At 42.0% G+C, this 104,910-nt stretch overlaps 3 protein-coding genes across 8 annotated transcripts; 1 reads left to right on the forward strand and 2 right to left on the reverse strand.

Annotated features, from left to right (window-relative positions):
* The first annotated feature begins 2,657 nt into the window (after positions 1–2,657).
* On the forward strand, positions 2,658–19,502 carry nlk2 (nemo-like kinase, type 2). Its single transcript, XM_034115845.1, has 11 exons — positions 2,658–4,727; positions 7,883–8,012; positions 8,532–8,587; positions 9,352–9,458; positions 9,660–9,745; positions 13,080–13,289; positions 14,461–14,562; positions 15,864–15,950; positions 17,545–17,743; positions 17,858–17,951; positions 18,771–19,502. The coding sequence occupies exons 1-11, from the start codon at positions 4,237–4,239 to the stop codon at positions 18,823–18,825; spliced, it is 1,617 nt and encodes a 538-aa protein (XP_033971736.1). The 5' UTR covers positions 2,658–4,236; the 3' UTR covers positions 18,826–19,502.
* Positions 19,503–48,126: 28,624 nt separating this feature from the next.
* Positions 48,127–82,832, reverse strand: LOC117471134 (Na(+)/H(+) exchange regulatory cofactor NHE-RF4-like). The gene is made up of 11 exons (XM_034115934.1): positions 82,788–82,832; positions 74,285–74,312; positions 72,775–72,836; positions 72,471–72,682; positions 71,676–71,747; positions 69,814–69,946; positions 54,338–54,474; positions 54,040–54,247; positions 49,883–50,079; positions 49,608–49,781; positions 48,127–48,546 (listed from the first exon to the last, which is right to left on the reverse strand). Exons 1-11 carry the CDS (start codon positions 82,801–82,803, stop codon positions 48,514–48,516), a joined length of 1,272 nt encoding a protein of 423 aa, XP_033971825.1. The 5' UTR covers positions 82,804–82,832; the 3' UTR covers positions 48,127–48,513.
* Positions 82,833–83,273: 441 nt separating this feature from the next.
* nlrx1 (NLR family member X1) lies at positions 83,274–98,525 on the reverse strand. Of its 6 annotated transcripts, none has more exons than XM_034115856.1 (12): positions 98,336–98,525; positions 96,615–96,668; positions 95,114–95,226; positions 92,438–92,828; positions 91,939–92,170; positions 90,250–91,417; positions 89,904–90,087; positions 88,938–89,033; positions 88,063–88,149; positions 86,984–87,235; positions 86,689–86,893; positions 83,274–84,866 (listed from the first exon to the last, which is right to left on the reverse strand). In XM_034115856.1, exons 2-12 carry the CDS (start codon positions 96,629–96,631, stop codon positions 84,708–84,710), a joined length of 2,904 nt encoding a protein of 967 aa, XP_033971747.1. In that variant the 5' UTR covers positions 96,632–96,668; positions 98,336–98,525; the 3' UTR covers positions 83,274–84,707. The 6 variants fall into 6 exon arrangements, with proteins under 6 accessions (XP_033971747.1, XP_033971745.1, XP_033971744.1 ...); XM_034115854.1 differs by having other exon boundaries at positions 92,438–92,831; XM_034115853.1 differs by having other exon boundaries at positions 95,102–95,226.
* Between the last annotated feature and the right edge of the window lie 6,385 nt (positions 98,526–104,910).

Raw genomic sequence — 104,910 nt, forward strand, 5'->3', positions numbered from 1 at the left:
TCAAGTGCAACAAAAATGGACTGTGGATGAGAAAGAAAATAGGAAAAGTGATGTAATTAAAATAAAATAAAACCTGTGGGAAAGTCATGCTTCAAGATTATCAATATTCAAGTCCACTCAGAGCTCTGAGGAAATTACAAGCAAAACACACCCTCCAAAGTGCACAGAAAAATAAATATGAATAATTATTCCTGCAGTCCTCAATTGTTTAGCGCACGCAAGACAGATCTAGGGCCTCCCTGGCACAGCTGCAGGAAGTCTGCACATCAACTGACAGATGTTTTCAAACATTTTAAACTTGTCGCGCTCCAGTCTGTAGTCACACCTACATGGTGAAGTCCAAAAATACCAAAGCCAGTTTGAAAAACACGCAAAAGAAAAGGCCTGAAGGAGCTCTTATAGTGAAGAAAGTGTGATGAAGTGCACACTAAGGTGGCTTTTATGTGCCAGACCTTCTCCCTGCACTCTGGTGGTCCACCACAGGCAGCTGGGGCCTCTTTTATTTTTTACTGCCCCAGCCCCTCAGACTGCCTGAGTCCGCCCCTGTCCATAACCATCATCCAGTTGGCTGTGTAGAACAAGCCTGACAGCATACAGAGAGGAACTTTGCGCCCTGACATCTTGGTACCATGACAACAATTGAGAGAGAGCAAGCACATTTTGTGGCATCTGCAGGCAGTGGCAAGTACTTCCGGCATCTGCCACATATGCCACTACTCCGTGGCATCTGTGGCAGGTATTTCCGGCATCTGCCACAGATGCCACTACTTGCTTGCTAATATTTCGTAATGTTAATTATTTGGTCTTCTTTATCTGTTTATTCAAGCAAGACATTCATACAGTTATACAGTGTAATCCAAAAAAAGGACTATGAAACGTTCTGCAAAGAACTAGTTGATGTCAAGCATAACAAATTGTTCGCCAGTTTCGAAAAACAATAAAAGGGTTGGATAAAAAAACATGAATTGTGTCTTGCTTTTTTACTATACTGTCATGATTGTCTAAACGGGATAACATGGTTTGTTTAGATTCACTGATATCAATATCAAATAAGAATCATCTGAAGCATTGAGAAATGTTGCCATACATACAGCCTACTATTTTTGGATTTGGTTATTCTTAATTTCTTTCTCAAATAGTCAAAAACGTATGATTTTGAGACAAACCTGAGGGAAATAAATTGAAATTGTTGTTTGTGCCATACAGTTAGGATTTGAAATCTGAAATAAATATAAAGGCTGATGAAAAATCCCAGATTTAAACACATACAGTTCTTATACTGCCCCTCCCAAAAAAGTGTATTTGTGACGCAGATTAGCCAAACTGTAAGAGAGTATAGCCAATACAAAATTATGAGTATCCGCTATTAATGGATTTTATCATTTAAATAATTTAAATTAAATTGTTAATCAGAATTAAAATATTAAACAACAAAACAGATACAATGACATTGATCTGTTTATTAACAACGAAAATAATACAAATTAAGTACATATGCCTACATTTAAAATAACACATTTATACATGTGTACTATCAAATATAACTGTCCTTTGCCTCATTTATAAAGTATAAACCTTAGCATCTTACTAGCAGTGGCAACGGCAATCAGTTACAGCTGCCCTAAGTCTGTAGCCAAGTCTAATAACACCAGTGTACACGTTGCTGTGTCAATACAGATATGTATTTGTTAATTATTTGTCTTTACTAGTAATAATACACCTGGTTTATCATAGCAAGCAGTGGAAACTCCCCTCCAGACGCAACAATTGCCAAGGGCTTGCGTTGCAACCCTCACTCGCCAATATTTCTTTTTTATTACAATATATTTTTAGTAGCCTACTATCATAAATATAGCACGTTTGTTTATTTTAGCAAACCACGTTCTCCAAGTAAAATTGAATAGAAATGATAATTTATAATCTTTTTGAAAAATAGAGATCGCACATCAGTCCCGTGTACAGATCACATTTTACACGATAAATACGGGTTTAAACAGCAGCATTTGCACTCTGGCATCTTGTGCCAACCCCCGTTCAGCAGCGGCAGATGCCTCGGCAAGTAGTGGCATCTGTGGCAGATGCCGGAAGTACATGCCACAGATGCCACGGAGTAGTGGCATCTGTGACAGATGCCGGAAGTACTTGCCACTGCCTGCAGATGCCACGAAATGAGCCAGCAACAATTGACATCTCGTCGTAAGCCAAACAAAGCTAACTTTTTTACTGATACCAGTCTGTCAATGTACTATATTTCATATAATATATTCCATTTTATTTACTCAGTTTTACAGTTTTTTTCTTTCGTTCTTATTTGCACCATGTTGTAGTAGCCTTGTTGGAGGGAACCTGCAATACAATAATAGCGAAAAATGCCTCAATGTAAATCTTGGGCATAATGACAAATTGAGTATGCACTCATAGAAGTGCAATTGACAAATGTTTGAAACTGAATTCAGTTGGCGGATTGAAACTCTTTTGAGTGCAGTAATAATAATAATAATAATAATAATAATAATAATAATAATAATAATAATAATAATAGATTACATTTGTATAGCGCCTTTCAAGTCACTCTTGAGCAGTTTCAGTAAACTCTTGTGAATGTGTGAGTTTAGTTTCACCTGCATCGACTGACACATGAAGGAATACAAACCCATGTTCAGCCATTAACACACTATTTTAAGGCTACAATTCCCCCGAATTATATTGTAATCAATCTAACAAGGAAATCCCGTTTCCTTCTTTTAATACATACACTGTACTTGATTGGTTTATCGGTCTGTTTTGGGACTTGACGCCAGATATTTTCTTGAATTTAATTGAACAGTCAGTTAGTTATTCACTGTCTCTGTGAGGATAGCATTGGTTCCTCGGAGCAGCATTCACCACAGCCCGCAGACATCATTGGCTGCGCACGGTGTCAATCAGATGGATTACCATGATGTCATTGCGCTGCGGAAGGCGATTGGCTGGCAGTCCTGCGTAATCTCACCGCCGAGTCGCTAAGGGTTTGTTCACCATGTTGGATCAACTGCACATCATAGTTAGCCTTGTGACCAATAGTTTGATAATGTCAGTGTCAACGGAGTGGCGGGGGCCCGGAGTGTAGAGCTTCAGGCGGCGGGGGGTGCTTCCTCTTCTCCGGCGAACACACTCAGCGACACCGACTCAAACGGAAGTACAGTTTGTGTGATTTGGCGACACCGCTTTGCTAGCTCCGAGCTGTCAGGTTGAAGACTGTTTATCTCTAGTTTGGCAGCTGGATAATTTATCCTGCATTCAACGGATTCAACTTCCCCCCCTGCTACGATATCCCCTGGATATGTGACTATGAGCTGCGAGACGACAGTGTGACCAGGAACAAGGCGGTCGATGGGGAAAATAAGTTGCCTGCCAACCGTCTGCGAGGATTTCTCATCTCGTCTTTTGAGTCATGGTCTCAGCTTGGTAACTCTGTCAGAATGACGGGGGTTTCCTTCCAGATGCGCGCCTCGCTGGAGTGTATTAATATGTGAGTAGAGTAGAGTGGAGTGGAGGACCGAGGCCTGGCCCTGCCTGCGCTCTCCTGTTGTGGCCTGGGTTTGGATACAAGCTCCCGTGCACCGGATCAGCAGCGTTAATTACGGCTCGGAGATTACCCGTGTCTGGCCTGCGCACACACTGGGAGGAGGACTCAGTTTGGCGTTATAGATGCGAGCCGTGTGGAGCCCCTGTGGTGAAAAGAAGACCGGAGCCGAGGCAAACTTGGACACTTTGAAAAGATGAATGATCTGCTTCCCATGTGACAGGCTTTAGATCACACTGTTCTATCAACACGGGGAATCTCATCCGGAGGGAGGGGGCGCCACCTCTATCATGAGTGACATCTAGGGCCACCGACTTTTTATTTATTGAGGGGGGCGCGGGTTACTTTTTAGTCCAAACTTTTTATTCATCATTGTTGGCAGTGAAACTGTACATAATTTCAGACTTGGGTGGCCATTACTGTACTCTCATGACATGCTCTCCGATATTAGCCCCGGGCTACAGTAGCCTAATGGTGTGAAAGCAAGAAAACTCATTGAGAGGAAGTGGGTCAGATCCTTGTTGGCATTATGATGAGGAGGCACACCGCAATGGTTTCTCTACCCACACTTTTAAAGTAGCAGGTGTTGTTATTTCCACTGTTTTTAATAGTTCTATCAGTCGACAGATAGCTTGCATCACTTTTAGAGGCAGCTTCTGGCGGGTCATTGAATGGCTCTTTGCGGCACAACGGCTACAAATGTTCCAAAAATGATGGCTGCTTACAACGGTGGCTCCTCTACAGTAGCTGCCCATCACCCGCATCACCACCACCAACTCCAGCACCTTCCACCTCCCCACATGCATCACCACCACCACGCGGGCCAGCATCACTTGCAGCACCCGGGCTCCGCCGCCGCCGTGCACACGGTGCAGCAGCACGGCTCCACGGCTGCTGCTGCCGCTGCAGTGATGCTCAACCCCGGCCAGCAGCAGCCCTACTTCCCGTCTCCTGCTCTGGGACAGGCTCCCGGACCGGCAGCCGCTGCGGCTCCCGCCCAGGTCCAGGCGGCCGCTGCTGGGAAAGCTCACCACCACCAGCACCAGCAGCACCACCATCATCATCAGCAGCAGCAGCAGCAGCAGCACACGCTCCACCTGCAGCCGCAGCTGGACATAGAGTCTGACAGGCCCATCGGCTATGGAGCGTTCGGGGTTGTCTGGTAAGTGCATTGCAATACTTTTTTATTTATATTGTTATTCACTGACTGTACCAGTATTCATGTATACGGAATAGGATTAGGGCCACTTGTGAAAAATGTATTGAGTTCTGACCAAGTGTTTTTTTGATTTTGAGTTCTGTGATTAAAAGTCAAACATCTGAGAAAAATCGTTATTATCACTTTTTTTTCCGAATTCTAAATTAATTTTCAGCTAAATCTTAAAACCTTTCAACCAAAAAACATTTTTACTCAGAAATGAACAAATATTTCATATGTGGCCCTAATCCTCTTATGTACACGCCAAACCTCCAGGCAGCCACTGATTCCCATTAATTTCATTATAATATAATAATCGACTTGTAATAGAGGCATACTGAATGCCTTCTTATGTGAGTCAAATTGTAGCATTACTGTATGGACTAATATTGCAGTTCAGATATTTTAAACGTGTAGCCTAAATGGGCACCTACAATAAAGTAAATTGACAACAAGAAGTAATTTAATCCTGATGTTTGTTCGTTGTGATAATGTATCTAAATCAATGATTTTTGAAATCCCTGCTAGTTGATCTTAATACTGAGTGATATGAACAGAAACAGAACACACTAGCACCTGCTGTAAGTGGACTAAAGCATGTCGTTGGAATGTGCAAGTACTGTGACTAGATGTATTACCTAGTAGAATAACTAGGTGAATAACGTCAGTAATCTCAATGAAATGCTAACAAATGATTATTGGTTATCTACTTGTTTGTTTGGATGTTTGCCCATTTCAGGCGTTATCCTTGTCTACACTGCATTCTGTCAAATTTGAATGATAATATCCACGTCAACACCGTTAAGGTAAAGGCGGCTAATGTTTGGCGTAATGTCATTTAGTATTATAATTTAGCCACTTTAGCAAAAGCATTCTTTAAGACATGTAAAAGCACAAATGGGGTGTTTTATGTTGTAGAGCAAATTGGTACATTTCTGTTAACTACAGACCTTATAACAGGCATCTAACAAACAAAAAAACCCATTGACTTTAGGATTCGATTTGTTGAACCCAGTGTTTAGCAATGCTGCAAAGGCTTTATTGTTCAGCACTGGAGCGTGCCGCTTGGGTTCACTTAATAGATGGCTTTAGGGTTGAAAGAAATGATTGAGTCCGTCCTCTTCAGTTCTCCTGAGGAGACAAACTGATGTTTTACTTTGTTGAGTACCATAATAAAACTAAATATTTCCCGCAGATGATTTGCATTAAAAGCTGTGATGTATCACATTAAGCATTAAGATGTGATTTTTTTAATTTGTCAGCCGTCAACAGATTTTAAAAGTCAAAGTCCGGAAAATAATGCTAACGGAAAAAAACTGAGATTAACAGCAATCTAAAAGGGGCAAAGTGGAAAATGGAAGTGCATTCTGTTACAGAAGAACAAAGGGAGAGCAGCAAAGTGGCGAGTACGGAACAATTTGACTTTGTTTTGCTTATTGAATTAGTGCTGTGGAAATGTCACAGAACACTGATTTCATCAAGCCAACTGGTACACACAAAGGAAGAGTTGAGTTTAACAGCAAATCGGAAAACACTCAACTATGAACAAATTAACTTAAGGCTTGTAAGTAATAATTAATGATAAAATGAGCTTTTACGGTAATTTCAAGCAGCATGAGACCTTTCCATATAGCACTGTGGCTGTTGGTACTCAAGGGTTGAAAACATCGTTGAAGTATTTGTGAAAGACTGGATCTTAGTGCGCCGCCATCTGTTTGCTTTAACTGATCCTATTTGTAAAGGTCACTGAAGGGTGGTTGGAAAGGACTAGTGTGTAGAGTTCAAATACTCTTACTTACACTTGTTGTGTTCCTCACAAGGCTTTGATCTCTGCATTTCCTGCACTTTAGAGTGTTTTGAACTATCGCTAAATAAGGCCCAATCTAAACGTCCACACTAGGAATCTTGGACTTTGAGGCACGTTCCGGCTAAGAGCGTGAGGTCTAAGGGCTTTGCCACTGCCACATCAACAAGCCTATAAGGGCTCAATCGCAGATACGTTAAGCCCTTTATTCACACTTTGTGTAAGTCTGCATTTCTGCACGCTTTGCATGAGGGAATTACGTTTGTTACAGTAAATCGTAGGGTTACCAAGAGAAGCCTGGAAGCTTAAATAAAAGAGATACGTTATCCCCACATTTCAAAATCTTATGGAGGTAGAATCCCTACAATAACAAGGGAAAACATAACAAATCATTACAATTCACGCATTGGCAGTACATTATGCATCATTTCTTTGGAAACCATTTATTTGGACTTCTGCTGAATGATGCTACATTTGACAAAAAACATTTAATTTATTATTTGACGATTACCTGGAAAAGCCTGGAAGATGGTCAAATCAAACAATTAGCTTGTAAGTGCTTTGGCAGTGAGGAAAGAAAGAACGTACATAAAAGAAATCCCAAACCCACAAGGCAAAATCATAGACAACATGTTTGTCATTGACAAGGGAACTTAATATATTGACATAAAGTGTTTTATGTTTATGGTTTTCATGAGCCTTTGCAGCATCTAGCACTCAAGCACTTACCTCTGACGTCAGTTAAGTCCCTAAAGGGTTCAGGGCTTAGACCTTAGGGTGGAGATTAAGATTTGGCCTCACAAAGGTGCTCAACCAACAAACACTGGGGTGGGCAATAAAGTATTCTTTCTGCCCTTATCCCTTCATTCATTTACTTGTTACACTTTCCTAATCCAAGATCAGACAAATAATCAAGCTTGCATAAAAGATATCTCAGCTATTTGATTATTCTATTGACATTAACGGATCGAAAATGTCAGCAAAAACATTATGAACCATCCTCAGGGGACTATGAACATTCACAGAATATCTCATTTCATTTCACCAAATGGTTTCCACCATACTTGGATAGTTTTCTTCTCAATATTAAAACTCTCAGTTATGCAAAAGAAAAAGTCAAGGCGTCTAAAATATAATGAATAATCAGCCCCTGGGGACCCTGAATATTCTGAAAATCATGACCATACAGTCACTGAGAGAGAGATAGGCTTCCCAACTATGAATACAACATGATTACTCTATCAATCTAACATTAACAATATGAAATCCTCAAAAGATCCACTAAATCTTCTTCTTATTGGTTCTCTTCCCTCAGGTCAGTGACAGACCCCAGAGATGGAAAGCGAGTTGCCCTAAAAAAAATGCCGAATGTCTTCCAAAACCTTGTTTCTTGCAAGAGGGTGTTTCGGGAGCTGAAGATGCTATGCTTCTTTAAACATGAAAACGTAAGTACCAGCTGCAAACACACGTGTAGAACCCCTTTCTTTACCTGCAGGCCATTGTGAATGGCAGTCATGTGACCGACAAGTCTATCAACGCTAGCACTAGTCGCAAGCTTTTCCAATCAATGATTTCATTCTCATCATGGATGTTTAAAGAGAAATGGATAGAGCGTTGGAGGCATGGCCCCCTTTCATTCATATAAACATTTCTCAGTGGCATGCAAAGCCAAACTGGAGTACAAAAAGACCTGGATCATCTGGGGACCTGGGCCCATAGAGTTTGCACACTTGGAGCCCAGTGATGTCATGTTACTGACAAATCATTTAGTATACAGTCTTTTGGCGACTATGAACATTTGCTTCAACTCACAGCTAACTTTCAGGATTGATTCTCTTGATTAGTAACGTTAGCCTTGTTAGCATGACGACTGAAAAGCAGTCTATAGATGTCTTTGGATGTCTCGGTCTCACACCTGGTATCAACCTGAAAACAACATATCTTGGCTTTCCCTTTTTCTTCAGGTTCTCTCTGCTCTGGACATATTACAACCTCCTCACATTGACTACTTTGAAGAAATGTATCCTTCACCAATGATTCATTCAAAGAGGGTTCTGTGTTGATACCTGTTGCCAGACACCATGGGTTATCTTCGGGGAATTGGACAGCTCTGTAGTATCTCGTCAAACTTCTAACAATCATAAACATTACACAACATGTCCATTTCAATAGCAGTTTTCAGTTGTTATTGAAGTTGGACAATAACAAAACAAAGTGATGATTTTTAGTATTCTGTTTCTGGATGTTTCCCTCTAAAAGAAGACATGTTGTGTAAGCAAAATTGCCCAAACTCTAGTAAATTGACGAGTGCATTAAATATGAGTTAATTGATGACTTAAAGCAAAATTAATATAATATATAAATAAATAAAAAAGACATATTGTAATTTTTGGGTTGAACAGAGGACTGGTTTGTATTGTGGCAATATATTCTTATACCTTGTGGAGATCGAGAATGGCTTAAAATGTTAAATATTTGCCTCAAGTCAAGTACAATTGATATCCAAGATAGAAATATTCTAAGGGCAAGGAGGCCAAATCAGCTGTCACGAAAACACTAAACTGTTTATTTGATCTTGTTTATTTCTAAGATGCTACATATAAAACCCGTAAGGACAGGGCTGTCCTTAGGTATAGTTGGAAACAGGAGCCCTGCTGATTCTGAGGCTTAACTTGAACTTTAAGATATTGAGTATGGCTTTAGAACACAGAGGTTCTCAGTGAGATTTGCTGTTTGTGCTGTTGGATGTGTTTCTGTTTCCCCCCTTAATGTCCCACTGGTCAGCTATGTGGTGACTGAACTGATGCAAAGTGACCTCCATAAGATCATCGTATCACCACAGCCTCTGAGCTCGGACCACGCCAAAGTGTTTCTTTATCAGATTCTACGAGGTAGGTTCTCAGCTACTTTTCTTTGAAATCCTCTTTCCTGCCATTGTTCACTTTATTCAACTTCAGTGTTTTGGTTTCTTTCAAAGTAAGTTGGAAAAGATAAAAGCAACTGGTTGAAATTAAAAGTATTGCAAATCTATACCATGTCTGGTGTAATATTCTCTCCTGTTGTCTCTTCCTCCTGCACCGTACCATCACCAGGACTTAAATACCTTCATTCTGCTGGCATTCTACACCGAGACATCAAACCTGGCAACCTCCTGGTCAACAGCAACTGTGTGCTCAAGGTGCATGAAACAGGCTTTAATTGGCCATCCTTCTTTAGCCCTCCTATTGTCTTTGTTTTCCCCCACTTACTTTGGTGTTCGCGGTCAAATTTGACCGGTCCTGTTTTAACTGCTATTACATTAACACAAAAAACATTAATCATCACCAAATGTCATTTAACTTTCAAACTGTACATATTGTATCAGACTACTGGTATACATGAAAAACTGCAGTAAATATACAAAGAATAGACACTGAGGCCTAGGCTCCACGGGAACGAAAACGGGTTGAATCCGCATATTTCTCATGCGTATAGCCCTTTAAGCTCGACGACGCCGTAACGGAAACTTAGAAACAGACCCTGCAAACGACAACGGGTCCAAAGGTGGATAGATCTGGGAACGGAGCGCTCTGGGGGGTCCAACGGGGCCGCGGGGTCGCCTATACGGTCATCCGTTTCTGATAATGACGACGCAATAGCCCCGCCTCTCCCCGCCTCTGCTGCTCACCCCCGCAAAAGTACACTGCACACTGAATTCAGATTATTTATCTTTATCTCGATATGGACATAAACGCGAGTGAAGTCTAATCTGACAGGACGGAGACACGCAGCTCCTCCCGCTGTGATGCAGCGGGAGCAAAACACACACTTCAAGTCAGATCATCACCCTTAGCTATTTTAATTACCTCTCAAACTACCTAAACTAGTTATAAATATGTTTATTTTTACTGTCGGGTCACTCATTACAGGATCAGCTGCTGCATGAGACAGACACTGACGCTGTCAGAAGAGAGGAAAAAGAGACAGGCTCCGTGTATTTTATGATTATATATCATTATATCGTCGTTATTCATTTGTTTTAAAGCTCAATAAATAACAAAGAAGACCTTTGACCGGCACTTTTATAATTTTGTCCGGAAGATTTAAACTTTAACACACGTTGACCGGCGAAAAACTCTGCCCGGTTCCGTCGGCCCCCACCGCGGAGAATAAACAGAAGTGCAGCCATGACAACCATTCTTCTTCGCTGCTTTTGTGGAGGAAGTTACAGCGCCACGTACAGGCTCGGCATATGTACTGCAGCTTTTCCAGCGGTTGGATGTAAACGGAGCCGTCTCGTGGAGCTTGACACAATCCGGTGTATATTGCGTGTGGGTTTGCGTTACTCCGATGCGTTTTGCCGTATGCGTTCCCGTGGAGCCTGGGCCTGAACATGTGTGCCAGGCAGTGACGTGCGGTGAGGTTCATGGCTGGTGAGGCACTGACTCTTTCAGTCAGATTTACAAATATTATAGCCTATTTTGACCTTAATCGAAATATTCTGTTATTTTCAAAAGCTTTTTTAGTCTGATGCTATGATTAATTTTAAACAGACCGATCAACACAAGGATACCCAAAATCTAAATATTGGATTGTTCTTTCTAAGTAAGATCCCATTTTAATTACAGTTGTGGTCTTACCTTGACTTGAAGATGAATATAAGTCCATGCTATCCTTCTGGACAACAATCTCTATTACTGTTTTGTAAAAGTCCTCCTTATCTTCCTGTAGTTTCAAAAGTTTTGTTTGTTGTTTGCGGTAGAATAACAGTAGCAACAAGAACCTGTGGGCTCACGTGCGCCCCCTTCAGTGCGGCAGAGGTTATGGCTGCCTCCCCATGTAATTGTTTCATTGCCTTTGTATGATAAGACCAGCGAGCCTAAATATGATATACAGTATACGTGAAATAAGTTATTTAGAGACTATGGATGGCGAGGATAAATGTAATAAAGGGATCTACAAACATCACATTGGTGACCTACAGTGAGATGGTAACAGGCATGCGCTTAGGGCCCGCTTTCCAGCCAGTTTCTGTGGGGTGACACATTCTGAAGTGAGGCAGAGCTCATCTGTGCCTCCCCTCAGAATGTGTCACCCCACAGTAAATGGCTTGAGCGCGCTCACAAAATAAGTGGCCCCGCTAAATTAGTGCCCGCGCTCCAGCAAGTTACTGTGGGCTTACGTGAGGCAGTGCTCGTGCTTGCCTCACTTCTCATCGCTCCCCGTAGCGGAGCTCGGCAAATTTGCTGATTTGACTATAAAATGCGATTGGAATCATACAGAAATCACATTTACACAAGATCAGTGGAGACATTTTATTATTATTTAGTTTTTCTTTAATTGTTTTTCCGTTACATTGGAGTATGACCCTGCCTCCACTGACTGCACGTCGCTGGTGCCAGGTGTGGTGTGTGTGTGTGTGTGTGTGTGTGTGTGGTGTGTGTGTGTGTGTGGTGTGTGTGTGTGTGTGTGTGTGTGTGTGTGTGTGTGTGTGTGTGTGTGTGTGTGTGTGTGTGTGTGTGTGTGTTGTGTGTGTGTGTGTGTGTGTGTGTGTGTGTGTGTGTGTGGTGTGTGTGTGTGTGTGTGTGTGTGTGTGGGTGTGTGTTGTGTGTGTGTGTGTGTGTGTGTGTGTGTGTGTGTGTGTGTGTTGTGTGTGTGTGTGTGTGGTGTGTGTGTGTGTGTGTGTGTGTGTGTGTGTGTGTGTGTGTGTGTGTGTGTGTGTGTGTGTGTGTGTGTGTGTGTGTGTGTGTGTGTGTGTCACCGGGAACACCATGGGTGTTACAAAGTTGACTAAATCATCCAATATTCAATGAAAGTGGTGATCAGCAATTTGATATGTTCAAATGTCTACTGTGGAGGATATCATAAAGCCTTAATGCAATCGAATGTAAAACAAAAAAGTTATGATTGATGAAAGTAGTAAATCGGTCAGATTTGACCCGAAGACAACAGGAGGGTTAAGTCAACTGAACATGTCAGAGAGACTCACAATCAATCTCCAAACTGGGGACAATAAGACAGAAACTCGTCAGAGAGAGTTTTATTTCTGCTCCATTGTCATTTTACAAGCTGTTCTTGATAGTCTTATTACTGCATTGTATTTTGTTGTAACATTCATGGACACAATGCATCACAAAGTAATGTAATGAACAATAGTTGTATCTGTGTTAACTTCATCAACCAAAACTGTTGGCTGGTAAGTACAGTATGTACCTTGGGCTATAGGTCTGTACTTTGGGGCTATATGAAGAACATTGGAAACCTCTATAACTACAGAGTTTTTTCAATACCTTTGTCACAGTGTCAATAAGTTGTTAACTTTACAGGCTTTAGGAAGATTCAAGTTATTAAAGGACAATTTGACATGCATTGTACGTGTTCTTTTCTTCAAGGCCGATCTGGGGAAAACTCAGACAAAACAAATGGTTTTAAAATACATTGGTGAAATAATCAAATCTTCACAGACTAATGAATCAAGTGGAAAAAGTAAAATATGGGACAGGTGTAGTAACCTATGAACCACTGCTCTCCAGATCTGTGATTTTGGCCTGGCCCGGGTGGAGGAGTCGGACGAGTCCCGACACATGACTCAGGAAGTGGTGACGCAGTACTACCGGGCTCCTGAGATCCTCATGGGGAGCCGCCATTACTCCAACTCCATCGATATCTGGTCTGTGGGCTGCATCTTCGCTGAGCTGCTGGGGAGACGCATCCTCTTCCAAGCCCAGAGTCCCATCCAGCAGGTAACGGTTCATCATCCATCCATAGGGGTTTCTTTGATGCTTGATTTACATAGTGAATTTAATTCAATTTACTCTACAGCCCTTAAAAAAAAAAAGACTTACAATTACAGTTTCCAAAATCTAAGATGATATCCAGTCCAATCACAATATCAATATATTGCCCAGCCCTAAATTAAATACACACACAGTATTCATATACTATATACACATACATAATCGAATAAAATGTACACACAAAATAGGGTTTTACAATAGTCACGCTGTTGTTATCTGCATAGAGAACCAACCAGGCCTTTATTGTCAATTTCCAGTTTTATATTTCATCATATTTGAGTGAGAAACCTTTCTGGTAACTCAACACTCTCTCTATGGTTACTTTTGTTGTCTTGATACATTCAGGATAATGTACATTTCCACAACATCAATTATTTACTGATTGTTTCCAAGCTGCTTTTATTTTTGCACATTGTCCCCCGTCACTGTTAATCTGCCGCCTGTGAAACCAAACACTTCCTGCACACGTTTCACATTAAAAGCCTTTCGAGCTTAAGTAATGGTAATAAGGTAGATTGGAAGCTATAACTACGCATTGGTGAATTTAAAACAGTATTTGTGTTAAAAAGATGGTGTTTTCAGCATCGTGAACAGTGGTTCTGTGGTACAGACGGCTTGAGAGTTGTTCATGATACAAAAGCTTCATTGGGTGTCTCTAAATATTCTAGAAGAATCACAATCAATACTTTTATTTATCAATCTTCTGTTTGTGTGATACAGACAGGGAGATCATAATCAAATACAAATACATACATACACACCTGCACACCCCCATACAGTATATATACATATAGACATACATAATCAAACAAAGACACATTCAAAAAGCAAGTTGGGTTTTGTGCCCAACATCTTTGAATAAAATAAAATAAACAATACCATTTATTAAAATAGATTAATACTAAAATATTATAACATTATAAATTAAAAAAAAAAAATAATATATATTTTTTAAATAATTAGAATATATTCATATAAACAAAGGAGTACATTAAAATGTCTGAGGATGGTATTACTGGTGGGATTTAGTTACTTCTCGCTGGTATGAAATAAATTCCTCTGTTCTTAAAGAAAAGGATCCGGCATGCTGAACCATAACGTGTGTTTAACCGTGCAGCTGGATCTGATCACTGACCTGTTGGGGACTCCCTCTATGGAGGCCATGAGGACGGCGTGTGAAGGGGCCCGCACACACATCGTCAGAGGACCCCACAAACAGGTAGGCTGATGAAGAGATACCGGGGTTTCATCATTGTACAGTACAGACGCTGTAATGACACCAATCCATCCAATCAGAACACTCTGTTTATCCCGGGGGAAGTTGGGTTTTGTGATTTGTTATTCCATTTTGGAATCAAATAAATACATATTTAGAACGTTTAATACAAATATTTATATAAACAGAAGAAGTCAAAGATGTCAAATAAAAGATAATAGAACAAACATATTTAAATAAATTAAAAGTAAGAATGTAAAATAAAAAGATAAACAAATAAAATGTAACTATAGAATAGATAGATAGAATTGGAGGGATGAAACCCTCTTTAATGGTCACACATGCAGAGCTGCTTTTAACCCATCTTACTAGGAGCAGTGGGCAGCTATTGTACAGCGGGAGTGGGGGGGGTGGGGGGTTGTCCGGTGCACCATGGCAGGGCCCAGGAGGTGAACTGGGACCTCTCCAAGTAGCAGTCCATACTCCACATTTAGGTTGGTTCTGGGACTTGAACCGGCGACCCTACGGCTCACAGTCCAAGCCCCTACTGACTGAGCCACTGCCGGTAAAAGAAAAACTATAGGAGGTCAATGAAATGTCCAGTAAGAGGTATAGTAAAAGAATAATAGTCTATAAACATGTAACATTAATTTGTAACACTCACTTGATACACAATATAATTATTTAACATATATGAACAAGCAGTAAGTTATTTTTCAAAGAGGAGTAGGAGAATACAAAATGAAGGAACACTTATTCAATTTAAAATACCTGAACCCTGAAAATGCAGACCCTCTGCTGCCCCAGCACTGCCCTCAGTTGGAGCTGCTCCTTATTGCAGGGTGAAAGAGTGACATTTAACTCACTCAGGTCGCATGTATTTGAGTGGGTTACAAACTCAAGAAGTTCAAGTCAGAATGTGCAATACAAAAATAAAGAAATGTTTACAATCATTAAAAGCTGAAGTAAATTATCCAATAAAGAGGACATCAAATAGAAATATCTATAATCATAACAAGTTAAAGTAAAAATGTGCACATTGTAATACATAACAGCTGTTTTACAATATATACAGTGGTGTTTAAGTATGAATAAGTCTAAAATAGGTTTTTACCTTGGCAGTTCGTCACCAATATTTCCCCACATTCCCTGATGCGACCTTTTTGAATATTGAAGATTCAGAAACCATGCATCTATTGCTTGCAGTTTTCCTCCCCACATCCTGTTGGCACATTGAAAGCTATCATTGACGCACATGTTGTTAAAGTTGAGCAGAAGCTGAATGATGTTTCTTTGGTCCACAGCCATCACTTCCTGTTCTGTACACACTGTCAGGCCAAGCCACCCATGAAGCCGTGCACCTCCTCTGCAGGATGCTGGTGTTTGATCCGGTGAGTCAAACTGTTACACAGGCACATGGTTTTGCATTTTGTTTTGTTAATGAACCGAACCCCTTGAAGTGTTATTATAGATCAGGGTTCTTACGGTCATTAAAAACCTGGAAAAGTCATGGAAATTCAAAATGCTAATTCCAGGCCCTGGAAAAGTTATGGAAAACAATATTTTTCCCAAAGTTTTGGAAAAGTCATGGAAATGTAACAAAAATTGCATCAAATATAATTAATATTTTATCTAATCGCCAAAATAGTAATACTATAATGATAATAAACACTGTATCGTATAGTAATGAAACATAAAATGGCATTTAACTGACGAGGTGTTTTGCTGGTGAGAGATTTGAGTTGCTTTAGCCTGTAGAAGCTAGTAAGCCTACTATTGGATTTGTTTTAGATAGGCACAACATGTTTCATATGCAGACCTTATTTTCCTGTTCCATGTGGTACCGCTGAGAAAGAGTCATTTTTTTGGTCATGGAAAATTAGGTAAAGGTCATGGAAAAGTCATTGAAAATCATTGGTGAAAAAGTGTATGAACCCTGATAGATGTGTACTGTACAACGCAGTGTACACGGTGTGTGTGCCTGTCAGCAAGCAGCAAAGTAACACAGCAGGTCTACCTGGCCAGTGTGTGCACCTGTACGCTTTATTAAACCTGTTAGGTTTAATAAACTGGAAGGAGCCAGTTCTTCACATTGGTTGCAACATTTAGATAACTTTATTTATTCTGTGAATATTTTGGGGGCTTTGATAAGCTATTCACTTATCTGTGTCAGCTTCTTGGCCGTGCAACACACCGGAGTCGTGCACTTACTTATACATACTGTATGCCGAAGTGTTATTTAAAACAAAACATTAAGTTGACGAAACACTCAAATGTAATTCATGTCAGATGAACTTGTGTGTTGGATGGGGCAGTGATATCATAAACCTGTTCATTTACGCATTCAAACATTCGGTAGTTTTTCTTTTTCCAGCTGTTCTGTATTCACCTTGCAGCTACAACTATGTTGCTTTTATCCTGGATTAAGTGTTTAAGTCATGGATGTTTAAAGTTTAACTTCTTCATATTTGTCTAACTTTTCATTCATGAAGTATGACGCTGCGCTGTCAGTACGCTTGTCCATGTTTGTGATTGGTCAAATGTTGCTAACCCCGCCCCTTTCACGTGAACGCGCTCTCAGCTGGACGGAGAAACCCTGGCTTGATTTAGCGAGTTGATATCCAGCGTCGTAGGACCGCTTAGCGAGATCTTGTTTGTTAGGGTTAGTTAAGCCAGATAACTCAGAGATATTCAGAGTCTGTTGAACTGGCTTCGTCGTACAGGGCACAGGTTCCCTCGTTTTGAAGTTAATGTTTTTTTGAACGTGATCGTGCAGTGTGCGATGCAGAGGGAGTAGTTTTTTATTAAACTGCCTGAATTAAGATCTGTGGTTAACACATAATGTGTCAGTAAAAAACATGGATGTATAAAGTACCCATACCTGGGCCCAAAAATAAATGAACCTGAAACTATATTCTGAGGCTAAGAGTGATGTTAAATGTAGCCAATACTCACTCAACTGTAACTGGTGTGTTTGGTCTCCAGTCAAAGAGGATCTCAGCGAAGGACGCCCTGGCCCACCCGTACCTGGACGAGGGTCGCCTGCGCTACCACACCTGCATGTGCAAATGCTGCTACACCACCTCCACCGGACGCGTGTACACCAGCGACTTCGAGCCCGTCACTAATCCCAAGTTTGACGATGACTTTGAGAAGAATCTCAGCTCTGTGAGGCAGGTCAAAGGTACGTTTACCTGCTGTTATTCACTTACTGGTGTTGTGATGAAGGACATGACTATATATAACTTCATTTGGATAACATTGAGTAAGACATGCTGTCGGTGTTTCATCCTCTCAGAGATCATCCATCAGTTCATCCTGGAGCAGCAGAAGGGGAGTCGGGTGCCGCTCTGCATTAACCCTCAGTCAGCTGCTTTCAAGAGCTTCATCAGGTGGGAGGCTTTAACACACAGCAGGGGAACTGAAGAGAGAGAGAGAGAGAGTGTGTGTGTGTTCAAACAAAAGATACACAATGTAATCAGAAGGCTCTGGAGTTGTAGCAAGATGTATTTATTATCTTTTTAGGTGGCTCTAGGCTAGCAGTTTTCCTGCTTTATGCTAAGCTAGGCTTACAAATCACATTTGATTACATCTGAATCTAGCTGAGATGATTTATGACCCAATTCCTAACCTGTAAAAGTGTAATGATATTTGGCTTCAGCATCAAACATGTCAACGTTTGTTTGTTTGTTGATTAAGGTAATTTGATGATGATGATGATGTGTAGTGCAACTTTTTTTATCAAATCAGAATTTTCAATGAAAGACAAAATACAATATTGATTTATACAAACATATGAATACATATTTTTAAAAAACAAAAGTTTAAATAAAATGTAGAAAAAACATAATGTGTTAAAGGAATTAAAATAAAATGAAGAAATACAGATATTTATATCAATTAAAGACGTGAAAGGCCCAATAAAAGATGGAATAAAATAAAAATATTTATATAATCAAAACAAGTTGATATAAAATGTAAAAAAAGAATTAAAAAAAAGCAAACACAAGGAGTTAATATAAAAAGTGGAATAAAATATCAAATAAGATGGAATAAAAATCTTTATAAAAAGTGTACACTGTACTACAATATTTTTTTTAATTAGAGGAACACATCAAAGGTAACCGCTACACATGTAACTAAGCACCAAACGTCTCTGTTAGAATACACTGAACAGCTGATACTAACCTCCCTCTGCCCTCGCTCCCCAGCTCCACGGTGGCTCAGCCCTCTGAGATGCCCCCCTCCCCACTGGTGTGGGAGTAGCTGCTGCTGCGTCCTCATCTTTCCAACACGCTGCTAGGCCCGGGAACAGGAACGCCTCTCAACGTCTTCTATCGTCTGCGTAGCATTTCACTGGAGAGCAGGACTCGCAGGTCTGCTGAAACATGAAACAAATGAAGAGAATCCACTGATAACTGCTTTATAGGGGTTAAAGGAGCCCGGTATGCAAATGAATGCTCTGTAGACCAAATCAGAATGTTTTAAACAAACTCATCTGGTTACTTCCAGGTAGATTACAGTTATTGTACATTTGTTTAGCTATATATATATTAATATACATTTAAAAAAAGATGTCTATTTTAAGATTATTGTGATCACAAATGGATTCATTTCCCTACTCAATCAGGCCACTGAAAACTAAATCCAACTTCTTATTCAGACAATCGATTGTAATTGTTGGTAGGCTTAAGGTTTTTCCAACTGCAAGCTCCCCGTATTTTATAAAAACATGCACTTGTCACATTGATATTTTAACTTATTAAAGATGAATTATTACAGGCATGTAATCCCCCCTGTATCCCCGAGTGTCCCCCTGCACAGTTGGCCATAGTTTTTAACTTATCTCACGGTTAATTTGCCAAAGATCAGGAGCCTCATGTATAAATGCAACACAAAAGATGTGGGCAATGATAGGATTTATAAAATGATATCCGTGTGAACATTTTCTACGTTTCTACACCACGTGAGGAGTTCACAATCGTTCCAGGGTCTCACGGTCAAAAGAATCAGGTGCTATGTGTTTTTATAACCACATGTCCTTAACCTCAGTGAAACATGTCACGTGGTTAAAAGAAGGAGAATTCATCAGGATTTAGGGAAAAAAACACCGTACAACAACAGTGATAGCGTAACGTTCATAATATTGATTGAGTACTCGGTATATGTCAGAAGACACAGTAAGCTTGTGTCTTTTACTTTACCAATCACACCATAACACTTTGATATATTTATATAAAATATAATGGAAGTCAATTAATAGACTTAAACTAAATAGCAAACTAAGACATTTATTTCTGGTTTTTATACATCTCAATGAAGATGAGCGTATACTCAAATCCACACGTTTGGCATCCTAAAAAAAAGGTGTAATGTAATAATTGTTTAGATATATATGAAGTGTGTAATATACATGTTTAAGAACAAGGAAATGAAGACATGCTATTTTGCGCTAAATCTAAAGTTTATACATGAGGCCCCAAAACATTTCTAAATATTCTCTGTAATATGAAGTTGAACCTGTACTAATATATGTACATTTTTGTCAGTCAGTCATCATGAAGGGGGACAGGTTTATTTCCATTGGAAGTAATGAGTGTTCACAGTGCTCAGTAGATTAGATTTGATGCACAATTGTAATGATATTGTGTGGGCTTTTTAGATAAATAGTGTTTGTTTTTGTTGAAGTAGTTCAGTGTTGAAGGTGAGGGTTTAACGACTCATTTACATGAAGAACAATTGAACCTTTCCATGAATAGGAAATACTTTTAAAGGGACCACTCTAAAGGATGCCCTCATACTACTAATAAAAACACCTTTCCCATGGTACTTGTACTGCTAATACTTAGCTCAGTACTAGTGTATTAGTTTAGTTGCCAGCTCATAGAGTCCTATAGTGAACCTGGAAATGTTGAGTACACCAAAGTGTTATGATAGAAATGTATAGAACGGGTCCCCAGCACAAAGAAACTACTGGATGCTAACCTGCATTTGTTGGGCAATTTGCACATTTAGCATATATGCTTTAATTAGCATGAATTAGCATTGGGGACAATAGTTAAATAATGGCTTTGCAGATTTGGACAATTTTGGAGTGGTTTTGGGGGTTATAGAGGATGCTGAATCAATTGTAGACCTTTATCATATAAAAAATGGCAGTTTTACCCAGAAACTGCCAATATTTGTTCTCTCAATGGGCTGATTTTGATACATTTTGGGTCCGTTTGGAATATACTCTGGATCATTTGGATCGGACAGATTGCCTATTTATTAAAACAAAAAGAACAGTCCACAGTAGAGATAATAATTTTCATTTTGTGCTCTATATCCAATGTTCACAACACTACTCATGGTAGTCAAAATCAGCCCACCTAGAGTACAGATATTGCCACTTTCTGGTTAAACTGCCATTTTTGATCCTGAAAATGTCAGAAATGGATTCAGCATCCTGGATAACCCTCAAAACCACTCCAAAATTGTCCAAATCGGCCAAGCCATTTTCTTTATTATTGTTTACATAGCACATATGCTAATTGTGCAAATTGCCCAACATATGCAAGTTAGCATCCGGCAGTTTGTGCTGGGCACCCTACTATACATTTCTAACATAAACCTTTAGGTTACTCAACATTTCCAGTGTCACTATATTGCTAAACTGTCCTGTGAGCAAAACCTTTCTTTTTTTTATGAATGAAAGTGCTCCACCCTCTTGTGTGCCTCCTAACTTCACTGTTGTTCAGTAAGGCAACTATTAACCACTTTGCCAAACTGGGCTAACTTTACCCCAAAGAGTAGGAAGAGACAGACTCAGGAATAAAACCAGAGAGTCCGCACTGAGCTGAAACACGTTGGCCCTGTTCCCCATCACACTTGCTTAAATTGCTCCCTGTACAAACCACTCAAATAGAGAGGATTTAAAACTCCTGCAACCTGTGTGGTAGTTCGACCGTAAAGCTGCATTCACTTGATCCGCTGTACAACGTCCTGATTTGCCAATCTGTTTCTATGGAGAAGCGCTAAGGTGAAGCTCTACCCTCTGCGCTGCACACTGCTTGGAATGGTCGCAGAGCCCTTCGCTCACATTTACATTTTTTTCTTAGACCTCGTTATCACTGACCTTTCAACACGCAACCAATCCGATAACAGCTGTATGAAGCGGCACAAGCTATGACCTAACCATAGAACTAACCAGCTGCTGAGCTAAGAGAAACCAAGCTAAGAGACATTTGAGTATCATGTGAATCCAGCTTAACCCTAACCCTACTGTAGCCCATCCTTCCTGTTTATTGTCAAACTTGAGTTAACAGGTTGATTGTGGAGGAAACATTTTGCTGCTTTTATTTATAACTCCCATATCTGATACGTGCTGAGCAGAGGAGCTGGTTTGTGTCAGCAACAGTCCCAATCCAGGTCGTTTTGATCGGCACAATGGAAAAAAACAGAGTGGGATGAAATTCAGTTCATAACAGATCAACTGATAAGTGGATGAGGACTACATTCTCGTATTGTTGTGAAGGGTAAAGGTTGAGGAGGAAGAAGGCTAATGCTACGTGTATCAGATCCAGATTGTAGAGAACATATAGACTAGAGACTCTATGGTAGCTGAGACGGGACAGTCTTCCTCTGGACGTAGAACCCTGTGTTCTGGTTAAAGGACAAATGGGGAACAATCATTCTCTTGTGAACAAAATGTTCAAATGAAAAACGCATCAAGGTAAAGAAGCAGTTTAACCTCCAATACTATCAAAAGAGTTTTCCTTTTCTTCTAAATGAATATATCAAACATACTACTGAGCGACTCTTTCCTTATTGCTTTCAGCTGCTCACCATAGAAGTAGCAGGTATAAATGATGGCATGGTCTCATCTATATGGGGTTTTTCTAAATCCAGACCCTCCCCCCCCTCCTCATACATGTACACTGTCGCCCCCCCAAAAAGAGCTTTGAAGTAAATTATTTAATATATTTTTCAGAATTGTTTTCTATTCCTGTTCTTGTGTTTAACAGCATGCATTATTCCCCACACCTCAAAGTATGATTATGTATATATGGTAAATATAGAAACCTACACACAAACCTAAAAAACAAAACCACTGTATAGAAATGGTATTAGCCTGCACCTTCGGAGGGCTGTGAAGTTCCTTTTTATTTTTAAAACTTGCATACAAATGTATATATTTTCTTGATTTTTACCCTGCTACTAGAAGAATCCTGTAATGATTCCCAGAGTCATTTGATCTGTATCTTGTGTGTACAGCAGAGTTGTAGATATATCTAAGGAGAAGCCTTTTTTTGTTATTGTTGTTAATGATTTCACCACAGCAGCACTGTGTGAATATGTATATAAATGATTCACCGTGTTGGTCTCTACCTCTTGAGCTCAATATCTCGGCTTTGTTTACCTCCACACCTTTCTGATTTCACGTGGGGACGATTTGAAAACACTTGAATGTCCATTCAAGCTTTTATACTGAATTAATAATGACATGGACTGCTCTCCCTGCAGCCTTTACCGCACTATCCAAACACTCACCTGAAATGTTAGAAATCATCGTTTGTATTACAAAGTACCACCGATGGCCAAGGGGTCCCTGACTGTTAGTCTATTTTCACTCTTTGATAGATCAGGAGGGCAGGGAGAGGCTGCTCACCACCAAGGCTGTGTTCAAAGCTCACTGGCAACCATTCAAACATGACTTATTTTAGACTTTCAGATAACAAACTATCTTTTTCTTTTGGCTTATTTCATGCAAATGAGAATTGGACTAGTGTCTCTTTAGTTTATTGCAGGCTGTCCTATATATGTTTTTTTAACTAATTAGAAGCCAGTAGAGTACTCGCGTTTTAAATATGAATCCCTTGTTGAATTCAGTTTGAATTTGTCTTTCAAATTTCAAATCAATCACTCTAATTACGAATAACAAAAACACAACGTTTCTATTTGGATCTTATCTATTTTTTTAAAATATCGAAATGGGCGAATCTGGCCTGTGGTCCTTTTACCCGTGTCATCCCCTCTATCCCCCTCTATCCCCCCCTTTCAAATCTTTCTCACTGATAAAAGTTGAACTGGCCCAAAAATAATGTTTAAGAGATATAGAGACATGTGAAATGCTTTGCTAATAGAAATAAATGTGAAAAAAGAGACATTTGTGATTCCTGATATTTCGCAACCGAGAGCCGGGTTGGATATGAAACTCTAGTATGAGAAGCTCTACAAAATATATATGTGTTTCCATTTGTTCACAGAGCTTGGATTGACTGCAGGCTAGTTATTCCCCCATAACTGCACACTATTCTTCTGCTGTTTGGATCATATGTCTTCCTAGTGTTGGCAGAGATTGCGTCAACACAAAGTTTTAACCCTAGAAAACCAAACAAAAATAAACTTAGCACAAGGAAATTAAAAAGAACTCCTCATCGTTTCTCCAGGGCGGCATTTAGAAAAAAGGAAAATCCAGCAAACCAAGGCACAGCGTTGCCTGTTTGAAACCAAAAATTGAAGTGCTCTCTATGAAACTAAACAATAACAAGTCATGATCATGTAGAGATCCAACTGGAAATGTGCCCTTGGTAATAAATTAGCTTTCAGATTCAACTGCCAGGCTTGTTACAAATACACAGATTAAGGCCATGTTGAGTCATTTCACTCAGAAGTGGACGCAGCGTTGGAGTCGGACAAAATGCCCTGAGACCTCTGGGGTCTGGAACTATAGAGGATGCCCCATTTCATTTCCCTTAGGCCCCGCTCCCACTCAAACTTCTTGAATCCATTGATTAAAACTCTATTCAAGTGTTCATACTAGGTGGTTGACATACCTCTAAAAATCTACAGATTTACAGACTTTACAGTATTTCAGCCCAAATGACCTGGCTGACTTTAACGGAGGCTTGGTAATAATGCAGTCCTTAATATGTTTCTTTTTTTAAGTACTTACAAATCCCTTTTGCCAATCAACTGCATAGATTATACTACTCCCTCCGAGAATCCTGCACAAAGCCACCTGGATGTCTGGTGTTTCTTAATTACCTTGTGTTTTATATGACAGAAACATATTAAAGTGTTTACCTACATATTCATTTTTTCGAAGGTGTCAGTCATTAAACTCGCTTTAGCTCCCTTTTCAATTGTTTCCCTACAATAAGGTTCATCATTTGGTTTTTACCACATGGAAACAGCTTCACAAGGGATTTACCACCTCGAACCCTGCACATTGACATGTGTATTATTCATCGTTGAGGATTATCCCTTAACCATTCTGATACAGGTTACAGAAAAGAGACATGCCATGGGTGTCTATTGGAAAGTCGATGGGAATTTTCTCAGGAATGAACACAGCTAGCAGTGGTACAGTCCCTCTCCCTCCCCCAGCTCCTGTATGAACTATTTGTGTAGATATACTAGCTTCCTATATGTTTTATTTTGTGTTGGAATGAAGTACTTGAATCAAATGATGCTCATTTTGAAAAATTGTAGAGTAATAACTGACAAACGTGTGTTAGACTAACCCCAACTCAGCAACTACTAGACTCTTTGGATTCATAATTTGCTGTCTTATACAATGTTTGTATATTTGATGTTTTAATCAGATGCATTGTAATTTGAATAAAACTTGCAGTAAATACAGTACATAGATGTATCTAATAAACTCTGCGTTCAAGCACTGTAAATCAAACTTAATGACTAAATATTAGTTGTCATATGGGAAGTGTTAGGTACACCTTAAAGGTTCCATCGAAAAAATAATGGTGAAAACATTAAATGTGACATCTAAAGATTGCCAAACCTTGTTGTCCATTATTTCCCCTTAAAGCTAAAAAAAAAGGAGGCAACCTCCCAAAGCACAAGACCACACTTCATGATGAGTTTGATAAAGGGCTAATTCCAAACTGCCCCCTACACCCTACTCCTACCCCTCCGTTTGTGTGTTCGTCCGGAGGGTCCGCCACATTAAGTGCTGTTCCAAACCAACGACTGTGGAAGGGGAGTGGGTTACCAAGCCCTCCAACAGCGAGTCTGCATCACCTGACTTCACCTGCTGCACTTCCTGACCGACCGAACGCTGTGTGTCCGTCAGGACCAATAGGCGCGGTAGACCATTTGCTTGGCACTTCCGGGTATTTCTCCCTGTTAACAATACCGTGTAACTGTCACGTTTGAAGGGGATTAACATCGATTTAATACATTAATGTAGCCTTTGTTTCTGCTAAAAGAGGTGTCGACCAGCTAGGGCCACAAGAAAATCGGCGAAATCGAGTGTGACGATTCAAAATAAATTAAAAACATCTAATTTTGACAATAAAAACCGACCAATAGTCTTGGTAGAGCATTTGCTTGGCACTTCCGGGAATTTCTCCACTGGTTGGGCCATGTTAACAATACCGTGTAACTGTCACGTTTGAAGGGACGAAACCGTGACATATTCACGTCTCCCAGCATGGTAGATCGTCACATGTTCACGTCTTGCCGTGATACCGGGTTGAGATAGATAGTTGGACAGACAGATAGATAGACGGATAGATGGATGGATAGAGATAGATGGATGGATAGATATAGATAGATAGACAGACAGATAGATAGATAGATAGATAGATAGATAGACAGATAGATAGACAGATAGATGGATAGATAGACAGATCGATGGATAGACAGACAGATAGACAGACAGATAGACAGATATAGATAGATGGATAGACAGATAGATGGATATAGATGATGTGAAGTGCTTTGTAACTTTGACCCTTGTCTGAATACACAAAAAACAATGAAGAAAGAGTTATCTCTGGGCTGCTTCGCTGCCAGCTGCTCCCCCCAGGACCCGAAAGTGGCGTAGCCTGTACTTCAACATCAATGCATACGAATGTGCTCGATATATGCTGTATTGAACAAATAAACTAACACAAACTAACTGTATCACTATAACATGATGATGGTGATAAAGAATGCATCTAACGTTCCGCTGTTCATTATAATATAAAAACAGCGCATTAAACAAACCATCATGCTCTTACTTTGAAAACCATGCGGAAATGTCGTCATCAGCAGGCCATCACGTGGTTTCCGAAAATAACCGAGTGACACGAGTAGATTTTAGCCGAGACCGGCGGAAAGTTTGTCTCAAAACTCTGTGTGTGTACAAAGACGATCCACAAGCAGAGATTTGAGATCCACGAGCAGAGATTTGAGAACCACAAGCAGAAATGTGAGATCCACAAGCGCATTTTTGGTCGAAAAATACAAAATGGATTCACAAATGCCTGATCGAAAGATGTAAATGTTAAAGAGATATTCAAAGATCTTTTTTTTATTTGTGAAAATATTTTGCGTATTTGCAGATCCATTTAACATTTGCACATTTATTTGTGAGTTTGCAAATCTTTTAAATGCATTTGTGGATGGTGTTTTACATTTACAAATCACATTTTTACACACAAATTATTTTTATGTTCACACAAATAATTATGAGACATATCTAAGCCCATAGAAAAAGCACAGAAAAAGGATAGCATAGTGACATGGGCCCGAATCCCTCGATGTAAAACACAATATTGCTATATCTCCTCAGAAAATGATCAAATAGTGCTCAAACTTCACGTGTGCTAGCGGTCCAGCCCTGAAGACATCTACGTGTCAGTTTTGAGATTTCGCCGTTGCCATAGCAATGCATCCCTCACTATAAAACACGATGTTGCTGTAACTCCAATGGACACGGTCCGATCGTCCCCCAAACTTCACCTGTCCATGCCTCAACAGCTCCATGTCAAATCTGAGATCTCACCATATGCTGTTGCCATGGGAACGGAATGCTCGCCAAAAAACACGATGTTGTCATAGCTCAAAGGAAACTAGTCCAAACGGCACCAGACTTCAGACTGTCCTTAATGCTCCAGCCCTGAACAGCTCTATGTCAATTATGGGTTGTCCTCATATGCCGTTGACATGGGAACACAATGCTCGCCATAAAACATGATGTTGTCTTAACTCAAAGGAAAATCATCCAAATTGCCCATGACTTCAGATGACAGTTAATGGTCCGGCCCTCAACACCTCAATATGACAATAGTGAGTTTTCCTCAAAAGCTGTTGCAATGGCAACGCATCCCTCACTGTTAAAACACGATATTGCTATAACTCCTATGAAAATTGTCAAAAACTGGTCAAACTTCACATGTGCCAATGGTCCAGCCCTAATGACAACTACATGTCAGTTTTGAGATTTCGTCAAATCCTGTTGCCATGGCAGCATAATGCTCGTCATCAAACACGATGTTGTCATTACTCTAGTGAACGTGCTCCAAACGGCCCAAAACTTCACATGTTTGATAATGATGCAGACCTCAAGACATGAAAGCCTATCATGGGGTGTCATCATATGCCGTTGCCATGGCGAAAGATCACTCACCATGAAACACCATGTTTATGTCACCGCTGTAACTCCCATGTACGTTGTCCGATCGCCCCGAAAACTTCCCACGTTTGCCAACAGCCAAGTCAGGAAAGCATCTGTGTGACGTTGACGTGCAGGCACCAGACTTCAGACTATCATTAACACTGCGGCTTTAAACAGCTCTACGCCAATTATGAAGTGTCATCATATGCCGTTTCCATGGATGCGTATCCCTCACCATAAAAAGAAATGTTGTCAGAACTCCATGGAAAAGTGTCAAAACAGCACCAGACTTCAGATGATGGTTAATGTTCAGGCCCTCAACGTGTCTATGTGCCACTTGTGAGTTTTCCTGAAAAGCCATGGCAACGCATCCCTCGCCATAAAAAACGATATTGCTATAACTCCTGTCTAAATGGTAAAAAAGTGCTAAAAATCCACATGTGTGCTAACAGTCCATCCCTGAAGACATATACGTGTCAGTTTTGAGATTTTATAATATGCCTTTGCCATGGAAAGTCAATGCTCGCCATGAAACACGGTTTTCTTATAACTTCAGTGGAAATGCTCCAAACGGCTCAAAACTTCACAGGTTTGATAAAGATGCAGCCATGAACACACTTTAACCCCAATTATTGGGTGTCCTATGCCGTTTCCATGGCAACACAATGCTCGCCATGAAACACGGTTTTCTTATAACTTCAGTGGATATGCTCCAAACGGCCCAAAACTTCACATGTTTTATAACGATGGAGACCATAAGGCATCTAAGCCTATTATGGGGTGTCGTCATATGCCGTTGCCATGGAAACACAATGCTCGACATGAAACACGATGTTGTCATTACTCAAAAATATAATCCTAATGGCCCCAGATTTCACATGATGGTTAATGGTTTCGGCCCTCAACATGTCCATGACACACTTGTGAGTTTTCCTCAAAAGCCATTTCCATGGAAACACATACTCGCCATGAAACACGATCTTGCTATAACTCCTGTGTAAATGGTCATGAAGTGTGTGCTTCCAGCCCTGAAGACATATACGTGTCAAATTTGAGATTTCATAATATGCCTTTGCCATGGAAAGTCAATGCTCGCCATAAAACATGGTTCTCATAACTCCAGTGAACATGCTCCAAACCGCCCAAAACCTCACATGTTTGATAATGATGCATAACTCAATAAACCAAGGCCAATTGTGATGTGTCATCATATGCCGTTGTCGTGGCGAAATATCACTCGCCATGAAACACGATTTTGCTGTAACTCCTACAGACATTGTCCGATCATCCCAACGCACCGTACTTTAACAAACTCCTCCAAGAGATTTGATCAGATCAACTCCCAATTTGATCAGTAGCATCTGGGAGATAAAAAGTTATCAAAATTGTAATTTTTCACGCTTGCGTAATGTTAGGTGATCCCTCGCAATGGAACACGAAGATGTCATAACTCCAACTGATATGCTCCAAACAGCCACAAATGTCACATGATGGTTAACACTTTGGCCCTGAACAACCCATCGCCAAAAACTAGGCATCTTCATATACCATATCCATGTCAACAACATGCTAATTGTGAGTTTTCCTTGAAAGCTGTGGCCATGATGTCATCATATTAATTCCCATGAAGCAGGAAGTAATGATTGTAACTGTATTTTTTGGGTGTATGGGATGCTAAAAAAAAACTCAAACTTTGCACACTGATGTATGACAGCTGCTATCAATGTTATATGCAGTTTTAGATGCTTCTTCACCTTTATCAGTCAAAAAATAGTATGGTCTTTCATGTACATGCCAAAGAAACCAGCAGGACACCGCATGGAATCGAACCCCATCCCAGTAAACTGGGAGTACCAATTACCAGTGCCTTATGCTTTTCTAGGCTACATTGAAGGCCAAGCAAAACCTGCATTAGCAAGAGCATATGAGGGACACCCTCTGTCCGTGGACCCTCACATCGGACAAGGAAAGACTTCCAAGAAAACCCCACTTTTGATGGGGGAAAAAACGGAAGAAACCTTGGGGAGAGCAACAGAGGAGGGATCCCTCTCCCAGGATTGGACAGACGTGCAATGGATGTCGTGTGTAAATTGAAAAGATAATACATTTACAACATAGGTAGGCCAAACGCTAGAAAACATCATGTGTCTATTTAGAAGAAGATGAAGATCAATCCAGGTGGATGTCAACAATCCTCTGGCTGCCATCAAAAGTAGTAAGGTGAGCTTCAGGCAGTACCACAGCAACAGGGACAGCCACGACTCAAGATAAAGGCAACGACTCAAGATGAAGGCAACGCCTCAATGCTGACAGCTGACAACTGCCAAGTGACAGACACCAAACAAAAATTCAAGGAAGCTGGGTTAGTATCATACATATTTGGGACATAAGAGTATACAGGGAAAGAGAAAGAGAAGAAAGAAGTAAGATTACAAATATGATACCCTCTGTCCTTGGACCCTCACATCAGAGAAGAAAAAACTTCCAGCAGAACCCCACAGTTAATGGGGGGGAAACGGACAGTCCTCGGCGAGAGCCACGGAGGAGGGATCCCTCTCCCAGGACGGACAGACACGCAATAGATGTTGTCTGTAAATGAAAAAAACAATACATTTACAACATAGGTAGAAGATGGTAGAAGATAAAGATCGATCCAGGTGGATGTCAACAATCCTCTGGCTGCCATCAAAGAAGTAGTAAGGTGAGCGTCAGGCAGGACCACAGCAACAGGGACAGCCAGGACTCAAGATACAGGCGACGTCTTGAATGCTGACATTCTGCCAAGAAACAGAAATTCCAGGGAAGCTGGGTTAGACAAGGAAGTAGGACTCTTTAATACAGATAATTTATTTCAGACAGTTTGAAAATGAAACTACACCATCATCATTGATAAAGTTATCAGAAAAATACAACTACAACGCCTGTTGTTGTGATCCAAGGAACACAGCAACTGGCACAGCCACTAATTAGGCTGCTGGAGAACCTATTTAACCTACTCAACAACGCCAACAGTTGCTGCTGGGTCGTTGTGACCAATGTTATCGCCTCTTTAATAGAGAATAGATACCTACTCTATTAACAGAGTACGAAGAGCAGTAAAGATGCTCAAGGCGGAGAAAAGCCCACACCTATCATATAACTCTTAAATACAGATAATAGTGTAGTTTCATTTTCAAAGTTATGCAAAAAAATCTATTACCAAATTCTTATCCGGCGAAGGGGTCAGGGGTCACAGGCCGATAAGTCGCTGTACTTCTGGAGGTAGAGTCTGTTCAGAGGAGAAACACACAATGTAGGCTTTGAATTTATGCACTTCATTGACATGTTTTTTAAGGGACTTTATGGAACTCACTGGAATGTCAAATTCCTCAAACGTGTTCACATACTTGGCCAAAGCTCATTTTGATTTATTACAAATAAAAAATTCAACTTGTTGCAAAATATTCATACAGATTATTTGGTTTTGCTGCAAAATTATGTTTTTGATTGCTAAAAATAAATCTGCATTTTCTGTGTTTGTCAACCTGTTTTACTGTCAACAAATTCTTAATATTATTACGAATAATCTGGGCCTGGGCCCTGGCAGTAAACATGAACAAGACAAAGACAATGATCTTCCAAATAGATCCAGTTCAGGGAAACATAAATAACTTCACATTAGGAACTCTTAAAATAGAAAACTGTAAGGAATAAAACAATCTAGGCTTGAAATAAGTTCCACTGGGAATTTTAACCCAGCAATAAATGAACTGAGAGACAAAGCACAAAGGGCATTCTACGCAATGAAAATGTACATTCAAATCTGGTTTAAATGACTGGAATCCGTCCATAGGACCAATTATTCTTAATGGTAGTGAAGGGACGGGCCCTCTCCCAGTTGAAATTATTTGTCTTAGTGAAGGGTTGGGCCCTCTCCCAGTTGAAAGTTAAAGGGGACCTATATGCAAAATGCACTTTTGTACGTCTTTTATACATGAATATGTGTCCCCGGTGTTCCAGGGAACTCACCAAGTGTCAGAAAACACAACCCTCTCTATTTTCCTCCATACCCAAATCTCTAAAAACGGGGCTGCAACGAATCTGATAAAAACTGATCCAGATTTGAACACGTTACTGACGTCAGGACGGTGGCGCTACGGCTATATGGCCAACTCTCCACCTATCGGGAATGTGGGGTTGGGCCACGGCCGGTCATTGCCGCTCTAAAGCGCTGGAGACGCTGTAGTACATATGCCAGGCCTGTAAGTGGCGCTGTAGTCTGCCACAAAAGCAGGGAAGAAGACTTCCCACGCATGGTTGCCATGGTTGCCCTTCTGTTTATTCTCCGCTGTGGCTCTTTTTCTCCCTCCCCGAGGCAAGCGTTTGCTCCTGCTGCTGTAATTCAATGCAATCCCTCCCCGTCGAGGCAAGCACTGTAATTCTCTCCGGTTAGTCCACCAGCAGATGACAAACACCCACCTCTCCGCCTCTTCCAAGGAACGAGGGGACCGTGCGGCAGTTTCAGTTAGGTTTTTTTTCGCCGGTCAAGATGTCCGTTAAAGTTTAAAGGGCCCATGTCATGGCCATTTCCACTGATCATAATTACATTGTTGAGGTATACTAAAATAGATTTATACTGTGCAATTTTCCAAACTCACATTGGTTTCGCATACAGCATCTCTGTAAAGTATGTGTATTCAGCAGTATTCACTCTCTCCACTAAACGACTCGTTGGAGCTCTTGCCCCCCCCTCCCTGTGAGCCTAGTGTGCTCCGATTGGTCAGCTCGGCCACTCTGTTCTGATTAGTCAACCACCAGAGAGGCTCCGCCCGCTTTTTTCGGCTGCTCTCAGCGGAACATCAGTCTTATAATGGCGTCGGTACAGCTGTATATTTTATACGCTAACTAACCGAACTGTACCTACAACTGTTGTTATAGAAGAGTGTGACGGCCCCAGGGCCTTTGTGCAGGTGTGTTGCAGGTCTTACGATGGGGTGGAGCTGAAGAGGCTAATCAGCGCGATCACGGACACCTCCGGAGCCGAGGTGCTATTAAGCCCAGCTGCCCGGAGTCACACGGCGGCCCGTCTCTCTCCAAAGCGGCTCGGCGATCCTCTCGACCACCTATCTCTGCATTTACCACAATAAATGTGCCGTGGTTTTGTAAACTTGTGTATGTCTCCTTGTCTTTCCGTTGTGGCCTACGAGCCGGTCATAACAAAGAGTAAGTTATTTTTACCTGTAATAAACTACTACTGTTTGATGATAAATCAAATCATGGTTTGCTATATATGAATGATATGTTATAGGAGCAAATAATTCAGGGAAGAAAGGATAGGCCTACTAAGTATTTCCATTAAACTTTATTTTTAGAAATGTACAAAATGAACATAAATATACATATATATACACACGGTATATCATCCATTCCTCCCCGCATCTTGCCTGGGCGCAGCCGGTGCTTTTTAGGACGAGGCCTCAGTGTGGTAGTCCGGTCCCCGTCATGTATTGTCCGCCAGGATCTGGCTGGACGAAATCAAATGCAAATCACAAAATATTAGAGAAACTTAGTTGTTTTAGATTCGTAGTAGTTGTGGTAGGAGTGTGGATCTAATCTATCTAATGAACAGCTTGCCAGCTAATATGCTAACCTAGCTTTCTTGTTTACTTTGGTAGCTAACACGATATGAACGCTAGCTCGGAGGAACGGCAACTATAATGTAGTGTAATAAAACTACTATGAACAAAAGCTAGTGGTTCATATTAGGCTAGCAATAACGTGTTTATAATTGCAATCTTATACGGGTATTCTGCTACATTCGGTCATACATTGTAACTTGCATGAATACATTGTTTTGCGCTAGCATGTATAGCTAGCCTCGTTAGCTTTACATGCAGTATGTACATGTACTGTCACAATGTACGGTAAATCACCCGGTGTGTGTGACTGCAGACATTCTCCTGCCATGACAAACATGTAAGGCCATCTGCTGACATTGTAGTTGATTTTTAAACGCTAGCAACGTAGCAAACCCATGTCTAGCTCCGTTGGTTAGATCGGTAGCATACACGCTACGCCAGCTATAATGTAATTACGTTTCGCGACTGACCGCACGGCAAATCACCCGGAGTATACTGTCAATAGGTATTTTGTGTGTGAATGCAGACATTCTCCTGCTATGAGATACATGTATGCAAGGCCATCTGCTGATATTAGAGTTGATATATGGAAACGCTAGCAACTTAGTTAGCACAGTTAGTACTGTGTCAATGGCTTAGCAGTCCCACACAGTTTACACATTTAAACAGTCTTGTTTGATAAATACACAAATAACAATGCAAACTTACAGGTTGTGTACCCGAATCTTCCCCTGCTCCAAACGGTCCAAACAAACTAGGAATAGCATCGTCCTTCAGTTTCAAATGCTGTGCATATCCGGCCTCAAACTGGGCAATGTTTTGGAAGCTTTCGTCTGTGAAATGCCGGTTCTTCGAACCTCTGAAGGAACAGTGTTAAAAAGACATTTCAACCACTGACTTCGTCGTGGTTCTTCCGTCGGTAGGACAAACAGCTCAGATTTCTCCTCACATTTCAGGAAACAGGTCATTGGCAGTGGCATGACTGGATCGATTGTGAACTGAACCAGAGCTTGTTAGGCTGGCAGAGGGTGCGGCCAGCGCCGCTGGGTGTGGCCATAGCTCTTCGGGATTGGTCCATTTCGTTCCGGGTACCGCATGACATCATGCGGTACCCGGACGAATCAAATGGGCAGTGACGTATCTCCAACGAGGCGTTTTGGGGAGGTATTTTCTGTGTTAGAGTTTTACTCGCTACAGGGTGTACTTTGAGGGTTTTGACTCTGCACACCGTTTACATGCATAAAAACCTTCATAACACACAAGGGGACGGGTAATAACCGGAAAAGCATGACATGGGAGCTTTAAATCTTCCGGACAAAATTAGAAAAGTGCCGGTCAAAGGTCTTCTTTGTTATTTATTGAGCTTTAAAACAAATGAATAACGACTCTATATAATAATATAATAAAACACGGAGGACGGAGATCTCCCCCCTCTTCTGACAGCCCAGCAGCTGATCAGAGCACGCTCCCCTCTCCTGCAGGGGGGCGTGGTCAGCTGCAGCTCACAGAATCAGCCCCCTGCAAAAACAGTGCTGGAAAGAGCAAATGGAGCGAAATGAGGCATGGCTAAAATGCAGGATCTGTTTGGTATTTTGAAAAAAAAACGATATTTATATACTTTATATAGGTATGGCCCTACAATATATTGTTCAAATATAGCATGATAGGTGTCCTTTAACCAAATTATAAAACACCAGAAACAAAACTATATCCACAATTGAAACACACACACAAAAGCACAAAGCAAAATTCAGTGCTATCTGGCCCTAGAGAAACTCGACCGTGAACAAGTACAGACTCAGTGAGAACAGATTTAAAAACAAACATCCTGAATTTGACCAATTCCAAACACCCCAAAAGAAAAACACAAGCTTCTTCTTGAAGGGAACCCTTGCTAAGCTAACTTCCAATAACAAAAACCACAATATAATTTCACCACTCTGAGAAAACATCCAAATAGCAACTCACCTGCAGCCTCAGCTCAACAACCGAACCAAACATTTCCCTCTCATGTTCAACCCTAGGCCACGCCCCCTTTGGGGAGCAGCTCACCTGAGGCCTGTACTACGAAGCCGGATTTTCGCTTAGCGAGGTAACTTCAGGGTAAAATCTGGGTTTCCGGTCCTACGACGCTGGTTCTCTTCTTACCGGGGTAGATCTCCATGGTAACTTATGCTGAACGGCAAACCTGCTCCGGAGCAGGTTTGGTTCCAGGATAAGAGATCAACTCAGTGAAAGCACTGCCTGCTGACCAATCAGAGCTCAGTGTGCGGAGTTTAAAGCTATCAAGTCATATTACAGGATACAGAATACAGTTTAAACTGCGGTTACAGGAAAGACGGCCGGCAAAAATCACCGACTGTTTGAACGTGAAAATTAATAGAATATCACCTCCCATCTTCAGAGCAATCTGACTATTATAACATTAGCGTTAAGAAAGCTTACTTAAATATCTGCCACAACATAAGTAACCAGATCAAAGTAACATTACGTACAGTCCGCGGCACTGTGAGTGCAGACGTACGTCGATGTGTGTCCCATTATCATTCATATCACATCATATCACATCATAATGTATCATATATTTCCTTATCTGAGTCAGCTTCTCGAGCCGTATCTGGCCGTGCAACACTTACAGTGTCACATACTGTATGCAGTATTTTAAGCAACACATTAAGTTGACGAAACACTCGAGTCAAATGTAATTAAAGTCAGATCCACTCGTGTCTTAGACGGGGCAGTGATATCATAAACCTGTTAATGTACGCATTAAAACGCTTTTTCTTTTACCAGCTGTATTCACCTTGCAGGTGCAACTATGTGACTTTTATCCTGGATAAAGTGTTTAAGTCATGGATGTTTAAAGTTGAACGTCTTCATATTTGTCTAATAGCCTATTTGTCACGATCTGTCTGTGTTGTGTTTTGTCTTGTCTTTTTCTGGTTTCCTGTTTTGTTTTGAAATGTTTTCCTTGTGTCTTCTCTGTTCCTTCTTCCTGTGTTTGCCTTCCTGTCTTAGTTTCCCTGGTGTGTCTGATTGTTTGATTGTGTTCACCTGTTGCCCTTGTGTTTCTGCCTCCCTTACCCCAGCTGTGTCTCGTCTTGTGATTACCCCTCTCTGTATTTAGTCTTGTCTTCCCCTGTGTGCCTGGTCGGTTCATTGTTGGTTTTTCCTGTCTTCCTCCATGTCAGTCATGTTTGTTTCTCCTGTCTCCCACCATGTTGGTCACGGTCAGTTTCTGTAGAACCTATGTGTTTCATGCCATGCTATTGTGCAGCTTTTTAGAATAAAGCTCGTGTTTGTTTCTAGACCTTGTTACTTTGTTTTATAGTCTGCATTTGGGTCCTACCCTTTCCACGCATTCCTTACAGAATGAACCGACCAATTATGGACCCAGCGGATTATGTTTTTGATTTTGATGCTGAATTGCTTTCTCTGGATTACTCCCTTCGATGTCTTTATACTGTGTGGAGTGGAACCTCGACTAGCAGGGAGAAAGAGGCTGTCCTGAAAAGAGCACAAATGGAGGTGGATAATGTGCCATGGCTGTGGAGCTCTTTGCCTGAATTTCTCAGAGTTTTTACTAGCAGCCCTGAGTGCCAGCTTCAAGCCTCAAACCCCTTCTCGGGATCCCGCCTTGCCTTAGGAGGTCCACGGAGCCTCCAAAGGGTCTCTAGGAGACGCAAGGCCAGGATTCAAGCCGTGGCCCCAGCAGCCATGGTTCCAGCCCCAGCAGCCATGGTTCCAGCCACAGTTTTGGCCCCAGCAGCCATGGTTCCAGCCACAGTTTTGGCCCCAGCAGCCATGGTTCCGGCTCCAGAACCGGCCCACACAGCCATGGTTCCGGCTCCAGAACCGGCCCATACAGCCATGGTTCCAGCCCCAGTTCTGGCCCCAGCAGCCATGGTTCCGGCCTCTGTTCCGGTCCAGCACGCCATTTCCCATCAGGGAAATCTTCTGGGCCAACATGAGCAGATGATGCGAGCCTTAGTTGAAAGCCAGCAGTCCTTTGCTCGTCTCCTGTTGGCTCTACGGCCGACGCCTACCCTATGTCCTGTCCCGTTGGAGGTCCCGCCAACTACTCTTCTGCCGGGGGTCCTGCCAACCCTATGTCCTGTGCCGTTGGAGGTCCCGCCGACTACTCTTCTGCCGGGGGTCCTGCCAACCCTATGTCCTGTGCCGTTGGAGGTCCCGCCGACTACTCTCCTGCCGGGGGTCTTGCCAACTCCATGTCCTGTCCCATTGGGGGTCCCGCCGACTACTGCTCCGCCGGGTTTCCTGCCAACACCATATCCTGTCCTGTTGGGGGTCCCGCCGACACCTGCTCCGCCAGATTTCCTGCCAACACCATATCCTGTCCTGTTGGGGGTCCCGCCGACACCTGCTCCGCCAGATTTCCTGCCTACACCATGTCCTGTCCTGTTGGGGGTCCCGCCGACACCTGTCCCGCCGGGAGTCCTGCCAGCTCCATGTTCTGTTCTGTTGGGGGTCCCGCCGACACCTGTCCTGCCGGGGGTCCTGCCAACTCTGTGTCCTGTCCTGTTGGAGGTCCCGCCGACACCTGTTCCACCGGGGGTCCTGCCAACTCTGTGTCCTGTTCCGTTGGGGGTCCAGTCGACACCAGCCCTTGCTCCATCCGGGGTCCCATTGACACCAGCCCATGTCATGTTCAGGACCCCGTCTACGCCTGTCCCGTCGGCTCCGGTTCCTGTCCGGCCGATACTGGGTCCTGCTCGTCCTCCGGAGCTGTCCCGTCAGCGCCTTCTTGCCCGGCCTCCGGAGCTGTCCCGTCAGCGCCTTCCTGCCCGGCTTCCGGAGCTGTCCCGTCGGCGCCTTCCTGCCCGTCCTCCGGAGCTGTCTCGTCGCCGCCTTCTTGTTCGCCCTCGAGCCCGGCCCCCTGAGTGCCGCAGTCTTCGCCCTCGAGCCCGGCCTCCTGAGTTCCCCAGCCGCGGTCTTCGCCCTCGAGCCCGGCCCCCTGACTCTTCCAGCCGTGGCCTTCGCCCCTTTTTGGACTCTGCCTTGCCCCCGGGCCGTCCGCCCGGGACCCCTTTCGGGCCCGTCCTCCGGACCCCCTCCGCCCACCCTTTTGGAAGTGTTGGACTGTTTTTTGGGACGTCTGGGATCCGTCCCTTGAGGGGGGGGTTATGTCACGATCTGTCTGTGTTGTGTTTTGTCTTGTCTTTTTCTGGTTTCCTGTTTTGTTTTGAAATGTTTTCCTCGTGTCTTCTCTGTTCCTTCTTCCTGTGTTTGCCTTCCTGTCTTAGTTTCCCTGGTGTGTCTGATTGTTTGATTGTGTTCACCTGTTGCCCTTGTGTTTCTGCCTCCCTTACCCCAGCTGTGTCTCGTCTTGTGATTACCCCTCTCTGTATTTAGTCTTGTCTTCCCCTGTGTGCCTGGTCGGTTCATTGTTGGTTTTTCCTGTCTTCCTCCATGTCAGTCATGTTTGTTTCTCCTGTCTCCCACCATGTTGGTCACGGTCAGTTTCTGTAGAACCTATGTGTTTCATGCATGGGCGTAGGAAGCATCCTGAATGTGGGGGGGACATTTTTAACGGGGGTGTGGGGGCGAAAAAATATATAGATTTCCTGTATTCTGGTGCATTTTAACAGGTGGTTTGATACTTTTATGTGGCTATACTAGCATGAGGAAAATGATGGGTACATTTTGTAATTTCAGTAGTAAAGAAAGGAAACATATTTGATTATTAATTCAGAGCTGTCTTTGAATTAATAAAAAGCAGTTTAAATGCCCATTTTTTGTACATTTATATACAACAATAAATATTTGTGAGTGCATTGAGAGATATTGTTGTGGAGTCATTTATATATAAATCGCAAAATACATTTGTGAATCCTTCTGTGAGCATTTATTAATATTGAGACTGATCTGACTCCATACGGATGTTAAGTTCACCTAGGAATGGTATCATTGACTTAAATGTTCAAATAAATGTTGCTCTTCTGTCTATATTGGTCATATGATGCCCCTTGACTGAAATGTTTCCTGTTCAAGATCCCCACTGATTTCCTTAAAATCCTGGGATGAGAGTCCACATCACAATTTACTCTCAACAGTCATTTCCCTTTCATCACTCACCTCAGCAATGGACCTCTCTCCACTGTCCCTGTATTCTGCCTCTGACTCACTCTCAAGTGCCTAGATGTCAAGAGAGGTGGTGAAGTACATTTTTTTTGTACATATTTCTTTTACTTTTGCCGTTTTACTTTTAACATGGTTCGCAACATGCTAGCCGACCGCACCTACTCTGCCATACAATATAGCAGAGAGGAACTTTTCCAATTGCGAAACTTCGTGGACAATATTAACCCTCCGACAAACAATGGAGATTCACCATGGCTACCTGTTGCTGTTCTACCTGAGAGACGCAAGAAGAAGACAAAGCGGGGATGCCGGGCCGGGTTGCTGGTCAGACTGAGAAAACGAGAGAATCGGCCCCCTCTTCCGAGTATTCTTCTGGCTAATGTTCAATCCATTGAAAATAAGCTAGATGAACTCAGAAGCCGGATTGCTTTTCAACGGGACATTAAGAACTGTAACGTGTTAATTCTCACTGAGACTTGGCTCAACCCCGCTATCCCGGACTCCGCTATTGTCCCTGACGGATTCTCTATTTTTCGTCAGGACCGGACTGCTAACTCGGAAAAGTAAGGGAGGCGGTGTGTGTGTAATGACTAACAACTGGTGCTCAGATGTGAAGATTATTTCATCGGACTGTTCCGCACAGCTAGAGCACCTCATGATCTCATGTCGGGCCTTCCATCTGCCGAGGGAATTCACATCTGTTGTGATAACAGCAGTGTATATCCCGCCGCAGCCACTCTCGCCGACAACAACACGGCACTCGATCAGCTGTTTGGGTTTATTGATAAAACCGAGACTTCACGGCCAGATGCGGCGTTCGTTGTGGCCGGAGATTTCAACACCGCCAACATGAAGAAGGTTTTGCCAAAATATTACCAACACATCAACTTCCCGACACGCGGGGGAAACATACTGGACCATGTTTATTCCCCTTTCCGGAATGGATATAAGGCTCTCCCTCGCCCTCCCTTCGGCAAATCAGACCATATCTCACTACTGTTGTTGCCTGCGTACAAGCAGAAACTTAAAAGGGACAGACCGATAACAAGGACAGTACAACGATGGAGCGAGGAGTCAGATTCAGCACTGCAGGATTGCTTTGCATCTACGGATTGGAGTGTGTTTGAGGACAATAACATCAACACACACACGGACACTGTCATCTGCTACATTGGGAAATGCATCGATGACGTGGTACCGAAGGTTTCTGTACGGACATTCCCAAATCAAAAGCCCTGGGTAAACGGTGAGGTGCGCGGCAAACTGAAAGCGCGCACTCTCGCGCACACAGCGGGAGATTTGGAGGAGTACAGGAAGTCTAGGTACGATCTCCGGAGAGCAATTAAAAATGCAAAGAGACAGTACAAAGACAAGGTGGAATCTGACTTCAAAGGCTGTAACACTAGGAATATGTGGGCGGGACTAAGGACAATGACTGACTACAAAGGAGCAGCGGGGGGTGCTGCGGGAGTGTCTGCGTGCGCATCTCTCCCAGATGAGCTAAACAGTTTTTTGCACGCTTTGAGAGCAGCCAGGCTGTGGAGGTACAGAGGGACCAGGAGCTACACTGCCCTTTTGTTTTAAATAGGGCAGATGTGTGTAAATCCTTTAAAAGGGTTAACCCACACAAGGCTCCTGGACCTGATGGCATCCCTGGCCGTGTTCTCAGGGTGTGTGCAGTTCAGCTGGCAGAGGTGTTCACAGACATCTTCAACAGGTCCCTGCTGCAGTCTGTAGTCCCCACATGTCTTAAACACTCCACCATCATTCCTGTCCCCAAAAAGACAATCATCACCTGCCCCAACGACTACCGCCCAGTAGCACTCACCTCCATCATAATGAAGTGCTTTGAGCGGTTAGTCAAATTATTCATCACCTCCTCCCTCCCTGAATCTCTGGACCCCCTGCAGTTTGCCTACAGAGCAAACAGGTCCACAGACGACGCCATAGCCCTCACCCTCCACACTGCCCTCTCACACCTGGACCCGAAGAACAGGAACACATATGTGAGAATGCTGTTCATTGACTACAGTTCAGCATTCAACACCATTGTGCCCTCCAAGCTGGCCATCAAGCTCAGAGACCTCGGGCTCAACAGCGCCCTCTGTGACTGGATCCTGAACTTCCTGACGGGCAGACCCCAGGCAGTGCGGGTGGGAAATATCACATCCTCCACCCTGATTCTCAACACCGGTGCCCCTCAAGGCTGCGTGCTCAGCCCTCTCCTCTACTCCCTGTTCACCCACGACTGCGTGGCCACACACAGCTCCAACACCATCGTGAAGTTTGCTGATGACACGACCGTCATCGGCCAGATCACAGACGATGACGAGACGGCGTACAGAGAGGAGGTCGAAAACCTGACATCTTGGTGCCAGGAGAACAACCTCCATCTCAACATCAGCAAAACAAAGGAGCTGATTGTGGACTACAGGAAGCAGCAGGGAGAGGGACACGCCCCCATCGCCATCAATGGGACTACGGTGGAGAGAGTCAAAAGCTTCAGGTTCCTTGGGGTCCACATCACTGAGGACCTGACATGGTCTCTTCACACCACCACCATCACCAAGAAAGCTCGACAGCGGCTCTTCTTCCTCCGCAGGTTGAGGAGGTTCAAAATGGATTCCAGGATACTCTGCAACTTCTACAGGTGCACGATAGAGAGTATCCTGACTGGCAGCATGACGGCCTGGTACGGCAGCTGCACCGACCTCGATCGTAAGGCTTTACAGAGGGTGGTGAAAACTGCACAGCACATCACCAGGACGGAGCTGCCATCCATGGAGGACCTTTACTCCCAGCGGCTCAGGAAGAAATCACTACGGATTATCAAAGACCCCCATCACCCCAGCCACAAACTGTTCTTTCTGTTGCCGTCTGGCAGACGTTACCGCAGCATCCTGGCAAGGACAAGAAGATTCGGAGACAGTTTCTTCCCGCGGGCAGTGAGACTGTTAAAAAATTGAACTGTTGAAACAACTTCAAACATTCAACTGCTACTCAGTAGTATGTATCTAATACCTAATATATATATATATCATTCCAATAACTTGTATATAGACTCATACTGCACTATTCCACATCATAACTTTATTTCATTTTTATAACTATTATTATTTTTGTATTGCTCATGCTCTTATTGTTATTATGTTATGTTATTATGTTGCATTGTTGGAGAAGCCTGTGACATAAGATTTTCAACTGCATAATTACTCTGTAGCTATGTCAGATTGACAATAAAGAACCTTGAACCTTGAACCTTGAAGTGATAATAAATACTGATAAATACTAGTAACCTGGCATTTCGATGCCTTTTCTCATCTAAACTATTCAGTATTTGTATCTTTCTATCATGACATAAAGACGAAACTCCTCACCAGAAGTGAGACACCGCCATCACTGTTAACTGATTAACTGCTACCAGCTGATGACTTACTTTCCTCTTCTTTGAAAAAAATGTTCTTATGTCCATGTTGTCTGGGGGAGAAAACATATCAAACCAAGAGATCGTCAGCTTTGATTTTCGCTGTATTAACCATTTCCTGAACATTTGGTGTGTGTGCCTTACCTCCGCTACCGGCATCGCTTCATACAACAGATCTGAGCTGTCCAACTATGACATCACTCCTTGAACATGCGCGCGCTATGTGAGAATCTGCCTTGGTACAAAGTAGCAGTGAAAACATGGAACGGAGTTTCATTGATTTGGGCATTCTCTCAATAAGCAAGTGGAATGGATTTCATTTGATAGTGAAGCACTGACACAGCGCTCGACAAAGTGCAGCGAGTGGATAGACCGATTCACGGACTTTCCGCATAGTAAAAGTGGGGGGGTCTAAACTAATCATTTGAAAAAGTGGGGGGGACTTGTCCCACCCTCATATAATGGCTGCGACGCCCATGGTTTCATGCCATGCTATTGTGCAGCTTTTTGGAATAAAGCTCGTGTTTGTTTCTAGACCTTGTTACTTTGTTTTATAGTCTGCATTTGGGTCCTACCCTTTCCACGCATTCCTTACACTATTATAGTTGACTTTTCATTCAGAAAGTATGACGCTGCGCTGTCAGTACGCTTGTCCATGTTTGTGATTGGTCAAATGTTGCTAACCCGCCCCTTTCATGTGAACGCGCACTCAGCCGGACTGAGAAACCCTGGCTTGAGTTACCGAGTTGACTCATATCCAGGGTATGTTGAACTGGATTCGTAGTACAGGCCTCTGATCTAGTGGGAGGAGCCACGCCCCCCTTCTTCTTCTTTAATGGATTATTGGCGGCTCGCAAACAACTTAAAGGTTCATACCGCCACCTACTGTACCAGACTGGCATCATCATCATTTCAACGCCTGAAAAATCTTTTTTATCACTGTATGATGCCTGGTTTTCATATTCACATCAGTGTTATTTTATTAAAATGTTAAGTATAATATATGTTGTTCTCTAGATATAGATATATATATACATACATTTTTTAATTAATGTAGAAAAAGTGTATACATAACAAGAAATACAAAATATAGACATAGAAATATGAACAGGAATCTAGTTAATGTATAAACATAATGAGAAGTAATCAGTGGCGGCCGGTGGTCTTTTTTTTTGGTGGGGCTCTTGACGTACCGTAAGTGACCTACCCGGGGGGTTGCCCCCCGGAATTTTTTTTCGAGAAATGACCCCTTAAATGATGACTTCTGGTGATGTTAGAGGGGGGGGGAAAGGAGAAATCGAGGCTTAAAAATATGAGAAGACTGATCAATACCTCCATAATCTTCAGTGTGGAAAATATTATTTATCAACCTGAACATCTACTACTTTACCAGGAATTTGTGTTCTCAGAACTGGTCTGTTTTTTTCTTTCTTAAAACTGTTCATGTTTTATGAACCAACACCTTCACCAAGTAGCTTTACAGTGAACTGCATGTGAGATATAAAATTAATAGCATCTTTTCAGTAGCATTAATTATAAATATTTAAGTGGTTCAATACAAGTCACTACAGCATTTCAAACTGAACTGTGAATAAATGCAATTTAAAAAAAATAACCACAGCACAAAATGTCATAAATTGTGTTTTTTCTTTGTTTCTCTGAGGATTATTTACAAACAGGCTTATTTACATATAGCAATAACTCAGAAATGAAAAAGCTACATCGTCTAACACGAACAACCAGTTAGCATAATGATAATATATGTGTTATGTACAATGTAACTGGCAAGGCTAGAGCAAGAAAGAACATAAAGTTTGCAAAAGGTTTAAATAACTTCAAGTATCTGTCTTCAGATTACGTGGAGGTTTTAGTCCGATGGGAAGCAGATTTTAAGCGACACCGAAGATAAACCAAAAATGTGGTGGAGCTGCAAACCGTGTAGTGTTGCTGGGACAGAACAGGAGCTATAACCGTTGGAAAATACATCACAGACAATGCAACAAACGTGGAGACAGAACAATCACTTCTGTGATAAATGCCCACTTATTAATAAACTTCTAACAACCATGGGAAACCTCCTCTCTACATATAAAGTGATATCCAAGCATGGGAAACAAAAGACAGCGCCCCTAGCGCCCCTATGGACCGGCCGCCACTGGAAGTAATACATATATAAACTTATATTTATAGAAATATGGTTTCTGTAGCTGAAAGTATGTGCCACATGTGAGTTTTCCTCAAAAGCTGTTGCCGTGGCAACGCATCCCTCACCGTTAAACACGATATTGTTTATCATAACTTTTTTGTTTTACATTCGATTGCATTAAGGCTTTATGATATCCTCCACAGTAGACATTTGAACATATAAAATGGCTGATCACCACTTTCATTGAATTTTGGATGATTTAGTCAACTTTGTAACACTCATGGAGTTCCCGGTAAAAAATGACCGCCATAAAGAACTGGAATTAGTAACCATCCGGATCAGATCAAACACACACACACACACAATGTGTGTGTGTCCCCTTATGTGCCCAATCCCCCCATATGAATCACCTGGCACACACGAACACACACACACAGAACAATGACACATTTCCCGCTCTTATGTGCCCATCCCCCCACATGGATCACACCTGGCACACGCAATACATGTTCAGTGTCTATTCTTTGTATATTTACTGCAGTTTTTCATGTATACCAGTAGTCTGATACAATATTTACAGTTTGAAAGGGTGTTAAATCAAATTTGGTGATGATTAATGGTTTTTGTGTTAATGTAATAGCAGTTAAAACAGGTCAAATTTGACCGCGAACACCAAAGTAAGGGGGGGGAAACGAAGACAATAGGAGGGTTAAATGATTTGTTGGCTGACGGAATAGGCGGAACTAACGCTATTTGTCATTCTAGTCGGACCCATTATAGCAGTGGCTCTCAACTGGTGGGTCGCGTTTGAAGGCCCGATTTTCTAACGCTGTGCATGCAGTAGGCGTTGGACTGGAAGTACCGGGGAACATAAACGGTTTTGAAAACTTCTGTGTGTAGTGATCATCTTCTCAATAAAACATCTTTGCTGATGTTTTTTCGAGTCTTCTGGCCAATCAGAATCAAGATTGTTGCCGGAAGTCCCCACGGAGAATAACTTTGCGGTAGAACTTTTTATACATCCATGCGTACAACTTCAGATAAAAATGAACACATGAAATATGACCCCCGGTTTGATGATTGACAGGTCACAGAACAATGGGAGCTATCTACCCTTACCCACAATTTAAAGTAATTCACACAAACTATCTCCTCTTTACTCTTCTCTCTGTGAGGAGGAGCAAGTTCAGCTGTCAGAACAAAGTGAAACACAAACAATGGCATCAATATTATTAATATGTAGGGTAGTAATATATTTATTTATTTTCTTCTCAGAGTTTACCAGAATGCGTAGTTTAAATGTTAGTATTTCTAAAAATCTCCTGGAGGATAATCCCCCCAGACCCCCCTTCTGGGGTTGGGTTTTCAGCATGTCACATTTTTCATGTGTGATGAATTTGCAGGATTGGCTACAAGTCTGCCTTTTTATTGAGTACAATACAAGTGTGCCTCTTTATCTTATAGAGTTCGGCTTTGATTCTAGAAACTTGATTTCATCATCTCATTAAACCTTTTTTAAAAGCATACTTTAGTTCTGTGAAGGGATATAAGGGATATATGCACTGTACTTCACTTTAATTAATATTGTATGCTGAAAAGCGTATATATTACAGCACGATTTTTTGTTGGATAGATTTGAGTGGTTCAAAGTTTTGGGTCGCGATTTATTGACAAAGGAAAAAAGTGGGTCCCGAGGCCTGACCAGTTGAGAACCACTGCATTAGAGCGTAAAAACTGTAACTATAAGTATCTGAAATAAATATGTGTACTGAAACAAATACCAATAACTGTATTGCATTGTTTTCTTATGCGCAATTACTTAATACTCTCTTTGTCTTTTTCGTCCTGCATTTATTGTGCCCCTCTCAGAAAATAACTGGCCCCAGCCTGGCCCCCCCAGTCAAATTGGTCTAGAACCGCCACTGCCGGGTCCTTGTCACCTTTTTCATACCTGATGAGTTTGCATCTACTTTAAAATATATATTTGCTGAAAAGTCTAAACCTTAAAGATTTAATCCTGTATCTTTTGACTGTCCATCTGCAGAAATTCACACAAAGTCATATTTCTTTTTCCCCCCTTTTTTCAAAGATACAAAATAAAGAATAGGAATGCCAGCATACAGTTAATGGTAATTAGTGCATGCTTTCAGTGACATAATGTAAATATTGCATATTGTTTGACTTTTCATTGTGTACATTCTTCTCTCCTGATCCTCGTGTGGTTCCTTTACTTTACTATAGGATTATATGAGCGTAGCAACCATGATGCCTCAAAGTAATAATTGGAAAATAACAGTTTATAATAAAAAGCAAACATTTTTTTAGCCAACAATTATGTTTTCTGAGTTTTGTGCACATTTCTGTATTTTATCAAAAAGTGATCTTAATTTAAAGTTGTTAAATCACATTTACTTTACCCATATCGTGGTGCTGTTTCCTGAAAACGTTTTCTCAGCCCAAAACTTCAATGCCAACACAATACCCACATGTGCTGTTGCATGGAAATAAAAAAAATATCTACCTATCAAAGTCTCTCCATAGCGCCATCATAATCTTTTATTTTCTTCTTTCCAATGTTATATTTATTTAGTTCTCTACATGGGGCCACAAAATTAAACCTTTCCAGCACCATTACAGCAAATCATATAAAATAAAGACCTTGACAGACAAGTATTCAGCGATACACATATTTATTCATTAGCTTCTATATTGGCGGCCGTGGCTCAGGAGGTAGAGTGTCGAAGTGTCCTTGGGCCGACACTGAACCCAAACTGCTCCCTGAGAGTGTGTGTGTGTGTGTGTGTGTGTGTGTGTGTGTGTGTGTGTGTGTGTGTGTGTGTGTGTGTATGTGTGTGTGTGTGTGTGTGTGTGTGTGTGTGTGTGTGTGTGTGTGTGTGTGTGTGTGTGTGTGTGTGTGTGTGTGTGTGTTTGTGTGTGTGTGAATGGGTAAATGCTGGCTAGTGTTGTAAAGTGCTTTGAGTGGTCGTTTAATAAATGCCAGTCCATTTACCATATATCATGCTCATTATTTTAAAGACAGTTCACAGCTTATATCATGCAGTAGTCTTCACTCAAAAACATGACCATTGCTTATAATTAACAAAAGTATATAAATCAAAAAGTACATTTGGACTTCAGAGGATTAAGAAATCAATTCATACAATGTCATTATCACAAAAACATGGGCCCAACACCGGTCCCAGGAGAAAATTAGAACAATGTCGGAAGCTCTTCTTCCTGTCTCCTGAGGTCATAGTTGTTCCATGCATTCCAATCACAAGAAAACATCACTTGTTCTCTCTGGCAGCTGAAAAACACAAAAAAGAGGGACATTTATTCAGAATATCCCTTTAACCATCTATGACACTAATTACTATTCAAAAAACATCTGTTGTACATTTTATACAAAGTACATCTTTGTGTGTTTTGAAAAGCGATATACAATTAAATGTAATATTATTATTATACGTATTTTAAACTGAAATGCTTAAAAGGAAATTAAAGGGTTTCTAAGGAGAAGGGTTACGATGCCTTTAATGTTGCCGCAGAGAAATGTGTTCTGGCACTTATACATGTTTTGACTAAATTGCTAAGCTGGCTGCTGGGTGTTGAAATTAATCGTTTCTACGATGCATCGCGATGCGGACGTGGACGATTCTGCATCGATGCAGGGACCGAACATAATCGATTATAGCGTAGTAACGTTGCTTCCTGATTTTCCGGCCGCGGCTGTAAGTTGTATTTATTTATTTGTTTCTGTCACACAAATATCAAATCGGTCGGTGACGCAGAGATCAGGGAACAGAAGTGACAGCGGCACAGCGACTCCAAACACGGAGCAGCTTTATCCACCAACACAAGCAACACCAGTCCAGATCCAACAGCAGAGTGACCCGCTCTGAATCAGTCCAGAACCAACAGCAGAGTGACCCGCTCTGAATCAGTCCAGAACCAACAGCAGAGTGACCCGCTCTGAATCAGTCCAGAACCAACAGCAGAGTGACCCGCTCTGAATCAGTCCAGAACCAACAGCAGAGTGACCCGCTCTGAATCAGTCCAGAACCAACAGCAGAATGACCCGCTCTGAATCAGTCCAGAACCAACAGCAGAATGACCCGCTCTGAATCAGTCTGGAACCAACAGCAGAATGACCCGCTCTGAATCAGTCTGCTGTGGCTCAGAGACACACATGATTCTACAACCAGACAAATGCAATACAAATTTGACAATGTCCACTAATTTAGTTGTATAATATTATGGAAATGTAACAACGTTTCAGTCGTGAATCTACAGTTATATAGCCCCTTGTTGGGGATGGACACAGTATTCCTGCCAGAAGCACAGATGTAATAAGCTGTGAGATCATACCTGTGTGGGTAAAGTTCCTGACTGACCCGGGACACACTCTGTTGGATATGTTGGACTTCCATCTCCATGTTTCAGCTGGGTTTCACCCTGGTTCTTCGTGCAGTGTGAGACAGCCCGCTGCCTGTTATCCTTGACTGAACATTCGTCATAGAACAACAACGGAGAAATTCCTATCTGCGGGGAAACAAGAGAAAGCAGTGGAAGACACATTCTGATGCACAGTGTCTGTGCGATGAGTCCAATAGAAGTGAAAGTCCTGATATCATGGTGCTTACCTCTCTGTAGAAGTCTCTTCCTGGTATAGATATCGTGGTGAGGATGACTGCCTCCCCGCTCTGTCTAACCTCTTTGACGATGTCCTCATGCTCCATAGACTCGATAGGTTTCCCATTGACAGCCAGCAGGAGGTCTCCATCCTCCATCCCTGCCCCCTCAGCTGGACTCCCCACATCAATCTCCCTCAGCATGTGAACTGGGTCACAGCAGCAAAGGATAGGAATCAATAAAGGTTCAGAGAGAATTTAAATCACCTGATTATAACGGTTTATTAAATGGTCTTTAGAGTTTACAGCTTCAGTTGGTAACTTGATCAATAAGTATACATATACTGAAAACTGTTACAATATCCTGACCGTAGTGCATGAGAAGCATAACATGTCCAAAAAATGTATGTTACTCTACCTCCTCAAAGCGCCAATTTTGGCATTAGTAAGACTCAACTGACCCGAGGATAAACAACTTATCAGCTATTCTTTTTGACACTTGCAGTAAACAGTCAGCAGACGGCTGCTACCAATCCCATTTGACGTCTCTTGCTGATGTTGGCTACGTCTCCCTTACTGTATACATTTTCCATGTTTAGTCCTTTATTTGTTTCATTTATTATTATTTTAATTTATTGGCTGTTAAGAACAACGCAACAGTTCCTACCGACCATGTTTACAAAATATAGGTTGAATAAGCTACTTTAGGCGCGTTCACACCAAGTACTTTTCCCACAATAGTTCATGAGAACTCAGTTCATGAGAACTCTTTTAGTTCTGATGAACTAAAGCAGATCGCGTTCACACCGAAATGAGTTCTTGGGGGTGGATTAGGCAAATGAAGCCGCTGACGTCACTTCTTCTTCTTCTGCTTTGGGTTTACTGGCAGGCCGCAAACAACTTCACGGCGAGTACAGTAGGTGGCGGTATGCACCTTAAAGTTGCAATCCGCCAAAAAACCGAGAGAAGAAGAAGAAGAAAAACCTCCCGCGTATACTGCCACGCCCACCTGCTGTATATGAGGCGTCTGTTTACCTTCTGACCTCAGACATGAGCTTCGTCTGAGTTATTTAAGCAAACACAAATACAGATCGTCGACCAGTCAAATGCAATAGCAATGCTGATTCGGAAGCGAAGGCGGTTAAGAAGGATTGACAAAAGGATTGGACGACGAAATGCATGCGCTATGGATTGCGTAACCTGTGTGAAATGAATAAACTGTGCCAGGTGTGTCGTATGCACAGTAAATAGGCTCAGCAGTTAACACACCTTTATTATATATCCTCCTGAGAGCAACTGCATCCGTCTGCCATGAACCCTACAGAAACCTACGTGTTAGTTTTGGCACATAGTGGCCTCCATTTGTGTCGTGTAAAATGGGGGAAATAAAAAGTTAGCAAATCCCCATGTCCTTCTCAGAGGACATTCATAAAAACATTTAGTTTTAGGTCAAATAATCATTACACTGCTCTGAAACGCACTACACTAACTCCTAAGATGTTCCCTTACTATAATTAATTAAAAATATTGAACTGACAACCCTGGTAATTACAAACTTAACCATTTCTCTTTCTATAAATAAATAGTGCTTATGTTGATGGACGCCATTTTGAAATACAATGAAATTATCTTTTTCAAAGCCACATATTTGGGGTGGGACATAATAAATAAAGCTTCGCCAGTTTATAACCGATGAAACATGATGGTATAAGATGGTATAATCACTTACATGTGATGTATAGGATGCTACACAGGTCACTGTAAAGATAAAGTGTCAGAGGAGAAATAAGCAAGATACAGGACGCTGTCCCAGGTGTGTCGTATGCATGTAAATAGAAGTTCAAAGTTTTAATGTAAATAGAAGTTAACATTTTCAATATAAAAGAAAGTGTCAGTAGTATCAAAACAATATATATATATAATAACAATAATAGGTAGGCTCAGCAGCAGACACACAAAGTGAAGTGTCAGTATTAATAACAGTGGCATATATATATAATCACAATAATACAAAATTAACTGTCCCAGGTGTAGGCAATTTGGGGTGAAGTGTCTTGCCCAGGGACACAACGACATGCTGACTGCAGTGGGGTTTGAACCTGTGCTCCCCTGATCCGAACACCAACGCACCAGACCACTGCACCACACGCCTCCCAACAAGTCATTGTACAGTTTATCAACGACGACACGTTTTTCTTTATTTTTTTATTGAAGGCCTGTTGGATTTAATCAGCTCGCTTAGCACTGCCAGAAGCCCAGCCTGAAAGGTATTTTGTTGCTCCACCTGGTGCGCCGCCGAATCAGCATGGCGCGGCATCACCATGAGCAGCTGGTCGTCCGATTCCTGGGCCTTGTGTGAATGCAGCAGCCGTTCGTCGTGCATCTCCTTGGCACGCAGGTCCTCATTCTCCTTGCTGACCATGGCACGGCGGTCCTCCATCGCCATGATGGTGTCAAGGAAGCTGTCATCCCGGGCCCGCTTTCCTAAGAGGAGAAATAAGCAAGATACAAGATCAGTTTAATCGCCTAGTAGGTTGTCAACAGAGACAACATTGGACATGGTGCAGGCAGGGACAGTGTACAAAATGCAGGTGTAAAGTAGAAGATAAGATAGGATCAAATAATATCAAATAAAAAATAAATATCAAAGTGCCCTTATTTATTGTTTTGTGCTTAATGTATGCTTGAACTTTGTTTTATAGGGATTAGTGGACATCAGTTCGATGCGTAACCTTCTTTCAAGGCCAGAGTAGTTACAGTGTAAGTGGATTGACATCTAACATAACATGGCTGAGTAAAATTATAACCATCAATAAAAAAAAGGAAAAATAAATTGAATTTCAATTACATTTTTACTTAAATGTGCAAAATATTATATTAGAACATCAGTCTTTGTGGCATGCAGGTAATCAACTGTTTAAGCTTTTACCATTAACATGTAGAATGAATGTTGCAAATGACACATGAAATTATAGCAACTACCATGTAAGTTATTTTTTACCTCTATTCATTCAGTGTAGCCACAGAGGTAGCATTATGTCCAGCTAGCATGCTAATTGCTAACGTTATATTATCGCTTTATCCCGGAGGGGAAAGCTCACTAGTTTCCAATCCAGAGAGAAACACCTCGCCTGAAACACACGATTAGTGCCATGAGTTAGTGAAGCAAATTACAGAACATTGCACACTTATTCACAAGTCAAAACGTTTTCATAGCGGGCGCGTTGTTAGCCAGCTTGGAGCTATGATAGCCAGTTCAGCTAGCATGGCTAGCTCGATCTACTGAGCAAATAAAAGTACATCTGAGACCAGTATTGTGCAGATTAAAACTATGCAGTGCATGTAGTTTATTTTACCTTTGTCGTCGTCCCGGCATGGCTTTGCGCTGTGGACGGTTCCCAGGTCGGCTAACTTTGCTGAACAACGCTCCTACATTTTGCAGTAGAAGCTTCTGGATCGCGTCCTCCGAGTAAATCGCCAGAAGCGCCGACACATCCTCATCAATCCACCACTCCGATGATTTATTTAGTGTTGCTATAATAACTGCTTTCACAAAAGTAATCTCTTCGTTGGTGCGCTGCACTGAGTTTTTAATGCGAGCAAATACAATGGCGGCTACAAACACTTTTTCAGAGTTTTACGGGGCGTGGTTTGCATTCCGCACAGCCAATCAGACATATGAACCTTTTTCTCCCACGAAAGTCCCTGCTCTCTAGCAGGGACTGAAAAGCGGGTAAAAATGGTTCTGATGAACTAATTTAGTTCCTGGGGCTTTTTGGTGTGAACGCAAATATATCGTAGTTCTGATTAACTATTGTGGGAAAAGTACTCCGGTGTGAACGCACACTTTGCTAGCCGTACAGGTAAGTCAACAAGTCGCTGGTATCCTTCAAAGATGGCTGACTTACTTTTGATCACGTTGCATTGCCATTTCCTATAAACCGCTCAGTCGCACAAATTAGCTTTCTTTGCTAGTACTGCCACCGAGTGGAGTTCCAGACATATACATTTCATTCTTGGAGAAAATGTTCACAAAAGTACCTACATTTGGGTATACCATGCTTCATTACAAGTGTGTGTGTGTGTGTGTGTGTGTGTGTGTGTGTGTGTGTGTGTGTGTGTGTGTGTGTATTAGATTGTTTTCATGTGTCCTTCAGTGTATCTCTCACCTATCCGTCGTGCTCCCCCCAGCTTCTCTTGTCTCAGCAGGAAGCCGTATCCGTTTTGGTCTTTAACCAGATGCAAGGTTTTGGTGGTGTAGGGCAGGCCACAGCACTCTGCCGCCACAGGCAGGGTGGGCATCTTCCTCCGGACATTACAAGACTCGCTGTCAGGGTCTATCACCAGCACCGTCACTGAGTCCCCACTCTTCTTCAACTGAGAACCAACACACAGCATGAGTCACACACATCATCAGTCCAACAGAACACACACCATGAAGCTGAGTGGAGGAAACCTGAGTCTTACGGTTCTGTTGAGAGTGGAGTGTGTGAGTGTTGACACCCGGACCCCGTTGATCCACATCAGTCTGTCTCCATAGCAGACTCCCGCTCTCTCTGCTGGACCGCCAGTCACTGTGCTCACAGTATACTGGCCCTTTTGACCTGGTGACACACACGATTGATTTTCATAAACATAATTTAAGCGCTGTGGGAGGGCCAGGGAGGGCCAGGCCCTCCCATTTGACATTCCTGCCCTTCCCCAATAAACACGTTTCTATTTATTTATAACATTTAAAAAAAAAAAGTTTTATTTTTTAAATTATAAATAAACTGTGAACTTTAATGCTACGATGTATGTGATGTCAGATATTAATATAAGAGTAATAAATTAAAAACAGGTATGAAATACTATATGCCAGTAAAACAAGAATACAGTTTAAAGGGGAGTGATTAGTAAAATATCCATAAAGAAAAAGTAAATCTGTTTACAGTTCTGTTTCCTATGGGTGTTGAGAGATGTATCCATAGGTCTCTTCATTTTGCTCTCAAAGTGCACCAGATTGATGCTTTTAACTTCAATAATCTCCCAGGGGAGCATGCCCCCGGATCCCCCTAGAGGAGGTGAGGTCCGCCCCCCACTTAAAACAAATAGCACTTTACCCCTGCTTACACCTATATGCCGTGAGCTGATTATCGAGCCTTCATTGTAACAGTCGCGGGTGTACTGTGTATGTGCGTGTGGGGAGTGTTGCAGTAGAAAATTCCACTGTAGCGCCCGGTACCTTAATGGGAAACCCTACATGTTTGAGCACCCTCTATGAAACGTCAAGCTACCCCACAGCACCCCCAAAAGAAAATCACTGGCCGCGGCACATGACGGTTTTGTGTGCCTTCCCATGAAAATCATATGCCCTCTCTGTAGATTTGTTCTGGAGCCGGGTCTGCTTATTAGTACAGTGTGGAATAAAATAATTGTACTTTGTAACAAGATAAAGAAGAGAATACGGAGAACGTGTTCAGCTGTTTATAAATCATTAGGCAATGGGTTTTTCTGGAATAAAGTACCTGATTCATTTTGGAACAGTCCAACATTTTGGGAAGCTGCTAATTTCTGAGAGGGAGATTTTCAGATTGATTGAAATACATTGTATGTGTGTTAAAGTGAAGAGCTGGAGTCTGGCTGTGGTTAGTAGAAACGAGGGGTTACGTATTGTAACCCTAGTTATATAAGCACAGGCGGAGCCCTCTACTGGACTCTATGGGTACTACTCTCTATCATGCTGTGCGTGCATTCATTCATTCAGTTACGTAAGACGAGAAGGAGCCAGACATGTCCAAGAGATAAAACTTTATGAAGGGGCTTGGCGTAGACCAAGACACCGCCGTGCATATCTTCTACACTCACGCCGCTGAATAAGGCTGTTGACACAGCCACAGCCCGTGTAGAGTGTGCACGGACCCCAGTGGGGAGGGCTCTCCCCACCCGTCCATAGGCATGTGTAATGCACTAGCAGAGCCATCCTGTCAGGCGCTTCTTGGAGAGAGCTTTTCCAGCCACACCATCCCCAAAGCACACAAACAGCTGTTCAGTGCGCCTAATGGCAGCCGTGCGCTCCACATAACCAATTGTTGGCCGAAGTCAAGGCAAGTAGCAACACTGTCTTCCATGACAGTGCTTTCAGGGAGGAGAGCTCCAGAGGCTCAAATGGTTCTGTGACCAGAGCCTCGAGCACCAACGGCAGGTCCCATTGCGGGGAGGAGGCGTGCACCACTGGACGCTGCCTCCTGACCCCCTGCAAGAACCGCGACATAAGCGGCTGACTGAAGGCTGACCGGCCGCCAAATCCCTCATGGCAGGATGAAATGGCTGCTGCATACACCTTAATTGTGGAATGAGCCCACCCCCTGTCCACCAGTATCTGTAAGTAGGAAAGAATAGAGTCCAACGTACACGATAGAGGCTCTAGACTCCTTTCTTCACACCATCACTGGAATCCCGCCCACTTTGGCCTGTAACAGGCTGTGGTGGATCCTGCTCTTGCTGCTTGGATAGTCTGAATAACGTTGTCAGACAGCCCCCCCTGTCTCAGCCTGTCCCTCTCAGGAGCCAAGCCTGGAGAGGTTAGCCCAGAGTGGGTAACGCCCCTATTGCACCTGCTTCCTGAGACAGCGCCCCCCAGACCTGAGGAATCGTCCAGGGCTGCAGCCCTCTCCAGGAGGGGGGGGATGAGGTGCAGCGGTTGAAAGGCGTAAAGAAGCTTTCTTGGCCATGGCTCGTGTGCAAATGCGTCCACCCCCAAGGGCAGATTGTCCCACCGGGCCAGGGAGAACGACAGGGCACAGTGGCTGTTGCGCCGATTGGTGAACAGGTCCACCTCTGCTCTCCCGAACTGAGTCCAGACCTGCTTCACCACCTCCGGGTGAAGCCTCCACTCATCTGGCAGGGGCCCGCCTCTTGACATGAGGTCGTCCCCCCCGTTCTCCCGTCCCGGGATGTGCAGGGCCCTTAGAGACAACACATTCTGTGAAGCCCACAACCACAGGTTCTCCGCTGCGGTCAACAAGGCTACGGAGCGGACTCCGCCCTGCCTGTTGATGTACGCCACTGTGGTGCGGTTGTCGCTCCTCACTAGCACATGTTTGCCCTGTATTAAGGGTTTGAAGTTCTATAGGACCAACATCACTGCTTGCAGCTCCAGGAGGAGAAATGTTTTTTACTTGTAGTACTGATACCGTCCACTAGACTCCTAGTTACGTCGCGATCTGCGTACATGATTTCGTTCGTCAACCAAATAGCGCGAAATAATCTGTGACGCGTTTGTGTGTATTGTGTTTGTTTCCCGGGGAAACACATGACTTCATGTGTATGTCATCTTAATGGTTCATCTTAATGCACACACATTTTCCGTGCTTTCCAATAGTTTAAAATAGTTTTATTCCACTGTTAAATAACCTGTTCAATACAAACATGCCACTTGTAAAAATTAAATAACATTTCTGTGAACTGATATTTGTTTAGTCACACACTAACTAGAGGATGTTCCCTGAAAGATTGAAAAATGTCAATGAAGATGTCAAACTTAGTATATTTGTTAAAGGTCCCATGTCATGGCCATTTGTCATGTCATTTATACTGTGCATTTTTCCAAACTCACATTGGTTTCGCATACAGCATCTCTGTAAAGTATGTGTCTTCAGCAGTATTCACTCTCTCCACTAAACGGCTCGTTGCAGCTCTTGCCCCCCCCTCCCTGTGAGCCCAGTGTGCTCCGATTGGTCAGCTCGGCCACTCTGTTCTGATTAGTCAACCACCAGAGAGGCTCCGCCCATGTCTAACAGTGCTTTTTTCGGCTCGCTGAGCAGAACATCAGTCTTATAATGGCCTCAGTACAGCCGTATATTTTATACGCTAACTAACCGAACTGTACCTACAACTGTTGTTATAGAAGAGTAAGTTATTTTTACCTGAAATAAACTACTACTGTTTGATGAGAAATCAAATCATGGTTTGCTATATATGAATGATATGTTATAGGAGCAAATAATTCAGGGAAGAAAGGATACTAAGTATTTCCATCAAACTTTATTTTTAGAAATGTACAAAATGAACATGTGTAAATATACATATATACACTGTATACCATCCATTCCTCCCCTTATAGGCGTTTTCGGCATCTTGCCTATCGCAGCTTTGTAAGCGGCTGCCGGGGCTTTTTAGGACGAGGCATCAGAGTGGTCATCCCGTGTGTGTGTTGTTCGCCAGATACGCCAGGAGTTTCCTGATCTGGCTGGACGAAATCAAATGCAAATCACAAAATATTAGAGAAACTTAGTTGTTTTAGATTCGTTAGTAGTAGTTGTGGTAGGAGTGTGTATCTATCTAATCTATCTATCTAATCAACACAGTTAGCTTTCCAGCTAATATGCTAACCTACGTTTGCTAGTTGTTCAGTGTAATATGCCAATCTACTATGAACAACCAACCCAGTCTCACGGCATTTCGTGTTATTAATCACGAAATTAATTTAATCTATTGATTCGTGTTCACCAACACGATTTTCACCTTTTTTTCGTGTCACACAGAACGATTTTAAATGCAATGTATTTCTATTGGTAGTATGTTTCGTGCCTGCAACACGTCTTTTTGTCCGGTCGGGTCTTGGAAGACCAGAAGCTGTGTGGTTCATAAAAACATGTTCTTACTCAATATCTTACCCTAAGCCTAACCCTATCCCTTTTATTTTAAATTGTATAATGTCTGAGTTTTTTTGCCGTCAGTGAGGAAAAGAAATGGGGCTCAGAGCCTCAGAATACTGAAATCTGTATCCTTCTAATTTGTTATTATTTGGTGCTGTGGTGGCTCTACTCTTCAGCCACCTCCCTTGTGAGTGTGTGTTCCCTTTCCCTGTCTGTGTGGGCGTGGTGGCTGTCACTCCTGGCTCCCGGCTCAATCTCCACCTGCTGCAAATCTCCACCTGCTCCAATCAGCCTTACACACCTGATTCCCATTCAGCCATTTACTAATGGTATATCAGCGGAGGCTCCACAACATGTCAGCGCCAGATCGTTGTTTAAACCCCAGTGGTAACTCTCAGCCTTCTTAGCCGATTTAAGCTATTTCTCTGTACATGGAATACGTTTCTCACCTGTTTCTCTTATGCTCCAGGATCACTCTCCAGCCGCCTAGTTACCATCACCTGCAGCCACCAGTCATCATTCCAACCGGATTACTCTCCACGCTCCTCCACCTCACAATAAACCTTTTTCCAACACTCTGCCGTGTCCTGCGTTTGGGTCCTATCGGATATCGTAACAGAACGATCTGGCCAGTATGGACTCAGCGGACACAGGCCACCAGTCCAAGACTACGGACGAACTCAGCCAAGCCCTGGCCAATCAAGGTGCTCTTGTGGGGCATCACGACGTGGTTCTCCGTGAGGTTGTGGAGACTCTCCGGAACCTCTCCGCTAACGTGCAAAGGATCGGCACACAAGTGGAACTGCTCACCTCACAGTTTTCTCCCCCGCAGCCCGCTGCACAGCCGACAGCTCCTCCCCCCGCTCCTGCCGCACCTCTCCCTCAGCTACGAGAGGCTGTTATTCCTACACCGGAGCGATACGCTGGAGATTTGGGTATTTGTAGAGCCTTTTTGTTCCAGTGTTCGTTAGTTTTTGAGCAGCAGCCTAGTACTTATCATACAGATGGGGCTAGGGTAGCATATGTCATGAGTCTGTTGAGGGGGAGTGCTCTAGATTGGGCTACAGCCGTTAGGGAGAGCCAGCCACACATTTGCTTATCATTTGATACTTTCATTTCCGAAATGAAAAAAGTTTTTGATCACCCGGTACGGGGGAGGGACGCTTCTAGGCGCCTTCTTTCTCTCCGGCAGGGCTCCCGTAGTGTAGCCGAATTTTCAGTTGAGTTTAGAACAGTTGCTGCTGACTCAGGCTGGAATAACGAGTCATTGCAAGATGTTTTTCTTCAAGGGCTGAACGAAGCAATTAAAGACGAGCTAGCTGCTAGGGATGATCCAGTTAGCTTGGATAATTTAATTGCCACAGCTATCAAGATTGATAATCGCCTCAGAGAGAGACGCAGGGATAGGAATAGCCGTCACCCCAATCCCAGCTACTCCTCACTTGATCCCCGAATTGGCACTGCCACTGCCCCAATCTCCAGATCCTTTCCGACTCCTTTCTCGGTTTCACCCCCCGAAGATGAGCCCATGCAAGTGGGAAGGGCCCCGCCTCTCACCATCTGAGCGGGCTAGAAGGATCCAGGCTGGGGAATGTGTTTATTGCAGCCAAACCAGTCATCTAGTTTCCTCCTGTCCTAATCTGCCAAAAGGTCAGGCTCGTCAGTAGCTGTGGGGATTCTGGCGAGCCCTTCCTCCTCTCTCAACCCCCGACCCAGAACGCAGCTAGAAGCCGTTCTTTGCTGCAACCAACAGTCACTACCCCTGCTCGCCTTAGTGGACTCGGGGGCGGACGAGAATTTTTTGGACATTGACATTGCAGCTCAGGCAGGAATTCCCTGCGAAGTGTTAGATTCACCTCTTAATGCCAATGCTCTAAATGGACAATTCCTGGCCCAAGTCACTCACCGCACCAAGCCAGTAAACCTCATTCTGTCTGGAAACCATCGTGAGTTTATTCAGTTTCACCTTATTTCCTCACCTCATGCTCCCATAGTGTTGGGTCATCCCTGGTTAAGAACACACAACCCCCAGATTGATTGGATAACTGGCAAAATCATTAGTTGGAGTTGTTTTTGTTTATCCTCATGCCTGCAGTCTGCCCTGCCACCAGCAGAGGCCGCCGCTCCACCACCCAAGATCGAGCCGCCTGACCTGTTATCTGTCCCCATGGAATATCATAGCCTAGGAGAGGTGTTCAGTAAACAGCGAGCTCTTTCTCTTCCTCCTCATCGACCCTACGACTGTCCCATTGACCTCCTTCCCGGGGCCCCTCTGCCTTCCTCACGTCTGTTCAACCTGTCTCGCCCTGAGAGAAAATCCATGGAGAGTTACATCCATGACTCCCTGGCTGCTGGTGTCATCCGCCCATCCTCCTCCCCGGTCGGTGCTGGGTTCTTCTTCGTGTCCAAGAAGGACCGCTCACTGCGGCCCTGCATTGATTACAGGGGTCTCAATGCCATCACTATAAAAAACAAATATCCATTACCCCTCATTAACTCCGCCTTTGAACCCCTCCAGGAAGCCACCATCTTTTCCAAACTGGACCTCCGCAATGCCTACCACCTCGTCAGAATCCGTGAAGGGGACGAGTGGAAGACTGCCTTTAATACACCACTCGGTCACTTTGAGTATCTGGTGATGCCTTTTGGACTGACGAATGCCCCAGCAGTTTTTCAGTCAATGGTGAACGATGTGCTCCGTGACCTCCTCAACCGGTCAGTCTTTGTCTACTTGGATGACATTCTCATTTTCTCCCGTAACAAGGAGGAGCACATTATCCATGTCAGGCAGGTGCTGCAGAGACTCCTTGAAAACAGACTCTTTGTGAAGGCGGAGAAATGTGAATTCCATGTCAACACAGTCTCATTCCTGGGCTACATCGTTGAGGAAGGAAAGATTAGGACCGACCCTGAGAAGATCCAAGCGGTGGCGGGGTGGCCCAAACCAACCTCAGTTAAACTGCTTCAACAGTTTCTTGGTTTCGCCAATTTTTATCGGCGCTTCATCAGAGACTACAGCAGAGTGGCGGGCCCTTTAACCAGACTCACTTCCCCTACAACTGGTTTTTTCTGGACCCCAGAGTGCGATGCAGCCTTCTCGGAGCTAAAGAGACTTTTCACCACTGCCCCTGTGCTCATCCACCCTGATTCCTCTCGCCAGTTTGTGGTGGAGGTCGATGCCTCCAACACCGGGGTAGGGGCAGTTCTTTCCCAGCGCTCGGAACGAGACCAAAAATTACATCCTTGTGCATTTTTCTCTCGCCGCCTCACTCCAGCTGAGAAGAACTATGACGTGGGTAACGGAGAGCTGCTGGCTGTCAAACTTGCCCTAGAGGAGTGGAGGCACTGGCTGGAGGGAGCCGAGCTCCCTTTTATTGTATGGACAGACCACAAAAACTTGGCGTACATCCAATCTGCCAAGCGCCTTAACTCTCGTCAGGCTCGATGGGCCCTGTATTTCGGCCGCTTCTCATTCACCCTTACCTACCGTCCAGGGTCACGGAACCTCAAGCCGGACGCTCTCTCTCGCCAGTTCGCTTCCGAAGGACCAGCTGCCAATCCAGACACTATCCTGCCTGCCTCCTGCGTGGTGGCGGCTGTTACCTGGGAGATTGAGTCATTGGTTAAGGAGGCTCAGCGGGCGCAACCTAACCCAGGTAACTGCCCAGCTAATAGTCTTTTTGTGCCTACCCCTGTTCGCTCCAAGGTCCTGCAGTGGGCACACACCTCCCGTCTCTCCTGTCATCCTGGTGTCCATCGCACACTGTTTATTCTAAAACAACGGTTCTGGTGGCCTTCCATGGCTCAAGACACCAGGGCCTTTGTTGCTGCCTGTACAGTATGTGCCCGCGCCAAGTCCTCCCACCAATCTCCCTCTGGCCTGCTTCGCCCGCTGCCGGTACCTAGGCGTCCTTGGTCGCATGTGGCCTTGGATTTTGTCACTGGACTTCCACTGTCACAAGGAAATACCATCATCCTAACTATTGTGGACAGATTTTCCAAGATGGTACACTTTGTTGCTCTTCCCAAGCTTCCCACAGCCCGAGAGACTGCAGATCTTCTGGTCAATCATGTTGTTCGACTCCATGGGATTCCCACCGACATCGTCTCTGACCGGGGTCCCCAGTTCATTTCCCACGTTTGGAAAGCCTTCTGTCAGGCTCTGGGAGCATCAGTGAGCCTGTCATCTGGATATCATCCTCAGACGAATGGGCAAACGGAACGGGCCAACCAGGATCTGGGGGCGGCTCTTCGCTGTGTGGCTTTCAGGAACCCTTCGTCATGGTGCCCACATCTGCCATGGATCGAATATGCCCACAACTCCCTGTCAAATGCAGCCACAGGTATTTCACCCTTTCATTGTGCCATGGGTTTCCAACCACCCCTGTTTCCATCCCAGGAAGAGGAGGTTGCTGTTCCTTCCGTTCAGACCCACCTTCGTCGCTGTCATAAGGTGTGGAGGGACACCCGAGCCGCCCTGCTCCGCTCCGCTGCCCGCAACTGCCTCATCGCAGACCGCCACAGGACCCCGGCTCCCAACTACTTACCAGGTCAGAGTGTTTGGCTTTCCTCCAAAGATCTCCCACTCAAGACAGAGTCGAAGAAACTCACGCCACGTTATGTCGGCCCCTTCATCATCGACTCAGTTATCAACCCATCTGCAGTAAAACTCAAGCTTCCCCCACACATGAAGGTTCATCCGACATTTCATGTTTCTCTGTTGAAACCTGTTGCCAGCAGCCCCTTGTCTCCTCCAGTGAGTGTTCCCCCACCCCCCCGCATCATCAATGATCACCCAACCTACACCGTCAGGCGATTGTTGGACGTTCGTCGCCGTGGAAGGGGATTCCAATATTTTGTGGATTGGGAGGGCTATGGTCCAGAGGAGAGGTCTTGGGTTCCCCGGCGAAACATCGTGGGCGCGTCCCTGGTTCGGGACTTCCACCGTGATAACCCTGGTAGACCTGGTAGACCTGGTAGACCGCCTGGAGGCGTCCCTTAAGGGGGGGGTACTGTGGTGGCTCTACTCTTCAGCCACCTCCCTTGTGAGTGTGTGTTCCCTTTCCCTGTCTGTGTGGGCGTGGTGGCTGTCACTCCTGGCTCCCGGCTCAATCTCCACCTGCTGCAAATCTCCACCTGCTGCAAATCTCCACCTGCTGCAATCAGCCTTACACACCTGATTCCCATTCAGCCATTTACTAATGGTACATCAGCGGAGGCTCCACAACATGTCAGCGCCAGATCGTTGTTTAAACCCCAGTGGTAACTCTCAGCCTTCTTAGCCGATTTAAGCTATTTCTCTGTACATGGAATACGTTTCTCACCTGTTTCTCTTATGCTCCAGGATCACTCTCCAGCCGCCTAGTTACCATCACCTGCAGCCACCAGTCATCATTCCAACCGGATTACTCTCCACGCTCCTCCACCTGACAATAAACCTTTTTCCAACACTCTGCCGTGTCCTGCGTTTGGGTCCTATCGGATATCGTAACAGGTGCAGGCACGAAACATACTACCAATATAAATACATTGCTTCTAAAATCGTTCTGTGTCAGAATAGTTAAATCTGTATTTTTTTTAAATGTCTTTTTCCTTCTAATTTGTTATTATTTACATTGCTTTTAAAATCGTTCTGTGTGACACGAAAAAAATGGCGAAATCGTGTTGGTGAACACGAATCAATAGATTAATTTTGTGACTATAACACGAAATGCCGTGAGACTGTGTTGCAACAACAGCTAGTCTAGGCTAGCAAGAACATGTTTACAATTGCAATCTTATACGGGTAGTCTGCTACGTTCGGTCATTCATTGTAGCTGGCATGAAAACAATGTTTTCCCTAGCATGTCTAGCTCTAGGTAGCCTTCTTGTTTAGCTATGTAGCATACACGCTATGAACGGTAGCTCGGTAGCATACACGCCAGGAACGCCAACTATAATGTACTGACCGTACGGTAAATCACCCGGAGTATACTGTCTATGAGTATTTTGTGTGTGATTGCAGACATTCTCCAGCTATGAGATACATGTAAGGCCATCTGCTAACATTGGAGTTGATATATGGAAACGCTAGCAACTTAGTTAGCCCAGTTAGCAATGCTCGCACACACACAGACACACACACTGCTGGAGGAGTAGACAGGCTTGGCGATAAAGCTAGAACAAGCGAAACTCATCCTGAGCACACACAAACACTCACAGCCGAAGTAAAAACAATAAGTGTGGCTTGATATTGAGTAAGAAAAAGGTTTATAACGCTGTGAGCATGGGTCTGCGGAGAGCATTTCAACGTAATAGTCCGAAAAACGTTTACCCATTTAAACAGTCGTGGTAGATACCTTGTTTGTTTTAAACATCATAAATACACAAACAACAATGAATACTTACAGGTTGTGTACCCGAACTCCCGCTGGTCCAAACAAAGTAGGAACAGCATCGTTCTTCAGTGCCCTACGCTGTACATATCCGGCATGAATCCTGAAAGGTTTTGGGAAGCTTTGTTACGTGAAAGGCTGCAGAGGGTGCGGTCATAGCTCTGGGCGTGGCTACTGGCCATCCCTACGTCACGATACCCAGGAAGTAAACAATGGAAAATGAGAAATCTCCAACGAGGCGTTTTGGGGAGGTGTGTTAGAGTTTACTCGCTACAGGGTGTATTTTGAGGGTTTTTGACTCTGCAGACCGTTTACATGCATAAAAACCTTCATAACACACAAGGGGACGGGTAATAACCGGAAAAGCATGACATGGGACCTTTAATAATTACATACAATACATGGAATTTTTTTGTGTGTGTTCCAAGTGAATCTGCGGCCCCCTGGTGGCCAGTACATAAATGATGTGGCCCCCACCACCATCCAAGTTGCCCATCCCTGGTCTAGATAAAAGAACACCCTCATGCCATGGTCGCGCAGCGGCTGCAGAGCTGTGGCCACACATTTGCAGAACGTACGTGGGGATAGGGAGTAGCCGAACGACAGTCTGTTGTACTTGTAGGCTACCCCCTGGAAGGCGAAACGCAAATACTTTCTGTGCTTTGGAGCAATTTCGACATGAAAGTAAGCGTCCTTCAGGTCGATGGTTGTGAACCAATCGCCTGGCTGCACCAGTCCCAGTAACTGTTTTACATATGGAACTTTTTGCAGGCAATGTGCCGATTCAGGCTGCGAAGATCCAGAATGGGCCTGAATTCTCCTGTCTTCTTGGGAACCAGGAAGTACAGGGAATAGTGCCCTTTCTCTCTGTCTTGAGAGTGCACAACAGATACCGCCTGTTTCTGCAACAGGGCCTGAATCTCTGCCGAGAGGAAACCTGTCTCCTCTTGGGATGATAGATTTGCCTCTCTTATGCCCCTGAATGGAGGAGGGATGCTGCAAAACTGCAGTGAATAACCCAGTCTCAGCGTCCTGTCCATCCACTCTGTTAATACACAGCTGAGCTTCCATTCCCCATATCATTGCGTTAGGGGATGTGCAATCAGCTGTGGAGCCGCAGCTATGAAGCTGTGGTACTCTCTGGTGGCCCACTCCGCTGCCAAACCCTCCATAAAAGGAAGTTTGACCCATGGGGGGCTGACACAGAAAGGGCCGATTTTCCACTGAGGTCCTTGAACGCTCCCGTGGAAGAAAAAGAAAAATCTCCAACGAGGCATTCTGGAGCAGCATCGACAGGCCTTTTCTGTGTTAGAGTTTTACTCGCTACAGGGTGTACTTTGAGGGTTTGTGACTCTGCAGACCGTTTACATGCAGAAAAAGCTTCATAACACACAAGGGGACGGGTAATAACCAGACAAGCATGACATGGGACCTTTAATTGTTACTAAACAATTTGTGTTTGTTTTTGCCTATATGGGCATGTGTGGGTAGAGGAGGGAGGGAGTGGGGAGGATCGATACTTTTATACTTTTTTTCCCCCTGTGCAGAGTGCAGACGAACACAATTATGCGCTCTTTTCTTCTCTCTCCACTGCTGTCCTCCTCTCCTCGAGGCTCACACACACACACACACACACACACACACACACACACACACACACACACACACACACACACACACACACACACACACACTGGCCCTAAAATACTTGGTATCGGATCGAATCCAGATTTTGTGGTATCGCCCACCCCTAATGGCTAGGCCTCGTTAGGCCTTGTTAGGACTGGCTCACTTTATGGCGCATTTCCATTACAGTTTAGGAACTGGGGTAGTATCTATAGTAACGCAGTGTAGGCGGAGCCGTGACGTCATCTTCAATGAGAACCCCAGAAAAACAACATCAGCCGTTAGCTGTTAGCACTCAAGCTCACAGCTCCTCATATCTGTTCTGAAACTAGACAAAAGTTAAACAAGTACAAACCACAGACTGTCTGTGTCATGGCGAGTGCAGTCGCTGGTTTATTTATGTCTGTATAGGCCGTTGTTGTGAGTGTGGACGGTCGGAGCATATACACCGTTAGCTTAGCCGATCTCCATTTAGACAACACGCATTTTAAAAGGTTTTTCGCCTGCCGTCTGTCTGCAGACTCGTCAAAGCATTAATTCATGGTTTTTACTAACCGGTATCAGTATGTTGTTACTTCGGCATAATTTTGAAACGTGTATTACAATTAAATCATGGTCAAATATGTTCATCTTGTTGTAGTTGTAGCCCCCTTGCCAGCGATTCTCTCTCTAGTCCGACTCAGCCTGGTTGTTGGCCCGGAAAGAACCTCGATTTTATGGGGCCAGAAAAACTGTGAAATAGTACCCGCTAGCCGCCCGGTACTATGCTAAGTGGAAACGCAACCAAAAACGGGCCCCGCACGGCTCGGCACGCTTAAAGCGAGCTCCGCGCTGTAGTGGAAATGCGCCATAAGAGTACCAAAAATAAAAGTAGTCGTGCAGATTGGTCCATTTCAGAATAATACATATGATATGTTTTATAATTATTGATCATGAAAGTGTTCTCAAAGCTGGTAAAGGTGCAGCTAGTTTTAATGACTTTGTATACTGTAGGGTAGCTTGTGAATTTACTCCAGGTGTAACTAAAGTCTGATTTAAGACTTGATTATATTTCACATCATTAATCCACATCTGTAAAGTAACTAAAGGTATTAAATAAATGTAGTCGAGTAAAGTACAAGATTTACCTCTGAATTGTAGTCGGGTAGAAGTACAAGTAACATGGAAATACTCAAGTAAAGTACAAGTATCTCAACATTTTACTTAAGTACAGTACTTGAGTAAATCTACTTAGTTACTTCCCACCTCTGTCATAATGTCACCACAGTTATCAAGTTTGGTAGAGTTCAAAACCTGTGCCCGGCAAATGTGTGTTTGGGTGGATGGATGAATCTGAAATATTGGTATGGAGTGAGCAGAGTTGGGTGTAACGCGTGAAAAATGTAATATTATTACAGTAACGCGTTACATTTTTCGGTAACGGAGTAATGTAACGCGTTACTTTTATAAATTTAGTAATCACACTACAGTTACTAACATTGCCCGACACGCGTTACTGTTATTAATTCAGTAATCACACTACAGTTAGCCTACTAACATAAAGAATGACTAGATTCTCCCTTTGACAGACAAGAGGGATTTCCGCCGCAGGTTTATATTTACGTAACATTTGCGCGACTTGCGCGTCCACATGCAGTGCATAAACATCGCTGAGTCGTCATCATCATCAACAGCGATAACTTTCGAGGGGTGGAGTTATGCCCATTATTTTTAGTTTGTCCGAAGAAAGGACAGGAATGTGACGGTGAGGTGCAAACTGTGTCCAGGCCAGAAGCTTTAATCCACTGCTGCAAACACAACGTCAAACCTCCACAAGCACCTGCAAAGACAACATGCTAACGTGAAGCTAATAGCTAAGGACCTCCGAATCCAGAGTTTTCATTAGCCTTTAGGCTATTTAATGCTGATAGGCCTTTTTTTTTAGGCAATCAATATTTGTGTATATAGTGGTTTTATCAAGGCCAACCTCTTATTTTTGTTTTATACAGGCTATTTGTAAAGTATTTGTTTATTTTGCCAGTGTCACATTGATATGGCCCACTTGTTCTAAATACAATTTTTCTCTTGAAATGCTCTTTAGGTTTTCACCGACTGTTAGCTTGTGGCAGCCTATTTTATTAAAGAGCATAAAAAGAAAGACTTGTGTTATGTCTTCCTTATTGCAATATAATTGTTATATGTGCCAAAGTTTTAAGTTTTGGCTATAGGCTGTTGCTGAGTAACGCAAAAATAATGTAAAGAAACGAGTAAAGTAACGAGTTACTTTATGTAGAGAGTAACGAAGTAAAGTAATATATTACTTTTTTAAAAAGTAATAAGTAATAGAGTGGTGCAGTGACGCGTCCTAAAACCCGGAAGTAAGCTTCTTCCGGTTCCCTCGACAAAAAACCAATGCAATTTCTCCATAGGATTTTGGAAAATAGCTGGAAATAAGGTCTGTGGTTGACACACATTTAAGAGACGGATCACGTTTTGTTCAGTCGGATAATCTCCACATGTCTACCCTACTTTTATAATTTTCGAATCATAAATCTAATCGATAGATTTATGATTCGGAAGAAGCTTACTTCCGGGTTTTAGGACACGTCACTGCACCACTCTATATGTAATATATTACTTTTGAGTAACGACCCCATCTCTGGGAGTGAGGAATCCATCATTCCAGCTTGTAACTAAACACAGTATCATCTTTAACACAAATCCCTTTATATACCAGGCTTTATATATACACAGGACAGGGTGCTTTAAACTGCATTGCAGGGATGACGTGTTGTAGGTCGATCTGGAAGTCTGCATTGCAAGGGCTCCCTTGACAAAAAGCAATGTAATTCTTCCATTGGATTTTGGGAAATAAGATCTTGTGCTAAAAGAAGTTTGATACTTAAAGACCTTTTGTTCAGAAAGATAATATCCACATATCTACACCACTTGTATAATAATTGAAATGTAAATGCAACTGCCAGTAGTAGATAGATGTAATGCTATACGATCTACATGACAGTCACATGACTTGTGTTTAGCGTGATAACGTTTAATGTTCTCATTCAGAAACTTTTTAGCAAACTCAGAAGTGGAGCAGAAGGAGCCCAGAAGTGCTTTAATGCTAACTCATTTAGGGTTTTAGGACCCATTCTATAGAGCAAGGGTGGACTCATAGCAATCAGTGCAAGAAGTGAATCATCAATCTGACATTTTTGCTGATTAGCTTTCTTATGAAATAGTTAAAGCTCAGAGTACTGCTTTCAGAAAAGCTGTAAATGAGTTATTAACACTCTATCAAACAATAGCAGCAGTGTGTGGGTACCTTCCACTGAGACGATGGTCATTCCCAGGCCATAGTCCGGGTGTCTGCTGATGTGACACAGTCTGGTTCTGGACCAGCGCTCCCCTTTAGAGGCCCTCGCCAGCATCTGTAGGTCCCCACCCATAGACACCGCCTGTGGAGAGACATAAATAGGATTCAATAGATGGAGAAATACATCACTGTACAGTCTAGATAAATAAAAGGGTGGCTGTGGCTCAAGGGGTCAATGGTTTGATTGCCTTGGGCAAGGGGACTTAAACCCAATAGGCATGTCTATACAAAGAACTATGTAACCAATTTTTAAAGATTCAATGGCTGTATTTGTCACATGCATCACAATGTTGTTGGCAATGAAAATCTCAAGTCTCAGGCTCTTCCAATAATGCAACATACAATATACTCAACATTAAAAGAATACATTAAATTGTGAAATATGCATAATGGTGCAAGTAAGTTGTAAGAATAAGACACATATATACATCTAAGACAATGATATAAAACAAGTGTGCAACTGAGCATCAAAGATCACTCACAGGCAAATGTATTTGTTGTGTGTCAAACTCATAGACTGTAAAGGTCAAACTACAGCATGCCACCTTTCTTCCAATGACACCGGACACTCAGTGGCGACTGGTCATTAGGGGCACAGCCCCACCTAGTGTCAGCAGAAAGTAATTCAAATAATAATTCCAAAAAAATGCAAATAAATGCAAAGAAAATACATCTTAAAATATATTTTAAGATCATGTTTAATCATCTGATTCGTCTATAAATTGCTGTTTTAGTCTGTGCTCTTCTAATTAGTGTCTACAGTGTGCCTATTGAGCCGTTTTGAGTCAAGCCCATAGACTGTATATATAAAGGTTACTTTGTTACTAACTGTATATCTGTAGACTTGGTATGTCTTAAATGTCCGGTTAGTATGTATTAGAACGAAATCTAAAATGAAAATTGTAAATAAGCCATCTGTATGTAAAATACCACCTGTATGTAAATTGTAAATAAGCCATCTGTATGTCAAATATGTCTTATATGTCTTAAATGATATGATGAATTGGAAATGGGGGACCCTGATGTAAACAAGACGAAAGTCTTTCTCTGGTCTGCATCCCCTTAACAATTGTATGTTTTGAGCTGTACTGTACTGTACCCAATATACAAGCTGTTAATAAACTTTTCAATCAATCAATCAATCAATCAAGGTCAAGCCCCGATCTAGCCCCGATCTAGCCCTTCTCTCTCACTGTCAAAGTGAATGGGTGCTGTAAAAACTACACTGCGCATGCTCAGAGTATTTTTCTATTCAATGTGTGCGGCAAACAAATAATCACACCAAACGTCATCTCATAATTCAGAGAGCTGATTGGCTGTAAGTACGTGTGCCGCGAAAATAGTAGTTGTTTGTGAAGAGGAGACGAGAGAGAGCAGCGTATAGCGATTAAAACCAGTAAAACGGAAAGAAAATGAATGAAGTTGACCATCTACTGCAGCTTTGGTAAATTCATTTTATGTCATATCTTTTGTTGATCTTCTGTGTTTTGCCTATAGGCTATTGCTCTGCTGGATCGATTGATATTGTGACCTCGGTGATGAGTGTCTGTGTTTTCCTTATACCCCCCCCCCCCTCTCTCTATCGGAACCATGGATAGCCTACAGCTATTTGTTTACGTGTTTAAAAAAGCACCAGAAGCTTATATCCACATCTAAGTTGTTCGTGCCCCACCACTTTTGCACATTGTACGCCACTGCAGACACTTCTCCACAAACCAGTCTGTCTGCTGCGAGATCAGCCTATTTTAACCCCCAAGTGTTATGGAAGGTAGTAATGAGTTTTTTGTTTCATGGTAGTTCTCGTACAGTACCTGTTCGTACTCTTCCCTCCTCAACACCAGGAGGAACAGGTGGAAGCCGCATGACTGGATCTTCCTCACAATCTGTCAGGAAAGTCAGAGGGATACAAATAATAACCGGGTAATAATACACTCACTTAATCCGTAATGCCTATGAGGACTGTTTCTCAAACATTAGCGCCATCCCAAACTACACAAACACAAACTTTTGTGAATAATTGATATTGAAACTGAAGGGGAATGTAAGCAGATCCTAATCGCTGCTTTTCTTTGACCTCTCAAGTCTTAATGATTAATCTCAGGTTAAGATAGAGAAAAAAGAAAACATTCAGGCCAAAACCTTTAGATCAATCTGTTTACTCTGAACTAAATAGTAAATGGTGTTTTTCAATTGGATATTGGAATACTGCAGAAAATAAAATCTGTTGAGTATGTTTCCTACACAAGAAGTGCGAAAATGCAAACTAATTTCCGGATTTCTGCACCAATCTACCATTTTTTGTGTGGCATTATAATACTTAAAGAATTCAACTGAATATTGTTTACATTATAGACGATCTGCAATACTTGTAGGAAACTGAATGTGAAGTCCCCATCCAAATCCACAATATCAAACTGTTAAAACAATAATTACTTTAATTTAGCACAAAATGAAGGATTGCTATAAACATCACTTTGCTCATTCAACATCAAGACAAATGAGAACCATATATATTCACATTTCATATGAACAGGTACAGGCCATGTTGCAATAGGTTGCTCTCTTTAATATATCTGAGGACTGTCTACCAAATTCTTGACACTAACCCTGGAGAAGTCCGTGTTGTCCACATATTCCTCGTTGACCTCCAGCACTCGGTCTCCATCCTTGAGGCCACTATGCCCTGCAGGACTCCAGGGGTCCACGTCTCTGATCTCAAAGCTCCGGCTGCTCTTGTCCGTCCGCAGGTAGAAGCCGAAGCTTTGCCCCTCCAGGCGCTTCAGCTGGCAGAGTGTGGGCACCGGGCTCGGATCAGGCTCTGCACACATCGTTAGTAAAGATCAACTCTGGGGGATTTTAGGAGGGGTTTTTAAGGGTTGTGTATGTCAAGAAATGTTTTTCAAACCTCACCAGGATCATCACTGATGACCAGAGCTGGATTATCAATCCCTTCCTTCGGATTGAAGGTAAAACTGATATGAGGAGGAATGGAAAATGGACAGTGAGTAATCAGTGTAGCACAGCAGGGAAAGTTGAGATTCATGAATTCAATACGCCTAAAACACCAATACAAATTCCTCGTATGTGTTAACCTACTTGGCAATAAACCTGTTTCTGATTCTGATATTACTTTAGAACTTCACTCACAGGCGGATGTGAAATGATGATATTTGACCAACTGTCATACTTGTTTTAAACACCAGAGAGGACATGATTATGTTTATAATAGTTATTCTATGCACCTACTTAGCACAGGAGCTACAAGCAGTGTGATTGCTTATACAGTAGCAGGAGCCAATGAATGATGACGCAGCTAACAAATATAAGAAGTTACTAGGCTACAGAAAAAGATTGAAGGATTATTCCATTACACAATTCAAATGGCAGGTTACGCAAACAGAACGAATTACATACATTTAGAAAGAAGAAAAATATAAGACAACTAGTGCAAACAACAACCATACTCTAGTCTAAATACTCTTGATGTGACCTTTAACAATGGTATTTCATAACCATCAACCGTTACTGTGTAGACCGTTTAAAAAGTTTAAAATGTTGCGTACACTATAGTCAGGGCCGGGGTAATGAAGGCTTTAGAAAGATAAGCCTTACCCAAATGATTCGTTCCTATACTTCTGTGCACTATATATAAAGAATGTTGGTAGACTATTAGGAACTATTTCAGTTGGTATTGGTAAAAAACAACTCCTAATAACATGGCACTATCATAGGGCTAACTATGTTTTGAATTCTGTCAGAATAAACTGAGGGAGGCTCGTAGAAAACTGCTTTAATGTGTATATACGTAATCCAGAAAATTAGCAGCAAACAACCTTTTTCTATGTAAAGATAGCTTAAAGTAATGGGTTTTGCTCAAACTTCAAGGTGTTAAGGGAATGCCGCTTTCAGAATACATGATGCGACACAGCTGGGATTGGAGAGAACTCTTTTGTTGTTTTTCTTAAACCCACCATCTAACCCTAACCCTGACAGTACCATGGCTGCATGTGCCATTAGAAATACATCATTTAAAGAACATTAAAAAACGTTTCAACTAAATGTTGGTACATTGCAGGATTGTTAAATATCAACAGTCTTGTCTGCTGATAGGCGCGGTAAAATAGAAAAAAACATATTGTGAATAGAGATGTTAGGAAGCTCACAGTTCAGCCTTTATCTGTTTCTGTGTTATCACAGTGATGTCATAACAACATGGCAATAACACAACACACTTTCAATAATTAATTTATATCTGCATGAAAATAAATATTTTTTCTACTGTGACATGTTTTATAAACTGCCATCAATGTGAGGTATATACTGTAGGATTTGTAGGCAATCGTCCAAAACAGGGACAAAGCAGTTTTCTGTTTATTAGGACCTATCAGTACTAAAACAGTGCGTCTAAAGTTACACTTACCGGGGAAATTCCATCGCATCCTGGCAACCTGTGGAAGCGAAAGTCACAAAATCAGATACTTGTACTCAGTGGCGGCCGGTCCATAGGGGCGCTAGGGGCGCCGCCCCACCTCTTCCCATATTGAAAAAAATAAAAATAAATAATAATTAAAATTAAAATTAAAAAAAAAAAAAATGTTTAAAAAAATATATATATTTTTATTTTATTTTAATGAACAAGGTAAATATTATATAATTGGTATCAGTAAAATGTATAATCTACAATAAAATCTCGTTTAAAATTGTGTTACGATGTCTAAAGTTACTGATAAGTCACATGTTTCCTGCCTGGCCTTGCCCATGCACCTTCTCTCGTCTGGGCGCTAAGAGAGGAGCCTTCAACCAGTGCAGCAGCAGCCACCAGCAGCTGACTGTTGCTATCTGTAATGTGTAAACTATGCCGCGAAAATATAATTTCAGCCAATCAGCGTCGTCAAAGATGACGGTCACCGGGCGCCAATGTCAGCGCCCAGTGCAGTCTGTGAGTAGTTTGGACAGTGACTCGTATCCGGTTGACGCAGTAGTTGATGAGGATGGCTTCGTGTGCAGGTGGAGTCTCCGGACCTCGGTCCCCACCTAATTCTGTTCAAGAGCTAATCTCCAATCCTTTCGAAAGGAGAAGTTTGGCAGATAAATTGTTGCTTAAAGACCTTGCACCGGACCAACCCGATTTGAATATATCGCAGCAATCTCGTGAAAAAGACAAAATGTATACACGAGGCTTCACAAGTAGCTGGTACACAAGAAAGGCTTGGCTAGCTGGATGCAAACAGGTAAATGCTGTCTTTTGTTTCCCATGCTTGGATATCACTTTATATGTAGAGAGGAGGTTTCCCATGGTTGTTAGAAGTTTATTAATAAGTGGGCATTTATCACAGAAGTGATTGTTCTGTCTCCACGTTTGTTGCATTGTCTGTGATGTATTTTCCAACGGTTATAGCTCCTGTTCTGTCCCAGCAACACTACACGGTTTGCAGCTCCACCACATTTTTGGTTTATCTTCGGTGTCGCTTAAAATCTGCTTCCCATCGGACTAAAACCTCCACGTAATCTGAAGACAGATACTTGAAGTTATTTAAACCTTTTGCAAACTTTATGTTCTTTCTTGCTCTAGCCTTGCCAGTTACATTGTACATAACACATATATTATCATTATGCTAACTGGTTGTTCGTGTTAGACGATGTAGCTTTTTCATTTCTGAGTTATTGCTATATGTAAATAAGCCTGTTTGTAAATAATCCTCAGAGAAACAAAGAAAAAAACACAATTTATGACATTTTGTGCTGTGGTTATTTTTTTTAAATTGCATTTATTCACAGTTCAGTTTGAAATGCTGTAGTGACTTGTATTGAACCACTTAAATATTTATAATTAATGCTACTGAAAAGATGCTATTAATTTTATATCTCACATGCAGTTCACTGTAAAGCTACTTGGTGAAGGTGTTGGTTCATAAAACATGAACAGTTTTAAGAAAGAAAAAAACAGACCAGTTCTGAGAACACAAATTCCTGGTAAAGTAGTAGATGTTCAGGTTGATAAATAATATTTTCCACACTGAAGATTATGGAGGTATTGATCAGTCTTCTCATATTTTTAAGCCTCGATTTCTCCTTTCCCCCCCCCCTCTAACATCACCAGAAGTCATCATTTAAGGGGTCATTTCTCGAAAAAAAATTCCGGGGGGAAACCCCCCGGACCCCCCGGGTAGGTCACTTACGGTACGTCAAGAGCCCCACCAAAAAAAAAGACCACCGGCCGCCACTGCTTGTACTCATTGATATATTGTATAACAGCAGTTCAGTCAGAACTCAGGCCAACTGCCCACCATCTTAGCTGGGTATTGTTATACCTGTGAGCAGCTCCTTTATCAACTAAAATGATAAAAAGTTATTGAACTAGGTAACTTTACCATTAGTTACTGCTTATCTTTCTTAGCATCCCCCAGCTCTCTCTACTCTCCGCTCACCCTTTCACCCTCGCCCTCCCCCCTGGAGTTCGATGACCGCATGAAGGCGATACGCAGGGTTGGCAGCATGTCCTTTACCCCCGCCCCTCAACGACGCCCACCAAAATCACCGAAGACAAGACGCGCACCATCTCCCCCCTCTTCATCACTATGCCTACCACAATCATCCAAACCAAAACAATACAAGGAAGAAGCAGATTTCCAAACCCCCCTTCCTACAGTGTAGCCCTCACCCTGCCCTCCTATGATGAGAGGAGCAGGGTGGTGGGTCCTCCCTCCCCTTCAAAGCCTGATAGGGATGTGTGTGTACAAAACGCTGCAAACTGATATTTGCTGGGTCCAGGCTCAAGGGCGTATGGCACTCTCAACTTTTCCAAGGACATGCCGGGGCCCTGCCTGCCAGTAGCTTTGCCGATATCTGTGTTGATAGGTAATAGATTAAGAGCAGTGAATCATCTTAGATACAGGAAGCGCTCAAATGTTTTTGTGAGTTTATCAAATTTAGCAGTGATTCCATGTCAGCCACAGCTTGTTACAAAAAACCTGACTGATAGTGTGTTTAACGAACTTAAACTAGCTTTATTAAATGTCAGGTCTTTGGCAGGAAAAACATTTTTAATCAATGATTTTATCACTGAGCACAATCTCGATTTTATGTTCTTAACAGAAACTTGGATTGAACAAAATAACAGTGCAGCTTTTTTGATGATTTTACCGAGTTGCTGTCTATAGTGTGTATTGACTTTGACCGTCTAGTCATTGTTGGTGATTTTAACATCCATGTTGACAACCCCCAGGACAGAGGGGCTAAAGAACTGTTTTGTGTTCTTGATAACTATGGACTGACTCAGCATGTGACGGACCCCACGCACAATAAGGGGCACACTCTGGACTTAATTATCTCAAAGGGTCTGAATATCTCTAAGGTTGTGGTGACTGATGTTGCACTCTCTGACCATTCCTGTGTTTTCTTTGAGAGCTCTATTTCTGTTCACAAAAATGTTCAGAAAGAGGTAACCACAAAGCGATATTTAACTGAAAATACTAGGGAAATGTTTACTCAGAATTTTTCTTCCACACTTGCCCCTGCTAGCATCTCAGTAAATGAGCTAGTAGATCATTTTAATTAAAAAATTAAAAATATTATAGATGCCATTGCTCCAACTAAGGTAAAGGAAGTGTCTGGCAAAAAAATATCTCCATGGAGAAAGGCCATGACCGTAAAAACAGAAAGAAGAGAATGTCGAAAAGCTGAACGCAGGTGGCAAAAAACAAATCTCCAGGTTCACTTTGAAATCTATAAAGAGAGACTTGGCCTTTATAATTTGGAATTGAAAAACGCACGACAGTCTTTCTTCTCTGATATCATTACCAAAAACAAAAACAACGCACGTGCCTTGTTTGCTACCGTCGACAGACTAACTAACCCCCCAGTGTCAGTAGCATCTGAATTTCTATCCACCAGGGCGTGCAATGATTTTGCCTCCTTCTTCACTGACAAAATTCAGAAAATTAGACAAGCAGTCAGTGCCTCTGTATCAAGTACAGCAAATGTGTTGTCACTATGTCCACCTAATATCAATTCAGACATCATGACACAATTCCATCAGATTAATGATAAAAACCTAGAGGACATTATTCAACTTCTGAAATCCTCCTCCTGCTGCCTTGATATTATTCCAACAGGATTTTTCAAAGATGTTTTTCATTGCATGGCCTCAGATCTACTTCATATAGTAAACAAATCTCTTCACTCAGGTATTTTTCCACAGGCCCTGAAAACTGCAGTCATTAAACCGCTCTTAAAAAAAGAATAATCTAGATGCTTCAGTAATGAACAATTACAGGCCCATATCAAACCTGCTATTTCTAGGTAAAATCATTGAAAAAGTTGTTTTTCAACAGTTGAGTAATTTCTTGCATTTAAATAACTGTTTCGATGTGTTCCAGTCAGGCTTTCATCCAAACCACAGCACTGAGACTGCTCTTGTAAAGGTCTTCAATGACATCCACTTAAACACAGACAGTGGCAGAACTTCAGTGTTAGTATTATTAGATCTCAGTGCTGCGTTTGACACTGTTGACCACAACATATTACTAGGCCGACTGGAAAACTGGGTGGGACTTTCGGAAACAGTTCTAAATTGGTTTGAGTCCTACTTAAATGACCGAAACAACTTTGTTTCTATAGGTAAATACACATCTGAGTTGACAAATATGACATGTGGGGTTCCTCAAGGCTCCATCTTGGGGCCTCTTCTCTTTAACGTCTACATGCTACCTCTGGCTCAGATAATGAAGAACAACAACATAAGTTACCATAGCTATGCGGATGACACACACATTTATGTAACAATTTCACCAGGAGACTATGCTCCAATTCAAACACTGAGTAAGTGCATTGAACAAATCAATGACTGGATGTGTCAGAACTTTCTCCAATTAAACAAAGATAAAACTGAGGTAATGGTTTTTGGAGCCAAGGCAGAACGTATAAAAGTTGGCGCTGAGCTTCAGTCTGCAATGTTCAAAACAACAGATAGAGCCAGAAATCTAGGTGTAGTCATGGACTCTGACCTGAGTTTCAACAGTCACATTAAAACAGTTACTAAATCTGCCTACTATTACCTAAAGAACATATCTAGGATAAAAAGACTAATGTCACAGCAGGATTTGGAAAAACTTGTCCATGCTTTTATCTTCAGTAGACTCGACTACTGCAATGGTGTCTTCACAGGTCTCACTAAAAAATATATTAGAAAGCTTCAGCTGATTCAGAACGCTGCTGCTCGAGTCCTCACTAACACTAAGAAAGTGGATCACATCACTCCTGTTCTGAAGTCTTTACACTGGCTTCCTGTGTGTCAAAGAATAGATTTCAAAATACTGCTGCTGGTTTATAAAGCTTTGAATGGTTTAGGCCCAAAATACATTTCTGACCTATTGCTAAATTATGAACCATCCAGATCTCTCAGGTCTTCAGGGACTGGTCAGCTTTCTGTCCCCAGAGTCAGAACTAAACATGGAGAAGCAGCGTTCAGTTATTATGCTCCAAATATCTGGAACAAGGCTCTGTGCTTGGACCCCTCCTATTCACCATCTACATGCTCCCACTTGGTCAAATCATCCACCAACATGGTCTCAGCTTTCACTCGTATGCCGATGACACACAGCTCTATTTCTGCACCAAACCGTCCACACAGCTCCCACCTCTTTCCCTTGTCAACTGCCTCCAGGACATCAAAAACTGGATGTCATCAAACCTGCTAAAAATAAACAGGACAAAACTGAGCTCATCATTGTGGCTCCCAAGGCGCAGCTCCAAAAGGTTGGTGACCTGCTTCTCACCATTGACGGCTGCTCCATCTCCCCGTCCACTGAAGTCCGCAACCTGGGAGTCATCCTGGACTCCACCCTCTCTTTCCAGGCGCATATCAAATCCATTACCAAATCCGCCTTCTACCATCTCAAAAACATTGCCAGACTCCGCCCCTCACTCTCTGACTCAGTGGCAGAAACACTCATACACGCCTTCATCACATCCCGTCTGGACTACTGCAATGGAGTCCTGTCCGGGGTTCCCAGCAAAACCCTGGCCAGGCTCCAATATGTCCAGAACTCTGCCGCCAGGCTTCTCACCCGCACTAAGCCATGGCAACATATCACTCCCACCCTCATCCACCTCCACTGGCTGCCGGTCAAGTCCCGGATTCACTATAAAACACTCCTCCTCACGTACAAGTCCCTCCATACCCTCGCCCCCCAGTACTTAACAGACCTCCTACATCCCTACACCCCTTCTCGGAGTCTGCGGTCCTCCGACACGGGCCTGCTCTCCATCCCCCGCTCTCGCCTTCGTACTGTGGGTGACAGGGCGTTCAGTGTTGCGGCCCCCACCCTCTGGAAAGCACTTCCTCCTGAGATCCGGAACGCTGCCTCACTGGACATCTTCAAATCCTCACTAAAAACACACCTGTTCACCGTGGCCTTCGGACCCTAGTCCTTTCCTGGTCCCCCGGCTTCCTTTATTTTATTTTATTTTGTCTTGTTTTGTTCGTTCCTCATTGTCTGTTTTGTTTTGTCTGTCCACCATGTACAGCGACCTTGGGTCCCGTGAAAGGCGCTTTATAAATTCCATTTATTATTATTATTATTATTATTATTAACAAACTCCCAGAAACCTGCAGGTCCGCTGCAACTCTTACTACTTTTAAATCCAGGCTGAAGACTTTTCTTTTTGTCGCCGCTTTTAATTGAACTATTCACATCTTAAACTGCACTGTAACTTTTATCCATGTATTTTTTCTTTTAATGTTTATTTTATTATCTTTTCTTTTTAATGACTGATTTTAAATGCCATTTTCTTAATGTCTTTCATTTTTTTGTAAAGCACTTTGAATTGCCTTGTGTTGAAAGGTGCTATATAAATAAACTTGCCTTGCCTTGCCTTGCCTTAGTTACCTAGTAACCAACCAGCTGAAGTTAATACTTACAGCTAAAAGCATTGATGTAAGCTAAACAGAAAAGGTAAGCAAACATTTTTAGCACTACGCTTACCTCCTTAAATGTAACGTTAACTGATTTAATAACAAAGTTATTCATATTAACTTAACAAATGACGGCTAAGAACAATACAAAATAAATAAATTTGCAAAACAGTAACATGCTAATTTTATGACATGAAAATAGCTTTTTTTAGTACAGAAGGTGTTCATTTAGTGGCCTGCCTAGAAGCAGTAATTCTAAATCTATTTCGGATTTCTACAAAAAACATATTGCCTATTTATTAATAATATATTATATTAGTCATTCAGAGTTCAAAAGAAATTAGTTACGTATTGGTTTCATTATCTTCATGAATTGGAAGCATGACTTTTTCCATGGCTAACAAAAAGCTTCAGGGATTTAGCGTGGGGAGTGGCTCCTTATTTTCATCTAAAGTAACAGACACAGAATCAGCACTTTTGAAACAGGGCTGAAACAGAGGGGATTATGGGATGCTACAATGCATGATCTGTTTGGTATTTTGAGCCAAACACTTCAGAGACATGTTTGTATATCTGAGACCTATAATATATTGATGAAAAACAGTATAATTATTATTTTTTAATTTATTTTTTTTAGTCAATTTATTGAACATGCCAGAAACAAAACATACAACAATAATAATAATATATATATATATATATCATTTTCTTTCTTCTAACTCATAATAATTATAACAAAGTACAAAAAAAAATAATAATACAAAAGAAAACAAAAAAAAAATAACAATAATTCTCAAATAGTCTCTGTCATGTTCAACAGGGGCAAGAAGAAGCTTAAAAAAAACTTTTCTGGTCCTACCCCCTCTAGCATACATTTCCCTTATAAATAAAATATGAGGTCATCGTCATCAGCGATATGTTTGTCTTGTTAATTTTTTTTTTTATAATAGGGGACCTTTAAATAATTTTTTTTTTTAAAGACGAGCCAAAGACAATGAAAGTCTGTTTCTCACAATGGGAAATATATATATAATACAAAATATTCCAAGCAAGATACTGTGTTGAAATTAATATATTTCCCTCTGAATGTAGTAAGGTAGACAAGTAGTGACAAAGAAACCTACACAGAAATGCTCAAGAAAAGCCATGTTAAATAATCATTTGTAGTGAGAGCTGTCAGTATGTCTCATGTGACGACCCAAACCAACAATGTGTCTCTTTTCCTCAGCTCCAAGCCCATTGGTTTCTACTGAATGTTAATCTGTTATATATTGATCCTGTCCAAAAAAACACTTTAACCAGAAAAAAAACCCCTAGAGTCAACAGGCCAAACCCTGCTTACTGTACTTAAGTTCTATTTTGAGATTCTTCTACTTTTCCTGAGTATTCTCAGTTTATGCTACTTTTTACTTCTACTCCACTACATTTTAGAAGCCAATATCATACTTTTTACTACACTTAATTTATTTGTCAGCTTTTGTTACTAGTTACTTTTTAGGTTTAGATTATTAGCTAACACAAAGTCTAAATCAATTATTAAATAAACTTTGACATACATGTTTAGGTTAAGATATCCAGCAGCAGTAAACAAATATTCAAATTAGCTCCACCTTTACCAGTTGTGATAAAAACGTATAAATAATATTAATAGTAACCCTGTAGCTCAATTTATATGTGATTCTAAAATGGGCCATTACGCATAAGGAGTACTTTTACTTTTGGTACTTTAATATTCCGATGCTTATACTATTGTACTTTTACTTAAGTAAGATATTGAATGCAGGACCTTACTTGTAACAAAATACTTTTAAAATGTAGTATTGCGACTTTTACCTAAATACAAGACCCGAGTACTTCTTACACCACTGCTTTTCACCATAATAAAAAAAGCAAGCCAGACACAGGTAAGAGTGACTTACCAATACAGCCATGATGACTTCTCTCAAGTGAACAGGACTTCACATTTGTATAGTCAAATAATGGAGAGTGGAGCAGAGACAGAGCCTACCTGTAAAGGTCCTCATGGAGTCCTGAGTGTGTGTTCCTGCGCAGACTGTGACACTGGACAGACAAGGTTCACAGCACACACACACAATAAAAGACGCCTTCAGCCGATGAGATGGTGAATCCTTTAGCCACAGTCATATAGGTTAAACATTTACCGACTGGCAGAGAGGAGCCGACACAATATGGTGGAAGAAATGTCTGTAGACCCAACAGTGTCCTTTCCTTCTCGTGGCTCTTAGGTCAAAGCCCATTGGTACGTAATAAAGATATCTTTAAAAAACCCAATATTGCTTTCTATTTAAACATTTCCATTTAAAACAGCTGGTCACTTGAATTGTTAACGTTACTCGATAAACACAACTAAATTCAAACATAAGGAAGCTGTCATTACGCTTAGCATAACAAAGAGGTAACTATCCAAGTAAACAAGAACATGTTTATGTTTGATCTAATACATAATTCAACAGAAATAACTTAGACAACACGGTTTACATTATACCATTTAATGCAGCATGTTTCAATGACATTCCAGCAGTAATATTACAGCACTGAACATGCACCACGTCATGTTGATCTGAGGATAGAAAATCGGATATGAAATCAAGTCAAAATAAGGCAGCATTCCTCCATAACCTTTTTAACTTGGGGGGTTACAGGCAGGTTCAAACAAAAAGAAAATAAGAAAAGAAAAAAGGAACTTCAAGAAAAAAGCTTGAAGTGATTTGGTTCAGCCCTACCATTGACCCAGTTTACATGTTGCACAACAAACACATAGGAAAGGGATAGGAGTATCATGCGCTTTTGAAACCAGTTTGGGTACTGACCCTTTTTTTCATTAGGTAGTTGAACATGGGTTTTTACAAAACCCTATTGCCCATTAAACAAAGCAAACAAACTCAAACACAAGTAGATCTGCAAAAACTTTGACTAAAATTACAATATCATATTTAATACTTAATATATTTTAGGTTCTAGCAGGAACTCTAATCATAAAATAACTTTAATACAACTTGACATTTAATGCCAGTAGCCTACTTAGATGTTCAACATATATGTATAGAACAAACACATTTACAAGATAAAACCAAATACAGCTGTTGGTGGTGAAATAAGGCAGCTGGTCATATCAGAGAATCTGTTGGCAGCAGAGAAGAGCAATAAACACACTTCCTCTTGAATGCCGACACAGTGCAGTAAATATTTGTTTTCTTTTGAACTGAATGAGTCTAAGGGAAAACATGAAGGTACACTTTGTTAGCTCAATAAATATATTTTAAAAGTTATATAATGCTTTGCACAGATGTGGCTGCATGTGACTCCGATTCAGGAACATATTAGGGAGACACCAAGATGAAATCACTCGTCAGTCTCCCATCGTAATGGACCTGATTACAAAATCACTGCAGCAGCCTTGTTATTTTACCCATAAAGACTGACTTGTAACTTATACTCAGCATATTAGCATTTCACAAACAATCTGCTTCAGTTTGAGAGGAAAACATATCAGATGATACCTGTTGAAATTCTTTAAAAAGGTCACCTATTACGCAAAAGTATAATAGGGGACCTTTAAAAACCAAATAAATGTAACTCCATCTGCCTCCCCAGCCTCCTCTTGTGTTATCATGTAGTTGTATGTACATCAGAAAGTCTATCATATGTGTTCGTGTTCATTAAATGTACCTGAATAGTCAGTGTCACGCTGCTCATTTTTGTTCCATAGCATTACAAAAGCAGTATTACACCGCCAAAATGCATTTTGCTGCAATTATTGGCAAAAAGCTCGCTGTGAGTGTCCTGACTGCATTCTCTGTTAGGATTAAAACATCTCTGACAAAGTGATAAAACAAAGTCTCTTTGAGATGCTTGGTAAACTGTTGAATGCAGTCAGCTCTTTACAGTTATGAAGATGTAGCCCGTTTCACCTCCTGGTGGAGCTTTTTCCTGAGGATGGAGGTATAGTGTCCTTCTCCAGCATCCGTAGAGTCTGCCGGACACCCTTCTCCACCCTGCGGAAGTGCAGCCTCTTCCAGAAGCTCTGCTGCTGCTGACGGCCCCACTCCAGGTCCCTGAGGAACACCTGCAGGGGGAGGGGCGGAGTTACTGTCATGCATCACAATGGACTTCATGGAGGAATGTATTTGTATGCTTACCCTCTCAAACTTTCTTCCTTAGTAGTTAATGATTAAGGAAATACTTTCTTAATGCTATAAAGACGCCCCCACTTATGTTTTCTCCTCCAAATTGAAGGCCAGCCAACTGACACCCCAATGCCTCCAAATCCCAGACTCTGGTAGTCTGCCCGAAAGGAGGACGGGCATTGAAGCAAATATTCATGCCCAGACAGCACTACTACATTCTTCTATTGACTGACGACGTCTTCAAATCAGCGGTTCATTTTTTTAAAGGTAAAGGTAAAACAACTTCCCAGTACAAACACAATAGCCCTTATTTAAATCATGAGGTCCCAAATGTTGTGAAATGCGCTTAATGCCGCCAAATAATAATCTTTTTTTTTTCATTTTTTTTTTTCTAAAGGCTTAAGACCCAAACATGGACATAACAATAATTTATAGGAGATGACAATCCCATCTCAGACAAAAAACAGAAGAAATAAAGATACAGTCAGTAGGATCACTTCAACATTTCACTAACAAAAATAGGTTGTCAACCAGATACCACCTCAAACACAACATGGCAAGCATATTTATTGTTCCTTTAATCCCACTCTTCGTTAGAGCTCATTATTTCCCATGTCATGGCGTGTTGAGCCGCCCTTTGATTTTTTGTGGCAATAATGTTTTCCAAAATAAATTGTATTTTTTAATCTTTTAAGATTACTCCTTGATTGACTTTTAAAAATATGTATTTTAGCCAGAAGAATAGTTGTATTTATTAACTGCGTGCGGTCTTCATCTAAAAGCCCAAATTAAATATTAAAGGGTGTAAATGTAAATTCAATATTTGCCGCCAAATAATTTGCAAACATTATGATTTGTGTGGAAACATTTTCATTATTAAGATTCTTTTTTTATGTTAACCTCTTTTCCTTTCTCTTTCTCAATCCTCCTTAGCAACGGTCATTACAGTCCTTGACAGTGGTCTGTTCCACTGGATTAACAACATGTCACATGTTCTGAATTGACCAATCAGAACTTTATTTAGACTCCGTATTGTTTATGGTTGAATGTGGGCCGCAAACATTGTTTGGATTCTTAAGTGGGCCCTGAGTTGAAAAAGGTTGGGAACCGCTGCTCTATGGGTTAAGATACTCAGCGTCTATTCTCCATGATGAACATGAACATTCGGGGTTTCACCATAAGAGGGCGCTTTTTCACAAAAACACATTCACCAGCTAAAATAAGATAAGATAACGTTTCGTGGCAGCAGCATTATAATACATTGTATTGCACATAATTAGAAATAAAAGAGAGTAGAAAATAAACAATTATACAATATAAACATCTCAAAATAGAAGATAGAAGATAAAAACAGAACTAAAAGAGTGAAAATATAAAAGTTGACCGTGAAGATACAAATCTGTAAACTATATGACAAATAAAACACTATTTAACACTGATGATCCTTTGTCTTGTTAAGCCGATGGTTCACATAGTATTTTTCCAAGACATACATCAGTTGCACGAAACGTCAATAATGTTTGTGGAATCAGTCGTCAATAGTTATTAATCACATATCAGTAACAGCAACATCTTTCATTTTCAGTGGTGAAATTCATTTGTATTCTTAACCTCTCATACTTTTTACCTTTTTAGTTAATGATTATGCAAATGTTTTCTAAATGCTATAGTCATAGTTTATGGATATTTAACTGAGATGAACTGTTGGGTTTTTCTTATCCCTGAGGTTTCTCTCCGACTTCATTACGTAGTTGTGTGTACCTTCAGCTGCTCCTTGACTCGTTGGCGGTCCCAGGAGGAGATGTTCTTCTGGATCACGCTTAGGATGGGGTGCCAGTCCTCGCAGAGGTCTGAGCCCTCGGTGACTGAAGCCAGGACCTTCACCCTCCGGCCGGTGTGGCTCTTGGGATCTCCTCGGACATACAGCGACTGCTTCCCCACGTCAGTGAGAGGGTTCAGGTACAAGCTGCACAACACACAACACACTACATCAACACAGAAACCTGAAGAGAATATAGTGACACTCTTCACTACACTGTGTTGCAGAGCTGCTCACTGCACAGTGTGGATGCTGGGGTGCTCCCTGCAGGCGTCCACCAGAGTCATGGCAGCCCTGTCTCCGATGTTGTTGTAGGCCACGTTGAGTTCCTGGAGGCCCTTGTGCTGCTGGAGCCTCTCAGCCAGCTCTTGGGCCCCCCGGTCCCCCAGCCCGGTGTGCATCAGGGACAGGTGCGTCAGGGACTGGTTCTCTGGGAAGGCCTCCAGCAGAGTGCTGGCTCCAGACTCCAGCAGAGTGTTGTCACACAGTCTGAAGAACACGTTAGAATAGTCAGACATTGATGGGCTATTCAATAATGCATATATTGCAAAAAGTTATAGTTTAAATCAAATAGTTTCATACAATCATACTAACTGGGGTTCATATTGATTAATACAAGTGGCCAGGGGGGGTGAGGGTGAGCACCAATTCCTTTCACTTCCTTTATTTATTATTTGTTTTTAAAATAAATGTTGCCTGCATGAAACTGACGAGGCAAAGTATCTAGATGCTTCCGTCAATTTACGGAACATTTTAGTCCGGTTGTCTTTCCCAAGGTCCTGATGTATTCCCCTTCACATCTGTTCTTACGTTTTTTCACCGAAGTTCAGTGTGTGGGAGAAGACAGGAACTGATTTCTTTGAATATTTGACCATGGCCTGTGACTGCCTTTAACATCAAGCACATTTTCTGAAAAAAGCCAAATGGACTAATGGACCCTTTCTTATGGGTAAACCATTTGAGATAATGATTATTTAGGAGGCTGTGCTGGTACAGAACAAATGGTCTCACTATATAATTGGTAGTAATAATACTAATACTACTAATAATAATAATTGGCATGGTAAAACGTGGTGTTTACTCATGACGTTGAAGGTGTGTTGGTTCACAATAACCACCTGCTTGCTGTTCATCCAGCAGCTAACTGCGTTTGATGAATTACTTTGTAATGTTTGGACCTGATCTGCAGTGCTGTTGATCAGGTCACTTTGAGTAACTCATTGAATTTTGTATATTCCAAACGAAAGACAACAGCACAGTAAAGAGAGGATTCCTTTGTACAGAACCCTTAAAGACATGAGTAAACGTGTTCTTACTGTAGAGATCTAATACAGCTCTCGGGGTCTAGAAGCAGATCCCTGAGGAGGATGCAGGACTCAGGACCCAGGCTGTTAAACTGCAAACTGAGGACAACAGAGACAGGCAGACACAACAATCACACACAGCATTCACATGCTAGACGAGCATGAGTCATTAGTAAAAATGCCTTTAGAACACATCTTATGACCCATTTATATCAATAAGGGTGGACTAAAAGCACAAGAACCTCTTTGGCTTAATGCCACATCATTAACCTGTTTGAACTGGTTTAACCATGTTTTACCACAGGGATGCCACACGTTGACTCTCTATTTGGTTACTGTAGAGAAGTAGACTAATTGATGAGTCAATCAAGAAAAAAAACTATTTAATAAAGAAAGAATATATATTTAGAAAAAAAGCAATTTTTTATGCAAAAAATTCAGAAAATAATGTTCTTACTTTCTTTCCTTATTTTCTGACATTTTAGAGACCAAACTATGAATCAACAAAACAAAACAGCTATTAATCAAATCAAGCCGATAAGATGCTAACCAATAAACAAAGATACATGTTAGTAGACAAGATGCCAAAGATATGTGAGAGTTCAGAGACTTACACTCATTTTCCTCTGATTGAAAACATCACTCAGACATACCTCTTTGATTTACAATCAACTACAAATAAAACAAAACACACTGTAACTGATTAGGACAGATAAAGTAGTTCTACTGAATTCTGATCAGTCTGATGTATTAACATTGCTATGGTTTAACAAACACTGGTCAATTCTTAGTAATATTACATGTACAGTACAACCTTTAGCAAGATGCAAACAAACCAAGGGCCCCTCTGTTATTCACTGCAAACCACAAAGAAGAGTGTTCCTCACTTGAGTTTGAATGTGTGTCTGAAGGCAGGCCACAGCATCGGAAGCATGTGCTGAGTCAGCAGGCAGGAGGACAGGTCCAGCTCTTCAAGGCGATAACTGCAGGAAGACACCACAACATGTTTTGTAAAATGACAATACTAAACATACTAATGATATGCATTTCATATGCAGTAGATATAAACTAACAAACTATACTATAGCTATAATGTCTTCAGAAACTTTTTTAAACTGAAATCTTTGCGCTGAACATCGCTGCCTATGGAAAATACTTCAATACTTGTGTAATCTAGCCACAGCAAAAAAATACAACGGAGAACAGAGCTTTATTTCTGTATCATAACATATGATTTTACTAGGGCTATCAATGTTAGCGCCAATATGATAGCTGCACTGAAAATACCAGAAAATAAACTCTGTGTATCGCACAGAGGGTAACCACAGCGGCTCTCTGTGACAGTGGGTTCGTTGATGCTTTAGCTAAGTGACAGAAAAGGATCCGTCTTCATGCCAATAATTCAGAAATCACGTTATGATAAAGTAAGGAATCTTCAGATTTCTCTTTCTCTGATTGCATTTCATGGGTCATTTTTTAGATCAATTGACACCACTAGTTGTTTTTACAGTAATGCCGTGAGAGAACTTAAGCAAACCGTAAGACTCTACTATCTTCTGGTTTAAACATTTCAGTAAGATGAAGTTCTCCCAAAATTAAATTGCTCTTTTGTTGTAGTTTCTTGATTGTTTATTTATTTATTTAATTGTTGGGTGCGAATACGATTTCCCAGCAGTAGGTATGGCCAAGGCTGTAATTTCACGAAGCCCAATAGTTGTAGCAGCAACTCCAAGTATACTCTTTTGGATCCACTTGGTATTAAACAAGTAGAAATAATAATATCTTACAAAGCCAGGAAAAAAATAAAGTACTAAACCCTAAACACTGAACAGGTTTCAAAGGAAGCGCTTTACCTGGCAGGAGTGCACGACAGCACAGAGCTCAGGACAAAGCACTTGAGTGAGGTCATACGGACGTTGGTGAGGCGGATGCTTCTGATCGAGGCCAAAACCTCTGCGGTCAGTCTGGGGTTCTGGAACTCATAGAGGAGGAGCAGCAGATCCATCAGCTCTTCTGGGGGCTGAGGCTGGCTCAGCTCTAGTATTAAATAAGAGAAAACGTTTGAGCGGAGGGGATCTTTCAGGGGAATTATGATGTGTCAAGTTAACCTTAATAGACTTACAGTACTTAACAAACAATCGCTCAAGTCAAAAGACAAAGCACACTGTGTAACAAGACTGAAAAGAACATATCTGTTACCTTTGACAAGGTACTTCCTGAGGGCATGAGTGATCTGGGCCACAGTGGTGCTCTGAATGCTGCAGCCGAGTTGCTGGAGAAGGACACGGTTACCGTAATGCAACAGCCCCCCCATGAAGATAGGGTAGAGCTCAAAAGGCTGGGCCTCACTGATCTGCTGGGGCTCTGGGCCATGGACTCCCAGGAGGCTTTGCTCCACCTGATCCAGTACGTCCTCGTTGTAGCGATCCTCGGTGCGGAACATCTCGGCAGTCATGGTTCTGGCGATGCGGCCTTGGTTTTTAATGCTGATCTTCTCGTAGAGCTTTGGAAAAAGCTTAAGGAGGTTGAAAACAGCGAATATCCGGAGGGGAATGAACTTAGAGAGGATGTTAAAGATGGCACTGACGTCCTCACTGGCTTGACCAATGGCCACAGACACCTGCTTGGTCATCTTCTCCAGAGCAGATTTGTTCTCTCCTAGAACGACGTAGAGAGCTGCCAGGTACTCCTGCATGGCCGGGACAGCAAAAACATACCGCCTCTGATCAACCTTACTGGGGTCTTCTGGTAAATGCTTGAAGCTTTCTACACAGGGAGCCAAGAAGAAGTCGAGCACATCAGTCCGGAACATGGCCAGCTGACGGAGCTCCTCATCCGTCTTGGTCTTCCCTCCTATCCACTGCTCCAGTTCCTCTTCTGAGAATGACGTGCGTTTGTTCGTCACGCCGTCAAACGCAAGTTTCCCGACTGTACGGACTACATACAACATCAGAGAATTGTGCTGCCCCTGATTGGCCACATTTGTCCCTGTCCCTGTGCCAAGCACCTCCCCTCCAAAGTTGAGTCTGAGGAAACTGGTGTAGATGCCGGTCAGTGTGCGGATGGGTGCCTTGGCGTCTGTGAAATGGAGGAAGTGTAAGGTGGCACATGTGAGCCAGCAGTAGGACGGGAGGAAGCAGGCTGCAGCCAGCTGGCTCTCTCTCTGAAGGTTGAGGTAGAGTAGCTCTACCAGACCATGGGCCTCATTGTTATGTGTAGTTTCTCCAGTCTGCTGCATCAGGCGGCTGGTGAAGTAAGCTCGCTGGCGGTCCGGATCATTAAAGCCACAAATCTGGGCATAGCGAGTCACATACTTCTGAGGGATACGGTCCAGAGCAGACAGTCTGGTGGTAACCAAGACGCTGGCCTGGGAACATACAACAGCCAACTTATAAAACCAACAACAACACATATTGAAATGAATACACTTAAGAAGTAAACACAGATTTAAAGAGTACCTAGTATACTTTTGCAAACTGTTTGGCTTGTTCGGCCTTGGGTATTTTCATTGATTGAGCTTGGTACAAGAACACAGCATTTCTCTGTAGATAAAATGCCATATCAAAATCTAACACCAGCGAAATTGATAAAAAAAAATTCAGTTCAGTGCTGTCCTAAATAATATATTTATATTAATTGCTGGAGCTCACATATTTCACAGCTCCAGCTCTTTAATTTAAAACAGAATAAATACAGTATGAATATGACCAAGTAACACATAAAAGTACAGACAATCTTTATTTAGCCCTTATTTAAGCCTTCCAACTGCTTTAAAGGAAATGATCCTGCCCTTTACTCAAGGCTTTTATTGTGAAACTTCTGCAGGAAGTGCTGATTACAGAGAAACAGAACAGATGAATGAATAACATTACAGTGATTGTCCCTCACCTCAGGCAGGAGGTACTTCCTCAGCAGGTTGACCACCACTACACCTGGAGGCAGCACCTCATTGGGGTCACTGCAAAGCTCCGTGGCTCCAATCCGGAAGTCCAGTTTCATCTTCTCCATCCCATTGAAGAGGAAGAGTACATCCCTGGCCTGGTTTCCCTCCCCGCTCAGCAGGGGGTGTTTTTTTAGGTGGAGGTACTTCCTGCCCACAAGGTCCCTCAAGGAGACCGCCCTGTGATGGAGGGGATAATTCACTTTGTGCAATTTATAACTAACATATCCATCGACGTAAACTAAATCTGGGCCACCGTGTCCATTTTCATATTCTAGATGAAATTCTAAACAAAATAGCTTTGAAATCTAATCTTACAACCAGCTACAGCAAACTCATGTCAACATTATTTTTAGTTATTTTGTCAATATGCATTTTTATTTCCCATCTATGTTTTCTGAAGTGCTCCCGTAGGCATGTCTTCATTATTATATATATCTGTCTTACTTTGACAGTTGGCCCAGGTCCTCACAAGAGAAAGGAACCAGCAGCTTGAAGTGAGTCAGGGTGGTACCAGCGCACCAATCCAGCACCAGCTTTCGCACCACGGTACTTTTCCCGGTTCCCACGGCCCCGTACAGCAGCACGTTGAGGCCCCGGCCCTCACTCCAGGCATCGGTGGTTTCAAACAGCTGCTCTACGGTCACATGGCCGCTGGAGGGGGTCTGGGTTTGGAGAGGGGAAGTGAGCAGTCCTGCCTTCTCCTCTGCATTTCTTTCCAGGATCAGCGGGTCCACATGCATGGTCTCCGGGCTGAAGTAGCCTCCAAACTGTTTCTCCTCCTGAGGAAGGTGGCTGAACCACAGGAAGAGCTTCTTCTTGTGGATCTCTATGGCTTCTTCTGTAAGAGAGTAAAAAGTGAGCTTCACACTTTGAGTTAAAGTTTTCCCAACTTCCCTTTGACATAAGGGTAATATTTTCAGATTTCACAAAATACCCCGAGAGCTGCTTTTGACATGTACATTTTTTCTAAAAGAGGTGAAATAGTGTAATGATGTTATTTGTAGTTCTGTTTAGGATTCATTACATAATCTTGCATAAATGTTTCAGTGTTCTCGCAACTTTTCCTTTGCATCAAGTCTTTTTGGAGCTGTGCAAGCAATCAACTGCGTGTAAGGACTTAACACTCAGTGAACACCTGTTCAAATGTAAAAAGCCCACTTTATAATGGATGACAATCAACCAATCTGTACTTCAAAACCTGTGCATGTTAGCAGACACTAGAAAAACACTTGTAAACTAGGATAATGTTTTAAAAGATCTATGGGTAAACATAAGCAACTATTATAAAAGGCTATTGGAATAACTTAAAACACAGACTTGACTTACCACTGGTTCAACCGACGCTACTACAAGGTGAGGTGAAGCTATGCGGCCTTGAGCTAGCATTATGCAATGCCTATTGCATTTACGCTTCTAAGTGGTGATAATATGTGGAGTCTATCCTGCTGAACAAATGTGCAAGTATCATAAATTAGATTTTGCCACAGAGCTTATTTTCAGACATTTTCCAAAATCCAATAGAGAAATCATATTGATTTTTGTCGAGGGAGCACTTCGAGCGATAGAATTACTAACAAAGCACTTATATACTAACAAAGAACTGGCTTATCTAAAGCCTGTTGAGTAGCACTTGAAATGTTTTGGCTCTATGAAACCTGATGTACTTATATGATTCTGTTTTCTTCAAGTTTGTATCTTCTTGGTCGAATGCACTTATTGTAAGTCGCTTTGGATAAAAGCGTCAGCTAAATGAAATGTAATGTAATGTGATGCTAACTTTTGGGTGGGCCTACAAAAATATGTCATCACTGCGCCACTCCATTAAGACTACAGATAATGTAGCTACAACTACAACTGTACCCAGAGGAGTATTGGTCATGAAAGCTGAAGTTCTTTTTACACTGTGGTCTCGGCACTATTTTAATGTGGGGCAACGAGCAATGAGAACAGCGTTTGGACCATTGGCATGTTCCTGACCTAGAAACCAGCTGTCTGTGTGGTATTTTGGGTCCCATCTCGCTGCTACACAATAACCACACACACCTGTACACATATCACCAAGGTCAGCTATAACTCTGCTGTTGATAATGGAAACATTTGGTCATGCGAGTTGATTAACTGAACTAAACTTGTATTTTTTAGGTATATAACATTATTCATAACAGTGTGTCAGTCAGGAAACCTTTCAGGTGTGTAGTTTAGAAGAAAGTGAAGCCTAAGTTTGAAGATGGCAGCTTGAATAATGTTGGCAGGGAGGGAGGGTCTAACGAGAGAAGGATCATGGGAAAGATCCTGAGTGTTTGGAGCCTGAGCCCTGACTGGAACTGAAACCATCTCTGCTTCTGCTGCATAGATTATGAACATTAATAATATTGTATCTGTCTCTGCTTCACTACTCTATGGAAATGGAGTACTAAAGTGCTGTAGTGCCCCTTTAAGAGCAACCTGCTGCTGCTGCTAATAATAATACTTACATAACCACTACATTCACACAACATATTCAGCGTTAGCACTGTCCTGAAACCTTCCACTGAATGCTAAACTCCAATCATGAAGTTGTTCAGAAACAAAATCTGTTAAAAATCAACATCCTGTATTTACACTATGAATAAACCTTGTTTGTTTTTTACTGTTTTAGTTTTATGTCAGAAAGCAATGTTTTTTTTGTTGATTTGTCAAAAATAAATAAATAAATCACCTAATCCTTCAAAAATGGCAAATCTTTAAAAAACACAACATTTTATTTCTTTGCATAATGTCATTTTTGAAAAATCCAACAGTTTTCAAAGATAATTTAATTGTTAGAAATAACTTTTTTTAGATGACAACATTTTTGAGAAATCACCTACTTTCTGTAAGATCATCCTTTTTTGTGAATTAACCCAATTTTCAAAATTATTACATTTTTGAACAAAGAAAAATGATTTAAATGTTAAAGAATCATCAATCTGTTGAAAAAAATCACCAACTTTTAGAAAATAATCTGTCATTATAGAAATCTGTCATTTAAAAAAAATCACCTTGTTCCTGAAAAAAGGCTTAATTCTGTCAAAATCAACAACATGGTTCAATTTGACTTTTTTGTCAATAAGCAAAGAGGCTTCAAACCGAGTTGAGCACCTGGTCCTGAAGGGGGGGAGCAGAAGCTCCTGCAGTGAATTCCAGTGGCGGAGTAGAGAGAATACTCCGCCCTCCTCTTCCACCTCCATGCTCCCAGCAGCTGACTCAGCTGTCTGCGAATCACAGCACATCACACAGGTTGGTTCAGTTAGCATTGTTTACAATCTTTAAGATTCAAATCTACAGACACAAGCTGTAAAGGTCATTTTAATCTCACAGTCAACAGGTTGCAGCAGGCAGACACACATTCCCCCAAGGCACTGCCATTTTAAACAGGCACGCACATTACACCCTGTAATTCTACTAAGGCTCACCCTTGCTTTCACACACACACGAACATGTTAATTGCATGGTAAGAACAAGTATTAAAGGAATTTCTTTGTCTAGAATGCTAGGTCTCATTAAAAAATAAGTATTAAGTAATAATCTCCAAGATTGGCAATTGAAATACCATTCTGCTCAATCACCATATCACCACAAGAAGTAACACGACTGTTATTGCCCTATGGACTGTTTAAAGTCCTTGCACTTGCAGTACTATGAACTGTATGTCTTTTGCAACTTTCCTAGGAAAGGTAACACCGTTCAGATTTCTGGGAAGTGTGATCATATGTCACACTTACAAAGTTGTAACATAAATGTAACATAGCCTAAACTTTTTTATTTTTTTAATGTCAATTAGAGCCCAACCATTGACAGCCAGGGTTGATGTGGATAAGCGGGGATTGATGCGTTCTAACTTGTACAACAGGTTTAGATGAGTTTTTTTGGCATGTGTAATGGCACAAATCCACAATCTCTTTCACTCTGGGTTTTCTTTCTTGAGGCAGGATTTTGTAGAAACAAAGCCAGGCTTGTCTCCTCTTTGGTTTGTGCATACTATCTGCATAAATAAATATCTCTATAAATAAATATCTGGCATTTTGGCTAACAGCTTAGATGTGGTTAGCAGGCAGTGGAAAGCAGCTTTGGTTTGCCTTCTAGATGGGCGTAGGTGGTGCAGTGATGACATATTTTTGTAGGCTCACCAGGAAGTAAGCATCGCAAGGCCCCCCCCCCCCCCCCCCCCCCCCCTTGACAAGAAGCAATGGGATATTTCTATTGAATTTCTGAATATTGAGAGAAACACCACTTTCATGATTTTTGATGCGTAAATGCAGTTGCCAACAGTAAGAAGCTAACATTAGGCTATAAACAAACTTTAGCATGACTGTGCATCTCCAATGCTAAGCTGAAGGTGGACTTGTTTGCACTTGTTTTTGTGACACATAGGGACATGTGCTAAGGACATTCAGAAGTGGGGTATTTACTGACATCTGTTATATCTGAGAACAAACATGAACATTTTGTACGCTTGTGTTAACCACAGATCTCATTTCATGCATCTAACCAAAAACACATTCAGAAAACCATTGACTTCCAACTGATAGAGCCATACTCATTCCTGCACCCCTCTAAAGGGATGTGACCTCACAACTATGAAAAACAGTTGGTCACTTACCTCTGCACTGAGCTCATCCTTCTGTTCTGCTGCCTCTTTGAGTCAAGGAGCACTCTGTGAAAAACAGGGAACACACAAATGTAGACATTTGTCATTTTCAATCAGGTAATCTTGAGTTTTTGGAATCATTTTTTAAACAGTGCTTTGTCTGTTGACAGAACGAGCCGTAGCTTGTCTTCACCTCTTATAATTGAAAATGTAGAAAGCTAGATCCTTCACATCCACATGACTTAATCTCTCAGAAACACCATCTAAAAAGGGAAATGCTTCAATTTTCTCTTAAATTATGTTTGTTTGTCATAGCAACAAAGTCATTGCCCAGCAGCAGCAGCGTGGCACCTGCCACAAGAAGCTAAACTGCCAGCGGCCACTATTTGAGCTAGCTCTGTCTCAATTATTGGGCAATCTGCTGCTCCAAACCTTATGTTAATTACTATTTAGAGTAAATAAGCACATCTGTTCTGTATGTTATATATTTGTTTGTTTAGAAATCATCCGTTACATTGACAATGGAGTGAAATAAGTTAAAATCATGTTCAGACATAAATATCCCTTGAGGGTTAATGCGCTGATCTACCAATCAGAGTGTCCTTGGGCAAGATACCTGTCCAAAAATGGCTCCCACATGTTTACAGTATTGAAAAGCGTATTTGGGTCGCTTTGGAGTCAAACTCATAACATGAAGACAATAATGTGATATAAGTTTTAGACATCCATAGACACATCAAATAATACTGTAACTTTTTTTAAATCAATGTGTGCACCATATAACAAAAACAATTTTTTATTTTTTTATTTCATCATATTTGATGCGTCGGCATTCATGGCAATTTATTGACCAAAACAATGTCTCAAAAACAAATATTGATGATCTTTACATTTACAAAATTTGAAACATTTCAACTGATTTGGTTCTTTCTTAATTTTTTCAAATAGGAACCTTTTAACAACGTCCTTATTTCGCAAAACAAGGGGAAATGCTGTTTGATTGCTTTTTGATAATATTTGGACTGTATACATTTTGTCCAAGGACAAATAAATTCAACTCAACAAGTGCATGTTTTAGCGTTTTGGACACGGTTTATTTGAAATGTCATTGGTGGGACAGAACATGTCCACCAATTCTGGAATGACCCCTCAATTTCCAGACATTTCAATCTTTAGTTAGTTTAATTAAATAATCTAAACAGTGTATTTGGCATTGTGGAAGCATAATGTAGACTGCATCATGAAACTGGAGCATGAAACCGCCATACCAGCAGCCGTCTGAACACTGTATTAGGCTGAGAACATTGGGTGACAGTGACATAACGTTCAAACTGACAGGCGAGGAAGTGGAAAACTAAAGGACGTGACATTTCACATTATGGCACAAGTTCCCTGGACACTGGTGTTGAGCCAAGTCTAATAAAACATTAAAATAGAGGAAGGGAACTTTAGGTTACTGACTTAACGTTACTTAAACACCTGGCAATAGTATTTTAAGATAAAGTTCAATACAGTTCATATATTCATTGCGTAGAAGCAATACCAGGAAGCACGAGTCAGTGTATCTAAATGTTGCTGGGGTCAAAGCTTAAGTGACTTTAACGTTATCATGTATGCTAGCGTATTATAAACATGTCTCTATTCCTTCACATGCTAAACTAATAAAGTTATGAATGCAAACCAAATGTGAAGTAAAATGTCACGGAAAATGAAACGATAGTAGCATACAGTACCAACGCCTTATAGTCCTGCGTCCTTGTCTCCCATCGGTGGCTGTGTACGCGGACATTCAGGTTATCTTATCTGCCTTCATTCATCCCTATTCATCCCTATTCATTATTCCTCATCGCTATCACTCTGTTTACTGACTGACTACTGTAACGCGACAACCCACAGGTACACTTTAATATGTTCAGTGCTGTGTTCCGCTACAGGGGAAGTCCGGTAGGATTTTCAGAATAAAATACACTTCTGCCTATCAACAGTAGAACAATTAGAGGCCAACTGAAAAACTGTTTTGAACTTATTCATGAGTGGTCAAATGCAATAATTCATGTTCACAATGTTGACCGAGTAGTGTGTTGACCTGCAAGATGGTTTTATAAAAACTGTGGTTTTTTTTAACCAACAGTTAAGGTTGAGCCTGCAAGCCTGTGTGTACAGTAAATACATACAATCTATGGTTAAAACTAAATGTTATTTTGAAGTTAAATAATAACAAATATAAGACATACAGTATATTCATGGTAGGTCTTTTGCAAGTTGTAAGACCTTTATGCCAATGTTGCCACCTATATAAATGTCTATGGGATTAGTTTTGTATCATAAAGATAAAGCAACACTTTCTCAGAATAAAGCAAAACTATGAGTTTAAAAGAAAAAAAAACTGATCAAGCAAAATAAAATAAATTTCAAAAATAAAACTATAAGTTGCAAACAAATAATTTGTGTAATCATGTAAACTATAAGTATTTTTTCTTTGTTTTAACATAGGTTTTTGTTTGCAGTTCTTGTTTCTTCTTTCTAAATGATCAGACTTTTGCTCTCGCTGCAGCACTCTCTTTTGCGCTCCTTCACTTTTTGTTTGAGATTCTGACACAAACCTCCCAGGTGGGCGGGACTTTCAGGGGTGCGTCCCCATTGGCTACTCAGTTTTTGAGTTACAGCCCAGTCCTCCAGCGATTGTACAGTGCAGGCAGCTGCGGTGCGGTAGCTGAGCGTGGACAGAAGACCCCCAGAAGAACCAGCATTTCAATTGTTATAATACTACAAGTGAACATATATATAAGCAGGGGTGCACATAACTGGTACGCAGGTACGCATGCGCGGCAACAATCTGAAATGCGTAACGTCACTTGTGTCACAACGCGCCTTTGCGTACCTGATAGGTCATCAAAACAAAACACATATTTCGCCTACACATGTTTCTTGTCAATACTCAGTGGAGTAAATTATTAGACATGTCCAAAAAAAACAAAGACATTAAGCAGCCACTTTGCCGTTTCGCTCCCTGCTAAAATCTTCAGACTTTCTATGACTGATTGAACTGGGTGCTGGCCGTGCCGCGCAGGACATAACCGACGGACCTGTGAAGCTTCACAGGAGGCAGAGGCTTAGATCACTGGACGACAGAGTTGGTCGCCGTGTGCACAGACGGAGCTGCTGTTAACGTCGGTGTGTACAACAGAATTGTACCAAAACTACGTCAACTGGCTGCGGTGGGAGACTCCCCTGTGCACATTCTGTGCCCCGCGCACACACTGGAGAACTGCGCAAAATCAGCTGATCACAACGTTCACGCTCTGTGGTCAAGCTGCTGCAGTTTTATTTACAACAAAGTGGAGTAAAACACACAGCTGCAAACTTACTCAGGCTGTTAATGGAAGAGTTTGAAATCAGACAGAGGTGGAAGAAGTGTTACTCAAGTAAAATTAGAAAAGTATTATCATCAAAATCTAGTTAAAGTAGCGACAGTAAAAGTAGTCATTTTGCAGATTGGTCCATTTCATAATAATGTATATGATATGTTTTATAATTATTGATCATTAAAGTGTTTAAAAATTAGTTTGAATGACTTTGTATACTGCAGGGTAGCTTGTGGATTTACTCCAGGTGGAACTAAAGTCTGATTTAACACTTGATTATATTTTCACATCATTCATCCACATCTGTAAAGTAACTAAAGGTATTAAATAAATGTAGTGGAAGAAAAGTACATGATTTACCTCTGAACTGTAGTGGAGTAGAAGTACAAAGTAGCATAAAATAGAAATACTCAAGTAAACTACAAGTATCTTAAATTGTACCTAAGTACAGTACTTGAATAAGTGTACTTTGTTACTTCCCACCTCTGAAATCAGATATGACTTCAAGTCATGTGATAATTTCTTAGTATTTGATCCTTCAACTTGGCCTCAGGAAATGCAAGGACTTCACAGTTTTGGCAACAAGTTTTGGAGAAAGCAAATTGGAGGCTTACAAAGAGACAGGGAGGTGCATCTTCATCATCTTCATCATCTAGCATGCAAGAAGTGTAAATAGAGGACAGTGAAGGAGACACTGAGGAGGACAGTGAGGAAGACTGCACTTATTAACACCACGCTTCATGTGGGGTGAGTACCAAACGCTGTCTCCTGGTACTCATCTGAGTAACTCACTCAAAAAGTTATGTGCACACCTGTATATAAGTATTGATCATTTGTGTTGTTTGTGCTGTACTATACGGTCTGTTTCTTTATTGTGTTAGTTAAGTGAGAAGTAAAGAAAAGCTGTGTTATGAAAGTTAGCTTTTGCTAACTTTAGATCCATAACAATGCAAGCTAGTAGCCTAATAGAGAACCGCAGTGACGCGTCCTAAAACCCGAAAGTGAACTACTTCCGGTTCCTTCGTCAAAAACGCAATGCAATTTCTCCATAGGATTTTGGAAAATAGCTCGAAATAAGGTCTGTGGTTGACACACATTTAAGAGACGGATCACGTTTTGTTCAGCCGGATAATATCCACATGTCCAAGGGTGTAACTTTGGTTTGAGAAGTGGGGGGGACACAAAACAGGGGGTCCTCCGCAATGAAACATTTTCTCAATTTAATTCCATTTCCTGCCTTTCTACAAATATATTAGGGACTATAGTGTTAACAAATCCAAGAAAAATGTGTAGTGTATATAATGAGTGTGCACACGTATCAAATCAAATCAAATCAGGTTTTATTTATATAGCACATTTAAAAGCGATTTTTGGTCGAGCCAAAGTGCTGTACATGTAATAAAAACACATTACTACAAATCACAATAAACGACAATAAATTACAACAGATATATCTTAAAAAACAAAATAAAAATAAAACACACGGAAAAGTCAGGAGTCGTGCTCCGCTCTAACTAGAAAGCCAGAGAGAAGAAGTGTGTTTTTAGTTTTGATTTAAAAACCCCTAGGGTCTGGGCCGACCTCACATGGAGGGGCAGAGTGTTCCAGAGCCTATCCATGTGAACCTGTTTTATTTGAGATGACCTTACCTCCTGTTGGGGGGTCCGGGGGCATGCACCCCCGGGAAGATTTTTGTCTTTAAATTGAAGTTGAATGCATCAATCTGGTGCACTTTGAGGGCAACATTAAGAGATTTATGGATACAGCTCTCAACAATCAAATGAAACAGAACTGTATATATTTCAATAATCAAAAAAACATTATAATATGCTCACAAGCAATAACACATATTTGATAAACTCCTCTCTATATCTTTATTTTACCTAGTCTGCATTCTTTCTTTTTATTTATGCATATTTGACTAATCACTCCCCTTTCAAACTGTGTTTTTTATTTTTGTACTGACCTATAGTACACATTGGAAGGATTTCTTAACTTATTTTATATACAACTAATATTACATAGATGGAAATATTTGTTTACATAGATGACCAAACCGTTTGAGACCCACTGAGATAACTTAGACTACAGTTTACAACCTAATCCCTCAGAGTCCTTTACCTCACTGAGCGGACGTGATCTCTCTCAGTCCCCCAGGAGAGAGCTCTCCCTCTACTCCTCTCCTTACTGTTGAAACAGCTTCTAATCTCCGTTAGCTCCGAGCTAGCACCAGATGCTAACAACAACCCACGTAACTCTCTCAGTCTCTCTCTCTGTCCCTCTGTCTCGCTCTCTATTTCTCTCTCTCAGTCTCTCAAAGTCCGACAGGAAAGAGCTCTCCCTCTCCTTATTGTTGAAACAGCTTCTAATCTCCGTTAGCTCCGAGCTAGCACCAGATGCTAACAACAACCCACGTAACTCTCTCAGTCTCTCTCTCTGTCCCTCTGTCTCGCTCTCTATTTCTCTCTCTCAGTCTCTCAAAGTCCGACAGGAAAGAGCTCTCCCTCTCCTTATTGTTGAAACAGCTACTAATCTCCGTTAGCTCCGAGCTAGCACCAGATGCTAACAACAACCCACGTAACTCTCTCTCTCTCTGTCCCTGTCTCTCTCTCTCTCTATTTCTCTCTCTCTCTCAGTCTCTCAAAGTCCGACAGGAAAGAGCTCTCCCTCTCCTTATTGTTGAAACAGCTACTAATCTCCGTTAGCTCCGAGCTAGCACCAAATGCTAACAACAACCCCGTAACTCTCTGTCTCTCTCTCTCTCTGTCTCTCTCTCTTTCTATCTCACACACACACACACAGACGCTCCTCCGTGACGAGGACCGCTTGCGTAAAAAATAAACACATTTGAAAAGTTGGGGGGACACAAACGGGATTTTGAAAAGTGGGGGGGACATGTCCCCCCTGTCCCCAGTGGAAATTACGCCCATGCACATGTCTACCCTACTTTTATAATTTTCGAATCATAAATCTAGTCGCCAGAAGCAAAATGCTAACGTTATGCTATAAACGAACTACAGCAGGGTCGCTGCCTCAACGTCACGCCAACTTAAGATCCATATTCAAACATACAGATTCTAAATGGTACAAGTTGAAGCGTTTGTTTGAACAGTTTGCAGGAGGCAGGTACTTGCTTTCAAGCAGAACAGGGCAAACAAACTTAGCGGGAGTGTTTTACGTGTTCGGTGTAATGACGTAAAACGGCCTGGACAACTTCTGTAGTCCTATTCAGCCACATGTTAACAACCATCGTTTTTCAGACACGTAAACTCTTCAAAAATCACCAGCGGGGTCACTGCTGATGTATTTAATGTCGTAGAACAAAACGTGATCTGTCTCTTGCTGTTAAATACCAACCAACTATGTGCAATGTGCTATATGTGCAATATATATATATATATATATATTTATATATATGCCGTTAAAACTGTGCTATATATACCTGGCTGCTAAATCCTAAGAACTGTTACAGGATGTGTATTTTGTAAATTGTGTAACTTTACATTTTTTATTATATCATAACTTTTTTTTTAACTTAGTACTTTTTAATGCATGTAACATATGTAACATTAAGCTGTCTGTGGCTCTTTTCTGCTGTAACTACGTACATTTCCCCTCTGTGGGACCAGGGGCGGATCTAGACAAATATTCATGGGCTGGCAAGAGGGTGGCAGGAGATTTTTAGGGAATTTTAACTGAAAAATAACTGAATGAGTTTGTTTCACTCTTAGACCAGCAGGGGTACCAAAGAGTGTATTCAGCTAAAACATATACATCGCTGCAGTTATTATCCAGTGGAATGCCCTTACCTACTGGCCTAGTTAAATCAAAGTGGTTGCTTTTTTTTGGCTGAGCAGTGTAGTTTTACACACCGTCTTATTTGACTTTCTCAGGACTTAAAAATAAATATATTTACACACGTAAGGTCATCATCTTAACAGTGTTTTATGCTCATCGAGTCATCCGGGAGCAAAGCATCAAGTTGGCATGCCTATTACGGTACGTCCACACGGCAGCGTCGCATTGAAGCTTGCCGGTGGGCGTGTCTGGAGCACGACCAACAACCAATCACATTAATCTCCCGCCCCAGACACACAAGCACGCAGTTTGATTGGCTAGAGCTTGTACTGGCATATGATTTGATTGTCTGACGCTTCCGTTGAAGCTTGAAAAGTTGAACTTTTCTCAACTTTCGAAGCGAGCAACAGAGGCAAAACGACGCGACGGAACCACAATGCAGTTCGGCAAAGCCTGACATCACCCCATTCAAAGTGAATGGGAAGCTTACGGTACGTCCACACGGCAGCGTGCGTTGAAGCTTGCCGGTGGGCGTGTCTGACGCGCGACCAACAATCAATCACATTCATCTCCTGCCCCGGACACACATGCACGCGGTTTGATTGGCTAGAGCTTGTACTGGCATATGATTTGATTGGCTGACGCTTCCGTCGAAGCTTGAAAAGTTGAACTTTTCTCAACTTTCGAAGCGAGCAACGGAGGCAAAGCAACGGAGGCAAAGCAACGGAGGCAAAGCAACGGAGGCAAAGCAACGGAGGCAAAGCAACGCGACGGAACCATAATGCAGTTCGGCAAAGCGTGACGTCACCCGATTTAAAGTGAATGGGAAGCGTCTCCGTTGAAGCAATGCACGCTGCCGTGTGGATGGGCCGTTACAGCTGAATTCGGCGATTACCATCTTGTTCAGCAAAACTCCTCACAAACGTATTAAGATCTAAAGCTTTAGTGCGTTTTGATTCAATGCTGAGTACAGCCAAACTTGACAGTCTCTTATCTGTCATTGTAGACCGCAAATACCTCATTCCTTCCATCTACTTGAGTCCGTTTTGCGCCGTCCCGTTCAAATGAAATCGCCGCCAATCACATTTCCATGCTCGGGCCGGTTGAAAGGCTTGCGTCTTGTGCTGCATTCACTTGCACTCGGA

This window comes from Trematomus bernacchii, unplaced genomic scaffold (assembly GCF_902827165.1).
Source record: "Trematomus bernacchii unplaced genomic scaffold, fTreBer1.1, whole genome shotgun sequence".
In the NCBI taxonomy this organism is placed as follows: Eukaryota; Metazoa; Chordata; class Actinopteri; order Perciformes; family Nototheniidae; genus Trematomus; species Trematomus bernacchii.

Excerpts from the sequence above, each read along its gene's own strand:
- LOC117471134 (XM_034115934.1), bottom strand. Across the intron at positions 69,947-71,675 it reads GGAGGGAAGAGTACGAACAG|GCGGTGTCTATGGGTGGGGA; the intron begins GTACTGTACGAG and ends GTCTCTCCACAG. Across the intron at positions 48,547-49,607 it reads CAGGAACTTTACCCACACAG|CTGCCAGAGAGAACAAGTGA; the intron begins GTATGATCTCAC and ends TGTGTTTTTCAG.
- nlrx1 (XM_034115851.1), bottom strand. Across the intron at positions 92,832-95,101 it reads AGGACCAGGTGCTCAACTCG|AAGAAGCCATAGAGATCCAC; the intron begins GTTTGAAGCCTC and ends ACTCTCTTACAG. Across the intron at positions 91,418-91,938 it reads GGAAGTACCTCCTGCCTGAG|GCCAGCGTCTTGGTTACCAC; the intron begins GTGAGGGACAAT and ends GTATGTTCCCAG.
- nlk2 (XM_034115845.1), top strand. The coding sequence starts at position 4,237 with ATGGCTCTTTGCGGCACAACGGCTACAAATGTTCCAAAAATGATGGCT. Across the intron at positions 8,013-8,531 it reads GCTTCTTTAAACATGAAAAC|GTTCTCTCTGCTCTGGACAT; the intron begins GTAAGTACCAGC and ends CTTTTTCTTCAG. Across the intron at positions 15,951-17,544 it reads GGATGCTGGTGTTTGATCCG|TCAAAGAGGATCTCAGCGAA; the intron begins GTGAGTCAAACT and ends TTTGGTCTCCAG.